Source organism: Neofelis nebulosa, chromosome 4, assembly GCF_028018385.1.
Source record: "Neofelis nebulosa isolate mNeoNeb1 chromosome 4, mNeoNeb1.pri, whole genome shotgun sequence".
NCBI lineage: Eukaryota > Metazoa > Chordata > Mammalia > Carnivora > Felidae > Neofelis > Neofelis nebulosa.
The window spans coordinates 66,305,787-66,449,965 of NC_080785.1; positions in this window are offsets into that span (position 1 = coordinate 66,305,787).

Here is a 144,179-nt window from a genome sequence, read left to right on the forward strand (position 1 = left end):
TTCGCTTCTTTTTTCTCTCTCTCTTCTTTGTGTTCCTTTCTCCAATTAAGTAACTCCAATGAGAAGTACATACAGTATGTTGTCAGAGAAGGTATTAGAATAAGGCTGCCTGAGTTCTAATGAAAACTGTCATATGTTAACTGGGTGATTTAGGGAAATTTTCTTAATCTGCCTGTGACTCAATTTTCTTAATTGAAAATGGCGCTCAAATAACATCTTCCTCATTCAGTTTTTGTTCGCATTTAGTACAATGCTCTGCACATAATCCTTAGAAAGACCAGAGCAGAGTACATGAAAAATAAGAGCTTCCTTACATGTCCATTCACTTATTCATTAATTCAGGCAGGCATTTATTAATTGATCCATACACAAATATTTATTGAGCACCCCTATGTACAAATCACAATGCTAACCCCTTGGGACAAAATGCTAAACATGACAGACATGTTTTATTCTATGTGCTTAGTGATGTGGTTTGTACATAGGAATGCTCTTCCTGAGGAATATGTGTAGAATACATTTAAATGACTCCAGCATTTACAAATTCTTTGTGATAAAAAATCGCCCCCCAAATAGTGATAAATATAATAAAATAACTACCATCACTAAATTGTTTGCTATATGCCAGTTTTACTGAGGTTTTCAGTTGAATTATATCAGTAAGATTTGGGGTTGTAAGCAACAGAAAATAACTGTTTATATGAAGTTAAAAAGAAAGAATTGGTTAGAAAAATGTGTGGAATTTTCTCCCAGAATTGAGAAAAGTTTTAGAAACCAGGTTTATGAAAATAAGCAAGGATATTTACAGGTTTAGGTAATGGGAATCAGAGTCCAGATTATGCTCCTGTTCTTGTGACCAACATATCTATCTATATCTATCTATCTATCTATCTATCTATCTAATCTATCAATCATCTACCTATCATCTGTTTTTTTGTGTGTGTGTAATGTGCTCAAAATACATGTAAAACACAAAATGGCTAATGTTTTTGAGGGATCTATAAATAGTAGTTATATTTCCCTTTGCTTTTATAATTTTGCTTTAAAAGTGAGTGATTTTTCAAAAATATGTAAAGATTGCTTCAGATTCTGTGTCTCCCTCTCTGCATCTCCCCCACTTTCTCTCTCCCAAAAATAAAATAAACATAAGAATAAAGTAATAAAATAAAATAAAATAAAATAAAATAAAATAAAATAAAATAAAATAAAATAATAAAATTAAAAGGGGTGCCTTGGTGGCTCAGTCAGTCCGACTTCAGCTCAGGTCATGATCTCATGGTTTGTGATTTTGAGCCCCATGTCCTCAGGCTCTGTGCTGACAGCTCAGAGCCTAGAGTCTGCTTCAGATTCTGTGTCTGTCTGTCTCTCTCTGCCCCTCCTTCACTTGCTCTCTCTCTGTCTCTCTCAAAAATAAAATAAACATAAAATAAAATAAAAATATGTAAAGAAAAGCAGAGTTGTTTGTTATTTAATTTTTTAAACATAGCAGTTACAACAAATTTATATTTTGTTTTCAGCTGTGAGGGAGATTGATATTAGTGAAATAATGTGCCCCTTAAGCAATTAAAAATCAGAATTCGAATTCAAACTTTTTGAAAGTAGTACCACTCAAAGACATTTTAAGCATTAAACAACATTGTTATTTTTGCCTTAAAGCAATCCTCTAAATGTCCTCAAGAGACAATCATGGCTGTCTTAAACTCTTGCAATAATTAAGATTTCTGCATAAATATCAAAAAGGAGGGCAAATATATCTGTCATATAAAGCGAGAATCAAGTATCCCAATGAAGATCAATGGTCACTTGTCATCTCAGGCTTTTTAAGGGCTTCTTTCGTGGTGGAAATGACTACTTCCATTTCCCTTTCTGTAATCATTAGCTGTTACTTATCCTTAGGCAATGGAAACTGAATGGCTCAATTTTCAAAGCTTCAGTTTAGTCATAGAGGATAATAATAACAAAAAGTGTAACAATAAAGTCTGGCACCATGATACAGAAAACACTGAGCAATCATCAGCCCCAAGGGAGACTGACTGATTCTCACAAATCTCCAGTGACAAAGAGTTTTATGGAAGTTTGCATCATTTAGTTCTAAAAGCAGAGAAACCTTCGAGGCAAAATGGCTCTTACTACTCCCTGAAAAGTCTCAATTTGGGGCCTCATCTATTTGATATAATTGTTTGGGGTTTTTGAGATTTAGAGTGAACTATGGAACTCTTGTTTTTCTTGGTCTGGAAAATTGACTAAATAGACATCTTGTTCAGATGCGAGTAATGAAGAGAAATTGGATTTTTTCATGAGATAGACTGGATTCTGAAGAAAAGTAATGGTGTTATTCCCTGTGATGGAGGTGGTTGATATGTTCTTATCAGTGAAAGAATTGAAGCAAAATCCAAGGACCAGTTCTTTTTGATGATTTCCATCATAATGAACTTAAAAGTCAAGCCTCTGATAGTGTATATCCTATTTTGCTTTTAAGATACTTTTTTAAAATAGAAAGTTGTTAGGGAATTTTTTCATTTCTTATATAATTTTAATACTAAAATATTTTATTCTCTATTTCAAAACTAAGGGTATATAAATATAGAATATATTTATGGTGAAAAACATCTGTAATTATGTAATAAAAAGTTGTATTTTGGAGTATCTCTTTACTTTTTTCTCTGCTTACTTATTGTTTTAGAAAATAAGATAATATTCTACTGTCAACTACTTAATATATTATAATTTTTTTTATTTACATGGGTATTAATAAAGTAATTCTTAATGATTTTTAATCTATACTAGAGTTGTGTCATAATGTATGTGATCACGCCTTTAATTGATGGATATTTGGGGTCTCAGTTTTTCAGTATTGCTGGAACATTTCTGGAAATTAATCTTTTAAAAATTTTCCAAGTTTTCTTTTAGAGTAAATTCATAGATGTGGGATTGTGTATTTTCAGCTTAGAAAATACTGACAAATGATCTTAACAAATGGGTTATTCTGATTTTTCCCCCTCTCAATTTGAAAGATGAAAGATGCTTATGTATCATAGTTATGTTATCTCTAAAATAAAATGTTAATTTTAATTTCTACTACAAAGTATGAAAATCTTTTAGTAAATATTTGCCTTTCTGATTTATGAGTTGAATATTTGTTTCCTTTGCTCATTTTTCTATTTAGATATTCACCTTTTTCTTATTGATGTATGAAAGGTTTTAATTTAAAGATATCATCGCTTACTCAATTTGAGTTCACAGATATTTTCTTTGTATACCAGTCTGTCCTCTCTTCACAGTCCCTGTAATCCATTCTTCGGCTGTGAAAACATCCTTCAGGATATGACTGTACTGTTATTACTACCACCTAAAAGAAAAAGTACAAACAATCAGCAAACCATTTTAATCCTAATTCTCCCTCCTGATAATGTTATATTTCCAACAAAATTCCTGGAAAGAATTTTCTACAATTGTGTTTTTCTTTACTCTTAATCTGTCTTAAATCTTCACCACTCCACAAATTTTCACCACTCTACAAATCTTCAAGTCGTATTTGCTAGCTCTAGAGAGCAAATTCTCAGTTCTTGCCTTATTTGAACCAATGGCAATCTTTGACATATATTCAATCCCACTCTTCCTCTTAAATTGCTTTATTTACTTCTCTTCCTTTTTCCTACTTTAAGGCTCTTTTCCTTGACTTCTCCTCAACTTTTTATTTTTACATTGCTTCAGGAGTCAATCCTTGGACCTCTCCCCTCTCTATCCTCACTCTCCATAATTCTAGCTATTCTCTTGGCTTGAACCACCTATGGACCCTGAAGACTTGCAGATTTATTGATTCTAAAATCTCTCCTGAAATTCAGGCGCATACATTAGCTGCCTACTAGACATTTCCACTTAGATATTTCATAGGCATCTCAAATTTAATAGATTCAAAATGGAATTCTTGGTGTTTCTTCAAAAACTTTTTTCTCATGTAGTCTTCCCACCTCAGGGAATGACAATTTTATATTTCCACTTAGGCTGGCAACCTTGCACTCATCCATGATACTTTCTTTTTTCACACTCTGTATGTTATTCATCAGCAAATCCTATGGGCACCATCAGCAAAATATATATAGAATCTGATTATTAATCAGAATTTCCACCACTACTGTCGTACTCTGTACCACTAATGTCTCTAGCCTGGATTATTGCAGTAAACTTCTATTTATTTTCCCAGTTTCTACCTGATTTGCCTATAATTTATTATCAACAAAACCAAAATAATCTTGTCAAAATAGAAGTATATTTACTGTTCTGTGAACTGTCTTCATAGGCTTATAGGTCCTTTTTGATTGCTTTATTATAATTTGTTTATTATTTATTTATAGAAGTTCTTTATATGTTATTTACTTATTTTTTTAGTCACTTGTTTTCTCACAGTTATTTTCTTTATGATTTTTTTATTAAATAGAATATTTAGATTTTGCTATGTTTAAATTTATTACTTTCATTGACTTATGCTTTGAGAGATTTGTCTAAGAATTCCTTCCCTTTCATAAAGGTCACTTATTATTTTATATTTTCCTTCTAATAGTTATAAAGTTTAATTTTTAATTGGAGTTTTTATTAGAACAAGATAGGCAGTTATATTTTTGAAATTTTTTTTAACTAGGATCATATCATCACATCAAAATTCAAGTATTACCACATCAGATACTAACTGGTTTATTTTTGCTAGACAGTTTTCATATATGTATGTTTATTTATTTTTATTTTTTAAAATTTAAATCCAAGTTAGTTAACATACAGTTTAATAATGATTTCAGGAATAGAATTCAGTGATTCATCACATACATATAACACCCAGCATTCATCCCAACAAGTGTCCTCCTTAATGCCCATCTCCCATTTAGCCCATCCCCCCACCCAACACCCCATCAGCAAGCCTCAGTTTGTTCTCTGTATTTAAGAGTCTCTTACTCTTTATCTCCCTGTACTTGCTTCCCTTCCCTTTGTTCATCTGTTTTGTATCTTAAATTCCATATATGAGTGAAGTCATATGATACTTGTCTTTCTCCAATTTCATTTAGCATAATACACTCTAATTCCATCCATGTTGCTGCAAACGGCAAGATTTCATTCTTTATGATCTCCAATTAACATTCCATTGTGTATGTATATGTATATACATATATATGTATATATATATATATATATATATATATATATATATATATATATATATAAATATACTACTTCTTCTTTATCCATTCATTAGTCAATGGACATTTGAGTTTTTTCCCTACTTTGGCTATTGTTGATAGTGCTGCTTTAAACATTGGGGTGCATGTGCCCCTTCAAATCAGGATTCCTGTATCCTTTGGATAAATAGTAGAGCAATTGCTGGGTCATGGGGTAGTTCTAGTTTTAATTTCTTGAGGAACCTCCATACTGTTTTCCAGGTGGCTGCACCAGTTTGCATTCCCACCAGCAGTGCCAAAGAGTTCTTCTTTCTCTGCTGACATCCATTGGCATCATCACCAACATCTGTTGTTGCCTGAGTTGTTAATTTTAGCCATTCAGAGAGGTGTGAGGTGAAATGTCATTGTGGTTTTAATTTGTATTTCCCCAATGATGAGTGATGTTGAGCATTTTTTTTCATGTGTCTGTTAGCCATTTTGATATCTTTGGAAAAATGTCTATTTGTATCATTTGCTTATTTCTTCACTGGATTAGTTGTTTTTTGGGTGTTGAGTTTGATAAGTTCTTTATAGATTTTGGATACTAACCCTTTAAATGATATGTCATTTACAAATATCTTGTCCTTTTCGTCAGTTGCCTTTTAGTTTTGCTGATTGTTTCCTTCGCTGTGCAGAAGCTTTTATTTTGATGAGGTCCATTACTTCATTTTTGCTTTTGTTTCCCTTACCTCTGAAAACATGTCAAGTAAGAAGTTGCTGCGGCCGAGATCAAAGAGTTTTTTGCCAGTTTTCTTCTCAAGGATTTTGGTGGCTTCCTGTCTTATGTTTAGGTCTTTCATCCATTTTGAGTATACTTTTGTGTATGGTGTAAGAAAGTGGTCTAATTTCATTCTTTTGCATGTTGCTGTCCAGTTTTCCCAGCACCATTTGCTGAAGAGACTGTCTTTTTCCAGTGGATATTCTTTCCTGCTTTGTCGAAGACGAATTGTCCATACGTTTGTGGATCCATTTCTGGGTTCTCTATTCTGTTCTATTATTCTATAGGTCTGTTTTTGTGCCAACACCATTCTATTTTGATGATTATAGCTTTGTAATACAGTTTGAAGTCCAGGATTGTGATGCCTCCAGGTTTGGTTTTCTTTTTCAGGATTGTTTTGGCTATTTGGGGTCTTTTCTGGTTCTATACAAATTTTAGGATTGTTTATTCTAGCTCTTTGAAGAATGCTGGTGTTATTTTGATAGGGATTGCATTGAATATGTAGATTGCTTTGGGTTGTATTAACATTTTAACAATATTTGTCCTTCCAATCCATAGCATGGAATGGTTTTCCATTTCTTTGTGTATTCTTCAATTTCTTCATAAACTTTCTATAGCTTTCAGTGTATAGATTTTTCACTTCTTTGGTTAGATTTATTCCTAGGTATTTTATAGTTCTTGGTGCATTTGTAAATGGGATCGATTTCTTGATTTCTCTTTCTGCTGCTTCATTATTGGTGTATAGAAATGCAACCAATTTCTGTACATTGATTTTATATCCTGGGATTTTGTTGAATTCATGGATCAGTTCTAGGAGTTTTTTGGTGAAATCTTTCAGGTTTTCCACATAGAGTATCTATCATGTCATTTGTGAAGAGTGAAAGTTTGACTTCCTCCTTGCCTGTTTGGATTCCTTCTGTTTCTTTTTTGGTCTGACTGCTGAGGGTAGGACTTCCAACACTATGTTGAATCACAGTGGTGAGAGTTGATATTCTTTTGTGTTTCTGACCTTAGTGGGAAAGCTCTGAGTTTTTCCCCATTGAGGATGATATTAACAGTGGGCCTTTCATATATGGCCTTTATGATCTTGAGGAATGATCCCTCTATCGCTACTTTCTTGAGGGTTTTTATCATGAAAACCCAAAACCCAAACATGGATTGATTTGTGGACGTTGAACCAACCCTGCATCCTGGGAATAAATCCCACTTGATAATGGTGAATAATTCTTTTAATATATTGTTGGATCTGGTTTGCTAGTATATTGCTGAGAATTTTGGCATCCATATTTACTAGGAAATTTGTCTGTAGTTCTCCTTTTTAGTGGGGTTTTTGGTCTTGGAATCAAGTTAATGCTGACTCATAGAATGAGTGTGGAAGTTTTCCTTCTATTTCTATCTTTTGGAACAGCTTCAAAAGAAGAGGTGTTAACTATTCTTTAAATGTTTCATAGAATTATCCTGGAAAGCTGTGTGGCCCTGGACTCTTGTTTTTTGGGAGATTTTCATTACTAATTTGATTTATTTACTGATTATGGGCCTGTTCAAATTTTCTATTTCTTCCTGTTTCAGTTTTGGTAGTTTATATGTTTCTAGGAATTTGTCCATTTCTTCCAGATTGCCCATTGTATTGGCGTATACTTGCTCATAGTATTCTCTTATTATTGTTTGTATTTCTGCAGCATTGGTTGTGATCTCTCCTCTTCCATTCTTGATTTTATTTATTTGGGTCCTTTCCTTTTTCTTTTAACCAGTATGGGTAGGGGTTTATCAATTTTGTTAATTTCTTTCAAAGAAGTAGCTCCTGGTTTCATTTATCTGTCCTACTGTTTTGTTTTGTTTTGTTTTGTTTTTTTATACTGATATCATTGACTTCTGCTCTAGTCTTTATTAATAATTACCCTTTTTCTGCTGGCTTTGGGCTTTCATTGCAGTTCTATTTTCAGCTCTTTTAGGTGTAAGATTCGGTTGTCTATTTGGGACCTTATTTCCTTCTTTGGGAAGGCCTGGATTGCTACATACTTCCCTCTTACGACTGCCTTTGCTGTATCCCAGAAATTTGGGGCTGTACTTCCATATACTTTTTAATTGACTTCCATGTCCTTTTTAATTTCCTCTTTAATTTATTGGTTAACCCACTCATTCTTTTTTTTCTTTAATGTTTATTTTTGCGAAACAGAGAGAGCACAAATGGGGGAGGAGCAGAGATAGTGGGAGACACAGAATCTGAAGTGGGCTCCAAGCTCTGAGCTGTCAGCACAGACCTGACATGGGGCTTGAACCCATGAACTATGAGATCATGACCTGAGCTGAAGAAAGATGCTCAACTAACTGAACCACCCAAGCTCCCCCCACCCCATTCATTCTTTAGCAGGATGTTCTTTGATCTCCAAGTTTCATGGTCTTTCCAAATTTTTTCTTGTGGTTAATTTCGAGTTTCATAGCCTTTTGGTCAGAAAATATAAAAGGTATGATCTCTATCTTTTTGTACCTATTGAGGGCTGTACCTATTTGTGACCCAGTATGTGATCTATTCTAGAGAATGTTCCATGTGCACTTGATAAGAATGTGTATTCTGCTGCTTTAGGATGGAATGTTTTGAATATATCTGTTAAGTACATCTGGTCTGGTGTCATTCAAAGCCACTGTTTCCATGTTGGTTTTCTGCTTCGATGATCTGTCCGTTGCTGTGAGGTGTTGAAGTCCCCTACTACTATGATATTATTATCAATGAGTTTCATTATGTTTGTAATTAATTGATTTATATATCAGGGTGTTCTCACATTTGGCGCATGGATACATACAATTGTTAGATCTTCTTAGTGGATAGACCCCTTAATTATGATGTAATGCCCTTCTTCATCTCTTGTTACAGTCTTTATTTTAAAATCTAGTTTGTCTGGTAGAAGTATGGCTACTCCCACTTTCTTTTGATGACCATTAGCATGGTAGATGGTTCTCCGTGACTTTACTTTCAATCATCAGGTGTCTTTAGGTCTCAAATGAGTCTCTTGTAAACAGCATATAGATGGGCCTTTTTTTCTTATCCATTCTGATACCCTATGTCTTTTGTTTGGAGTGTTTAGTCCGTTGACATTTAGATTGAGTACTGAAAGATATGAATTTAATACCATTATGTTGCCTGTAGAGTTGGTGTTTCTGGTGATATTCTCTGGTCATTTCTGGTCTTTGTTGCTTTTGGTCTTTTTTGTTTTGTTTCATCTTTCTCCAGTCAAAAAGTTCCCCTTAAAATTTCTTGCATGGCTGGTTTAGTGTTTATGAACTCCTTTAGTTTTTGTTTGTCTGGGAAACTCTTTTCTCTCCTATTTTGAATGACAGTCTTGCTGGATAAAGAATTCTTGGGTGTATATTTTTCTGATTCAGTATATTGAATATATCCTGCCACTCCTTTCTGGCCTGCCAAATTTCTATGTGGAGTTCTGTGGTGGACCTGATCTGTCTTCTTTATAGGTTAAGGACTTTTTTTTTTCCCCTTGCTGCTTTTATAATTCTTTCCTTGTTTGTGTATTTTGTGATTTGACTATGATATGCATTGTTGATGGTCAGTTTTGTTGAATCTAATGGGAGTTCTCTGTGCTTCTTGGATTTTGATGTCTGTTTCTTTCCCCAGATTAGAAAATTTTTCTGCTATAATTTGCTCACACAAGCCTTCTGCCCCTTTTTCTCTTTCTTTATCTTCCAGTTCTCCTATGATTCAGATGTTATTTCTTTTTAATAAGTCACTGAGTTCTCTAAGTCTTGTATCATGATCTTTTGCTTTTGTTTCCCCTTTTTTTTTATTTTTTTTTTCAATGTTTTTTATTTATTTTTGGGACAGAGAGAGACAGAGCATGAACGGGGGTTGGGGCAGAGAGAGAGGGAGACACAGAATCGGAAACAGGCTCCAGGCTCCGAGCCATCAGCCCAGAGCCTGACGCGGGGCTCGAACTCACGGACCACGAGATCGTGACCTGGCTGAAGTCGGACGCTTAACCGACTGCGCCACCCAGGCGCCCCATTGTTTCCCTTTTTTTTCTGCTTCATTAATTCCCATAATTTTGTCTTATAAATCACTGATTTGCTGCTTTGTTGTGTCCATCTTTGCCATTGTGGCATCCATTTGAGATTGAACCTCTTATAGTATTTTTAGTATATAGTTATTTCACCCTGACTAGATTTTATTGCTGTATCTTTGCAGAAAGGAATTCTATGCTTTTTTCAACCCCAGGTAGTATTCTTATTATCATGGTTCTAAATTCTAGTTCAGGCATTGCTTCTATCTGTGTTGATTAAGCCCCTGGCTGTCATTTCTTCTTGTTATTTCTTTTGGGGTAAATTCCTTAGTTTAGTCATTTTGGAGGAAGAAAAAAATTAATAAACACAAAAATTTTTAAACTTAAAAACAAAAATAATAAAATAAAGGAAGCTAGATCCTAGGTGTGTTTTGTTCTGCTTGTTGAAAGAATCTTGATAAAATAGAGAAAAAAGGGTAAGAAAAGGAAAAAAAAAAGGTAAGAAAAAATTTAAAAATTAAAAAGTATGTAGAATAAAATAGAACAAAATTTAAAAAGGAAAGGAAATAAACATTTGGAAAAAAATAAAAAAGAAAAGAAAAATAAATTTTTCTCTTTTTATGTCCAAGAAAGAGGAAGAAAAGAAAGAAAGTAAAAAGAAAACAGTTTAAGGAAAAATAGAAGCAAAGAAAATGAATAAATGAACCAGTACACAAAATGAAACCCAAATGAAGTTATATCCAGTTTCCCATAAAATTGAAACTATGAAGCACTCTCTATTCCATATACAAGCAGGTGAAATGATTGTGCTCGTCTTCTAGAGGATGTGTTTGGAGGGCAGAGTTGGGTGGGGCTTAGTGTAACAACTCTATTCTCCACTAGGTGGCACTACTTAGCTTACTGAAGTGGATCAGTGTAGTGGGCATGCGTGTGCACAAGGAAATAGCTTCATTCAGCTCCCGAGTCTCTGGCACAGGAACTTTACACTCTCAGCAACTCACAGTCAAGTGCCCCTCCTTTGTCTCTGGCCTCTGTCCACTTCCTGCCCCTATCCTGTCCATGTATAAGCTGCCCGCCTTCCAGGAGGCACCTCCCTTCAGAGTTTTATCTCTGGTGGGATTGTGTTACAAAACCTCTCACTTCAGAGACCCCTGCAGCTTGCATCTGCACTACTCTCTGGGGGAGGGTCTAACTGAGGAATGGCCAGGTGTCAGCTTGCCCCAGAAAACGTTCATGTGATTAAGCAGAGGTTCAGAGATTGTGGCAAATCACAACACACAGCTAGTGCCAGATTTTACTTCACTCTACATCTCTGTCCCAATACCAGCAAATGTGACTGCTCTCCAGGTTCCATTGGGACCTTTGCCTTTTGTGAGTCTGTATGGCTGTTGCAAGACCTTTTTTACCACAATACTCAGGTCTCTTTTTCTCACCACTTTGAAGAATGAAAGGGGTGGACACAAAATGAGCAATAGGCAAAAGTTAAGAGTATGAAAGCTCTATTTACAGAGAAGGGACATTTGAAAGTGTATGACCATGACTATAGGCAAAGGTCCTTGTTTTATAAGGCTCTGGTCAGCACCTCATTCCTTCTCAGGTTTCACCCTTACTGGTTGAACAACTCTAGGTGCTGGGGTTGTTCATTCCTGACTGGCTCAACTCCATTGTGTGAGGAGTCTGACTGGTCATACTATACCACATATAACAAAACTTTAATGGTTTAGTTAGGTATTTTTATTATAAAATTCCTAAGAGGAACCTAAGGGGAAGTAAGTGGTGTCTGTTGCATTCTTAAAAGGGACATTATGCCTGGAGGGGTTTTGCTGTACTCAAACACTTCAAGCACTATTCCAAAATATGTGTTTTTCCCCATCCAGGGACCTCAGGTCCTAACCTTTCCTTTTCTGCCTATTTTACCCTATCTTTCAATATTATATGGCCTCTACTTAATGTACTCCAAGTAGGGGAACTGCTTTTCCCTGTGTGGCACATGGACCCCTCAGACCCCGCTGCCTGTTCCTGGGGATTCGCCCTAGTTCCTCACTAGAGCACCGCCAGGCACTGAGCTTGAGAAATTCAGACTCTACACTCCACTATTTATAGAATCCTGGTGGTATTGAAATCCTTTTCTTTCTTCCTGTCAATGGTTTTGGGGAACAGGTTTCTTGTTCATTCCCCTTCAAGTGTTTTCACTCTTTCTCTCTCTTTCCACCTACTTTTGGGGGATTGCTTTTCTTGCATGATCCTGATGAGCCACACTCCCCCACCCCCTTTTCTTTCTCTGTCCTCTCTCCACAAAAACAATTCCCTACCCTCTGTGGCTTTTCTCTCCACCAGTTCACCTCTCCACACTGCGTACCTGCCAAATTCTGTGGCTCAGGTTATGCAGATTATTGTGTTAATTCTCAGGTCAGTTTCTTAGGTGTTCAAAATGGGTTGGTGCTGATCTAGCTGCATTTCAGGGACTAGACAAGTTCAGGGTCTCCTTACTGCTCCACAATCTTAACTCCTCCATATGTGTATGTTTATATGCACTCTGCTGTTCTTTGATCTGTTTGTCTGTCTTTGAGCTAATTTAAGACTTTTACAGTTAATTAATACATGTTCTTTTATTTTATTTTTCAGATTTATCTTGGCTATTTTGAACTTTATTTTTTTTTAGGAGTCAATTTGAGAAATTACATGATAAATGATAGTGGAATTGTATTCCTTGAATTTGTATATTAACTTGAGGTTTCAACATTTATGATACTGTATCGTCTCATTTGTGAGCAGGGTACATATTTCATTTATTCAAACTTCTTTGTCATAGTATTTGATAACCTATAATGATTTTTCACATCTTATCTTGCATTTATTTTTATGTATTCTATAGTTTTTTTAATTTTGTAAATCGAACCAGTTCTGTTCAGTTTACAGTTCAATAAAATACAAATTTTATTGAATTACAAATTACAAATGAATAAAATAATATTTGTATTGGTTATTGCTAGTATAATAACTATTGATTTTTATGTAATTTTTAATTTTTTAATTTATTTTATTTATTTTGAGAGAGAGAGAGAGGGAAGGAGGACAGGAACGGGATGGGCAGAGAGAGAATCCAAAGCTGGATGCAGGGCTCAGTCCCAAACCATGAGATCATGACCTGAGCCTAAATCTTGAGTAGAACACTTAACCAACTGAGCTATCCAGGTGTCCCTTATATAATCTTGTATTAAACTATAATAAACATAAATAAAATGCCCAAATTTTAAGTGTAATGAATTTCCATAAAATGAACACCCCAGCACCCAGATTCAAGGACCTCCAAAGTCCTCTTCTGTCTTCTCCCAATTATTATCCTTACCCCTTCCAAAAATACCTACTATGTTAATTCCTAACCTATAGATTAGTTTTGCCTTATTTTGAACGTTATATAAATTGAATCAAAGAAGGTGTATTTAAAAAAAAATTTTAATGTTTATTCATTTCTGAGAGACAAAGCACGAGTGGGGAAGGGGAAGAGAGAGAAGGAGACACAGAATCTGAAGTAGGCCCCAGGTTCTGAGCAGTCAGCACAGACCCCAATGTGGTGCTGAAACTCATGAACCTTGAGATCATGACCTGAGCCGAAGTCGGATGCTTAACTGACTGAGCCACTCAGGTGCCCCAAACAATGTATATTTTGAGGGACTGCTTCTTTTGTTAAGTAATTGTGTAGTCAAATATTACAAACACCATTTGTGTGTCTATTTCTGACCTTCCCATTATGTTCCTTTCATCTATTTATATATTTTTGTGCCAATCCCGTATTGTTATTTTTTCTACATTTATAATAAGTCTTGAGATCAAATAGGGTGAGTCCTGAACTTTTTCTTATTCATCATTGTCTTGACTATTCTAGATACTTTGCATTTTAATATAAATGTTAATAGTAATGGATAAATACCCAAAAAGAGTATGTTGGGCTTTCATTGGAATTGAATTACACTTATACGTCAAACTGAATATAAGTAAAATCTCTAAGTTTCTGAATTTTCTTATTTGTGAACATAGAGTTACTCTGTCTTATTTAATTTCTTTCATGAATGTTTTGTTTTGTTTCATTAAAAAGGTCTTGGCTATCTTTTGTTAGATTTATTTGGTGGTTAGATCCTATTGTTAATGCTATTTCTTTTTTTTTTTTCCTTGAGTATAAGGATACAGTTGTTTTTATATAGTGACATTTTAATTATTATTATAGATGTGAGGGACTCGGTGCTTTTGTTTGCAAAGGTTTTTTAAAATGTCAAGTCTAATATATCTGGTTTTTGAAAAACTGTCTAAAGTAAGCCTCAGAATTTTCATATCCTGAGAACTTGAGAAAGTGCTTGTCACATTGTGGGTAATCTATAAATGATTGTTGAATGAACAATAATTCTCTTTACAATGATTATGTGTAACATCATTGATTAAGTGCTTCTTGAAAATAAATCATGGAGGCTTAAGGCTACCATTTTATGTAACATCAGTGAAACAGGTGTTGTTAAGTGTTTATACATTACCCATTTGTCCCTTTTCCTTTACTATGTGCTGACTTTGTTTGAAGTAGCTAGATGCCTAGACTTAAGTGTTGGATGATGGCTTCCTTACAGTAATAAAGGAAGAACTTCTGGACAATGACACCTGTGGTATAACCTGATGTCTTATTTTTAAAAAATGTTTATTTATATATTTTTGAGAGGGAGGGAGAGCAGGTAGGGGAAGGGCAGAGAGAGAGGGAGACAGAGAATCCGAAGCAGACTCTATCAGTGCAGAACCCCATGCAGGGCTTGAACTCACAAACCAGGGGATTATGACCTGAGCCAAGTTCAAGAGTCAGATGCTTAACTGACTGAGCCACCCAGGCACTCCACCTGATATCCTATTGAAATAAGTCAGGTATGTCTAGATTTTTCTTTTCTCTTTCATTCTTCTCTGACCTTGAGCTTGGACTTGGTGTTCCGAGGTAAAAAAAAAAAAAAAAAAAAAGTATTGCAATAATAAGTCAATATGTGTGAGGTAAGATGCTAACATGATTTTTGTGAATCATGGATGTAGAAATAGATGGGACAACTATGTCATCACTGAGAAGCCAAAGAAATGTCAGAATTTATTCCTGAATTTCTTCATTTGTGAGAAAAGTAACCATCTTTGTTCAACTTACTGTTTTTCAGTTATCCTTTTCTTGAAGAGGAATACATTACTAACTGATGATATGCTTAGTTTGTCTCATCTTTAGATAATACTGAATGTGTTATTACTAAACTCAAAATAGCATTGACTATATATAGCACGTACAGATAGGTTGATCTCTGATCCTCATAAAATCCTGAGACAGTTCAAGAAAATAATATAGAAGAACCGAGTTGAGTGAGAAAAAATGTTGAATGATATAACATTGTATTTATATTGAAAGGATAGGGTTTCTCATTTTTAAAGCTTTATCTAACAATATATAACTGTAAGGCTAGATTTGGGCTTTCTTCCTTAGCTTTCCCTAATTATCAAATTGTAATATTTTCAACGTAAAAAATTTCCAGTAGCAGTTATTAAGTGTATCACATTGGGGCTAGTATTATCACCTGTGTTTTCTTTTATGTCTATGTGTTTAACCTCTTCTACAGGTACAGATATAGTCAACAGAGTGCTCAAGTGCCATCTCTTTCCTCTCTTTTTCTCATGGAAGACATTCCAAACTGATCATGGCACCATTTCCCTCTAAACCCAGATATTGCCTTAAGCTTTTCTTCAACACAGATATCCAGGTGGTTATCACCAATTTATCAGAGTTGGAATGCTAGACATGACTTGATATCCATGACTGAGGTAAAATATAAACTCACTGAGATATAGATTATAGCAGTTTTATCTTACTTTCTAAAACACAGGGTTTTTTGCATCTATTCAATTAATTGTTGTTAATAAATCAGTGATACAGCATTGCAAGGTCATCCTAATTAAAGTACACATGCATTTGCAATGTCATATATGTATCACAGTGACTAACAGCATGGAAACAGGACTGAATTTATGAATGAAGTTACTTTATAATTCAATAATCCCGCAAAAAGCATTCCTTCTTGGGTCCTTGACTAACCCCTTTTTTATATAGAAATGTTTTATTCAACTGGCAATGTTACAGTTCTTTCCTCTATTAAGTTAGCACATCAAAATCTTTTGTAAAAACAAATAAACTCACAATGAACAATAGATTCGGATAAGAATTGGAAGAATTTGTTCTGTTGCTAATCCATTCTAAGTCTGAAGTCAGACCAAGAAGGTAGATTTGGTTTAGTATAAAGAGTTACACTAGAAGTCAGAACAGGTAGATTTGTGGTAATATGATTTTCACTTTACAAAAGCATAAATCAAAGCTTAAAAATATTTTGAGACCTTAAAAATACATAATTTAAACTAGATATAGAATATTAACCTATTCTCTGTCTCAAAGATAAATGTCATTTCTCTAGTTTATTACATACATAATATAATTATGTCTATATGCATGTAAATACTAAGTATTTAGCTCAACTAGGTTTGTTGTTATTTCCTATGCACTTTCTGTCCTTTCTCACTTTCATGTCTTTGTACAACTCTGTCTTCAATCTGGAGTCCTTTAAACTGTCCAAATCATGTCATCATTTACACATCAATATACTTGCAGCTTTTCTGTAAGACTTCATGTAGGCCCTCAACAAAATGATTCTATTGCCTGTGTTTCAATGTCATTTCCTTAGTATCATTATCTTCATACACATTTGTACATTTTTTTCTATATTAGCTCATGTTATTTGTATATATCTTAATTTTTAAACCTGGATTGTATATGCAATAAACACATGCTATCCTATTCTTTTAGCAAGCATTATGTCTCTTAGGTATTGTTGGCTAAATATGCCATTTGGTGCATTTATCAATTGCTGACAAATAACCCCAAAAGTCAGCAACTTAAAATAATATTTATTATCTCATAGTTTCCATGAATCAGAAATCTAGGAGAGTGGTTTTGATTCAAAGTTTCAAAGATGTGGCTACCATTTTATCTGAAGACTTGATCCATTTCCCAATTCTCTCATGGTTATTTCCAGGCCTCAGGTTTTGTTTTTTGTTTTTTGTTTTTGTTTTTGTTTTTGTTTTTTGCTGGGTATTAGCCAAAGACTTAAAGTCCTTGCTACAGTGGTCTTTTTTAGAGTTTCTTGGCATGCAGTCTGGCTTCTCTCAGAGTGAATGATGAGAGAAAGAGAGATTCTCAGATGCAAGCCACAGTCTTTTTATAATCAAATCTCAAAAGTGACATGCTATCACTTCTGCCATGTGCTATTGGTTATATTAACTAACCTGGGGCACTGTAAGCAGGGACAGCACAAAGTTTTCAATCATCCTAGAGGCTGCTTACCTCTCTTGAAATTGAGACAGATTCAATTACAACTTGTTTTGGTCTTAGTGTACTTTCTAAAAAAAATTACCTATACTTTATTTCTTTATTAAAAAAAAACACATTTGTGTCATAATAAACCAATGGCTGAAATATGCAAATATTATTTAAAATAAAATAATTTAGGGAGACATACAAAATTTTTAGATTTTTTTTCTCATTTTCTCAGTTCTGTGACAGGTTTCAATGAACGTTTGATGTGGGCGCATACATGCATGTATGTGTGCATATTTGTATGTGTCATGTGTGTTTCCTTGCAATTTAAGACTTATTCGACAGTGGCTATCATTCAGAAAGATTATTATCTTAGTTATACAAATTTTACAGTAGTTATGTAAAATTTCAAACATCATTGTTGATATATCAAGTATGATTATAAAGGGTAATGAGAATGGATTTATTGTATACTAAGCAAAAACAAAAATCGATCAAATTGTTTACTCCTTTTTGACATTGTACATACAACTTTATGCTTTCACATAGGAGATTATTTTTTTATTTCAAATTATTTTCAAACAATTGCATAATGTTCTTTATACATTAGTTTAGTACTTTTGTATATAATGTTGGAAAAGTACCTTAACTTTGGGGTCTTGCTCTGTGCATTAAATTACATTTATAAATGCTTCACTGAACAGTATTTTTCAAATATAATCCACATATAGCAATCATGTTTAAAATATAATTTTTCATAGTTATGACCCATCTGCTCAATACTGATAAGAAGTTCAATAAAGCAGGCTATAAAAATCAGTGCTGTTAAATGTTTATTAATTATCTAACACATTACTTAGCTTACTGAGCACATTTAATACCACAATACGTATTTCAAGGTATGTATAGAAATTCTGCACTTACGTTTAAAGATACATTTTAAGCATCCTTTTAGCTGTGTTCTCTTAATCCAAATTTATAAGCATTGCGTTTATTCCAGTTAATCTGATCTTTCATTGAGGATACAATTTCACTGAAGGTAAGGCAGACAATTTCTATCTGGGGAAAAAAATCTTAAAAGTACATAGTACATTAAAAACCACTGAAGCATAATGGGCTAAGCTGCACATGGGCCAGATTTCAACATTTGCCAAAATTATCAGTAAATTTAAGACTCATTCTAATTTTCTCAGCCATTATTTTAAACTCCAGTAGCACCAGGAACTGATCTAATCATTCAGTAAGACATAAAGCATTCAGGTCAAGTAGATCAGCACAAAAATGTTTTCGGGTTCCTTTCATTCTTATCTCACAGAGGCCTTTTGTCACTAAGATTATGGATGCTTGGGTTCTAAAACTATTTCTTGATCCAAACTACACTAAGATATTTTAAAATGGCAAGAAAAGCCATGAAACTTATTATGTCTGCTAACAGCCCCCCCCACCTTTTTTTTAACCATTTTTACCTCATGATCCTTATTCCATTCCCACCGCTGCCCCTGCATCTAACTTAGTCTTAGCATCTAACATAATGCCTTAAACCTAGTATCATTAAAAAAAACCCACATATTTTAAAAAGATGTTGGCTTTGTTGAAGTCTATGTTCATTATTCTGGTGCCAAACTCATGAGGTGAGAAGTTAACATGTTTTTGGTCAGTAGGTGTATTTCGACCTTACCATTGTCATTTTCTGGTTAATTTACTATCTAGCAATAAGTTTATAAGTTGTGATCTAAAATGACCTGATAAAACATGAGTCATATAATACTTTTTCAAGTCCTAATGCCTAAAATTCTGTAATCAGCAATTTTTTTTCTTTGAGTCTTGAAGCTTGTGAGAAGTCTAAAAGTTTTGCCTCAACTGTTTTGATGGCCTAACCACCACTGATTTCCTAGTTATTCTTCATGTAGCTGTTAGGATGAGCTTTCCATAATTTGCACATTTGGTAACTACTTGTCTCATATAAGACTCTTCCATTCGCTGAAGGATAAAATAAAAGCTCCATAGTAGCATCCACAAGGTCTTCATGTTTGTGCCACAACTTCTCTTCACAGTTTTGCCTGTATGAACATTGCCTTCTCTTCCAGTCCACCCATGTGACCTCCTCCATCATGCACCCTATATTCCTTACTAATGTACCCTCTAGGCACTCTATATTACACTCCCATCTATCCCTGTACTCTCCATTATGCATCCCATATTGTCTTTCCATTGAACTTTTCACTGTTCCCCATGTCATCTCAAAACCTGTATTCCATATTCCTAGGATATCATCAACCCAACCTTTACTATCTTGTGCACTCCTACTCATTTAAAAAATCCGGCTTGAAATTCATGTGTTCTGTGAAGGTTTTTTGACATATCCTGGATTTTCCATCTATCCCTAACCTTATACTGCTATCCCCCTTCCCCATTTTAACTCTTTACAGTAGGATGCTACAGTATATTACACATATCCATATGTTAGCATCTTTCCATTTTTAAAATAATTGAATTGCATTCATTTCCACAAAGTTTAATACCTTGTTATGGCTAAGTTTGAGAAAGATCTCACTTAAAAACATCTACTACAATAAATTATCCTGTATGTATTCTTTGTTAATTACTAACAGTTGGAAAAGGGATTTAGACAAGCTAAGCCGCTGAGAGACAGCTCAGGAATCTGCTGAGGAAATCTTCCTTCAATGATGAAGAGGGAATAGTCACCTTTATTCCTAGCTTGAACAAATTAGAGAATAAGAAAATACGAGTACTAGATTTAACCTACAAACTACAATCTTCAAGTGCCATGTTTTCCGGACTTGATCTAAACATCATGAATTCTGGCTAGTTGTCCAGAGGCTGCTTTACCTATGATTCTTAAATTCTAATCTGTCTCTGTTGTGACACAGTCTCACTGAACCATTCCAACTCCAAAATGGGTCTTTTAGGGCTTTAACTTTGGAGAGGCAGAGCAGTTTCCAGGCTAAACTGTGGTTGTACTTGCCCGGTATCTAAATACTCTTGTGCGTGCGTGCGTGTGTGTGAGCGCTTGCATGCTGCATATGCTGGTGATTTATTGATGTTATCCGATGAAGTCTTTGATATCTTACATATCAAGTAGACATTATCTAAAATTCATCCATTTTTACTAGGGATTTTGTTATGCTTCCTTTGAAGAGGAGAGTATTACTGTAAAATTAAAATTAAATATCTTTTCAAACTAGGTAATTTTGGTAGGAGAGAAGATAGAGCAATATAAAATATGTAAAAAAAAGTAATAGAATTATCACTTGAAGAATATAAATATTATTTTCCATAAAATATTAATTTTGTTTATATTTTATTTATAATCAAGTGGACCACAAACATAGCGTATTCTTCTCCAGTGTAATTACTACAAAAGAAAACTTAAATTGCTAACAGGAGGCTAAATGCTTGGGGCAATATTCTGCTGATGAATGACTGTGGGATAATGATAAATGAATCTCATTCTAAATTCTGTCAATGAAATAAATCACTAATGTCATCAATTTCATTAATATATTAACATTCCACTCAACCAATATACCTTTTACTTGTCTTTTCCAGGGAACCCTTTTCACTTTAGTCATATTTATCTTGAGCATTATGGAACTGGAAAACTATTATTAATTGTGGTCAACCCTAAACAGGAAAGCCCTTTGATAGGCATGATTTGTTGCGAACTTGCCTTTGTATCCTGACTACGTACTCATTCTTGAGGTGATGAAAACAATTTTTCTGCAAAATGGGCACAGTTCCTGGAAAGTATGTGTCACAAAGGACAGTTAATATTTCTTGATAAAGTGTTCAGAATATAGACGTGGAAAAGATCAGGCTTATAGAGAGGTGAAAATAGTCATATGTTAAGCTGGCACTGTATGAAAGCAAAATGGAGTATATATATATATATTTTTTTTAATTTTAAAATTGGAGTATACTTTAAAGTAGAAACTTCCTCTATATCCTCCACCAAAAACTTGGAAAAATTTAAAATGGGATAGTATCCTGTTTAAGCACTTATTTTATGTAAATGTACTCATATACCAGATTATAGGGATTAAGGTTAAATCAAATGGAGAGTTTTCGGGTTGCATGAAAAGGACTTTTATAAATTTTTTTTAAAGTTTATTCATTTATTTATTTTAACATTTATTTATTTTTGAGAGAGAAAGAGAGACAGAGTGTGAGCAGAGGAAGGGCAGAGAAAGAGGGAGACACAGAATCCAAAGCAGGCTCCAGGCTCTGAGCTGTCAGCACAGAGCCCAACATGGGGCTCGAACTCTGAACTGTGATATCATGAACGGAGCTGAAGTTGGATGCTTAACTGACTGAGCCACCCAGGTGCCTCTATCTATTTATCTATCTATCTATCTATCTATCTATCTATCTGTCTATCTAGTGCATGTGTGCTCAGAGGGGAAAGGGCAGAGAGAGGGAGAGAGAGAGAATCCCAGGCAGGCTCCACACTGTCAGTGCAGAGCTGGGTATAGGGCTGCAACTCAGGAACCATGAGATCATGAAGCTGAAGATGGACACTTAACTGACTGAGTAACCCAGCACCCCAACTTGAAAAGGACTTATACTGAAAGTTTCATGAGCTAAAGCATCTGTTTCTTATAAAAATGATAATAATAATAATGTTAAATAGTAAATAAAGTATCAAATGAAATAGTCATCTTAAGTTACCTTCAAGTAATGTTGATAATTTTTATTCATACACTGTTTCAACTTGGGAAGAAAATTTATTATAATGGTTACTTATTTTTTTTTTTTACATTTATTTATTTTTGAGACAGAGAGAGACAGAGCATGAGTAGGGGAGGGTCACAGGGAGAGGGAGACACAGAATCTGAAACAGGCTCCAGGCTGTGAGCTGTCAGCACAGAGACTGATGTGGGGCTCGAACTCACGGACCCTGAGTCCATGACCTGAGCAGAAGTCGGACGCTTAACTGACTGAGCCACCCAGGCGCCCCAATAATGGTTACTTAAAATATTTTAAAGTTCATGTACATAAACCAGAAAATGTTCATATCTAGTATGTATTATTCACGAATTTTATGAATATATGTATGTTTTCATTCAGTCACTGTGATGGATTGGGGATATAATAGCACACAAGACAAAGTCATAACATTCTAGCAGGGATGATTGCAACTAACCAATAAATGTAATTATAAATATTTTATTTCATTAATTCAAAGATGATTTTTAAAAATATTTTAATTTCTAGATGCAGATGTATCATATGATAATTATAGACCAGAAAATGAGATAAATATAATTTGTATTGTCTGACAACATAGTAAGATTGAGAAAGCACTACCAACAAAACTTGCATCATGAGCGTCAGTTCCTGAGGGGAAAATCTTAGAGACGATAGTGTAGAACACCCTCATCAACACTCCTCATGTCACTACATATTGCATTATGTTGAAAACATGGGTGTTGATAATACTAAGTTGAAAATATAAAGACATTGGATTCTAAAATGAAGTTTTAGATATATCATCACCAGTTTATTTCACTTGCTTTTTCCTTTTATGAGTACACAAGAAGAGTGATACACAATTAAAATACAGGTTTAAAATAGTTTCAAAGATCTCTTTTGTTAAATACAAAATGGCACTTGTAAGTGTTGAGAGGATTTTGTTAGTAAAATGGTTACTACTTTTTCAATAGTGATTTTTAGCTATTGATTTGTAACAACATATTATCAAATTTAATGCTTTAAAATAACAATAAAGATATTAACCTCACAGTCTCTATGGGTCAGGAATTATGGAGCTGCTTTGCTGGGCACTTTTGGCTTGTCTTCTCTCATGAGACTGTAATCAAAATGTCAGCTGACACTGCGGTCATCTGAAAGCTTGATTGGACCTGAACAATTCAGTTTCAAGGTGACTCACTCTCAGGGTTGCGAGGTTGGTGCTGATTGTTAGAAGGAAGCCTCACTTCCTACATTTGGCCTCTTCACAGGTTTCATGAGTATCCATGGTTGCTGACTTCTCTTATTCATTAATAGCCATGTAGTCTGGCTCTCATTGAAGAGGATGGGAATCAGGCTCACCTTTTGAAGGGAGTATCAGAATTTATGTACATATTCTAAAGACACAATGTGGAGAACTAATCATACTTCATACATCATATAAATATGATATGTAACAGATTCATTGAAATATAATAAATGCTAAGAATAAACCAAGCTGGGTAGGATGGGAAGAGTAACAGGGTTTTGCTACTTTCTGGTCTTTCTGAATATGTGGGTGAGGAACTTAACCAAATGTAAAGATCTGGTAAGAAAGGTCTTGACATAGAAATGTTGATCCAAAGCGTGAAAGTATCAGAGTACCTGGGTGCAGTAGGAATTAGCAAGGAAGCTAGTAGAACTCCCGTATGTATTTTTCTTTAGGTTATTTTAGAAATGTTTTTTTTTTTAAGTTTATTCATTTTGAGAGATAGAGAAAGTACAAGCGGGGGAGAGGCAGAGAGGGAGGAGAGAGAGAATCCGAAGAAGGCTCTGCACTGCCAGCACAGAGTCGAATGTGGGGCTCAAACTCACCAACTGTGAGATCATTACCTGAGCCAAAGTTGGACACTTAACTGACTGAGCCACCCAGATGCCCCCATATATGGTTGTAATAAGTGACACTCTCATAGACAAGTACATTTTTTATCAATATAGAGAATAACTGTTATAAGGTGATGCATCTTTCATTAGTTTATTTGAGATTATCTTTTTATAGCATATTCTTTTGGGAAAGAGTACTCAGAAAGACTTGCTCTGCTTTCTCCAGCTTTTCTAGAAACAAACAATTTTAAGAATAAACATTGGTTTTATACCACACAGTTGTATAAATTTTCCATAGGCAATATTCTGTGTTTGGGAAAAACTTCCTCGAGAATTGACTTTATTTCTTCTAGTTTCAAACTGCCAGATCTTTAAATTTATTTATATGGAAAGTATTTTCAAGCTCCCCTTCTTTTATTCATCCAACTCAGTAGTAAATAAATAAATTTTCCTTCGTGAAAATTATTCAGTCAGAACAATCACTTGGTATTTAGTTGACTCTGCCAAAGGGAAGTGCCATGTTGGCCAACATAACAAGTGTTACCTCAGCTCTCAGTATAACAGTGAATGAATCTGGTTATAGCAAATGTCTAATGACTTATCTTTATAGTAAAGCAGCACTTTCATCGAGGGCCATTTCCTTCTCTCAAAATTTCTGAGAGGTTTTTAATTTTTTTAATTATCTTAATTTCTATTATTATTTTTCTTTCTTTCTCAAGTTTATGGCCCACTAGGTATCAAGATCCAAAGTGGAAATTTTAGTTGGATGGAAATGTTACCTACAGATACAAATGTTTATATATTCTGTTTCCTCTGCTTAACTACTGATTCGTAATGAACATGATTAACAACGTATGTCAGTGATTCAAAGTGTGATCTCCAAACAGCAGAAGTAACTGCTAAAAATGAAAATTCTTGGGCCCCAACCCAGAAGATCTGGGGTGGAGCCCAGAGCTGTGTTTTAACAAATCTTTTCTTCTATATAACTAACATTTGCTAAAGTTTGAGAACCACTGGGAAAGACAATAGTAGGGTTTACTTATTGCTACTTATATTAATCCTATGAAAGACTTGAGGAGGCTTATTAATATCATTAATGCTTACAGGTAATGATTTTCAAATGATGATCAGTACATATGAACACCATAAAATCAGGTCTCCATAATAAAACCAAAAAAGGAGGAAAGAATTATTTTATTTGTGGATTGACTCTCTGGACTCCACTCACCTCTTCTTTACACAACATTAACCATCAGAGAAACTGAAAATGCTTCAGATAAACCTGATGAGGGTTTGAACTTCTACAGTGGACAATTTGGGTGAAATGATAATTATTCAATCTGTCATTAAAGACATTTGAATGTCTAAAAAACACTCTCAGGGCCAAAAAGTTACATAGACTTTTGAAAAATTATAACTGAGAGTTCAACACTATTCTTTTCAAAAATTAAAAGAAAAATAGCAAATATGAATATGAGTCACATATCCATTTGCTAACATATCCGATGAAATATTTTCAAAATTCTTATCGTTCATATCTCACTCAGAAGAATGAGAAGATCCAGTAAGTTACTTAAGAGTATGTAATATGTTGTCAGTATAGTTTCTCAAACGGGGAGGGTGTGTGTGTGAATGGAGCAATAGACTTTCAGGAAGAGTAAATTAAAGGTTAGGAAATATATAAGTCTCTTGGCTTTAACTGGTTTGGGAAACATAAACAACGTTTCAAAACAAAAATAAATCTCTTTCATGAAACATCAGAAACCCTTCTTCCATTATTCTGTCCTTTTTTCAAAGACATTCTATTTTCGCTTTGTAAATTTCCATCTCTTCTCTGCTTTTCCTAGGCAGTTTTGGTGTTACGTAAGTTAAGTAGGTAAATATCACGTGTCCTCAGGGCAAAAACAAATAAACTGCTGCTCCATTCAAATAAGGTTGTTATTACTCAATGTGGAAAATAATAATGGTTTTAATCATAACAGATGAGATAAAAACTTCAGGGCACAATAATCAAGTGGAGTAGATAACATGTAGGGTAGAGATGAAATTGATGTTTAGTATATGGAGGCTACAGAAAATAGTGGAAAAGATATACTAGAGTATATTCTTTTTACAATTCCTGGGGAAAAACTTGTATTCTTATTTTGTATATTTAAGAAGTTAAAATGAGTTACCTCTCTGTTAAGGTTCTTATGTCTGGAGACATTTAGATATAATACCATACCATACAAAAAAGTATAATTAAAAATTTCAAATAACTTTAGGGGCACCTGTGTGGCTGAGTCAGTTAAGCCTCAGACTTTTGATTTTGACTCAGGTCATGATCTCACGGTCTTGAAATCAAGCTCCACATTGGGTTCCATGCTGAGTGTGATACCTGCTTGGGATTTCTCTCTCTTCCTCTTTCTCTCTCTCTGCCCTTCCTCCACTCATGCATGCTCTCTCTCTGTCTCTCAAAATAAATAAATAAACATTTAAAAAAATTTCAAGTAACTTCAGATGTTTTAAATGCATTAACTGCATTCCTTATTCTTTTAATTGTAATTGACTGATGCAGAAGCAATTTTTTTTGTTCCAAACAGATTAAAGTTGCTAGCATAGTTCATAAAAAACACATTTTCTAAATTGGAATCTAAAAATCTGTGTGAGGATTCTGTTTGTTCTAGAAGGGAAACATAGACATTAGAGTAACTTACATTTAGGTAATTTGTAACATAGAGCTAAGTTCTGTTGCAGGGTAGTGTTAGACCAGGACATCTGACTAGAAGGGGAGACAACACCCTATGGTGTGTACAGAACACATAGATTTTCCCTGCCTTCATTATTAAGAAATGCATCATAATATCTTTGTTAAGAAAATAATTAGGCTGCATAAAAATCACATACACAAGATTTTCTCACATTTTATAGCTTTCGAGAGTTATATGAGAAGTAATTCTTTCTTCTATTGATTTTCACATGTATCCATTAAACATTGAAATAATTGCAAGTAGATATTATTTTGCGTGTCTTTGTTGGAATTATAAAGATAGCATGTAATTAAAATTAGATCCATTAACTTTCAAATATCGCACATTTGATAAATGTTTAGAACGGGCTCTTATGTTTTAAGATAATGGAAGCATTTGGGAATAATTGTTATTCCCAAAGAAAATGCACATGTTCCAAAAACTAGCAACTTCAAATTGTGAAGATACCAAATGAATTGTCTTAACAAGATTACAAAACTTATACAAGAAACGAATTACGGGGGCGCCTGGGTGGCTCAGTTGGTTGAGCGTCCGACTTCAGCTCGGGTCATGATCTCACAGTCTGTGAGTTCGAGCCCTGCGTGGGGCTCTGTGCTGACAGCTCAGAACCTGGAGCCTGTTTCAGATTCTGTGTCTCCCTCTCTCTCTGACCCTCCCCCGTTCATGTTCTGTCTCTGTCTCAAAAATAAATAAATGTTAAAAAAAAAAAAAAAAAGAAACGAATTACATCGTATGGAATTCAAAACTCACAACTAGATAGAATGTAAACTTTTGTAGCTGGGGGCACTTAGGTGGCTCAGTCAGTTAAGGATCCGACTCTTGATCTCAGCTCAGGTCTTGATCTCACAGTCTTGAGTTCAACCCCTGCATTGCCCCCCACCCCCACCCCCGCCACCCCTGGCTAGGCGTGAAGCCTGTTTAAAAACAAACAAACAAAAAAGCTACCCCTTTTATAGCTGACATTTTGCTGTGATTTCAGGAGAAAAAAAAAATGAGGTAATGGCTAAAGATCGAGGAAACATCCAGGTATGATTTGTGGATCAATCTTTCTTCTACAAATGGAATAAGCAAATCATGCATCATCATTGTTTGAATGAAGAAGTATTTTAATGTTTTAGGCAAGAACAAAAATTAGCTCAAGTCCATTTGTCAGTATTTCAATTTGAGAAGTTCTCATTATGACAGTCTCAACTTATAATACTAAGAATATCTCTGTAACAACAGTAACAACAACGACAGACATAGAAAGTCTACGGGCATAGAGAATTGTATATAAGTTAAGTTAGACTATATATTTTTTAAAGCAGAAATAGTCAAAAGTGTCAAGGGCATTTTTGTGAGAATCTTCTGTGTTACAGACATTAGATATTTTCATTTTCTCTTATCTTTATTGTTGTTTTATAAACAACAGTAAGTTCAATATAAGTGAGATGCGTAACAAAAAAGTAAATTCAATCTCACTTTGCATTAATAGGATATTTTATTAAGATTGGGAAATGGCTAAGGTGCAAAGAGTGGAATCAAATTGCTCTACCTTTACTAGCCGTGTGACCTTACACAAGTTACTTAACCTCTCTAAATCTCAAAAACTGGGATTAATAATATTATCTCACTAGTTTTTGTATAGTAAGATAAAATAATGTGTTTAAAAACTTTACGAAGTTTGACCCAAAGTGAATTGTCTTAACTCCTAGATATAATAAAATTATTGTTATTACAAAGGTGATAATCATTTGGGACTCTGTTGTATTCAAATCTTAACTGGAGAGGTTATTTAACTCTGATCACAGATACACACACCCCCTTTACAAGTATCTGTTAAGAGAACAAAGAAATAAATAAATTAGCATCATAGGGAGAAATTAAATGGAACACACATTTAAAGTCATTTCCAAGTTTAAAATTTGTAACAGAATTATTCAAAGATGTAATGAAGTGTCTTGAGAGATAATTGTTTTATTTTCACAAAAATGTGTTCAATCATAACCTAGAAAAGCACTTGGCAAACATGCTGTAGAGATTCACAGGCATGTCGTGAGATTACACTAAATGGTCTTTTAAGATTGCATCCTACTTTGGGGCGCCTGGGTGGCTCAGTTGGTTAAGCATCCAACTTTGGCTCAGGTCATGATCTTGCGGTCTGTGAGTTCAAGCCCCGCGTCGGGCTCTGTGCTGACAGCTCAGAGCCTGGAGCCTGTTTCGGATTCTGTGTCTCCCTCTCTCTCTGACCCTCCCCTGTTCATGCTTTCTCTCCCGGGCCCCAAAATAAATAACGTTAAAAAAAAAAAAAAAGATTGCATCCTACTTCAAGAATGTACAATAATCTGACTGGAAGATAAGTGAATTATTTGTCTTTTGTTCATTCCATTCCCCTTTCTTTTTCATCCCTTCTGATAGCTTCTTTTTTTCAAGTTTTTATTTAAATTCAAGTTAGTTATACAATGTAATATTAGTTTCAGGTGTGGAATTTAATGCTTCATCACTGACATAATACTCGGTGTTCATCACAACTGCCCTCATTGATACCCATCACCCATTTAACCCATCCCCTCCAGAAACCCTCAGCTTGTTCTCTCTAGTTAAGAGTGTTTTCTGGCTTGCCACTCTGTTTTTCCCCTCCATGTTCATCTATTTTGTTTTTTAAATTTCACATATGAGTGAAATCACATAGTATTTGTCTTTCTCTGAATGACTTATTTTGCTTACCATAATACTGTCTAGCTCTATCCATGTATAGCAACACTGAGCCACTTGAGACAATGCACTGTTTTTGGCAACTACTAATATGGGAATGGAATGGGAATTAATCATAAAGAAATATAGGAGTGATCCTCACCCCTGCACCAATAGCTTTTGTTCAGCTTCTTGTGTTCACAGCTCTGGATTCATTGGGTTAGGATGCTTGTTCAGAATGCTCATGTGAGGAAAATGTGACCCAAGTATGGGTAACAGTGACAATGTAAGGAAATTCAGTGTCATGGCTTATTCAGAGATAAACTACAGATTAATTTGTAGGATACTGATTTAAAGCATTTGTTTTATTAATACCTGGCTGTGCAAAACTAGAAAAGTGGATTCTGCTCTCTGGGTCTGTTTTCTTACATGGCATGGAAAGAATTATCCCAGATGGGCTCTAAGTTTCTTTAAATCTCTAATACTATATGAGTCTATGGTAAATTTATAAGATCATATGACCCATATCATCTCAAAATTTTCTCATAATTTCTATTTACTTAGAATAACGGTAAGAACAAAAATACCGAGTATCTACATTGATTTTAACCTTTACATGATTAGTTTAGTGACATGGTAATTTAGCTTTTATTTTCAGTGTAGGTTTTTCATTGTGATCAATCCCAATAATGATATTCCCAGGAATGTCTTCTTTTTAATATTATGAATATAAATACAAAAATTTTATAAGCACTTCTGTATTATGAAGTAAACCATGTAACAGCAATTACAGTCATGTACAATAAAAGATAATAGGTATTCACCTGACAGTTTATTTCTGTACATTCCTATTAATTTCACTCTTCTAGAAATAAAATAAAAATTCATGTATTGCAATAGAACTGTTTCTCATTTCTTTTATCTTCTCTAAATGTTCTTTTCTTGTTAATTGTTTTTACAGTGTTGACTTGCCAAACTGCTTTATATATATTCTTTGTTTTTCAGAAGCAATAAATGATTATATGATTATGGCAGAAAATTAAGAAAATATACAACCCTAGAAATAAATGTTAAGACCAAATTAATTGTAGTCTATTAAGAAGAATCCGTAAACATCTTTGGATTTCTTTCATTGGAACATATTAGATCAGGGCAGTGACATAATATGGCATGTTAAATAAATTCACTCTGGGGACTATATGTTAAGGAGAATGTAGGGAGCAGGAGTATAAGCAGGGACATCAGTTTGGAGGCAATTGCATAAGGGAGAGAATAAAAGGCTTGAACCAAAATGGTAGCTGCCATAGTGGAGAGAAATGGTTAAATGGGAGATATATTTTAAAGATAGAGCCAAGAGGACTTAATGGAATTGATGTAAGGTATAAAAGTAAGGAATAAAGGGGCACATGGGTGGCTTAGTCAGTTAAGTGACTGACTCTTGGTTTCACCTCAGGTCATGATCTCATAGTCTGTGAGTTTGGGCTTCGAGTCAAGCTCTGCTCTGAGAGTGTGGAACCTCTTGGGATTCTCTCTCTCCCTCTCTCTCTGCCCCTCCCTGCTCACATTTGTTCTCTCTCTCCCTCTCTCAAAATAAATAAGTAAACCTTAAAAAAGGTAAGGAAGGAAGGTGAATATTATGAACCTGAAGAAATGGATGGATGGTTGAGCTGTTTACTAAGGGATGAGATAAATTGAATTTTGCTTTGGGCATGAGAAGTTTGAGATATCTAATAAACATGTAAGTAAACACATTCTTGTTGGGGGATAAACATTTGGAGTGCAGGGGACATGTTCAGGTTGGAGATAATTTTGGTGGTCTTCCATGTATATGTATATTCAAAGTCACGAAAACCATGAGGTCACTAAAGAGAGGGTTTTGATAGAGAAATCAGGAGCTATGAAGACTAAGTCCTGATATCCTTTCACAGTTGGAAGGAAAAAAAACACAACAAAGAACACAGAAGGAGCACATTGTAATGAAGAAGAACCATAGGGATATGGCATTCTGAGATCAATTGAAGATAGTTTTCTCTCTCTTTTTTTTTAAGTTTATTTATTTATTTTGAGAAAGAGAGAGAGAGAGAGAGAGAGAGAGAGAGAGAGAGAGAGAGAGAGAGAGAGAGAAGAAGGGGCAGAGAGAGAAAGGGAGAGAGAGAATCCCAAGCAGGCTCCATGCTGTCAGTGCAGATCCCAATGCAGGGCTCTATCTCACGACTGTGAGATCATGACTTGAGCAAAAATTAGGAGTCGATGCTAAAGCGACTGAGCCACTCAGGTGCCCCTGAAGATAGTTTTCAAGATGTGACTACAGCTGTTGCAAGTAATGCTGAGAGGTCAAGTTATATTTTCCTACCTGAAACATGTTTTTAAAACATACTTGGTAATGTTTGAACTAATGTCTCATCATTTATGTGCACCATAATTTATTTATTCCCTAAAACTGAGTAGTAGTTTCCATTTATTGTTTTTGCTTTTGCGCATAACATTACAAATGCCTACATAATGTTTTTGACTGAAGAGATGAGTTCTTAAGATAAAACATAGTGTAAAGTTTGTTAGAAACACGAGCAAAAGATGGAAGATAAAAAGCAGAAAAAGAATGATGATGAAAAGCACATGTTTTTATTTCTCTGAGGCAAACACCTAAGAGAAAATTTTCTGCATATTATAGGCTTAAATTCATAGGAAACTGCTAACAAAGCTTTCAACACAGTTGTATCATTTTATACTCTCACAGGACTGTCTTCTGCTCCAGTTATTTCGCATACCGGCCTACACTTGACATTATTATTTTAAAAGTTTAGTCATCTTACTGGAAATGTAGTGGCATTTTATTGTTGTTTGAGTTTGCATTGGCAACTAATAATCCTTAATAATTTCTCAGGTGCTAATTGGCCACTTAAAAATCTTTTGTAGGGCACCTGGGTGGCTCATTTGGTTGAGCCTCCAATTCTTGATGTTGGTTCATGTCATGATCAGGTCAGGTCATGGGATCGAGCCCTGCATCAGACTCCACACTGTGGGGAGCCTGCTTAAGACTTGCTTTCTCTCTCTCACTCTGCCCCTCTCTCCCACCACCAGCCCCCCCCATACAACAGTAGCACTGGTGAAAATGAAAATACTCTTCCCTACCTCCTCACTCCTGCCTTGATCATAGAGCCTGCTTAACATTCTCTATCTCTTTTCCTCTGCCCCTCTCCCCCATTCCCACTCCTTCTCTCTCTGTCTCTCTCAAAAATAAATAAATAATAATTCTTCTTTGCAAATTGTTTTTTTCTCCTTTCTGCCCAATTTTAAATGGAAGTTTGTCTTTTCATTGATGTATAAATGTTCTTCCTATACTCAATACAATTTCTGTGTCAGACAGATTTTACAATGATATTCTCCCAAGCTGTGGTTTAGGTATTGAATCTATTAATAGTATTTGTAGTTTGCACAAGTTTTTTTTTTTTTTAATTAAGTACAATTGATCAATTTTGAACTTTGTATAACTTTCTTTGTCCTAAGAAATTTTTATCTACTAGTCGTCATAAAGGTATTTTTTTCTTTCTAATTTTTTGGGAGTTTTTACAATTTTATTTGAGTAACAAATTTAATAAGCATTTACATAAACTTTATTAAAATTTTATTTTATTTTTTTTTCAACGTTTTTTATTTATTTTTGGGACAGAGAGAGACAGAGCATGAGCGGGGGAGGGGCAGAGAGAGAGGGAGACACAGAATCGGAAACAGGCTCCAGGCTCTGAGCCATCAGCCCAGAGCCTGACGCGGGGCTCGAACTCACGGACCACGAGATCGTGACCTGGCTGAAATCGGACGCTTAACCGACTGCGCCACCCAGGCGCCCCTATTAAAATTTTAATTTACAAATCTGCACACATTGAAATGATTGTATTGTTTTTTTCCTTTTATTTTCTTAATTTAAGTTACATTGATGTTTCAGTGTTTAATTTGCATTTCTGGCTTTGCTTTGTTAACATTTTGTTAAAGATTTTTGCATACCCGTGAATGACTATTATTGGTATAGAATTGTCTTACTGCAATACCTTTGATTTTAGATTCAAGATTTTCTTGCCTTCATAAAATGAATTGAGGGGCGCCTGGGTGGCGCAGTCGGTTAAGCGTCCGACTTCAGCCAGGTCACGATCTCACGGTCCGTGAGTTCGAGCCCCGCGTCAGGCTCTGGGCTGATGGCTCGGAGCCTGGAGCCTGTTTCCGATTCTGTGTCTCCCTCTCTCTCTGCCCCTCCCCCGTTCATGCTCTGTCTCTGTCTGTCCCAAAAATAAATAAATAAAAAAAAAATGAATTGAGAAGTGCTTCTTTTCCTTCTGCTTTCTTTTTTTTTTAATTTTAATATTTATTCATTTTTGAGAGACAGAGCATGAAGGGGAGAGGGGCAGAGAGAGAGGGAGACACAGAATCCAAAGCAGGCTCCAAGCTCTGAACTGTCAGCACAGAGCCCAACATGGGGCTCAAACTCATAAGCTCTGAGATGATGACCTGAGCCGAAGTAGGATGCTTAACCCACTGAGCCACCCACGTGCCCCATTCCCCTTCTACTTTATGAAAGAATTTGTCAAATAGTAGTATTATTTCCTTTTTAAATATTTGAGTGACTTTGCCAGAGAAGCCATCTATTCCTAAAATTTTTGTTGTAAGAAGATATTTAATTATGAATTCAATTTCTTTCATATGGGATTTTCATTTTTTTCTTGTGTCAGTTGGTAATTGTCTTAGACCTATAAATAAGTCCATTTCATGTAAGTTGTTTAATTTATTGACAAAAGATAGCTTATGTGTGTGGAAATTATAGTAATATTTGTTATTTTGAATCTGTTTTTGGCAACATTTGGATTGTTTTTGTCTATCATTCTATCAATTTAATAGGAAAGCCAATAAAAATTTCAATCATTATTGCACTTTTTTCCACAGAGAGTTGTCAGTTTTGTTGAAGATACTTTGAAGCTCTGTTTTTAGTTGCATATATTTTTAGGATTGTTACAGCTTTCTGTTAGTTTGACCCATTTATCATTATGAAATATCCTTAGTAATGTTCTTCTCCTTAAATATTCCTGTTTAAAAACTTGTCTCTTGTAAACACTATTTGGCTTCTACTTTTTAAATCTAGTAACAATTTCTCTCCTTAAGTTAAAGTCTTTTTTGGTGTAATTATTAATATGTTCGGGTCTACTATCTTGTTGTTTGTTCTTTACCTGCTCTTTTCCACTTACTTCTTTCCTGATCTTTGGATTAATTGAATGTTTTTGGTGTTTTTTTTTTTGTTTTTTTTTGTGTGTTTTTTGGTCTCTAATAGCTTTTGAGTTATGTCTGTTAATTAATTCATTTTTATTTTATTATTTTCTTTAGGAATTACAATATGTATATGTAACATCACTGTCTACCTTTAAATATACTCAAATCAATATATAATGCAATAATCTTATAACAGTATAATTCTCTTATTATTTTTCATCCCTTATGCTATTTTTGTTGTATATTTGTCTTGCATATATCATAAACTCCATAACGCATTACTTTTGTTGTTGCTATTATTGCTTTCATAGTCAATTGTCCATAATGAAATTAATATGAGAAAAAAACAGATTATTAAAAGTCATATTGGCCATTTCCAGTTAATTCATTTTAGTGTAGAGCTAGTTTCTATCAGATATTTCACTAAAGCTTGAAGAACTTCCTTTAAAATATCTCATAGTAGAATTCTGAAAATGGCAATTGTTTTCAGACTACATTCACACCCAGAATAATTTCTGAATAAGTACTATCCTTAAATTAATTTGGAATAAGAGTTTACGTAGGGCCTTCTTTTTTGATGAGTGTGTCCTGGAAGAAAGGAAGCGTTAAACCATTCTATTTTTATAGTGCTACCAGAAAAGTGAATGACTTTGCTGAACTTTATTACAAATAATGCTGTGATTTGTTAGTTAAAGACCATTCTATATTCTCTTTCTCTTTCACTGAATAATAGTAATTTGAAAGAAGGGATATAAGCTTGGAAAGAAAAAAAAATACATACTCTATGAAGGAGGTATGCTAGACATTTAAGAAATATACTCCTGTTGATTTTTAGCTTTTATTATACATATTCTTTTTTCTTGTATTTATCATTATCTCATGATTTATTTTATAATGAATATTAATTTTGTAATTCTTTTGTTTTTTAGCTATGCATAGAGGGAAATACCTTTCACATTCTTTGAAATTTTGATAGTTCTAAACATTATTTTTTCTACACAATTTTTATTTTATAAGGGAATTTTACTTTTAAGGGAATAAGGCTTAATGCATTTGTCATATGTAAATGCGAAATCGTACAAAATTACTTTTATAAAAAACCCTTAAGTATCTGGTTCTTGTGGTGAATTTTCAAAGACTTGAATCATATGTTTAGTAAATCTGTCAAACAAAGAGTGCTATTAAAAGATACATAGTATTAGCTGACTCACAAAGGCTAATGGTTAAATTTCCCTGTTTAGTTATTATGTTATAAAATATAGAACTACAAAAATAAACATTTATTTGTAGTCATAATAGCTGCCAGTTCTATCATGGTTTCTAAACGAGCATATAATTAACTAAAATAATAAGCTCACAAATATGTACTTGCAGTACAATTTTTGCTAGGCAGAAACTGGTGAAGTGCAAAGTCCCATACTGTTGCAAATAGTGTTAATATTAAATATCTCTTGGTGCTTTTCACCTCCATTAACAAAAAGAAGTAAATGCAAAAATATTAATGCATTCATATTATTTTGCTTTCTATCAAAAAAGATTTCTGCATTTTCCTCTAAAAAGGCAGCCATTTTATTTTCAATAGTTCTTTCCCTTTTTTTTTTTTCAATATATGAAGTTTATTGTCAAATTGGTTTCCATACAAAACCCAGTGCTCAGCCCAAAAGGTGCCCTCCTCAATACCCATCACCCACCCTCCCCTCCCTCCCACCCCCATCAACCTTCAGTTTGTTCTCAGTTTTTAAAAGTCTCTTATGCTTTGGCTCTCTTGCACTCTAACTTCTTTTATTTTTTTCCTTCCCCTCCACCTGGGTTTCTATTAAGTTTCTCGGGATCCACATAAGAGTGAAACCATATGGTATCTGTCTTTCTCTGTATGGCTTATTTCACTTAGCATCACACTCTCCAGTTCCATCCATGTTGCTACAAAAGGCCATATTTCATTCTTTCTCATTGCCACGTAGTACTCCATTGTATATATAAACCACAATTTTTTATCAATTCATCAGTTGATGGACACTTAGACTCTTTCCATAATGTGGCTATTGTTGAGAGTGCTGCTATAAACATTGGGGTACAAGTGCCCCTATGCATTAGTACTCCTGTATCCCTTGGGTAAATTCCTAGCAGTGCTACTGCTGGGTCATAGGGTAGGTCTATTTTTAATTTTTTGAGGAACCTCCACACTGCTTTCCAGAGCAGCTACATGAATTTGCATTCCCACCAACAGTGCAAGAGGGTTCCCGTTTCTCCACATCCTCTCCAGCATCTATAGCCTCCTGATTTGTTCATTTTGGCCACTCTGACTGGCATGAGGTGATATCTGAGTGTGGTTTTGATTTGTATTTGCCTGATGAGGAGCGACGTTGAGCATCTTTTCATGTGCCTGGTGGCCATCCGAATGTCTTCTTTAGAGACGTGTCTATTCATGTTTTCTGCCCATTTCTTCACTGGGTTATTTGTTTTTTGGGTGTGGAGTTTGGTGAGCTCTTCATAGATTTTGGATACTAGCCCTTTGTCCAATATGTCATTTGCAAATATCTGTTCCCATTCCGTTGGTTGCCTTTTAGTTTTGTTGGTTGTTTCCTTTGCTGTGCAGAAGCTTTTTATCTTCATAAGGTCCCAGTAGTTCATTTTTGCTTTCAATTCCCTTGCCTTTGGGGATGTGTCAAGTAAGAAATTGCTATGGCTGAGGCCAGAGAGGTCTTTTCCTGCTTTCTCCTCTAGGGTTTTGATGGTTTCCTGTCTCACATTCAGGTCCTTTATCCATTTTGAGTTTATTTTTGTGAATGGTGTGAGAAAGTGGTCTAGTTTCAACCTTCTACATGTTGCTGTCCAGTTCTCCCAGCACCATTGGTTAAAGAGACTGTCTTTTTTTCATTGGATGTTCTTTCCTGCTTTGTCAAAGATGAGTTGGCCATATGTTTGTGGATCTAGTTCTGGGGTTTCTATTCTATTCCATTGGTCTATGTGTCTGTTTTTGTGCCAATACCATGCTGTCTTGATGATGACAGCTTTGTAGTAGAGGTTAAAGTCTGGGATTGTGATGCCTCCTGCTTTGGTCTTCAAAATTTCTTTGGCTATTCGGGGCCTTTTGTGGTTCCATATGAATTTTAGGATTGCTTGTTCTAGCTTCAAGAAGAATGCTGGTGCAATTTTGATTGGGATTGCATTGAATGTGTAGATAGCTTTGGGTAGTATTGACATTTTGACAATATTTATTCTTCCAATCCATGAGCAGGGAATGTCTTTCCATTTCTTTATATCTTCTTCAATTTCCTTCATAAGCTTTCTATAGTTTTCAGCATACAGATCTTTTACATCTTTGGTTAGATTTATTCCTAGGTATTTTATGCTTCTTGGTGCAATTGTGAATGGGATCAGTTTCTTTATTTGTCTTTCTGTTGCTTCATTATTAGTGTATAAGAATGCAACTGATTTCTGTACATTGATTTTGTATCCTGCAACTTTGCTAAATTCATGTATCAGTTCTAGCAGACTTCTGGTGGGGTCTATCAGATTTTCCACGTATAATATCATGTCATCTGCAAAAAGTGAAAGCTTAACTTCATCTTTGCCAAGTTTGATGCCTTTGATTTCTTTTGTTGTCTGATTTCTGATGCTAGAACTTCCAACACTATGTTAAACAACAACGGTGAGAGTGGGCATCCCTGTCGTGTTCCTGATCTCAGGGAAAAAGCTCTCAGTTTTTCCTCATTGAGGATGATGTTAGCTGTGGGCTTTTCATAAATGGCTTTTATGATGTTTAAGTATGTTCCTTCTATCCCGACTTTCTCGAGGGTTTTTATTAAGAAAGGTGCTGGATTTTGTCAAAGGCCTTTTCTGCATCGATTGACAGGATCATATGGTTCTTATCTTTTCTTTTATTAATGTGATGTATCACATTGATTGATTTGCGAATGTTGAACCAGCCCTGCATCCCAGGAATGAATCCCATTTGATCATGGTGAATAATTCTTTTTATATGCTGTTGAGTTCGATTTGCTAGTATCTTATTGAGAATTTTTGCATCCCTATTCATCAGGGATATTGGCCTGTAGTTCTCTTTTTTTACTGGGTCTCTGTCTGGTTTAGGAATCAAAATAATACTGGCTTCATAGAATGAGTCTGGAAGTTTTCCTTCCCTTTCTATTTCTTGAAATAGCTTGAGAAGGATAGGTATTATCTCTACTTTAAATGTCTGGTAGAACTCCCCTGGGAAACCATCTGGTCCTAGACTCTTATTTGTTGGGAGATTTTTGATGACTGATTCAATTTCTTCACTGGTTATGGGTCTGTTCAAGCTTTCTATTTCCTCCTGATTGAGTTTTGGAAGAGTGAGGGTGTTTAGGAATTTGTCCATTGTTTCCAGGTTGTCCAGTTTGTTGGCATTACATTTTTCATAGTATTCCCTGATAATTGCTTTTATCTCTGAGGGATTGGCTGTAATAATTCCATTTTCATTCATGGTTTTATCTATTTGTGTTATCTCCCTTTTCTTTTTGAGAAGCCTGGCTAGAGGTTTGTCAATTTTGTTTATTTTTTCAAAAAACCAACTCTTGGTTTCGTTGATCTGCTCTACAGTTTTTTTAGATTCTATATTGTTTATTTCTGCTCTGATCTTTATGATTTCTCTTCTTCTGCTGGGTTTAGGCTGCCTTTGCTGTTCTGCTTCTATTTCCTTTAGGTGTGCTGTTAGATTTTGTATTTGGGATTTTTCTTGTTTCTTGAGATAGGCCTGGATTGCAATGTATTTTCCTCTCAGGACTGCCTTCGCTGCATCCCAAAGCGTTTGGATTGTTGTATTTTCATTTTTGTTTGTTTCCATATATTTTTTTAATTTCTTCTCTAATTGCCTGGTTGACTATTCCTTCTTTAGTAGGGTGTTCTTTAACCTCCATGCTTTTGGAGGTTTTCCAGACTTTTTCCTGTGGTTGATTTCAAGCTTCATAGCATTGTGGTCTGAAAGTATGCATTGTATGATTGCAATTCTTGTATACTTATGAAGGGCTCTTTTGTGACCCAGTATGTGAGCTATCTTGGAGAATGTTTCATGTGCACTTGAGAAGAAAGTATATTCTGTTGTTGTGGGATTCAGAGGTCTAAATATATCTGTCAAGTCCATCTGATCCAATGTATCATTCAGGGCCCTTGTTTCTTTCTTGACCGTGTGTCTAGATGATCTATCCATTTCTGTAAGTGGAGTGTTAAAGTCCCCTGCAATTACCACATTCTTATCAATAAGGTTGCTTATGTTTATGAGTAATTGTTTTATATATTTGGGGGCTCCTATATTCGGCGCATAGACATTTATAATTGTTAGCTCTTCCTGATGGATAGACCCTGTGATTATTATATAATGCCCTTCTTCATCTCTTGTTACACCCTTTAATTTAAAGTCTAGACTTTATTTGTCTGATATAAGTATGGCTACTCCAGCTTTCTTTTGACTTCCAGTAGCATGATAAATAGTTCTCCATCCCTTCACTCTCACTCTGAAGGTGTCCTCAGGTCTAAAATGAGTCTCTTGTAGACAGCAAATAGATGGGTCTTGTTTTTTTATCCATTCTGATACCCTATGTCTTTTGGTTGGCGCATTTAATCCATTTACATTCAGTGTTATTATAGAAAGATATGGGTTTAGAGGCATTGTGATGTCCGTAGGTTTCATGCTTGTAGCGATATCCCTGGTACTTTGTCTCACAGGATCCCCCTTAGGATCTCTTGTAGGGCTGGTTTAGTGGTGACGAATTCCTTCAGTTTTTGTTTGTTTTGGAAGACCTTTATCTCTCCTTCTATCCTAAATGACAGACTTGCTGGATAAAGGATTCTCGGCTGCATATTTTTTCTGTTCATCACATTGAAGATCTCCTGCCATTCCTTTCTGTGCTGCCAAGTTTCAGTAGAGAGATCAGTCACGAGTCTTATAGGTCTCCCTGTATATATTAGAGTACGTTTATCTCTAGCTGCTTTCAGAATTTTCTCTTTATCCTTGTATTTTGCCAGTTTCACTATGATATGTCGTGCAGAAGATCAATTCAAGTGATGTCTGAAGGGAGTTCTCTGTGCCTCTTGGATTTCAATGCCTTTTGCCTTCCCCAGATCAGGGAAGGTCTTAGCCCTGATTTCTTCAAGTACACCTTCAGCTCCTTTCCCTCTCTCTTCCTCCTCTGGAATACCAATTATGCGTATATTATTTCTCTTTAGTGCATCACTTATCTCTAATTTTCCCCTCATACTCCTGGAGTTTTTTATCTCTCTTTTTCTCAGCTTCTTCTTTTTCTGTAATTTTATCTTCTAGTTCACCTATTCTCTCCTCTGCCTCTTCAATCCGAGCCGTAGTTGTCTCCATTTTATTTTGCAACTCGTTGATAGCATTTTTTAGCTCCTCCTGGCTGTTTCTTAGTCCCTTGATCTCTGTAACAATAGATTCTCTGCTGTCCTTTATACTGTTTTCAAGCCCAGCGATTAATTTTATGACTATTATTCTAAATTCACTTTCTCTTATATTGTTTAAATTGTTTTTGATCAGTTCATTAGTTGTTATTTCCTGGACGGTTTTCTGAGAGGAATTCTTCTGTTTCATCATTTTGGATAGTCCCTGGAGTGGTGCTGGACTGCGGGGCACTTCCCCTGTGCTGTCTTGAATAACTTGCGTTGGTGGGCAGGGCTGCAATCCGACCTGATGTCTGCCCCCAGCCCACCGCTGGAGCCACAGTCAGACTGGTGTGTGCCTTCTCTTCTCCTCTCCTAGGGGCGGGATTCACTGTGGGGTGGCGTGGCCCATCTGGGCTACTTGCACACTGCCAGGCTTGTGGTGCTGGGGATCTGGTGTATTAGCTGGGGTGGATCGGCAAGGTGCACGGGGCGGGAGGGGAAGGCTCAGCTCACTTTTCCTTCAGAGATCCGCTTTGGGAGGGGCCCTGAGGCACTGGGAGGGAGTCAGACCCGCCGGAGGGATGGATCCACAGAAGCACAGCTTTGGGTGTTTGTGCAGTGCCAGCAAGTTCCCTGGCAGGAACTGGTTCCCTTTGGGATTTTGGCTGGGGGATGGGCGAGGGAGATGGTGCTGGTGAGCACCTTTGTTCCCCGCCAAGCTGAGCTCTGTCGTCCGGGGCTCAACAATTCTCCCTCCCGTTGTCCTCCAGCCCACCCATTCTGTGAGCAGAGCTGTTAGCTTATAACCTTCCAGATGTCAAGTCCCTCTTGCTGTCGGAGCACACTCCGTCCGGCCCCTCTGCTTTTGCCAGCCAGACTCGGGGGCTCTGCTTGGCTGGCGGGCCGCCCCTCCGCCCAGGCTCCCTCCCACCAGTCCGTGTAGCTCGCACCCCCTCTCCATCCTTCCTACCCTCTTCCGTGGACCTCTCGTCTGCACTTGGCTCCAGAGACTCTGTTCTGCTAGTCTTCTGGCGGTTTTCTGGGTTATTTAGGCAGGTGTAGGTGGAATCTAAGTGATCAGTAGGATGTGCGGTGAGCCCAGCGTCCTCCTACCAGTTCTTTCCCTTTTAATCCTAAGTAATTTCCTTTAAAAATGATTAGATTGAAATAATGTATTTTGCTATTTCACATATTTGTTCATTTACTTAAAAAAACTTGTATTTGTTAAAATCTTTATTAATTTAATTTGGTAATGGTAATTATTGCCACATTAGCAATTAGCGTCCTTTAGAATCAGTATAAAAGTATGTAATAAATAATGTGCTATCTCTTGGGAATAACTGTTTCTTCAAAGGTCTCAAAGGATTAAGATTATTGGTTACATTTTAGCATTTGGATGATGCATGATCTTTGAAATACAATGGCCACTAAGTTTTTAGGATGATTCTTATTTTGCTTCTTATTATATAGCAAGACAAATTACAACTTGTAGTCATTAGTTACCACAACTTCATATGTTGCAGTCACATATTGTAAAGATGTAGAGCCTGCAAATTTTTGCATTGTTGCCTCACTTATAGCAAGTTCATAGTAACCGTTAGCTCTTCTTCTTCCTTCTTTTATCTACTCTCCTTCTCTGCCTTTCTTCTCCTCTGCTTTCATTATCTCATGACTCAGTTACAGTACTTTCACTGTATTATGTATGTAATCTAAGAATCAATGTAATAAGATTGACACTCATCATTCATCAAATGATATTGTGCCCATATGTATCTTTTTTTTTCAATATATGAAATTTATTGTCAAATTGGTTTCCATACAACACCCAGTGCTCATCCCAAAAAATGCCCTCTTCAATACCCATCACCCACCCTCCCCTCCCTCCCACGCCCCATCAACCCTCAGTTTGGTCTCAGTTTTTAAGAGTCTCTTATGCTTTGGCTCTCTCCCACTCTAACCTCTCTCTCTCTCTTTTTTTTTTTTTCCTTTCCCCTCTCCCATGGGTTTCTGTTAAGTTTCTCAGGATCCTCATAAAAGTGAAAACATATGGTATCTGTCTTTCTCTCTATGGCTTATTTCACTTAGCATAACACTCTCCAGTTCTGTCTACGTTGCTACAAAGGGCCATATTTCATTCTTTCTCATTGCCACGTAGTACTCCTTTGTATATATAAACCACAATTTCTTTACCCATTCATCAGTTGATGGACATTTAGGCTCTTTCCATAATTTGGCTATTGTTGAGAGTGCTGCTATAAACATTGAGGTACAAGTGCCCCTATGCATCAGTACTCCTGTATCCCTTGGGTAAATTCCTAGCAGTGCTACTGCTGGGTCATAGGGTAGGTCTATTTTTAATTTTTTGAGGAACCTCCACACTGTTTTCCAGAGTGGCTGCACCAGTTTGCATTCCCACCAACAGTGCAAGAGGGTTCCCGTTTCTCCACATCCTCTCCAGCATCTATAGTCTCCTGATTTGTTCATTTTGGCCCCTCTGGCTGGCGTGAGGTGATATCTGAGTGTGATTTTGATTTGTATTTCCCTGATGAGGAGCGACGTTGAGCATCTTTTCATGTGCCTGTTTTATGCCCATATGTATCTGGTAAGTCATGTGTATAATCTCTTTGAATTAATGCCTGTTTGCTGATGAGGTTGGTGAATGGTTAAATGCCTTAGTCAGGATCACATAGGTGTTTAGCAATGGAGATTAAATTTGAATCTAGTTTTGTGTTATATCAAAATGTGCACTATTCTATTGTATTACGTTTACTTTCAATTTTAAATAGCACATTTTATACATACTCAATGTAGAAGGTGGAAAAAAATTTAGATACATAAAAAAATGGTTATCCTTTTCCCTCTTTCTATGCTTATGTTAACCATATCAATATATTTCACGTTGTTCTTTTTAAAAATTTCATATATATATACATACATATATATGCATATATATATATATATATATATATATATATATGGCATGACTTATAGACATGCACACACATTACTCTGGAACTTACTTTCTTCATCTTACAACAAAGCACATTGCAAGCCTCCCTTTAGCACAATAGACACAGACCAATCCATCTTTGGTATACCATTTCATCTTTAACAGCTGTACAATTTTCCTTTGTAACAATGTGTATCACAAATTTTTAGTCCATTCCTTTCTGTATGGGTATTTGTGTTATTTTTAGGTTTTTTTTTTTAACTATAAGCAATGTTTCAATAGATAGAGGCATACATTTCTATTTGTATCTTTATGTACTCATATATTTATTTCCAGATGATAGATTTCCAAAAGTGGACTTACTTTATCAAGTGATATTTGTATTTTAACTTTTGATAGGTATTTTCAATTACTTTCCAGATTGGCTAAGTTTATCATATCCCCACTAAATATGTTCTGGCTCTGCATTCTTACTATTATTAGAAGCAGCCATTGTTTAATATTTTGTCACTGTCTTAGGAGAAATTGTGTCTCATTATTGCTTTAATATAAAGTTGAAAAAACATGGGTGCCTGAGTGGCTTAGTTGGTTAGGCTTCCATCTCTTGGTTTCAGCTCAGGTCATGATCTCATGGTTTCCTGAGTTCAGGCCCTGCATTGGGCCATGAGTTCAAGCCCCGTGTTGGGCCCACTTTGGGCTCTTGGGTTTCTCCCTCTCTCTCTCTCTCTCTCTCTGCCCCCTTCCTGTTCATGTTCCCTCTGTCTCTCTCAAAATAAATAAATAATCTTAGAAAAATAAAGTTTAAAAAACATTCAAACATTTCATTGTCTGTTTGTTAGAATTTCTTGATCATAAATGCTTGTTTATGCTTTTCAACTGTTTTCTGTTGGATTCTGTATGTTTTTCTTATCAATATGCAGATAATACACATATTTAGTGTCTAGAATAAATATTTTAAATTTGTTTACATATTTTTCTAAGTAAAATGTTTAAAATTTGCTGTTGTTGGTAATATCCGTATTTTTCTTTGTGGCTTTTATGCCTCTTGTCTTTTTAATGAGAGTCACTATGTCCTTATGTTCCAATATTTTATTTTTTCTCAGTTAACATTTTAGTATTGGTTTTAGTTCAATTCATTGTAGTCAGAGAACTATTGATTCAATTCTGAAATTCCTTATGTGTGGTTGCAAATAAAAAAAAATATATTTTGTAGTTTTTGTTTGCAATAACAGTGAAATACATACATACACATTTATATACATGCACACTATAAAATCACAATTAAATGAAGTTTCCTCAACGTGCTTTTTAAGTCTTTTGGTCAATTATTACTGATTTTGTGGTTTCTTGCTTTATGTTAAAGAGTTGAAGAGAATTTTATTAATACTTTCTTTTAAAGCTTATTTACTTATTTTGAGAGAGAGGAGAATTTCAAGGAGGCTCTGCACTGTTAGCTCAGAGCTTGATGCAGGATTAGAACCCACACATGAACCATGAGATCATGACCTGAGCCAAAGTCAGACGCTTAACTGAGCCACCCAGCTACCCCTATTAAGACTTTTTAATAGAGTTGTAGATATGTTTATTTCTATTTTTGCTCTATAATCTTTTGCTTCATATATTGTAAACCTATATTTTCATGTTACAAAAAATTAGAATTGTTATGAATTTCTGTTAATTAAATCTTTTACCACTGTGAAATGCCCCCCCTCCTCCAGGAAATGCTTTTGGCCCTAATGTCTGATATTAATATTGTTTTATCAATTTATTTTAATTTACCTTTACATGGCATAACTTTTTGCATTCTTTACTTTTATTATTTCTGTATCTTAATGTTTTGTAAATGATAACCAGAATATGATCTTTTAAACCAAGTGTAGCACACTTTCCTTTTAATTAGAGTTTTAGGGATGTCTGGGTGGCTCAGTCAGTTGGACATCCACCTCTTGATTTCAGCTCAGGTCATGATTTAACAGTCTGTGAATTCGAGCCCTACTTCAGACTCTGCGCTGATGCCCTGGAGCCTGCTTGGGACTCTCTGCCTCTCTCTGTCTCTGTCTTTCTCTCTCTACAACAAATATAATTGAATATAAATTTATTTTACTGAAGTCTTTCTATTTTCACCCTTGTTGTAGGTTCCTTTATTCACTCATTCTTTACTTAAAAAAAATCTTTTTGTGTTTAAGCTAGAACTTATCACATGAATCTTGACTTATCAAAGTCTAATGCTAATTGGACCCTTTTTTCTCAAGGACTTTTGATTCCTATTTGTTGCGTTCTTGGTTATATGCTATAAGGAGGTTTGTTAATATATGTAAATACCAATACAAGTATATTTTTCCTTTCCTTGTTCTTTATCTCTTTTTGCAAGATGCTATTTGTGTATATTGTTTCCTTCTTGGAGAATTACTTTTAGATTTTCCTTTACTGCAGATTTTCTGAAGAAGTATTTTTTCAGTTTTGCTTGTCTGAAAATGAATTTCACCTTTATCCTTAATAAATATTTATACTGGACATAGAATTCTAATTTAACAGTTATTTTCCTTCAGCATTTAAAGGTATCATTTTGTTATCTTCTAGTTTTTACTGAGTTGATCGATCAGCTCTCAGTGTTATTGTTTTCCCTTTGAAGGCAATCAATCTTTGATTCTGTGGCTGCCTGTAAGATAGTCAGCCTTAGTTCTTTGGTCAAAGGTATTACTGTAATGTAATTTGAAATGCCTTTTACTTTTCTTTTTAAAACTTGGTGTTTTCAGAACTTACTGAATTTGTGGCAGATGTCAGTCACTGCTTTTGGAAAGTTCTCAGTCACCATCTCTTCAGTCACCCATACTATCTCTCCTTGTCTTTGAGGAATCTAAAATGTGCATTTTATATTCTCACCTTATGCTTTATGTAATTTACTTACTTTTTAAAAATTTCCCTGTTCTTTTCCTTTTCATATTTCAGTCTGAATATTTTCTTCTCTCAACTTGTGTGTTAGACTATTCTCTAAGTTCTCTTTAAAAAAAATTTTTTTTAATGTTTTATTTATTTTTGAGAGAGAGACAGAGTACAGTTTGGAGAGGGGCAGAGAGAAAGGGAGACATAGAATCTGAAGCAGGCTCCAGGCTCCAAGCTGTCAGTACAGATCCAGATGCAGGACTTCAACTCCTGGATCATGAGATCATGACCTGACCCAAAGTCGGAGACTTAATGGACTGAGCCATCCAGGCACCCCCACATATTTTAGTTATTGTTATTCATAACTCTATATTTCTTATTTCTTTTCTAAATACACTATATTTCTGCACAAATTTCCCAAGAGTTTTTTTAAATCATGAAAATTTAACTTAGCTATCATATGTTTTGTTAACCTGGATCTAATGACTGTAATATATGGAGAAACTGTGGATCTTTTTCTTTTTTTTTTTTTGTTGTTACTCTCACTCATGTAACTTTCTCTCTGTGTCACTGCTTATTTATAATTTCATGATTTACATTATATTATTAAACTTTGAATTGATTTGTAGCTTAGGATGTCATCTTCATATTCAAAGGTTTTTCATTTACTTCTCTCATGTTCCTAGAGCACTGACAGTCTGAGAACATCTTAATCCAATTTCAGGCATTAAGATAATTTGGAGTTGGGCCATAGTCCTTGGGAGAGCCATATTACTTCTAGCTTAGCCTTTTTCTCAAGGGTATAGCCCAGTTAGGTTTTGAGCTATTCAAAGAATTTACCAGACTTTCCCATGCTTAGATGGCTATGTTCTCCCACCTTTGCCCTTTTAGCAGAAGGAAGCTGCCAATTGATGTACTCAGAATCTCTTGGAATTAGCAAACACCCAAAAGTTGAAAAATTTCTGATATCAAGTTCTTTTGTCTGGATTTGTGTCTTCTCCTGGATCTTGGGCTGGTAATTATTTATTTCTTAGCTCTCTTATGCCTCCAAGCAGAATGTTTCCATCCAGTTTTCTTCAGAAGAAAGATTAGTTGAATTATCTAATCTGCAATTACCCAAATCATAATTGATGTTTAATTAGAAATGAAAGTATTTATATAAAAAAGAAATAACATAGTTTCCAAATGGTCTTAACATTTTGAAAATCTTTGAGGCACCAGCTAGTCTAAAGTTCAGACTTATTAACCTATGGGTGCTTTATTAATGACACCATTTTTATTTTATTCCACTATATAGATATTCAACATGACACGTCTGTCACTCTAAATATGTACAGATTGTCACTATTTTCCTGCTTCTATATCTTGATCATCAACTAAATTAGTGATTTAATGCATTCTTTTTTTCAAATGTTCATGTCAGTTATGACTGATGTTTCAAATTTATTTGTAATTCCATTACCAAACCCTTTTAATCGTCAGTCTCCTCCAGGTGGTAAATTAAAATTAAAAAAAAAGTATAGTTTATTACAGAAGAGGAGATATGAAGTAATGATTAGTAAAATTCCTTAAAATGTTTTGAGTAGACTAGATTTAGATATTTTATTTATATATATTCTTACTATTTCAGTTCAGTTTAGTTGTAACTGAATGACAGTAACTGTCATTTATCATAACATGTTGTGGAGATTTTCTGTATACTCTTCTTGTTTTTCCTCCTAAAGTTCAGCCTTATTACTAATTTGACTATGAAATCACTTTAAAATCTAGATAGGCTTAGAAGTTTTTCATCTTTTGAATGTCATCTATTTCAGAAATCTATTTCCCAGAGAAGTTTAAATTCCATTTTCTATCATTTAAAGATGTATTTACAGTAGTTGCTCATCCAATTACCTTAATAACCTTTATCAATTTATGAATCTTTAGTGCAAGAAGATGTCAATATCATTGGTTAACTATCATGTATGGTTATTGTTTGGACAATCTCCAAGTTGCATAAATTGATCTTTAGACAGACTGTTACTTACAATTTTATCATTTTAATGTTGTCAACACCAATAGCATATGTTGATAGTTGTTATATTGCCTTAAGGCTTGAAGATCACTTAAGAATTTATTATCAAATTTTTAAAGTTAACTATACCTTAAAATAAATATGGCATAGCTTGTATGTTAAAAAAAAATTTCTGTATTTGCTTCTTTTATTAAGCAAAAGATCTCTGTGTATCTAATATGATTTTCTTTTTTTAATATAATTTATTGTCAAATTGGTTTCCATACAACACCCAGTGCTCATCCCAACAAGTGCCCGTCTCCCTACCCATCACCCACTTTCCCGTCCCCCTCACCCCCCATCTACCCTTACTTTGTTCTCAGTCCTTGAGAGTCTCTTATCATTTGCCTCCCTCTCTCTCTGTAGGGGAGTTGGTGATTTTCTTTTTATTGACTAAGTTTTCCTTTATTATTTTTTAATTTTTTTAACGTTTATTTATTTTTGAGACAGACCATGAATGGGGGAGGGTCAGAGAGAGAGGGAGACACAGAATCTGAAACAGGCTCCAGGCTCTGAGCTGTCAGCACAGAGCCCGAGGCAGGGCTCAAACTCACAGACCGCGAGGTCATGACCTGAGCCGACGTCGGACGCCTAACTGACTGAGCCACCCAGGCGCCCTAAGTTTTGCTTTAAAGTACCAAGTGTGGATATAAAAGAAAACACATGGAATTGTGTATCATAAAGAATCATGAAGTTTTTGCTCTTTACTGTTTAACCTGAAACTAAGTATGTGCTTATTGAATAGTTTTGGTTCCATAGATGAATTAATTGTCATAGAAGATGACAGCAGTATTTTGGTAGCCACGGTTTGTGACCATTAACACCAAGTGTGTTTTGTGCATGAGGCTTGATGCTGGTTGCTGAGGGTAAATGAGTAATATTATAGACTTCTCCCTCTTCAGGGAGATAGTCACAGAAATAAATAATGATGATGCAATATGGTAACTACTAGAGCTTTTGATTGTAAGATCACATCACAAGACAAAAATAGAGGTGAAGATTTTTTTTTCCAGAGATAATTGAACTCTTAAAGGGATAAGAGATACTTGAGATTAATATTGGGAAAAAATAATTATAACAGCAACAATAATAATAGCTAACTTATTTAATGCTTGTGTCAGTCTAAAATATATATGTGTATATATATATATATATATACATATATTGATATAATTTATCTTAATACAAACACCATAGTAGACATTAGAGTTATTACACTTGTATTCATGAGTAGAGAAGTCTTAGAGAAATTAAATAACTTGACAAAGATTACCTAACAGGTCAATGTGAATTTGAACCTAGCACAGTCTAAGTTCAGAACCTATATATTTTTTTCTTTTCTTTTAATTTTTTTTATAATTTATCCAAATTAGTTAGCATATAGTGCAACGGTGATTTCAGGAGTGGATTCCTTAGTGCCCCTTACCCATTTAGCCAATCCCCCCTCCCACAACCCCTCCAGTAACCCTCAGTTTCTTCTGCCTACTTATGAGTCTCTTCTGTTTTGTCCCCTTTCCTGTTTTTATATTATTTTTATTTCCCTTTCCTTATATTCATCTGTTTTGTCTCTTAAAGTCCTCATATGAGTGAAGTCATATGATATTTGTCTTTCTCTGACTAATTTCATTTGGCATAATACCCTCCAGTTCCATCCATGTAGTTGTAAATGGTAATATTTAATTCTTTTTGATTGCCGAGTAATACTCCACTGTGTATATATACCACATCTTCTTTATCCATTCATCCATTGATGGACATTTGGGCTCTTTCCATACTGGGGTATTGTTGATAATTTTGCTATAAACATTGGGGTTTATGTGTCCCTTCAAAACAGCACACCTGTATCCCCTGGATAAATACGTAGTAGTGCAATTGCTGGGTTGTAGGGTAGTTCTATTTTTAGTTTTTTGAGGAACCTCCATACTGTTTTCCAGAGTGATTGCACTAGCTTGCATTCCCACCAACAGTGCAAAAGAGATCCTCTTTCTCCACATCCTCACCAACATGTGTTGTTGCCTGAGATTCTGACAGGTGTAAGGTTATATCTCATGGTGGTTTTGATTGAAGTTGAGCATTTTTTCATGTGTCGGTTGGCCATATGGATGTCTTCCTTGGACAAGTGTCTATTCATGTCGTTTGCCCATTTCTTCACTGGATTATTTGTTTTTTGGGTGTTGAGTTGGATAAGTTCTTTATAGATTTTGGACACTAACCCTTTATCTGATATGTCATTTGAAAATATCTTCTCCCATTCTGTCAGTTGTCTTTTAGTTTTGCTGATTGTTTCCTTCACTGTGCAGAAGCTTTTTATTTTGATGAGGTCCAAGTAGTTCATTTTGCCTTTGTTTCCCTTGCCTCTGGAGACGTGTTGAGTAAGAAATTGCTGTGGCTCAGGTCAAAGAGGTATTTGCCTGCTTTCTCCTTGAGGATTTTGATGGATTCCTGTGTTATATTTAGGTCTTTCATCCATTTTGAGTTTATTTTTGTGTATGGTATAAGAAAGTGGTCCAGGTTCATTCTTCTGCACGTCGCTGTCCAGTTTTCCCAGTACCATTTGCTGAAAAGACTGTGTTTATTCCATTGGATATTCTTTCCTCCTTTGTCAAAGATTAGTTGGCTATATGTTTGTGGGTCAATTTCTGGGCTCTCTATTCTGTTCCATTGATCTGAGTGTCTATTCTTGTGCCAGTACCATACTGTCTTGATGATTACAACTTTGTAGTATAGCTTCATGTCTGGGATTGTGATGGCTCCTGATTTGGTTTTCTTTTTCAAGATTTCTCAGTCTCTCCGGGGTCTTTTGTGGTTCCATAAGAATTTTAGGATTGTTTATTCAAGCTCTGTGAAGAATGCTGGTGTTATTTTGATAGGGATTGCAGTGCATATGTAGATTGCTTTCGATAGTATCGACATTTTAACAATATTTGTTATTCCTACCCAGGAGCATGGAATCTTATTCCATTTTTTTTTGTTTCTTCTTCAATTTCTTTCCTAAGCTTTCTATAGTTTTCATTGTATACATTTTTCACCTCTTTGTTTAGATTTATTCTTAGGTATTTTATGGTTTTTGGTGCAATTCTAAATGGGATCGATTCCATGATTTCTCTTTCTGTTGCTTCATTCTTGGTGTATAGGAATGCAACAGATTTCTGTGCATTGATTTTATATACTGCAACTTTGCTGAATTCATGGATCAGTTCTAGCAGTTTTTGGTGGAATCTTTTGGGTTTTCCATATGGAGTATCCTGTCATCTGTGAAGAGTGAAAGTTTGACCTCCTTCAGGCTGATTTGGATGCCTTTTATTTCTTTGTGTTGTCTGATTACTGAGGCTAAGACTTCCAATACTATGTTGCATAAGAGTGGTGAGAGTAGACATTTCTGTCTTGTTCCTGACCTTTGGGGGAAAGCTCTCAGTTTTTCCCCATTGAAGATGACATTAGCATTGGGTCATTCATATATGGCTTTTATGATCTCGAGGTATGCTCCTTCCATCCCTACTTTCTTGAGGGTTTTTATCAAGAAAGAATGCTGTATTTTATCAAAGCTTTCTCTGCATGTATTGAGAGGATATTGTGATTCTTGTCCTTTCTTTTATTGATGTGATGAAGCACATTAATTGTTTTGCGGATATTGAGCCAGCCTTCCATCCCAGGTATTAATCCCACTTGGTCGTGGTGAATAATTTTTTTAATGTATTGTTGGATCCAGTTGGCTAATATCTTGTTGAGGATTTTCGCATCCATGTTCATCATGGAAAATGGCCTATAGTCCTCCTTTTTATTAGGGGCTCTGTCTGGTTTTGGAATCAAGGTAATGTTGGCTTCATAGAAAGAGTTTGGAAGTTTTTCTTCCATTTCTATTTTTTGGAACAGTTTCAAGAGAATAGGTGTTAACTCTTCCTTAAATATATGGTAGAATTCCCCTGGAAAGCCATCTGCCCCTGGACTCTTGTTCTTTAGCAGATTTTTGATTACTAATTTGATTTCCTTACTGGTTATGGGTCTGTTAAAATTTCCTATTTCTTCCTGTTTCAGTTTTGGTAGTATATATGTTTCTAGGAATTTTTCCATTTCTTCCAGATTACCCATTTATTGGCATATAATTGCTCATAATATTCTCTTATTATTGTTTTTATTTCTGCTGTGTTGGTTGTGTTCTCTCCTCTTTCATTCTTGATTTTATTTATTTAGGTCCTTTCCTTTTTCTTTTTGATCAAACTGGCTAGTGGTTTATCAATTTTGTTAATTCTTTCAAAGAACCAGCTTCTGGTTTCATTGATCTGTCTACTGTTCTTTTGGTTTCGATAGCATTAATTTCTGCTCTAATATTTATTATTTCCTATCTTTTGCTGGTATTTGCTTTTATTTGCTATTCTTTTTCTAGCTCTTTAAGGCATAAGGTTAGGTTGTGTATCTGAGATCTTTCTTCCTTCTTTAGGAAGGTCTGGATTGCTATATACTTTGCTCTTATTGACCACCTTTGCTGCATCCCAGAGGTTTTGGGTTGTGGTGTTATCATTTTTCATTGGCTTCCATATACTTTTTAATTTCCTCTTTAACTGCTTGGTTAGCCCATTCATTCTTTAGTAGAATGTTCCTCAGTCTCCAAGTATTTGTTACCTTTCCAAATTTTTTCTTGTGGTTGATTTCAAGTTTCATAGTGTTGTGGTCTGAAAATATGCACGTTATAATCTCAATCTTTTGTATTTACTTAGGGCTGATTTGTGTTCCAGGATATGGTCTATTCTGGAGAATGTTCCATGTGCACTGGAGAAGAATGTACGTTCTGCTGCTTTAGGATGAAATGTTCTGAATATATCTTTTAAGTCCATCTGGTCCAGTGTGTCATTAAAAGCCATTGTTTCCCTGTTGATTTTTTGATTAGATATCTGTCCATTGCTGTGAGTGGGGTGTTGAAGTCTCCTACTATTATGGTATTACTCTCGATAAGTTTCTTTATGTTTGTGATTAATCGATTTATATATTTGGGTCCTCTAACATTTGGCACATAAATATTTACAATTGTTAGGTCTTCTTGGTGGATAGACCCCTTGATTATGACATAATGCCCTTCTGCATCTCTTGTTATAGTCTTTATTTTAAAGTCTATATTGTGTGATATAAGTATTGCTACTCCGGCTTTCTTCTGGTGACCATTAGCATGATAGATGGTTCTCCATCAGTTTACCTTCAATTTGAAGGTGTCTTTATGTCTAAAGTGGGTTTCTTGTAAACAGCATATAGATGGATCTTGTTTTCTTATCCATTCTGTTACTCTATGTCTTTTAATTGGAGCATTGAGTCCATTGACGTTTAGAGGAGTACTGAAAGATGAATTTATTGCCATTATGATGCTTGTAGAGTTCTAGTTTCTGGTGGTGTTCTCTGGTCCTTTCTTTTTTTTTTTTTTTTTTTTTTTAAATTTTTTTTTTTCAACGTTTTTTATTTATTTTTGGGACAGAGAGAGACAGAGCATGGACGGGGGAGGGGCAGAGAGAGAGGGAGACACAGAATCGGAAACAGGCTCCAGGCTCCGAGCCATCAGCCCAGAGCCCGACGCGGGGCTCGAACTCACGGACCGCGAGATCGTGACCTGGCTGAAGTCGGACGCTTAACCAACTGCGCCACCCAGGCGCCCCTCTCTGGTCCTTTCTAATCTTTGTTGCTTTTGGCATTTATTTATTTATTTATTTATGTAATTATGTTTTTATTTATTTACCTCTTTTGTCCCCTCAGAGAGTCCCCCTTAAAATTTCTTGCAGGGCTGGTTTAGTGGTCACAAACTTCTTTAATTTTTGTTTGTCTGGGAAACTTTTAATCTCTCCTTCTATTTTGAATGACAGCCTTGCTGCATAAAGAATTCTTGGCTGCATATTTTTCTGATTCAACACACCGAATATACACTGCTACTCCTTTTTGGGCTGCCAAGTTTCTGTGGATAGGTCTGCTGCAAAACTGATCTGTTTTCCCTTGTAGGTTAGGGACCTTTTTTTCCCTTTGCTGCTTTCATGATTCTCTCCTTGCCTGGGTATTTTGTGAATTTGACTATGATATGCCTTGTTGATGGTCAGTTTTTGTGGAATATAATGGGGGTCCTCTGTGCTTCCTGGATTTTGATGTCTGTGTCTTCCCCCAGGTTAGGAAAGTATTCTGCTATGATTTGCTCACATAACCCTTCTACCCCTATTTCTCTCTTCCTCTTCTGGGACCCCTATGATTCTGATGTTGTTCTTTTTTAATGAGTCACTGATATCTCTAGTTCTTAAGTCGTGTTCTTTTGCCTTAATCTCCCTCTTTTTTTCTGCTCTATTATTATCTATAAGCTTTTCCTCTATATCACTGATTCTCTCTTCTGCTTCATCCATCCTTCCCGCCACTGTATCCATCTGTGATTGCAGCTCAGTTCTAGCATTTTTTATTTCATCCTGACTAGTTTTTACTTCTTTTATCTCTGCAGAAAGGCATTCTAGTCTATTTTCAACTCCAGCTAGTATTCTAATGATTGTGATTCTAAATTCTGGTTCAGACATCTTGCTTGTATCTGTGTTGATTAAATCCCTGGCTGTCGTTTTTTCCTGCTCTTTCTTTTGGGGTGAATTCCTTCGTTTCATCATTTCGAATGGAGAAAAGGAATTAATGAGTTAAAAGAATTAAAATTTAAAAAAATTGAAATTAAAAAAATTAAAATTAAAATATTAAAAACACACACAAATAAAATTGAATAAATGATGCTAGATCCTAGATGTGTTTTTGTCTGGGTGTTGAAAGTGGTTTGATAGATTAGAGAAAAAAGGAGGGGAAAAAAAGGGAAATCATTTGAGAATTTGAAAAAAATCAATACACTGAAGTAGACTAAAATGAAATGATGGAAGTAAAATCGAATTTGAAAAAAATTACACAAAACTAAAGAATATAGTAGAAAATAATTAAAGGAAAATATATATATGTTTTTAAACGTTTATTTATTTTTGAGACAGAGAGAGACAGAGCATGAACGGGGGAGGGGCAGAGAGAGAGGGAGACACAGAATCGGAAACAGGCTCCAGGCTCTGAGCCATCAGCCCAGAGCCCAATGCGGGGCTCGAACTCACGGACCACGAGATCGTGACCTGAGCTGAAGTCGGACGCTTAACTGACTAAGCCACCCAGGCGCCCCTAAAGGAAAATATTTTTAATAAGAATTGAAAATAAAAATGAATGTTTTGTTTGTATTCATGTAAAGGCAATGAAAAAAAAGAAAAAAAAGGAAATTGTTTGAAAATTTGAAAAAGTAAATACACTGTAGTAGACTAAAATAAAATGATGGAGGTAAATTCGAATTTGAAAAAAATACATAAAAGCAAAAAATATAATAAAAAATAAAGAAAATACTTAATAGAAATTGAAATTAAAAATGAAGTTTTTCTCTTTCTGCATTTAAGAAAAAGAAAAGAAATGAAAAAAGAAAAAAGAAATCATTTGAAATTTGAAAAGGTGATACACTGAAGTAGACTAAAATAAAATGATGGAAGTAAAATAGAATTTGAAAAAAATTACACAACAGTAAAAAATATAGTGAAAAAATTAAGGAAATATATTTTAATAAAAATTGAAAATAAAACTGAATTTTTTCTCTCTTTAAGAAAAAGAAAACAAGTGAAAAAGAGAAAAAAAAGAAAAAAAAGAAAATTGAATAGATGGACCTGCTAACAGATCGAAATAGGACTGAAATTACTTCATTTTCCCCTAGAAGTCAGAGTATGAAGCTCTTTATAGTTCATAAAATAAGCAGGCGGTGAGACTTGTGTTCTTGGAGTGAGGTTGGCCCAGTTGGGCAGGGCTTAGTGTAATGACTCCGTTCTCCACCAGATGGTGCTGCTAGCCTACTTGGGTGGATTGTTGTGGCGCTCATAGGTTTGTATGCGCATGTGTAAGAGCGGTGAAAATGGTGTCACCCAGGTACCCAGTCTCTAGTATCAGAACTCTGTTCTCCCTGATCAGCAATCATGCATCTGTCCTCTGCCTTCAGCTTTTGTCCACTCCCCGCTTTTCCACTCTCTGTGACCAAGCCCCAGGCAGTAAACAAGTTTTGTCTCAGATGCGGCTGTTTTCTTTGGCCCCTTACTTCTGAAGGACTGTGGCTTTGACCCATTCTGCCCCTTTGCGGGAGGGTCTCACTGAGCAATGGCCAAATGAACAATGGCCGAATGTCAGCTGCACCCAGGAAAGCTTGCTGGACGCTGCTGCTGCCGGTGCTCCAAGACTGTGGCCAGGTGCCAGCCAGCCCCAGAAAAAGTTCGCGAGATAGTATAGCAACAGCTTTTCAGGGATTGTGGAAAATCACTATACACACCTGGCACCAGGCTTCACCCTTAAGGACCTTGTTCCCGAATCAGTGAATATGGGCATTCTCTGGGGTCCGCTGGGACCAGGTGGCCTCAACAGTCTGTACCAAATGTCCTTCCAGCAGTGGAAACACTTTTCCCTGTGTGGCCCAAGAACCTCCTGGAACCCACTCTGTTCCTGGGGAGTTGCCCTTCCCACCAGAGCACCACCAGGTATTGAGCTGTAGAGTTGCAGACTCTGCCCTCCCCCTTGTTTACAGTCATAATGGAATTTAAACCCTCTCCTTTCTGCTTTCTCCTTTCTCCCTTTTTAGTTTAGTCCCTGTGGCTGTTTCTAATTTTCCACTTCCTCTCCAGCTGCTTTTGGGGAGGGGTGCTTTTCCTGGGAAAACATGGGAAAGCACCCCTCTCCCCATCTCTGCCTTCTCTCTGCATGCAAAAGTGGCCTCTTGCCCACAGTGTCTTCTCTCTACCCCAGTTCACCTCTCCGCACCATGTACCTGTTGAGTTCTCTGGTTCAGGTTGTACAACCTTTGCACTCCCCTTGTTTACAGTCTTAATGGAATTTAAACCCTTTCTTTTCTCCTTTCTCTTTTCTTCCTTTTTAGTTTAGTCCGTGCAGCTGTTTCTACTTTCTCTCCAGCTGCTTTTGGGGAGGGGTGCTTTTCGCGTATTCTTCCCCCCCCCCCCAGTCTCTGTCCTCTCTCCACCGCAAAAGTGGTTCCCTACCCTCAGCGGCTTCTCCCCAAATTCACCTCTCTGTGCCACGTACCTGCTGAATTCTGTGGTTCAGGTTGTGCATATTGTTGTGTTAATCCTCAAATCAGTTTTCTAGGTATGCAGGATGGTTGAGTGTTGGTCTGGCTGTATTTCATGGACGCGAGACACACAAAAAATTCCATGCTGTTCTGCCATTTTGGCTCCCCCCCAGAACCTGTATATTTAACAGCTATTCTCAACTATCTTTATGATAGAAAAAAAATTGGGAAGAAGCTTAAGTTAGTAAATGAATTTTTCAACACAAATAATACTATTGAGGTGGAGAAGATAGGACAAGGTATGGAAGATACTTTTGTTAAACATATTAACACTTTATGGTGTTTACTCAGATAATGAAAGAGAGAAAGAGAAGGAAAGTATGCATTTGGCTTAGACAACTTGCAACTGCTGAAGCATATGTCACTTATTTGTGGAGGACAATGGCTTTTTTTCTCAGAAATATTTGTATCAAGTTTTAGGGTGTGTGTCTATTGGCTACTTAATTTTTTTTAATGCTTTGCAGTATCAATTGATTAAAATACCCAATATAATATTGTACTTAAACTTTGTAGTCAGATCTTAGATATGCTTTACTCTGATAAGCAATGGGTTTGTGTGTACAGTTGGGGCACACTGGTATGGGGAGTACAGAGACAGTTGGCATGGAGTGCTGCAAAACAGCAGGTCCAACACCAGATGGCTGTCTGTGGTGACCTGAATGTGTTCAGTCTTTAGTAGCCCATGAGTAAGAATCAAATCACATCGACAAGCCTGATATCTCATTGCCTATATCTATCTACCTCCTCAAACCTCCACAAATATCTAAATCACCTACCAGTCCTCAGGGAACACCCCAGACATGCCTAGGAATAAGTATATATATATATATACTCTCCCTCTGTGGCTTCTTTTCAGAAGACCACTTCTGAGATAGTGAAACCACTATTGTTCAAATCATTCAAACTGCATTTGGATGTCCATCTTTATATATGTGAAATTATTTCAAAGATGGAATGTTTAATCCTTAACTTCCTTTCCAATTCTAAGATTCTATGTTTCTGTGATCCTATGTTATGAATAGGATTATGTGGAAACTGCGAATATAGGTTCACAGAAGCTGAAGAGTAAGGTAGTTGTGTTTAGATCCAAATCCTTCATTCATTGGAATAGGTCTATAAGCCGTCATCGATTGCCTTCATAAACCTTGAGATTGCAAGTGACCTATATCTTCTCAATAGCCTTAATTAGTGTCTTGAGTGACAATGATGTAAGAAGGCAAGATGCTTGTTTTTGGTAAAATTTAATATGTTTCAGTCAATTGGTTCTTAATCTGAACGATGTTACTGAAACAGGAATTGGATAAAAATTTCCTCTCTCAGAAAGATACAACTCTGTTTCTAGGAAGAAATAGCTAGATTAAATAAGTAGTTCATTATTTTGCACTATCCCTGCATCTTGTTTTTGTGGTCTTTTTTTTTTTCAAGGAAAGAATATTTTAACCACACTATAGCCTATGACTTCAAACTTTCTTGACTTATTGGATACCTAAGGCCCATGATAATTATGAGACAAATTACCTTCTTACTGTAGCAATTATCAAAGGTAATCTGTATGCCTGAAAGGGAAGAAAAGAAAGAACATACCAAATGTCTAAATTTAAAGTGAAATCACATAATAAATGAATTTATGCTATTTTTCTAAGAGAATAATCCAGTATTCAATATTAATATAGTGGACTTCAGCAATATTGTTGGAGTTTTATCCATCATGATTGCAAACCTACCAATACAAGTGACATACAGATTTAAACAGAGAAGAAGATCAATAGAGAGAAATGTGCATAATTTAAAATAACTAGCATAATTATAAACAAAATGTGTTTCCTAGCAAACAATAGTAGTAGGGGGCCAACCTAGTGTAAAGAAGTCAGACTTCGTAGAAAGAAAAATCCTAAGTTACAGTATCTAAGTCTGTATACTTCTACTAAAGCAGAAATAGCTGTCCAAACTAACCAAGAGAGGTACTTTTCCTTAGACATTCCAAGAAGTTGCAAATTTACTGCTCATACAGTATCTTTAATAATTCTGAAAAAGAAAAGTCAGAAATAACATTTAGCCCATCCATTTCTGCCCTATTGTCTCTAAATTGTGAATTTACAAAGAGATGTTTATGTAAACATGGCATCAAAATTAACAGTCTTACACACATTTCCACATAAAGAAAATAACCCTCAGTAATAACCTGTTGAAATAGATGGAGACAGCAATGTTTAAACAATGGTTAATGGCTAAATGGATACTTTGTCAAGGAAATTCTAAAACAAAGTTTTAGCAGCCATAGGAATAGCATTCAAATGAATACATAGGGTATGATATAATCCAGCATAATATTTACTCAAAATATCTACTTAAAGTGGTATATAATAATCTTATACCATATCCTATATATTTCTTCATGTAAAAACGCATATACATTTCTTTATGGAAGCTAACATGATGAGTGTAAGTTCATACTACCAATTATAATATAGCAAGTTCACTATTCTAAACAAGATCTGTGTGTTACTTGAAGATTGTGAAGCCGATCCATCATTATAATGATTCTATAGGTTGTGTTATCTGAAATTCACCAACTTCCCAGTCCTTGAATGGCTCTTTTGCATAAACTTCTTTTTACTGTTTAAGCATTTTGAGCAAACATTTATCTCTAAAAGGCTCTGTCAAGCAAACTATAGATATGTCTTTGTATGTAATGTTATAGAGAAGTCACTGTAAAAAGAATTTCATAGTTAAATAATTTTAATGTTATGATAGAATCTGACAACAGCCATCGACTCTGGAACTGAAGTAAGCATCATTCTCAACTCATAATATAACAAGGGGAATGAAAACAGTTTTGTACAAGGGGAAGAAACAATGTCAGATGTGAGGTTTTAAGGTTTGATCAGGTCTTATCACTGTACAAAACAGGGTCTAAATCTCCAGGATGTGTTAATATTTTTTATATGCTAGTATTATTTCATCATGCCTCCATATAAAAGATGCCATATACATTTACATTCTGTTCTGTATGTTAAATGTTTTTAACATCTTCAGTATTGCCTTTATTTGTTTAACTTTTAAGGAAATTAACTTTAGTAGATAATTAAACTAAAATATATTAGTCAAGCAGCACCTGGGTGGCTCAGTCAGTTGAGCCTCCAACTCTTAATTTTGGCTGAGGTCATGACCCCAGCGTCATGGGATAGAGCCAAATGTTGGGCTCCACACAGCATCGAGCATGCTTAAGATTCTCTCTCTCCCTCTGCCCCTCTCCCCCCTTCACACTCTTTGTCTTAAAACAAACAAACAACACACATGAAAACACACACACACACCCACGCACACATATATATTAATTGTAATAAAATTTCATACAATTGTAGCACTGGTGACAATGAAAACACTGTTCCCTACCTCTTCACTTCTCCCCAGCATTATTATCAAACCCATGTAATGGGGGAAATGACGGGGGGTTCTAATCTATAGTTTACAATTTTAAAAGCAAAATATTTTGTTTCCTAATAATTTTTCATTTTCTTGTTGCCTTTGAGTACTATATTTTTCTGAACATTATTGGATTATTCAATTTTCCTTTATTGGCCATCTTTTTTTACAAGGGCCTTGTTGCACATATTAATTGATGCATTTGTTGTTTGATACATACAAAGCTCTGATCAGCATTTAAAAATATTCTTATTTTATTTTAAACACAAGTGAGGCTTAAAAAATAATTTGGGGGGGGTTATATCTTTGGTGTAAACTTATAAAAAGAATTTATAATTAAAGTGCTGACACAATGCATACTATAAAAGCATGAACAGCCTTGCTGTAAAAATGCTTATGATTGCTTTGGCTTACTTTGCAGAGCTTATGCTACAGGACTGCTACATAAGAGCAGTTGTGGTGGCTGTTAATAGTGTGCTTTACGTAGGATTCTTTTCTGCTCATCAGATGCTATTTTTGCAGTATTGCTGAAATTTTTCCTTCTATACATAAAATGCCATTCACTTTATATTTCCACCCAGGGAAGATAGCTTGTAATGAGTAATCTCAATTAAGCTGAACTTCAACACATCCAACTTTTCAATAAAGTAATAAATTAGATTTGAGGCAATTGACTTTGATGTGCTGTCACACCCTATCAAACCAAAAGCATTTTGTGGCAATTGTAATCCACTTGGAGTTTGTATGGAAAACTTACCAATAGAGTTTAAGGAAATTCAAAAACTCTTTGAAATAATGCTGGTCAAGTTTCTCCTACTCAAAAGCGTTCTTCTGTCCCTGTAATGTGGTGCGAAAATAAGCCTGGGTTTAAGAGGTCTTGAGAAAGTAATGGGGCTCCCATTTGAGAAGAGAAGAGAGTCAAGCCTGATGGCCTAGCTGGATTGGTAAAACATAGCCTGGATTTCTAGAAGTCAAACAATTTGCATCTGTCAAAAATATTATCAATATACAATTTGCTAATTTATTCATTCAGTTTTAAATTCCAGCAGAGATGGCAGTGTTTACTGATATGCTAATTTTAAGGGATTATTTCTTTGATACAAACTTACTTCAGTCAATGCTTTGCAGTTTTAGGACCCCCCACCCACTCACCAGAATGTATTGCTATCATTGTCGCTGAGTTCCCTGCATACCAAATCTAAGGATGTTGTATATGTATACAAGTAATATGTTATATATCAGTTTTAAGGTATTTAGACTCAAAAAGAGGAGAGTAGTCTAAAAACAAGGATGTTAATTGAAATTCTGTGAATAGTAACTGTATGTACAATCAGGGGGGAGAACTTGGAAGAACTAGGGTAGTTGGTTCACTTCAGAGTGAAGCCCTGTAATTCTATTAAGGTGATTCCCCACCTACTTATCCTAAAGCAGAGCCATCCACTCACAAACTGGAATTCTCAACCAATATTCCTGTCCTCTCATTTTAAACTATGAATAGAAAGTCAAGATCATTATATATTTGAGAATTGTATGACAAAAATTGGCCTAGCCTACCACTCAGGAAAAGTAACGCAGAGAAAATTGAAATAATTTAAGGAAAGAGAAAAGCTTTGCACACGTACATATGTGCACATGAACTTACAAACAGTCATACAGAGGGACATAGACAAATGTCCCCAGGGACTTGCTGAAGTATTTGATAAAATGATGCATCAAAAAAAAAAATACATCTGATGCAAACTCAGTAAAACATTTGAAAGAGAAAGCCAAGGTAAAGTCTCAGACTATATGAAATAAATAGAAAATTTGAGGGAAAATTATAATTTAGAGGGTGTTGTTTTGCAATACTAGTTCTCAGGCGAACTTGATAAATACCTGAAAATGTACATTAGTGAAAACAATCAAACATACTTCTTAGCAGCTAGCAGAGTAATAAAGGAAGAACAAAAGGAATGTTATTTTTATTTGCATGCATGCACATTTCATTAGTTAGCTCAGATTTTTTTCTACTGTTATTTCTCAATATCAACAGTGAAGTCTGACACAGATATATCTAATTGAACTTGGTAAACTTTATAAAAAGCATAATTTTTGAAATTATTTTTATCACAATGTGCTTAGGAAGTTATGTAAAAGCTTAAACTTTATTCATAAAAAATAATATGGATGTGTTTCTTACCTTCCTCTTGAATAAGAGGAAATCTTCCAGATCATAGTAAGCAAACCACATCCATAAAACCAATCCAGCCCACTGGCTGTTTTTGTAAATAAAGTTTTATTATACAGCACCTCCATTTATTTCTGTATTGTCTATTGATGCTTTTGTGCTACAATAGCAGAGTCTAGTAGTTACTGCAGATACTCTATAGTTTACAAAGTTGAAAGTATTTATTATCTGGCCCTTTACAGAAAAAGTTTGCTAACCATTGATGCAGATCTCTGGTCTACAAGTGTGGTTCCAAGAACATCTCAGATTAATGTTACATGAGAACTTTTTAGAAATAGAAAGTCTTGGGCCCCAGCCAAATCTACCAAATTAGAAATTTTGGAGGTAGGACCTGCTAATCTGTTATAGCTAATTTTTCATGTGACTCAACGTTCAAGTTTGAAAAATCACTGCTTAGAGCAAGGGTTAGTAAACAATGCCTCTAGGTTGAATCTAATCCCCCTCATATTTTTGTGTATGCCTTCAAGCTAAGAATCATTTTTATATTATCTTGATAATAATTTTTAAAAATTAAAAGAAGAATAACATTCTATGACTCTTACAAATTATGTGAAATTAAAGTTGCAGTGTGCATAGACTTAGTAGAACACAGCTGTGTTCAATTTACTTATGTGTTGTCTATGACTGTTCTCATATTATAAAGGAAAGATTGAGTGGTTCTAACAGAGACCATATGGCTCAAAAAGCCTGATATAGTTGCTATCTGGCATTTTATAAATAAAATTGCCAACCCTGGATTAAGCCATTATCAAAATGTATTTTATAGTATCACTGACTTATAGGAAATTGAGAACATTAGAGATAACAAATTTACTTATTGAAGTGAAATCCCTCCTCTAAGACACTACTAAGTACCAGTGTGAAGCCAGCCAGATGTGCAGACACATTTGCGGAGTGCGGAGATGTGGTAAGCCATGGTTCTGTATTCATTTGGGGTTTCTAGGCTCTTAAGGAGAGCTGGGAAGAAACAAATTAGGTGGAGAAAAGTAAAATAACTAAGCAGATAACATGTAAGCAATAACAAGCTTAAATAAAACAATAACAAGAAAAAAATAACAATACCAGTGTAATTAAAACCTGTCACTTTTAGGGGCGCCTGGGTGGCGCAGTCGGTTAAGCGTCCGACTTCAGCCAGGTCACGATCTCGCGGTCCGTGAGTTCGAGCCCCGCGTCAGGCTCTGGGCTGATGGCTCGGAGCCTGGAGCCTGTTTCCGATTCTGTGTCTCCCTCTCTCTCTGCCCCTCCCCCGTTCATGCTCTGTCTCTCTCTGTCCCAAAAATAAATAAAAAACGTTGAAAAAAAAATTAAAAAAAAAAAAACCTGTCACTTTTAGTATGAGGTTCTAAAGGGTGAAGGTGGGGACACCTGGGTGGCTCAGTCTTCTAAACTGCTGACTTCGGCTCAGGTTATGATCTCAGGCTTGGATTGGATTGTGAGTTTGAGCCCTGCATCAGGCTCTGTGCTGACAGCTCAAAGCCCTAGAACCTACTTCAGATTCTGTGTGTCTCTCTCTCTCTGCCCCTCCCCTGCTCTCTCTCTCTCTCTCTGTCTCTCTCTCTCTCAAAAATAAATAAATATTTAAAAAATTTTAAAGAGCAAAGGTGGTAGTTGTAAAATCTTGATTTTTTTGTTATACACTTTATCTTTATTTTATTTTTAATTTATGTATTGTTTAATTTAATCCAAGTTGGTTAGCATATGGTGCATCAGTGATTTCAGGAGTAAATTCCTTAATACCCCTTACGCATTTAGATCATCCCCCTCCCACAACCTATCCAGCAACCCTCTGTTTGTTCTCTATATTTAAGAGTCTCTTATGCTTTGTCCCCCTCCTTGTTTTTATATTATTTTTGCTTCCCTTCCCTTATGTTCATTTGTTTTTTATCTTAAATTCCTCATATGAGTGAAGTCATATGATATTTGTCTTTCTCATGACTAATTTCGCTTAACATAATACCCTCCAGTTCCATCCATGTAATTGCAAATGGAAAGATTTCATTCTTTTTGATTGCCGAGTAATACTCCATTGTATATATAGTATATATATACCATATCTTCTTTATACATTCATCCGTCGAGGGACATTTGGGCTCTTTCCATACTTTGACTTTTGTCAATAGCACTGATATAAGCATTGGAGTGCATGTGCCCCTTCAGAAAACCACATCTGTATGCCTTGGATCAATACCTAGTAGTGCAATTGCTGGGTCATAGGGTAGTTCTATTTTTAATTTTTTGAGGAAACTTCATCCTGTTTTCCAGAGTGGCTGCACCAGTTTGCACTCCCACCAGCAGTGCAAAAGAGATCCTGTTTCTCTGCATCCTCACCAACATCTGTCATTGCCTGAGTTGCTAATGTTAGCCATTCTGACAGTTGTGAGGTGGTATCTCATTGTTTTGATTTGTATTTCCCTGATGATGAGTGATGTTGAGTGTTTTTTCATGTGTCTGGTGGCCATTTGGAGTCTTTTTTGTACAACTGTGTATTCATGTCTTTTGCCCATTTCTTCACCGGATTATTTGTTTTCCGGGTGTTGAGTTGGATAAGTTATTTATAGATTTTGGATACTAACCTAATTTTATCTGATATTTTGTTTGCAAATATCTTATCCCATTCTGTCTGTTGCCTTTTAGTTTTGCTGATTGTTTCCTTCACTGTGCAGAAGCTTTTTATTTTGATGAGGTCCCAGTAGTTCATTTTTGCTTTGGTTTCTATTGCCTCTGGAGATGTGTTGAGTAAGAAGTTGCTGCAGCCAAATTCAGAGAGGTTTTGCCTGCTTTCTCCTTGAGTATTTTGATGGCTTCCTGTCTTACATTTAGGTCTTTCATCCATTTGAGTTTGTTTTTGTGTATGGTATAAGAAAGTGGTCCAGGATCATTCTTCTGCTTGTCTCTGTCCAGTTTTCCCAGCACCACTTGCTCAAGAGGCTGTCTTTATTTCATTGGATATTCTTTCCTGCTTTGTCAAAGATTAGTTGGCCATACGTTTGTGGGTCCATTTCTGGGTTTTCTACTCTGTTCATTGGAACTGAGTGTCTATTTTTGTGCCAGTACCATACTGTCTTGATGATTACAGCTTTGTAATATGTCTTGAAGTCTGGGATTATGATGGCTCCTGATTTGGTTTTCTTTTTCAAGATTGCTTTGGCTATTCAGGATCTTTTCTGGTTCCATAAAAATTTTAGGATTGTTTGTTCAAGCTCTATTAAGAATGCTGGTGTTATTTTGATAGGCATTGCATTGAATATGTAGATTGTTTTGGGTAGTACTGACATTTACAATGTTTGGTCTTCCAATCTAGGAGCATGAAATATTTTTCCATTTTTTGTGTTTTCTTAAATTTCTTTCATAAGTTTTCTATAGTTTTCAGTGTACAGATTTTTCATCTCTTTGGTTAGGTTTATTCCTAGATATTTTATCTTATTGGTGCAATTGTAAATGGGATTGATTCCTTGATTTCTCTTTCTTTTGCTTCATTATTGGTGTATAGGAATGCAACCAATTTCTGTGCATTGATTTTATGTCCTGCAACTTTGCTGAATTCATGGATCAATTCTACCAGTTTTTTGGTGGAATCTTTTGGGTTTTCCATATGGAGTATCATGTCATCTGTGACGAGTAAAAGTATGACCTTCTCCTGGTTGATTTGGATGCCTTTTATTCCTTTGTGTTGTGTGATTGCTGAGGCTAAGACTTCTGATGCTATGGTGCATAATAGTGGTGAGAGTGGACATCCCTGTTGTGTTCCTGACCTTCGGGGGAAAGCTCTCAGTTTTTCCCCATTGAGGATGATATTAGTGTTGGGCCATTCACGTGTGGCTTTTATGATCTCGAGGTATGTTCTTTCTATCCCTACTTGCTTTAGGGTTTTAATCAAGAAATGATGCTGTATTTTATCAAATGTTTTCTCTGCATCTATTGAGAGGATGTTGTGGTTCTTGTCCTTTATTTTATTGAGTGATGGATCACAATGATTGTTTTGCGGATATTGAACCTGCATCCCAGGTATTAATCCCACTTGGTCATGGTGAATAATTCTTTTAATGTATTGTTGGATCTGGTTGGCTAGTATCTTGTTGAGGATTTCTGCATCCATGTTCATCATGGAAATTGGTCTATAGTTCTTTTTCCTGGGGTCTTTGGTTTTGGAATCAAGGTAATGCTGTCTTCCTAGAAAGAGTTTGGAAGTTTTCCTTCCATTTCTATTTTTTGGAACAGCTTTAAGAGAATAGGTGTTAACTCTTCTTTAAATGTTTGGTAGAATTCCCCTGGAAAGCCATACAAACCTGGATTCTTGTTTTGTTGGGAGATTTTTGATTACTAATTCAATTTCTTCACTGGTTCATCAATTTTGTTATTTCCTTCAAAGAACCAGCTACTGGTGTCATTGATCTGTCCTACTGTCTTTTTGGCTTTTATAACATTGATTTCTGCTCTAATCTTTATTATTTCCTATCTTCTGCTGATTTTTGGTTTTATTTGCTGTTCTTTTTCCAGCTCTTTGAGGTATAAGGTTAGGTTGTGTATCCAAGACCTTTCTTCCATCTTTAGGAAGGCCTGGATTGCTATACACTTCCCTCTTATGACTACCTTTGCTATATCCTAGAGGTTTTGGACTCTGGTGTTATAATTTTCTATGGCTTCCATATACTTTTTAATTTCCTCTTTAATTTCTTGGTTAGCCCATTCATTCTTTAGTAGGCTCTCTCCAAGTATTTGTTATCTTTCCTAACTTTTTCTTGTGGTTGGTATCAAGTTTCATAGTGTTGTGGTCTGAAAATATGCACAGTATGATCTTGATCTTTTTGTACTTGTTGAAGGCTTATTTGTGTCCCATTATATGATTTATTCTGGAGAATGTTCCATGTGCACTGGAGAAGAATGTATATTCTGCTGCTTTAGGATGAAATGTTCTGAATATATCTGTTAAGTCCATCTGGTCCAGTGTGTCATACAAAGCCATTTTTTTCCCTGTTTATTTTTGGATTAGATAATCTGTCCATTGTTGTAAGTGGGGTGTTGAAGTCCCCTACTATATGGTATTATTCTCAATGAGTTTCTTTGTGTTTGTGATTAATTGATTTATATATTTAGGTGCTCTCACATTTGGTGCATCAGTGTTTACAATTTGTAGGTCTTCTTGGTGGATAGACCCCTTAATTATTATATAATGCCCTTCTTCATCTCTTTTTACAGTCTTTATGTTAAAATCTAGATTGTCTGATAGAAGTATGGCTACACCGGCTTTATTTTGGTGACCATTACCAAGAGAGATTGTTTTCCATCCCCTTATTTTCAATCTGAAGGTGTCTTTAGGTCTAAAGTGGGTCTCTTATAAATAGTATATAGATAGATCTTGTTTTCTTATCCATTCTGCTCCCCTACGTCTTTTGATTGGAGCATTTAGACCATTGACGTTTAGAGTGAGTACTGAAAGACATGAATTTATTGCCATTATGTTCCCTGTAGAGTTGGAGTTTCTGGTATTGTTCACTGGTCCTTTCTAGTCTTTGTTGCTTTTGGTCTTTTTTTTTTTTTTTTCTTTTTACTTTTTTTTCATCAGAGAGTCCCCCTTAAAATATCTTGTAGGGCTGGTTTAGTGGTCATAAACTCCTTTAATTTTTGTTTGTCTGGTAAACTTTTAATCTCTCTAGTTTGAATGACAGCCTTATTGGATAAAGAATTCATATTTTTTTTCTGCATATTTTTTCTGATTCAGCACATCAAATATATACTGCCACTCCTTTCTGGGCTGTCTTGTTTCTGTGGATAGGTCTGCTGCAAACCTGATCTGCCTTCCCTTGTAGGTTAAGGACTTTATATCCCTTTGTGCTTTCATGATTCTTTCCTTCCCTGAGTATTTTGTGAATTTGACTATGATATGCCTTGTAATGGTCGGTTTTTGTTGAATCTAATGGGAGTCCTCTATGCTTCCTGGATTTTGATGTTTGTGTCTTTCCCCAGCTAGGAAAGTTTTCTGTTGTGAGTTTATCACATAAATTTTCTACCCATTTTTCCTCTCTTCATCTTCTGGGAACCCTATGATTCTGATGTTGCTACTTTTTAATGAGTCACTGAGTTCTCTAATTGTTATTTTGTGCTCTTTTGCCTTGGTCTCCCTCTTTTTTTCTGCTTCATTATTCTCTATAAGTTTGCTCTGCCCCATCCATCTTTGCCACTGTGGCATCTTTTCAAGATTGCAGCTCTGTTGTAGCATTTTTTATTTCATCCTGACTAGGTTTTACTTCTTTTATCTCCGCAGAAAGGAATTATAATCTATTTTCAACCCCAGCTAGTATTCTTATTATTGTGATTCTAAATTCTAGTTCAGACATCTTGCTTGTATCTGTGTTGGTTAAATCCCTGACTGTCATTTATTCCTGTTCTTTCTTTTGAGGTGAATTCATTTATTTCATCATTTTGGAGGAAGAAAAGGAATTAATAAAGTAAAAAAAATTAAAAATTAAAAACAGTACACAGAAATCAAATAAAGGATGCTAGAACATTTAGTCTGGTTGTTGAAAGAGGGAAAAAAGGGAATGATAAGAAAAGAGAAAAAAAGAAAAAAGAAAAATAGGAAAAAAAGGAAAATGTTTGAAAATTTAAAAAATGTATACAATAAAATAGAATGAAATGAAGTTATGAAAGCAAAGTAGAATTTTAAAAACTTACAAAAAAGGAAGAAATATAGTAGGAAAAAAACTAAAGAAAATCTTTTTAATAAAAATGGAAAATAAAAATAGATGTTTTCTCTTTCTGTATTCAAGAATAAGAAAAGAAAAAAAAATGAATAAAAGGACTAGCGAACAGAATGAAATACGATTGAAATTAATTGTGGTTTCCATAGAAGTCAAGCTATGAAGCACTTCATAGTCTGTAAACTAAGCAGGTGGAGAGACTTGTATTTGTCAAGAGCGCTGTTGGCCCAGTTAGGTGGATTTTAGTGTAACAGCTCAGTTCTCCACTATATGGAGCTGTTTAGTTTACTGGGGTGGATTGCTGAGGCACCTGTAGGTGTGTATGCGTGCAGACGCGTGGGAGAGGTGAAAATGGCATCACTCAACTACCCAGTCTCTAGTACCAGAACTCTGTGCTCTCCATCACTGGCTATCAAGCACCCCTCCTTTGTCTTTTGCTTCCATCCACTCCCTGAATCTACACTGTCCCTGAGCAACCATCAGGCTGCCAGGTGGCACCTCCCTCCTGAGTTCCATCTCTAGTGGGCTACGTTTCCGAATGCCTCACCTCTGAGAGACTGTGGCTTCCCTGCTCAGACCTTCTGGGGGAGGGCCTCACTGAGCAATGGCCGGGTACCCGCCCACCCCTGGAAACGTTCACAAGACTGCACTGCTGCTGAAGCCCAGAGACTGCAGCCTCATGCCGGCCCACCCCGGGAAAATGGTCACGTGATCTTGTACCAGCAGTGTTTCAGGCTTTATGGAAAAAACACAACACACATCGGGCACCAGACTTCACCTTTAACGTCCTTGTTCCGGCAACGGCAAATGTGGCTCTTCTTCGGGGTTCCACTGTAAACTTTGCCAGTGGAGTGGCCACACAGCCTCTGCCACATGTCCTCCCAGCAGGGAACTGCTTCTCCCTGTGTGGCCAGAGGATCTTGTTCTCTGCTCCTGGGGATTTGCCCTTCCCACCAGAGCTCCACCAGGTATTGAGCTGCAGAATTTCAGACTCTGTGCTCTCCCTACTTATACAGTCTTAATGGAATTTAAATCCTCTTGTTTCTCCTTTTTTTGTTCAGTCCATGTGTTTGTTTCCACTTATCCACTTGCCAGCTGCTTTTTTTGGGGGGTAGAAGCTTTTCTCATACCACCCCCCCCACCCCGCCTCTGTCCTCTTTCCACAAGCAAGAACAGCTTCCTGCCCCCACAGCTCTTCTCTTCACCAGTTCCCTCTCCGTGCAGCGTACCTGCTGAGTTCTGTGGTTCAGGTTGTGCAGATTGCTGTGTTAATCCTCAAATCAGTTTTCTAGGTGTGCCAGATGGTTTAGTGTTGATCTGGCTGCATTTCAGGGGTGAGAGAGGCAAAAAAACCACTTCCATGCTGTTCCACCATCTTGGCTCCTCCCTATTATACAGTCTTTAAAATCTTCTTCCTCTTATTGGAAACCTGTTAGGAGGTCCGTGGAACACACTTCAAAACTATTTGAATAGTGTTTCCACTGTTGGGAGTGTTATGTATAAAGAATTAGTAGTTTTGAAAGACAGGGATTTTTGAAAACACCCCCCACAAACAAGAGGAATTAATGAACAAATGATGTAAATTTTCCCCTATCCCATCAAATCCGGAGTAACAAAATCTTCTTGATAAGAAATTAGATTACTTGAACTTAAATTCTTGAGAATTTTATATGCATCCATTGCTCATCTTGTGCTGGCATATAATGGTTGCTATGGGTGACCTAGAAATGAAACCAATCATGGCACTGTAATTTAAAACTAAAACAGCTGGCAAAAATCCTTTCTCTCAGAGCATGTTGTCGTAGAAGTAAATGAAAAGGTTGGGAGACTTTTCATTTGCTTCTGTGATAACATGGACTACTTGAACTAAGGAACATATTAATGTTTCCTCTGAAGCTTTCTATTATGTGTCAGGAGCCCCATTTCAGGATATCACACCAGAGGTGATAGAAAAAGACAGATGATAGAATGAAACGGTTGGTCCTAACACAAAATAATCAGGCATCTTTATATTTCCACTTTACATTATAACAGGAAACCTGATTAGATTCTGTGGTTTTACCTAAAAATAAACCTGGCTCAGGAGGAAGTTTTTGTCTATATGCACCAATTCTTATTATAAACGAATTTCTTTTAAAGGCACAGACACGACCTCACCAGATACATTTTATACTGCTCATATTAAAAGCCAAAGTGAGTTCTTATATGTTTCAAATATTATAGTAGTAAAGTTTTCTTAAAATAAATCTCCATTTAAGGTTTCTGAATGTTGACCTAGTACAAAAAATAAAATAAAAACCACATGATTATGGGAAAATAGAATTTTACTGTTAAAAAAGAAAATGTTATAAAACTTTGTGTTTAACATTAGAATATTGATTCTACTAAACAGACCCTTTTCATAGAGTATGATATAGAATGTAAAATATATAAGAACTACAGGGTAGTTTAGATTATACCTACCAGTGGCCTCTCAATCAATAGTCTTTTGATTAATTGTGGGTTTTAGCTACCTAAAAGAAAAAAATCTATAAAAGAATGTAGTAATTTAAACATTACCAAAGGAAATCTGCAGAAACAAGATTGGTACACTGAATATTGGATAAATATCAACTATGATAAAAGACATGTAAATAATAAGGCCATAAATGTACTAAACAAAAACATAGGTGAACTCCTTGAAAATAATATAATGGGGAGCTTTTCTGATTATGACTCATAATTTAGAAATCATAGAAATAAAGTCTGGTGGGTCTCTGGGTGGCTCCAGTAGGTTGAGCTTTAGCTCAGGTGATGATCTCATGGCTTGTGAGTTCAAGCCCTACATCGGTCTCTCTACTGTCAGTGCAGAGTCAGCACAGAACCCGCTTCATGTCTTGGATTCTCTGACCCCTCTCTCTGCACCTACCCATTTACACTCTCACACAAAAATAAATAAACATTAAAAAAAAGTAAAGATTGGTAAATTGAACTACAAAAAAATTAAAAATATCTGCATCACCATAACAAAAGTCAGAAGCCAAATGACAACGTTAAAAACATCTCAACTCATACTGCAAAGAAGTAATCTCTCTAATCTTTAAAAGTTTTCTCGAAATTTACAAGAAAAGATTAAAAAATATAAAGTGAAAATCGACTGTCAAATATAAAACTTAGGAAATATAAACAGGCAATTCAGATAAATGGTAAAAAAAATGACAGAATGTTCATTCTCTCATAAGAAGAGAAATACAAATTGAAATGATACTGAGATTCCATTTTCTTCCCCATCAAATTGTCACAAATTCTGAAGTTTTATATCACACACTATTAGTGAGGAAGAGTCTCATCCTACGGGTGATATTGGTAGATGATACAATCACCTACAACAGTGGTTCTGAATTGAGGCAGTTATGCCCTCCCAGAAAACATTTGGCAATATCTGGTGACATGTGGCAGCAGATGCTACTGGCACCTTAGTGGGTACAGGCCAGGGATGCTGTTCAACATCTTGCAATGACAGAATAGTCTTCCACGACAAAGAATTATCTGGTCCAAAAAGTCAACAATATTGTTAAGAAACCTTGCTCTAGATGACAGTTATATAATATTGCTTAATTACTACATAACATAGTCTTCGTGTCCACAAATTTATCCTCCAGTTACAGACAAATGCAATGGAAGACTAAACACAGGTTATTCAATAAAGCGTGGTATAGAATAGCAAAAAAAAACTAAAAAACAAAATGAGCAACCATAATGTTCATCAATAAGGACTGGTTAAATTATGATGCATACACAAGTGATTGTCAATGAATGGAGATATTTTCTATGTTTGATTAAAGAACTATCTCCAAAATATAATACGAAGAAAAAAAAAGCTAAATGTTGATGAGTGGTTTATAATACGCTAACCTGGATATTGGAAAATGGGGAAAAAAATCTTTATTTGTATTATTTATGTTTTTATAACATAGAGAAGCCCAGGAAAGATTTAGGCCACTGAAAGCAAAGGGTTTGATTTCATTTCCACCAAATGTTTAGAACTGAAAACCAACACAAGCTCTTTATGAATGAGACCAATGATCAATTATTTGCTGAGAAGTATCCCTTAAGGGCAAAATATGAAAAAGATGGGTATTTCTAAGGAATTCTTTTTTTTTAATGTTTGTTTGTTTGTTTAGAGAGAGAGAGAGAGAGAGAGAGAAAGCACGAGCAAAGGAGAGGCAGGGAGAGAGGGAAAGAGAGAATCTCAAGCTGACTGCACTGTCAGCACAGGGCCCATTGTGGGGCTCAGTGTCATGAATTGTGAGATCAAGAGTCAAAATCAAGATTTTGGCTCAACCTGAGCCAAAATCAAGAGTTGAGCTTAAACTACTGAGCCCCCAGGTGCCCTCTAAGGAATTCTTAGTAAGCAGAACAAAAGCAATAAAGAGAGGGGCACACGGGTGGCTCAGTTGGTTAAGTGTCCGACTTTGACTCATGTCATGATCTTGTGGTTTGTAGGTTCGAGCCCCACATTGGTCTCTGTGCTGACAGCTCAGAGTCTGGAGCCTGCTTCAGATTCTGTGTCTTCCTCTCTCTTTGCCCCTCCCCTGCTCACGCTCTGTCTCTTTCACTCTCTGTCAAAAATAAAATAAACATTAACATTTTTTTAAATAGTAAACACAATAAAGAAAAATTAATAATAACTGAAGGAACACATCATATTTATTATTATTATTTTTTTTTAATTTACATCCAAGTTAGTGCAATAATGATTTCAGGAGTATAATCCAGTGATTCATCACCTACATGTAACACCCAGTGCTCGTCCCAACAGGTGTCCTCCTTAATGCCCCTTACCCATTTAGCCCATCCCCCACCCACAACCCCTCCAGCAACCCTCAGTTTGTTCTCTATATTTAAGAGTCTCTTATATAAGTTTTGTCCCCCTCCCTGTTTTTCCACTATTTTTGTTCCCTTCCCTTCTGTTCATCTGTTTTGTATCTTAAAGCCCTCATATATGTGAAGTCATATGATATTTGTCTTTCTCTGACTGACTAATTTCACTTAGAATAATACACTCTAGTTTTATCCATGTTGCTGCAAATAGCAAGAGTTCATTCCTTTCGATTACCAAGTAATATTCCATTGTGTATATATACCAAATTTTCTTTATCCATTTATCCGTCAAAGGACATTTGGACTCTTTCCATTCTTTGGCTATTGTTGGTAGTGCTGCTATAAATATTGGGGTACATGTGCCCCTACAAAACAGCATACCTGTATCTCTTGGATAAGTACCTAGTAGTGCAATTGGTGGGCTGTAAGGTTGTTCTATATTTAATTTTTTGAGGAAACTCCATGCTGTTTTCCAGAGTGGCTACACCAGTTTGCATTCCCACCAGCAGTGCAAAAAGAGGAACGCATCAGATTTTTGACTATGTTGTCAGTCTAACCATATCAAACTTAGGATTTGGCTGTTTTGGTTTCTGTTTTTTACAATACTATTGCAGTGCCCAGTGTCTGTTACACATGTCATTAGTGAACTGATTTTGTCAGGATGCCTGAAAAGGGAAACTCAAAAACGCTACCTTGAGTAATTCTAAGACATTCAGATAGAGAGAGGGGGAAAAGGGCAACTATGAATATTTTTAGAGGATAGGAATGGAATTTTAAATCACTGGATCTGTGTAAATTGGCAATTAAAGTATAGGTAAATTTTGTAATAGCAATTATTTTTAGTATTAGCTAAAATCAGTGAGAAAATAATGGAGAGTGATTTTCTTCACAGTACCAACTTCTAAGATACACTGCTGTGTGGTGTTTCTTCTAAGATTTAATAAGAAATATGATGATAAATGGCCCCTGCTAATGCTTTTAAGGCAGCCAAGATTAGAAGATAGGACTCTTGTTAATAATTGTATATTATATGGAAGGAATCTGAGCATGGAGAGAATGACAAAAGAGCTGCTATTAGTTTTGAAAGATACTATCTAAGCTGCACTTAATTTTTTAAACTTTGGCTTCATTATTGTTCCAGAAATGTAAAAGTTAATTTCCTCTCTCTTATTTCCATCTCCCCCACTCCAATCAGCTTCATGTACTTGTATTTTCAGTTTCCTACCTCATCCAATGATTTACTAATTTTTAAGAATTTTCTTAAAAAATTTTTTTTTAATGTTTATTTAGTTTTGAGACAGAGACAGAGCATGAGTCAGGTAGGGGCAGAGAGAGAGGGAGACATAGAATCTGAAACAGGCTCCTGGCTCTGAGCTGTCAGCACAGAGCCTTATGCAGACCTTGAACCCATGAACAGTGAGATTGTAACCTGAGCTGAAGTCAGACGATCAACCGACTCAGACACTCAGGCACCAAGAATTTTCTTATGGAAACAACATGTGTTTATTGTAAAAAACAAAGTTGGAAGTAATAAATCAAAAAAATGACACATGTTAATTGTCCTGCTGCTAAGTGATAGTATGATAAAAATATTCTGTTTCATCACAGGTTATGGTTCGATGTCTCGCAATTATTTTGATTGAAAATAATGTCATCTTGGCAATTACACATGATCTCATGACAAGACTAAATATAAATCACTTGCTATAAATTTTAAAGAAAAGGAGTTTTGAGGTTTTTGTCCCCTAACAGAGTGTGTGAAGTAGTGATTCTTTAGAAATACTACCAGCATCCTCAAACACATCTAATCTGCGACTGTGTTCTGCCAGTGTCTTTGTTTAATAACTGAAACTAACTTAAATCTGAAAACAAACATTTCATTTCTTGAGAGTCACCTGTAATGAATCCTGCCTAGATGTTGTTCGGCTTGATTCTGCTGACATATTTATCATAGGGGATATCTCTGGAACCAGAGAGAAGATAGTATCTTCAGAGTAGATGGCGTGTAGTACATGCAGAGAACTGCTCAAAGCAACCAATTCCTGTTATGTTTTTTACAAATTACAACTATAGCTACTTCTGAATTACCATATTATTTGAAATGGGAGAGAAAGAATGTTTAAATATTTTAAAAACCAGGAAGATAGTCTTCGCAGCAGGAATCAAGCTACAATTCATTTAGTGTGCTAAACGTGATATTTATTTGTTTTGGGTATATTTACTGACAGCAAAGCTATCCTACGGCAGAATCTTCTACAGTAGAAGGCTTTCTCTGTTGCTTAGGCATGCTGCTGGAGCTAGAAGTGTCTTTTTAAACATTGTTAGACAGCCTTGGTTCCCTCTGCGAAGTCTGTAGACTAACACCAAGGAGCTGACATTTAACTAACAAATTTTCACTGAGATGAATGATTTGAGTCAAGTGGCATAAAATGACTTCAAAGTGTTCAGAAATTGAATCCAAGAATCAAACTATGCTGAACAGCAGCCTTCTGGGCCTGTTTTATATCCATGTCAAAAGTTCAACTTTTCTTTGACTGGAGGACTTGAGACTAAATGCTCTGCATGGTAATTCCTGTAGTCTTAATTATTCTATCAAGTCCAATTACAAAGTGGAGTTTTCAAGGACCAGAAAGCTTGAACATTATTAGGAGAACAAATTAGGAGAACAGCTGAATGTCTGAGCTATGTACATTCTAGACACCATATGGCACAGAATCCTGAACTGGGTGTTCCCATTGCCTGGATCACCTGGTGATGGTAAAATTACAAAATTAAGGAATCAACTAATACTATCTCTCTTACTTTATTCCTTATTTTGATTCCATTTACTTTTGAAATTTAATTTTTTTTGAGATCATTGTAGATTCAAATATATTAAGAAATAATAGAGGAATCTGTGTACCTTTTACCCATTTCTCCCCAGTGGTAAAATCTTGCATAACCATAGTGTAGGATATTGAGGTTGATACAATCCCTTGACCTTATTCAGATACACTGGTTTACATGCACTTATTTGTGTAATCACCACCAAAGTCAAGATAAATAACTGCCCATCATCACAAATATCCCTTGTGCTGCTCCTTCATAACTACATCTATCTTCTTCCAAACATCCTCATCCTTAACCCTTGGCAACCACTTATCTGTTCTTCATCTGTATAATACTGTAATTTCAGAAATGTTATATAAATGAAGTCATACAGCATGTAACCTTTTGGGATTGGCTTTTGTCACTCTGCATAATTTTCTGAAGATTCATCCAAGTTATCGTAATATAACAATGGTTAGTTCCTTTTTATCACCAAGTAGTATTCCACAACATGGATGAACTGGTTTGTTTAACAGTTTACCCATTGAAGGACAGTTGGGTTGTTTCCAGTTTTAGATTATTACAAATAAAGCTTCTGTGAACATTAAGGTTCAGGTTATTGTGTGAACATAAAGTGTTCATTTGTCTTAGATAAATGTCCAAGATGCAATTGCTGGGTCTTATGACGATTGCACATATAATTTTATAAGGATTTGGCAAACTGTTTTCTAGAGTAGTTATATCCTTTTACATTCCTGATGTCAAACATCTATTCATATGCTATTTGCTACCTGTATGTTTTCTGTGAAATGTCTATTCATCTTTTCTATTTTCTAATTAGATTGTCTATTTTACTCATTATTGAGTTTTAAGGTTGTTGATGCTCGGTCTCAATACTAGTCCTTTACCAAATATGTGGTTTATGAATATTTTCTCCAAATCTGGAGCTTGTCTTTTCATCCTCTGACCAGGGGAAATGTTTCTGTTTCAATTCCCAGAGCAAAAGCTCTTGATTTTGAGGAGATCTAATCTATCCATTTATAGATTTAGCTTTTAGTGTCAAATCTATACATCCTTTGCCTAGCCCCAGATAGTGAAGATTTGCTCTATTTTTTAAGTTTTATAGTTTTATGTTTAAGTCCTTAAGACTTTTGAGTTATTTTTTTTTAATTTTTTAATGTTTATTTTTGAGAGAGAGAGAGAGAGAGACAGAGCATGAGTGGAGGAGTGGCAGAGAGAGAGAGGGAGACACAGAATCCGAAGCAGGCTCCAGGCTCTGAGCTGTCAGCACAGAGCCTGATGCAGGGCTCGAACCCACAGACTGTGAGATCATGACCTGAGCCAAAGTTGGATGCTTAACCAACTGAGCCACTCAGGAGCCCATTGAGTTAATTTTTTTAAATAAGGTGTGAGAGGTTTAGCTTGAAGTTTACCTTTATGGCTATAGATGTACAATTAGTCTAGCACCATTTATTGAAAGTTTATATTTCTTCCATTGGTTTTCTTTTATAATTTTGTCAAAAATCAGTAGGGCATATTTATGTGGGTTTATTTCTGGTTTCTCTATTCTATTCCATTCATATGTATGTCTACCTCTCCACCAATATCACACTATCCTGATGACTGTATTTATAAGTAATCCTTAAAAAGGGGTAAAGTGTCTTCCCATTTTATTCTCCTGTTTTGAGATTGTTTTAGGTATTCTAGACTCTGTGCCTTTCCACATAAATTTTAGACTAAGCTTTGTGTCTACAAAAAATACCTGAAACAAGAGATGGTAAAAACCTGAAATAAAAATCTCAATGAATAAAACTAAATATTTCAGCTGATTTTAATAGTCATATTGGAGTGTAGGTGGTGGGATATTAGTTTACTCAGACTACCATACAAAATACCAAAGTCTGGGTGGCATAAACCACAGAAATGTATTTTCTTAAAGTTCTGGAGACTGGAAATCCAAGATCAAAGTGCCAGCAGGGTTGATGTCGCTCTTTTGGTTGTAGATGGCTGCCTTCACACTGTGTGCCCACATGACCTTTTCTTGGTTGTGCAAGGAGAGGGAAAGCAAGCTCTTCTTGTCTCTTTTTTTAAGGACACTAATCCTATAGGACCAGAGCCCCACCCTTAGAATCTCTTTTAACTTTCATTACTTCCTTAAAGACTCTATCCAAATACAGCCACCTGGGGGATTAGAGTTTCAACATAGGGGGACACAGACATTCACTTCATAACAGATGGAATAACCAAATATCCGCAGAAAGTTTGTAATAATTGCCATTACTCTCATGAGTGCATATAACAACCCCCTAATCCTCTTGATGCCCTAAGGAAGTAGGGGTAATATTATTATCCTGTTTCATAAATAAGGAAGCTGAGGCCTGTGAAGTCTAAGTAACTTGCTTAAGTTCACTGAGATGAAAGAAGTTGTAAGCTTTTAAACTACATCATACTACTTCTCTGTAGCAAATTATTAGAAAGAGGAAGAGAAAAAATCTGTTTGCTATATTGTAAATAATGTCTAAAACAGCAGGAATTGCTTTAGGTACAAATGCAAAACAGAAAATATGGTGGAGAATTGTGATTTTTTGTTTGTTTGTTTGTTTGTTTGTTTGTTTGTTTGTTTGTTTTTTAGCCCACAACAATCCTCCTTTTCAGTATCCATCAGTAAGAACGCAAAATGACAATGGAAACCTGGAGACTCCCTGGGAGGCAGTTTCTATAGGAGATCAACAAAGCAAGCTCATTTTTCTTTTGTGGAGCCCAGAATAAACCAATAAGAGTTAAACACAACAAACTGAGTTGAACAAGAAATGAAAGCATGCCAAGGGCAACAAATAGATTTTTAATTTTTGTGTGTACAGCTTTCCTCTCCTTAGTGTCTCTCTGTGATGAATGAGGTGAACAACAGACCCTCTGTAAATTACAGACTCTGGATAAATTATGAGCAGAGTAACAATGCATGAACCACAACATTTTTCTCTGGGAACAACTGCTTTGCTTTTATCGTAGGGGTCTTCTTTCCAGAGACAGAATCTGGGCTGTTTAGACGCTTGTATATGCACTATACACTGCAGAGGGCATGTGCTGCAGAGGAATTGAGTTTAGATATTATTTAAATGTACTGACTTTTCACTACTTTTCCTATTCCTCTTGCAATAAACTTCTGAGCGGAAAGAATTAGGCATAGACTGAAAGTTTCTTTTAAATTTTAAAAATAGTGATTGTCCTTTAAAAAATCTATAAATGTGGGGTGCCTGGGTGGCTCAGTCGGTTAAGCGTCAGACTTCAGCTCAGATCATGATCTCAGAATTTGTGGGTTAGAGCCCCGTGTCAAGCACCGCGTTGGGCCCTGTGCTGACAGCTCAGAGCCTGGAGCCTTCTTTGGATTCTGTGTGTGTCTCTCTCTGCCTCTCCCCCATTTGCACTCTGTCTCTCTCAAAAATGAAAAAACGTTAAAAAAAAATTTTTTAAATCTATAAAGTGTTTGGATAACATCAAATTTATGTTTCCAACCCATATTTTGGTTAATTTATTGCTTTTTAGTAATTATTTAGGTTTTCTAGTAACCAGAACATAAAAATAAATAGTACAAAACATTTTACAGATAATTACTATATTATTATAATTGATATCACATTTCACAGGCATGTGCGTCCTTTTTCTTTCCTTATCTACATTTTTTTAACTGACTTAAAGTACGAGGATTGTCTCTGCCTTGGTACAGCACCTGGCAAAATGCAATAAAAATGCATTCGGAGAATCACAACATTAGGACTGAAAAGGAATGTATAGACTAGGTAGCTCAAATTCCTCATTGTATGTGTGTGTGTGTGTGTGTGTGTGTGTGTGTGTGTGTATATATATTTATATATATGTATGCATATATATATTTATATATATGTATGTATTTATGTATGTATTATATATACGTATGGGAAAAGAGAAGGAAAAAATGGAAATCTTTTCACAGCTCACCCACTAGAGGCACACTATATACACAACTCTTTAGGGAAGAGAGAAAGATAAAATATTACTCCTTATTTAAAAATGTTCTCTGTCTACGACATAGTGAAAATAATTTGAAGAACAAAAACTGGGTAAGCGGGCAAAAGGAGGAGAGAAGAGAGTCAAGATCAGGACAAGTGGATGCAGCTTTGTCACATGGGAAAAGGACCAGAAATGTGTGCATTGTGCTGCTGTTGAATGAGCTGCAAGTGCCCGCCCTGCCAATACTGTTCAGGTAGTAACTCTGAGGAACTGTCGTATAAATTTAGCTTGAGCTACTGTTCCACCCCCAGAAACTTCAGTTCTATTTTCCACAGAAAACAGTGAAGCAGTCTAGAAAAAAGTATACTTTTGTGCCCTTTCATGAAAGAAGCAGGGAGGTAAAGGTCACCAATTTGCCTTTGCTTAACATTTTCCTGTGTAATTGGGTACCCGTGATACAGCTTCGAAGTCCCTGTCCTGTGCCCCTAAATTAGACTGATCCTTAAAATCCTGCAATTGAGCAGTCTTCTTCCTCTGACCTTTTCTGCTTCTGCTGTAAATCCATTAGCATTAAGGTCTGTCTGAACGTACAAAGAAATGTTGGTTTGCCAATAATCACAATGCATAATCAACATCTTTCATTTTGTAGATTTTATGAAAAGCTTATAGATACTCGCTTTTGCAAATCTCTGACAGTAGTTGAGGAACCTAAGCTTAGAAATAGAGGATTACAGAGTAGATAAATGCTATCAGTACTTTTCTCCAGGTTTTATCAGAGTAGGGAACTGATAATAGTATTTCAGTGAACCATAATGTTTATTTAAAGAGTCAGTCAACTATTGTCCACAGACCAAAATCAAGCCAGTGTATTATCCAGGAGCTGAAAATGTTAGAAAGAAAGAAAGAGAGAGAGAGAGAGAGAGAGAGAGAGAGAAAGAAAAGAAAAGAAAAGAAAAGAAAAGAAAAGAAAAGAAAAGAAAAGAAAAGAAAAGAAAAGAAAAAAAGAATATTTTGGGGACACATAAAAGGTGTAGTTGACCCTGGGACAACATGGGTTTGAAGTGTCAAGGTCCACTTATATAGAGATTTTTTTTTTAAATAAATACAGTCAGTGCTACAAATGTATTTTCTCTTGTGAATTTCTTTTTTTTTTAATTTTTTTTCAACATTTATGCATTATTGAGAGATAGAGACAAACTGAGCATGAGCAGGGGAGGGGCAGAGAAAAGGGGAGACACAGAATCCAAAGCAGGCTCCAGGCTCCGAGCTGTCAGCACAGAGCCCGACACGGGGCTGGAACTCACAAACCGTGAGATCATGACCTGAGCCAAAGTCGGACACCCAACTGACTGAGCCACCCAGGCGCCCCTCCTGTGATTTTCTTAATAAAATTTTCTTTTCTATAGCTTACTTTATTGTAAGAAATATAGTATATAATATTACAAAATATGTATTAACTATGTTATTGGTAAGGCTTCCAACAAACAGTAGGCTATTAGTAGTTCAGTTTTGGGGGAATCAAAATTACATGTGGATTTTTCAAGATGCTTGGGTGGCTCAGTACATTGAGCATCATACTTCATGTCTGGTCACAATCTCACAGCTCATGAGTTCGAGCCCTGTACCAGGCTCTCTGCTGTCAGTGCACAGCCCGCTTCAGATCCTCTGCCTTCCTCTCTCTTCCCTTTCCTGCTCATTTTCTCTCTCTCTCTCTCTCTCTCTCTCTCTCTCTCTCTCTCTATCTCTCTCTCTCTCTCTCTCTCTCTCTCAAAAGTAAATAAAAACATTAAAACAAAACAAAATTACATGTGGATTTTCAACAGTGTGAGGGGTTTACACACCTAACTCTCACTTTATTCAAGGGTCAACTGTATAGGAAGTTCAAATATCAGTGTCCATAAATAAAGTTTTATTGGAAAACAGTCATGCTCACTCATTTACATATGTCTATGGTTTGTTTCACCCTACTATTAATAGCAGAGTTAGTATTTCGGACAGAAACCATAGGACCCACAAATCCTGAAACAATCACTATCTGGAACTCTATAGAAAAGGTTTGTGACCCTGATTTATTTTACAATAGACCATTTTACCCTAAGGGTACTTGAAACTTATTCAATAATTGTTTACTCCTCCTTTTCCCTGCTTCAAATGAGAATTTTCTCTGTACTGTTAAACCAATGATCGGACAAATTTCACCAAATTCCAAGGTAAGAAAACATTCAGGAGTGTGTTTCAGTTTTTTTCAGTTGCTTGCTAGAACTTTTCATCTCTTCAAATAGGCTGTTCAGTGCATGCAGTTATAGAGACTGATTCTTTTCCATCTGTCTGTAAGGCCCTCCCCCACCTTCACATGTTTTCCACTACCCATTACTTATTTTTCTCCAAGAACTGGTTTGTTACCAACTTAGACTTAACATTAATGGCAAATATCTTGACTATCATCAACAAAGAAAGTTAATGATCAGGATTCCATATTAGGCAGGAAAGCTAACTACTTGCTCCCTCTCCTGCATTTCCCTCTACCTCTTATTAAAGAAAAGCCTTTGGAGTATGCTGCAACTTCTTTCTGAAGCTTCGTTTTCCCCCTCTCCAATTGCTTTTCTGTGCCTCAGCAGAGGGGAGAAACTGTTCTGATTGGTGAATTTCAAGAACTTGAATGTGCCTGGATCAGCCTAATGGATCACCTGCCTAGAGCAGCCTCTGGCTCTACTACTCTCCCATTACATAATTTGTGTGGTGATGACTTTCCTCCTTGTAAAGAATGCATAGAGTTGCCTGGAATGGAGTATTGGGGAACTTGATGTAACCATAGCATCTTAGTCACCTTCTCCCATCACATTTGGGCTTAGCAAAACTGACCCCTTGATCTCCATCAATCTGACTCAGGTATCTTATTTTCAGTGTGGTTCAACCTCAGGAAGAGAAAAGATATGTATTGGTTATTGATTTCCCAACTTCCAGCAAAACATAAGGGAATATTTGACTTACAATATTTTGCACTAGAAATCCACACTTAAATGATTTTCTACAGAAATTCTAAATTGCAAATGAATTCACTACAAAGTGTCAAAGATAAAAGCATTAAGAGTTTTTTAATACACTGAGGATCCCCTCCTCCAATTTCCTCTGTATCAGAAGAGGATTAAACTTCAAAAAAAAAGTTGATTCAACAAATACTCATTGAGGATTCATTAGATGCAAGGCATCATGCTAGGGGATGCAGTAAATTAGAAGCAAAATCATTAAATCATAAGGTACTTGCAATCTAATTGGATAAGAGTGGTTAAAAAATTGCATGAAAGCTATTATATGAGACAGTATAGTAAATGTCACAGGAAAGAATAAAACAGAATTCTAAAGCATTTCAAAGGAGAGTGAGACCACATAGGATTAGCTGAATCAGGAAGGGTTTTGTGGGTGAACTATTCAGATATATGGAATTAAAAGTTTTGATGGGAAGAGAATGCAGGGTGGGGATTTTGAAAATGAAGAGAAAGAAGAACACATGTGAGAATATCTTCCCATATCAATTATTTTCTAATTGATAATAAATATTTTAGCTAGGAAGTCTATTCTTTTCAATGGAGTAACCTTCTGCTTCTTTATTCTGTGCCCCCGCCCCCACCCCCCACCCCGTGCTCTCTATGCAGCGGGAGGTAATTTGCACTCATGTCTTTATTCCATCTGCCTTCTGGATTGCTGAAGTTGGTGTTAATTAAGTGACTGTGACAGTGTCTGTCCAAAAGATACGACATGAGTAAGGTCATAGATGAGATTACATTTGGGGGAAGAAAATCAGTACTGAAACAGGATAAATAAAGGAAACCCTTAATACATTACCCTATAAAATTCAACTCATTGTGCAGTGGCCTGACCTTATTAAAATGGAGAATAGACTGAAATGAGACTCCCAAAGCCTCCCTGCACTCAGTGTGAGATGCACCTGAAAGCTAGGGTTTACTCCACTCTGGACTGGGGACAATGAGCTTCCCCCATTCCTTGTCTTGTGTTAACTTGCACGTGTTTACATCACCAAGAGGGTAGACTCCATTTGATAAAGTGAGAGGCACTTCAGTCAGTCTTCTTTATGATGAACTCTGGGAGAGGCAAACCACTTTTTTAACACACATTTTGATATTACGTAATTGACAAGCCCTCAATATTCCTTTGGGGTTCCCACTATTCAGTGGAACAGCCTACCAAATGCAAGGAGTGTCAGATATTAACGTTGAATTAAAACTGCAGGTAAAAACGGGGACACTGGCATATTCCTGTCCATGGGCTTGACAGGAAATTTATTTTGCTGTAGCTGAAAAGTAATTAACCTCCACTGTGAGAGAATTCTATTACTAGTAGCTATTCTGCCATGCAAAGTGCACTACATGGAAATGTTACAGGCTATCAAGCAGAAACGGCAGATTTGTCTGCATTTTAAACTGAATTTCCATTACCCTATTCTCTTCTCTTCTGTATCTCTCCTTCCTCACCACCTTCTCTCTTGTTTCCACTGAAGCTGGAAATTGAGACACTATGGAACTTGAAAAAGGTTGAAAGCAGAAGAGTGCTTATAAGGATTTTGTAAGACCTATTTTTTCCTGGTATTTGAATTTTTTAAAAAACAAGTATTGTTTTTTGGTGTAGTAGAAAATGCAGAACTATGCAAAAATACCCAATCATGAGTAATTTTACTATGGATATGTACAAGAAAATCATAATTCACTTATTTCTACTTCTTTTCTCATATTCAATGTTATATATACACACATGCACATAGAGGTGTATACATAATCTGTATAAGGAAGAGATTTGAGGATAAATACCACCTGGAGTTGTTATTTCTGCTATAACACTTGTTTAGAAAATGCAAATTTGTTCCAAAGCGATTGATATATTAGACAACAATTTGAGCATAATGTAAATTTTGTGTTTGCTCATGTCTGATTTTTTTTGTCTATAAGAAACACTCAGTAAAGGCATAAAACCATACTCAGCTGAAGGGAGCCCGTTAGGAATACAGAATACACAAACATACACCTGTACACACCTCAGCTAACTACCAGGTACCTCAGTTCACCACACGTGTTATGAGCCACACCCATTCACATCTAATATTACAACTCTCTTTCTGATTTCAGATAATCTTCCTTCTGCGAATCCTCACCAACAAGCTGCCGCCCTTCCAACTTGAACCGTCTGTCATTTTCAAGGTAAAGTGTCATATTTATTGTAGGATTCATATATTTCTTAATCATGTCACTATGCTAGTATTTTTATTAGATCACTACTCGTCTTCTGATGTGTCACTGATCAAGGTTTTTGAGTGTTTTCCTCCTATCCTCCTCCTCCCATAAGCCCTGTGGTTTTCTTAATTCACATTTATGCATAGCACATTTTAAGGAATATAGACTGCATTATAGCTGAACTAACTACACTTCCCATTTCCTTTCATTATTATGATTAATGTGTGACTCTTGTTTCATCAGTGATGAATATTTCTGAGTTTTCGGTACATTTGTCACATAAGTACAGGTATACAGTAACCAGTCATACTTTAAGCTGTTCCACCAGAATAAGGGAAGATCTTTCTCCTAGAAAACAATTGCTAGAGTAAAGAACACAAAACAAATGGTTTTAAGAGCTCTTGCTGGTTTTCTGAAATAATAATAGTCATCACTCATAGAAGCCTTACCATAGAAGCTTGGCATCCTGCCAAACCCTTCTGCATGGATTCCCATGCCAATGTGGACAGGAGGATCAAGTTATCCTCTTTGTTTGGCAAATGAGGACTCCAAGGCTTTGTGAACCTAAGTAGCTTGTCCATTGTTTCTGAATTATTCATGATTGAACAGAGGACTTTGAAGAAGGCCAAAGTAAAAACTGGAGTTCTGTCACCTCCATGGTCTTTCTTGTTGTTTTCTAATGTGTCACAGCTTATTAACACTTTCACTTAGATATAACTGGATTTAGCACTCTCATTTAAGAAATAAATGAATTTAGGTTCAGGGAATCTGTGCAGTAGGTACTTTGGTCAAAGCTAGAATTCAAGACCCAGATTACCTGACTTGACATTCACTTCTCCAGGCCCTTCGTGCTATGTTTTTAAGTGTCAGGGTGAGTGGAGATTGGTTCCTGAGAAACTGTTCGGTATCATAACTGCTATATGATAATTCAACCAATGCTTTGTTTTCTTCCATTTCTTAAGTAAAATAACATTCATAGCTATGAACTCCTTGAAATAAAGAGTAGTGACCAACCACATCACAGTTGTATATTTCCAGAAATAAGATAGAAAAAAAAAATCAATCCCAAAATATCAAGCCTTTTTCCTTAGAACAACATCTATATGTGGGGTAGTTTATGGTAATGACCATTTATAACCTACTATTCTGGGAAATGAACTTTACAAACACGAAAGCCAACTTGTAAATTTTTCCTGACAGAGAATAACACTGAGCTCCAGAAAGCAGAATGCATTGTTCATTCTCTCTGGTATCTGTCACTGTTCATGATCATTAAAGAAGGCAGATGGGATAAACAAATGTCTGTTATTTGACCGTTACAGGAAAGTCGAGATGGAAAACAAAATCGCCTCTCTCTCTCTCTCTCTCTCTCTCTCTCTCCTCTCTCTCTCTCTTTTTTTGGTCTTGAAATAGCTTACTGGGCTGTCTGCCTTCACTCTAGGAAAATGCCATGAACTGGTGGTGGTAGTTGTGGTTCAGTCTATTTTAGATGCCAAGAAAGCAAAGCCTTCGTTGAAAATTACAGGGGATGTAAATTTTAAGAATTACAGACTAATGGCTCCCTTCTTCTCCTCGATTGCCTAACAGCCATGTGTGTGAGTGACAGCTATGCATTAACAGCATGCTGCCCTCCTTCTCAGGAAGAGGTGGCTGATGGCATGTTTCAGATATGAAATGACTTTGGCTTTAATGGTGGACTATAGGAGATTGGGGATTTCTTTTTTTTATAAATTGGCATTTTTTAAGTGACAGGAACCTCTAGGATTTTCTATTACTATTATTAATGAACAATGTTTAAATACCTTTGTAAGAAAGATTTTGAATTGTAATACATTTAGGAAAGATTTCCACTTCTTTTTCTCTTGAAAAGTTTTTGCAAAAAAAAATAATTAGGTTTACAATCTGCTAATGGGGAACGATTCAGAAGCCTTTTATTCTCCTTTAACCAATCCTCTGAGCTGATAGAGAAAAAAAATCAATGTGTATTGGGCCATCTTGATTAATTTAATAGTCTTTAACACTCAAGCTTCTCCCCCACCCAGGTTGAAATCTGTAAATTCTTTGTCAAGAATTTATCTTAAGGGCATAGGGAACAAGTTGGGTTCAAAGATTTCTATCAAAATAAGGATTTGTACCTATAGGATGAACTAATGACAAACTGCAGTAAATGGTTCCTCAGCAAATTTTTTTTTTGAGCTTGAATTTAAATGTTTTTAGTCTTGGAAAATCAAGACTGATTCCAACTATACTATTCTGGAGGACCAACATGTATATACTTTGTATTTCATTGTACAATTTTTCAGAAGAGATTAGCAACAGGGAGTGAACGCCAGGGATCCAATTGTTCCTAGATCTCTGGATTCAAAAGCTTCATTTTTACCCTTGAAGAAGAGAAAAACTTTGCATTTTTTCCCAAAGGTTTCATTCACTGGGTAGTGAATGAATTTCAGAAACAGAAAAATTTAAGAGCATTTTTAATTGATTAAACTTGCAGACAGAACGCAAAGTCATTCCTGACAAGTGACAGAGAGTAAGGATGGGAGAAAATGACATTTAACTTTTAAATCAGGACCAGCAGAAGGTTGGTTCTTAACTTTCTAACTTTCTTTAAGTTTACCTTGTAACCATTTGCTTGCATCCAAGTGAAAATCTTAATAAAAAAGATATCAACATAAACATACATATACATTATGTTGATATATTTTTATTAAGATATGTGTGTATCTTAATACATATGTATTTAAGTATATATTATGTATATATACACATGCTATACGTATACATACACGTATATATATATATATGTACAGATTATATTGATAAGTGTCATATAAAATCTAGGTGTAAAATATTGAAATGAAAGCATACTAATATTCAAGAGAAAATTATATATAGAAATAGATTTTAAAAACTAGGAAGTAAATTTCTTTTTACAAAAGTATGTATCAGGAGTAATAGGTGAAGAAAAATTATATAGGAAGATATCTAAGAAACAACTTTTTTTATGATACTTAGGATGAGTCTTTCCTCCCCTGCCCCGACCTTTTCTGGACTAAACAAGGAATAGCAAGGGAGTCCTTTGTGAAAAATATGTCAGGCGAAAGAAGAAAGATGGGAACTCACATAAGAACATCTGTTCTCCAAAGCCACTTGAAAAATAACTGAGTATTAACGTGGAAGAAAATGTGCTCAGCATGAAACTAACCACAAGTAACGTGGTAGCAGGAAGGAGGGGAGAGTAGCATAAGGAACTTGCACCCTACTGAGAGATAAGTTCTGAGTGTCCAATTCCAAGTCACCCCCTCAGCTAATGTGAGAGGAAGTGGCGGCAGGCATTATCCCAGCAAATTGCCCGTGAAGTGTGGCACAAGTTGCAACTGAATCAAAATCTAGAAATACAAAAGCCGTATTACAACAAATGAGATCGCAAATAAAATTTCAGGGTTTTTTTCCCCCTTTAGATGCCAGACATATTTATAAAATCAAGAAGGATTTTTTAATGATTCTCCTTTTAAGGTAGAGGTAGATTTTCTGAATTATCAATATGCAATTGTGAATGTGCAATTTTAAATTGTGTATTATTTTTCAAATTGCCCTTTTATTTCAATTTCATATATTTCAGAGACAGTTATGATCAATGGAAGAGTATAATCAAACGCTTTAAATTTTCCTAAGATTCTGGAAATGCTTGATCTTGTATCTGGGATAGTAAGAATGCCACCAAATTTGCTACTAGTTCAAAAGAGATATAATAAGGAAGCACCTTTCACCAGCTCTTTTAATTTGGGACTGTTTTAAAATATTTTTTGCATATTTAGTTTGTTTACGCGTTAAAGGAAATAGTGAAAGGAGAAAAATGTTAACTTAGTTGCTTTCACAAGTATGATCTCTTTTCAAACTGAAAAAAACCCAAAACTATCTAAAGTTGGCATGTCAGCTACTGTTATCTGTGTGACTTCCTCTCCCCACAAACAGAAAAGTCCTCAAAGAGAATTGCTTCCCCTTAAAGTCACACAGTTACTATTGGGACTACCAGGAGATTCCATGGTGTTTGTCTTCTTGCTTAAATGTGTCATCCACACAAAAATCTCAAGAATTGTGGTGTGTTTGTTCTATTTCCTAAACTGAGTGGTGGGTTAATAAGTGTTGTTTGTATCATGCTATAAATTGTACACACATGTTATTATAAGCACTATTATACGTGATTAATATGAGTAAGCTGTTTTTATCAATTCGTGCCTACTCTTGATCTCAACACAACCTAACTATTGTTCTTTCTTCCTCTTTCATTCTCTGTATCCCCTGTTCCCTACATTCATTAATAAGATTTTGAAAGAAAAAGAATTCAAAATGTGAAAACCAAACAGTTTACTGTTCTCATCCATGCTAACTTATGTTCAGACTAATCTTTTCTGAATGTCCTCGTATTGATTACATCAGACAACAAAAATAAAATCTACATTATAGTTTGATACTTCACAAGTAAAGTGTCAAAATCCAGTGTAACTGAGTTTTATAAGGCAGATGAATCTTATATATGACACAATAAGATTATGAATTTCATTGTAATGAAAGAAGGAGAAAATTTAAAGAATGGCAAAGGTTTGTTAATGGAACTTATAAAAACAGGAATACTGTTATTGTTAGGGATTTTTAATGGGCCATTGGAATTCTGATTGTCTTCACCATGCCATTGTAGTATATTTTACTGACAGAGCATCTATTGTAGCTTGGGTTCCCTAGGAAGCAGGACCTGAAGAAATGATGTATATATGATCTTATTACTGGTGGAGCAAAGCAGGGAAGGAGGGAGGCCAAATCAATGAAGTGCAAGCTGGTCATCGCTATAGGCAACTTGCTTCTTTACACTGTGGAACCTTCTGGGAAACTTTGTGAATTATGTCTGTGGACCATTACCTTGGGAGAGAGAGGGAAATGCATTTACCCTACAGCTCCCATTGACCGTTTGGCATTTTGGCAAATGGGTTTCTTCACTGTCACATGTCTGCTTCTCACTGGAGAAGGCTAGAATTGAAAGGCACATGTTGCATTCTAGGTGCTGGCCCCACATGAGACTGGGTCTTATCCTTACAGAAATGGTCACTTCAGTGGTGGCTGTACAAGACGAGAGGATTGAAGTAGTACATAACGTGTTCGAAACAGCCAGGTTTTTTTTAATGTTTTATTTATTTATTTATTTATTTATTTATTTATTTATTTATTTTGAGAGAGAGAGAGGGTGCGCGCGCGCGCACACACACACACACACACACACACACACACACACACACGAGCAAGTGGGGGAGGGGCAGAGAGAGAAGAGAGAGAGAATCTCAAGCAGACTCCACGTACAGCATGGAGTCTGACACAGGGCTCGATATCATGACTGTGAGATCATGACCTAAGCCGAAATCAAGAGTCAGATGCTTAATTAACTGAGGCACCCAGGCACCCTAAAACAGCCAGTTGATTTAAATTTGGTAATGATACACACAGTCTCTGAGGAACAATAAAAAAAGATGAACAAAGCAAGCAATAAAAGAATGTTGAGAACCAGCAAATAATACAGACAGGAAGGATAATACTTTTTGGAGAAAGAGTAGGAATACTTCATAATTATTCCAGAAAACCACAAGTTAACATTTATTCAATCAATTTGAGAATGGGGGAGATATTTAGATTCTAACGATCAGTTTTCATTCAACCAATTTTTACTCAGTGCCTGGTATGTGCCAGGCTCTAGGCTAGGTATTGGCAGTCTACAGGTCTACATCGGCCCTCCCCATGAAATCTTGAAACCATTGGGAAGACATGTGGTGTACTTACTATTATTACTTAGCAGAAAGTATGGAAAATGCTATAAGGGAGAATTATAAACACAATGGGAATATTAGAGGGCACTGGACCAATCCTATAGCCTAGGAAAGAACTCCCTACAAGTTATATTTATGCAGAGACATGACAGGAGGCAAAAGAAGGTGGTAATTGTATTCCACACAGCTGGACTGGCTGCATCCTTTGTTGGTTACTATGTATTTTACTTCCCATAAACCTCTGACACCCACCCATGCTTTTTCTCTGCGACTGCCATCACCACACTAGTGCTTGGTAAATGGGAGTAACTGGGTAAAGTGGGTATGAAGACATGAGGTAGAGGAAGTTTCAGGGGAAATTCTTTGAAAGCTGTGGGACCAGGGCAACTCAGTTGGAGGAAGCAGCCCAATTTAATCAGACTTGCAAAGGAACTGTACTGGAGGCATCTTTTAGAGGCCTCTTGGGATATCTTTCCAGATTGAAATTTCAAAATGGATTTTAATGATACTCAGAAAAGAGGAGAAAAGTGTAGAATCCCTTAGATATTGCTCAGGTATTCATGGGACCTGGAGAAGGCCACACTGGTGTATCTTTCCAAAGGACAGGCCTGGTCCTGAATGTGTGCTCAGATCATATGTGTTATACATTTAACACAAAAACTGGAAGTAATAAATTACTTTTATTGAAGGTTTACTCTTATGACTGGCATTAGTTTAAATGCCCATTTATGTTGTGTGCATTTATTTCTCACAACAGTTTTAGAGATGCGTGATTATATTACCCCTATGTTACAGATGAAGAAATGGAAGCAAAGAAAAACAAAATTAGGAATTTAGGAATTTTCCCATGGTCACCTGCCTACTGAGTAGCCCAGTGAAAAATAGACCCAGACATTCTGGGTCTCATAAGTAAGAGTTTAACAAATACTAGCTGTTACCAACCTCCTCTTCCCCTTCCTCATCATTATTTTATTTGAATGAAAAAATATAGTGTGCCTCAAGATTATACAATATATGTTAATAAATCCAAGTCTTCTAGATTAGAAAAATGGTAGATGCAATATATGTAAAGGGAAAGAGCATGGATTTTAAAGTCAAATTTTCAAGCAACTGTCTGCCTATTCATAGTTAAAGTCTAACTTTAATCTTGTAATTATAGCTCTCTGATCCTCTGTTTCCTCATCTATTAAATAAAAATAGTAACATTTATGTTTCAGGTCAATTGTGTGGACTAATGCTTAGCAGAGATCTTATGCTTAGTCCATATTAATTTTCCTCTCCTCCCTCTCAAAACTATTTAGGATTAATCAAGAACAGGATAGAGAGAATTTGACTAGTGTCATTAAATATCTTTGTATGGGTAGTATTTGACTAGTGAGTGTCCTGCTAAAAGGAATGATTAATTAAAGTTATTCTCATCAGTATATTCAGATACACCAAAGCCAAAGTAATTGTTCAGTGGTTCTAAAATACCTCTACATTAGAGTGGGAGAGAGCCAAAGCATAAGAGACTGTTGAAAACTGAGAACAAACTGAGGGTTGATGGGGGGTGGGAGGGAGGGTAGGGTGGGTGGTGGGTATTGAGGAGGGCACCTTTTGGGATGAGCACTGGGTGTTGTATGGAAACCAATTTGACAGTAAATTTCATATATTAATAAATAAATAAATAAATAAATAAAAAATAAAATAAAATAAAATACCTCTACAATTAAGAAAAGCACCTAAAATAGTTTGGAATAATTTATTCATTTAGAAAACATTGTAAATCAATACAGCAAACTTGGAGCACAAAGAAGAGAAAAGCTTTCTTTTAAACAAATATTTAGGATAAAACAGAAATTGTGAATATCATATAATTTTTGCTAACTTATTAATGTTCTGTAATATGGTATGCTACTGAATGTTTTATTTCCTAAGCATATAGCTGCAGATGGGTCACAATATTAGCTGGTAAAAATTATTTTTATTAAAGTAAGTAAAAGATTTAAAAGTCTCTACTATTTTCCATAAATTTTGTTGCCATTTAACTATTATTCTTGTGGCTTGGGAGCAAAGTAAAGATTACTTGAAATTTCCATCATAAAAATTTTTATGAATATTTCTGGAGGGAAGTTTAAAATATGCATCTATTATATAAAATGAAGTAAACTGAACCATACTGTCCATATTAAAATCAATCAATTAAAATATAAAATATAAAATATAAAATATAAAATATAAAATATATAAATATATTTATAAAACATATAATAATTATATAAATAATAATAAATATATTATATTTATATATAATGTAAATATATAAATATATATATAATATAAAATTAATATATAAAATGAAGTAAACTGAACCATACTGTCCAATTAAAATCAATCAATTATTGATAAATAAATCAATATTTATTATTGAGAGAGAAAAAAAGAGAGAGAGAGAGAGAGAGAGAGATACAGCGTGAATGGGGGAAGGGAAGAGAGAACAGGAGACACAGAATCCAAAGCAAGCTCCAGGCTCCCAGCTGTCATCATCAACACAGAGTACAATGTGGGGCTCAAACTCACCAACCACAAGATCATGACCTGACCCGAAGTTGGATGCTTAACTGACTGAGTCACCCAGGGGCCCCTAAAATAAAAATCTCTTGTTTTTTTCTGAATATTGGTTTTTATCTGAAATCCAGTCCTCAATAAATATTTAATTTTCTGATAGCAAAGCAATTATTTAAAACAACATCGTAATATCAGTCACAATGCTTCCATACTAAAATGCCCATAAAATATAATGCTTTATGATTACAGATAAGGTAATTTTATTTGAAGATTTATGGAGGAAAAAGTCAATAAATAGAGCAAAATTAGAAAGTTCAGAAGTATATATTTATACAACTTGATCCTTAGATTTTTCCTAAGCAGAAAAAACCATGTGTATTAAGAGAAAGTAGAAATTTACCTAAGAATTTTCACCATAGAGATATCCTTCATTTAAGTCAAGTCTCTTTTATTAGAGTGACCTACTGTCTGCATTTTTAAACTTTGATTTTTACACTCCATAAACTTTATAAGTATTACACTATTTTCATGGTTTCATGTACTTTTTTCCAGAGACACAAATCTGTATGTAAGAATTTCCAAATTTCTAGGGGTGCCTGGGTGGCTCAGTCAGCTGAGCAGCCAACTTCAGCTCAGGTCATGATCTCACAGTTGGTGGGTTCGAGCCCCACTTTGGTCTCTGCTGACAGCTCTGAGCCTGGATCCTGCTTTGGATTCTGTGTCTCCCTCTCTCTCTGACCCCTCTCCATTCACACTCTGGGTGGCTCTCTCTCAAAAATAAATAAACATTTAAAAAGAAATTTAAAAAAAAATAAAAAGAATTTCCAAATATCTTAGAACAGAGGAGTCATTAGTTTCCTTTTTAAGGTTGTGTTTTCTATACTGGGGGTGAAAAAAATAGAAGTCAAAACTCCATAAAAACACGCTGAAAATATTTGGGGGGTTAAGGATGAAGGCAAATGATAATTTTCTCTGAAGGAATATGAAAAATATAGTTCTTTACCTTTACTCTTCCCTCATATGTCTTGCCCTCTTGTTTCTCCCCTTAACTGTCATCTTTTTGGCTAGAAAGTGCTTTTGGATAAATTTCTCTCTGAGTTTGTCTCAGAGGATATTTGGTTATTTTGTATTCTGTTGCCTAAGGAAATTTTTCTTCATTTCTTTTCTCTTTTCCATCTCCTCCCTCCCCCCCTCCTCTTTTTCCTCCTCCTGCTTCTTTTCTTTCTTCCTCTCCTTCTCCTTTTTCTTCTTCTTTGTAATATATCATATATTATCCAAAAGGTCTATTGAGGTAGCCCTGCTGAGTTTTCTGGCCATTATATTATAGGAATTTTTAAATCACCAGAATCACTTTCTTTTTATTAATTTTTAAAAATCTAATAATTATATATTTTTAGAAAATTTTTCTTAGAGCTTTTCAACATCCCAGCCCAATAAGATTACAAATGTCTTTTTGTTTAGAAAAGAATTGCCTTACAGTGATTCAGTATTCAGAGGAAAAATGCAACAAATTTTGTCGTCTGGATGCTTTTTCCATAGAAAAAGTCAAGAATGACCAAAAGTCAAGAATGGCTGAATGTTTCCCTCTCCATTCAGATATTTTGGTATTGTACACAAATAGTCAAAATCTTTCTTTTATTACTTGAATTGCTCTTTCAACACCAGCAAGAGAACACTTCCATTGACTGTTTCCTTAAAATTGCTAAAATAGCCCACTGGTTATAAGAAGTTCAGCATTAAATCATGATGACTCACCAATGTCCCTCCTTCCATATGAGTCACTAGTCATTTGCCATAGTTACCCTTCTGCCCAACTGGGTGGAAGTCCAGCTTTTAACTGGAATTAAAGATGCAGTGCCTGCACCATAAGGCTCATTATCTGAGTCTGAACCACCTGCTGCAAGAGAATAAAAGGCAATCTTGTAACGGATCATTTAATAATTGAGTTAGACAGGAAAAGGCAAATGGCCTTTTGTTGGTACTTGATATCATTACTCATCTTCTCAAAGTGGCACTGGACACAGTAGGTAGATAGTTTCTTATTGAAGGGAGAAATAGCAAATTCGGTCTGACATAGTATTTTAGCAGTTTTGTACTTAATCCCAAGTACTTATGATCAGGTCTCCCTAATTGCATGCGGACAAGGGTTTCATGATTTCTTTTCTTAAATACTGCTGCAGGGCTGACTTATCAACACTTGATGTAATGCCAGAAATAGGTGAAAGAGATTAAGTGAATTCTGATTTTGACTCTCAATAGCTTTTCAAGGCATACAGTCCAAGTTCAAATCTTCCCCAGGGAACTCTAAGGCTCCATTAACCATAGTTAGTAGGTTACCTTGAGACTCTTAGATGAAAAGTGTAATAGGTATCTCTGTGGTCCCCTTGTAATATAATTGTTACACAGCTCTCCCTTTATTGAGCTGTTATCTCTATATAAAATACTAGCTGACAACAGGCCCTGGCAATAAGCAAAGGGGCATCATTGCATGCCAGAATTGAGAATCAGGCTTCAGGATGAATGAAGCTCAAATGGATTCTATAGTCAAGTTGTTTTGAACATAGAACAGTTAGTTATATCAGTGCCCAACTGTGGTTCAGTCCTCAGCTAAAAATCCTATTGTATTGACATAGAATTCCAGTCTAAAAGGAGAACTAGAAATAATAAGCGGATTTGAGTGCTATGGTAGATTAATTTGAAATAATTAAGAAAAATGTGAAGTCTGGAAGAATAAATGATCTTACTAATGAGAATGAGTGAGAAAGCAGGACATATAGACAAAAATGAAATAAAAATTTGGGCTGTATCAAGGGAAGCATAAAATTCACCCACAGAGGAATAAGTGAAAATGTTGAGTTGGTGAGAACTTACAGAAAATAGCTTGATCAACTTCAGAAACTGTATGTTTGTATGTTATTGTTGTTACTTTTTATTTAGGTCAGATTTTCTTTGCAAATATTTTCTTTTTAAAGTAATTTTTTTCTGATTAGAAGTGTAATATATTCTCCTTAATAAAATTTCACAAAACAGAGGCGTGCCTGGGTGGCTCAGTTGGTTAAGCATCTGACTCTTGATCTCAGCTTCAGTATTGATCCCAGAATCGTGAGTGTAAGCCCTGTGTTGGCTCAAAGCCTTGTTTAAAAAAAAAAAATCACAAGACACAAAATAGTAGTATAACTTGTAGACAGAAAAAGAACTTGTCTTCTGAGAACTGTTAAAAAAATTTAATGGCTCTAAATGGAAATATATAAAGAATAGACTAATGATATTAGCATATCTAAAGAAAGATTTCAAAAAACAAATGTATGTGAATGTTTGTTGAGAGATGGTTGATTAGTTAGGGAAAATAAGGAGAGGAAAAGGAAGCCAGAAGAAACATTTTGGTTATGTCACTCTTTCCAAGCAATTCCTAAGTATTGGAAGATGTTCAGTTGAGGCCTTGAACTCTTGGAGACTTCTTCTCACCTGCAGACCTCTTAGTGGGAGGCACCAGGCTCTCTGAGCCACTGAAACTGAAGTCATTATACATTTGAATCAGAGAACTACTCTTCGTTTTGATGGTTGTTTCAAGTTTACCAAACCACCTCATAATAGATAGGATTCCAACTTAATTTGTCTTCAGAGACAAATAATCCATTAGTCAGACTAACACAAATGTTCTATCCATTTGGTACCTTTACTTCTCTTTTAATAAATTTATTGACACTAGTTTTAAACATTGGTTTCTTAGAGCTTTGTGAAGATGAAACAGCATCCACTCCAAAGCACTAACAAATCAGCTGTCAATCTTGATAAGCTGAGAGCAACACTTTTGATATCCTGAATTTAGCTATTAGTTGGTCTCTTCCAGGATGGCAGTGATGTGTATTAATACACATTTCTTTCCCACGGGAAATTGTGCAAACAGAAAAAAAAAATAATAAAGAAAAGAAATTTTCCTATAGACTTGGAGGTTTGAAAGGATATTTTTCATGTTAGTTAAGGCATCCAAACTTGAAAGGATGACTGGTCTAAATTTGTAATTTAGGTGAGGCATGAATTTAAACAGTGCACGTTTGGGGGCGCCTGGGTGGCTCAGTCGACTGAGCGCCCACTTCGGCTCAGGTCAGGATCTCGCGGTCCGTGAGTCTGAGCCCCGCATCGGGCCCCTGTGCTGACAGCTCAGAGCCCGGAGCCTGTTTCAATTCTGTGTCTCCCTCTCTCTGACCCTCCCCCATTCATGCTCTGTCTCTCTCTGTCTCAAAAATAAATAAACGTTAAAAAAAAAATTAAAAAAAAAATAAACAGTGCACATTTGAAGACAGGTATGCAAGATTTAGGAATTTTGTAAATTAACTGACTGAATGTCTGAAATTCACATCTCAGTACCTCTCTGTTATCCTCTATGGAGATATAACTCATTTATAAGGAATTTTATAAGTTGTTTTTAGATAACTAGAAAAGATAACTGGCACCATGGTGATGAGGCTAACTGCTAGCATGGACAATGAAATTGGAAATGTCTAAGAAATCATGTAATATTTCATTTGGAATTTATTTTATAAGCATCATCCCATATCATTAAATTATTTTAGACAGATTTTAGGCTGCTTAATTTTTCAGTGTATGATGTACTATATTTAATTCAACAATTTGTCTAGTTTAGGGATCTTTAGCTAATTTCTCACACTTAATATTTTAATAAGGCCTTAGAGTATTTAAATGGAAAATTTAAATGTAAAAACGCCTTAGGGGACAAATAATTTTCTTAAAATATCTAAAATCTTTTCATTTGCAAAAGGAAGCTGTTTTTAGGTTTCTGAAAATGTTCACCAGATTACACATGCTACTGTATATTGCAGTACCTGAAATCAAATTCAACTTGGCTTACAGCCCTTTCAGAACCAAATTCAAAGAGACTCAACTGCCTACCCTAATCCCCTTTCCATCTGATTGGGGACTGGTACTCATGCAAACAAGCAGGATAATTAGCAAGTCTTCGAGATTCACCTAGAAACCATGATATCCACAAGTATTTAAAAGTATTATTCACAAATGCATGGCTCTTTCTGAGATTTTAGACAAAGATTATTATTATATTTCTCACTTAATGAAAAGAGCAGTTGAGAGCGTTTAAATGTTTATTCTTTGATGCTGAGTATGAACAACATTAAGGTTCTATCATTAGAGCCTGATGAATCCAGTTCCATTTCTTGTTCCTGAGGTTTTTTTGCTTTTGTTTTTGTTTTATCTTTCCTTTAAGATGTAAGAGTTTCCTGGTTGCAGATTGTTTTGCTTGTTCACTAAGGTAATAATAGTGCCTTTGATCTTGGCTTTGTAGGATTTCAGGCTCCTTTCCCAAGATGCATTTTATCTCATTTCATAAACATCTACTGAGAGTTATTGTCTTTCTCTTGCAGAGACAACATATAGTGGACCAAATTCTGAATATGATAGTATGAGGATTTTTTTTTAATTCTAAAATAGTTAGTATATATTTCTTATTTTAATTAGGATATGTATTACCTTTGATATCCAGGAAAAAAATATATTCAAACACTTACTATGGTTCCCTTCTTGAAATAAATATTTTAATACATTTTCATATTTTACATATTGCTTTTTCACAAGGTATCAAAAGCATCTTTCAGGCCTCATTTAATTTATCCTCATTATTATTTTCTAAAAGTCTAGATTCAAGTCATTTCAACACAGAATTTTAGAATTAATTTCTTAATTATGTAAAAAAAATTCCAGTTAACATGTAATACATAACATTGAATATTTTGAATATCAAGTGAAGGTGTTTTTTCTGGTCATGATAATTTTTCTCACTTTGGTATTGCACTTAAAAGCACAGATTCTGACATCAGACAAGCTTGGGTGTATCATACCAGTTGGTATGATCCTGGAGTAAATATACTTATTGTATCACACTTTGCTCATCTGTATAATGGGCAGAATTATAATAGCACTCATACAGTTTTTAAGATGATCACAAGGATATGTAAATTAGCATAGTCCTAGACAGCATATTGATGAATAAAGCAAATATTTGCTGTAATTATTATATTTGCCAAGACTAGGCTTTATACACAACAGAAAAAATATATCATTCTGTCCTCAACTGTCAGTATGTGTAGATAGTTATAACTAGGAGATCTAATGTGGCATATTTATTATTGTTACTGTTATTATTACTATCATTATTTTAAGTGTGTGCAAATATTCTATGGTTTTGCATTATGCTAAAATGAAATATCAATATATTTCAAATTATAATATCCTGGAGATTTTCTTAATTTAGGCTGGTATATAAAAAAAATAAAAGCCTAGCCCCAATTCTCCTTTCTAAATAGAATTGCCACCTAACAGATTCACTTGAAACTTTAGTTATCATTTGGAAACATGATCTAAATTAACATTCTCTATGTTATTTACTGGCCTACCTCGTGCCTCTTATAGAATTATCTCAGTCAATATTAATTGAGGGCTCACAGTGTGTATGGTTCTGGACGAGCTATTTTAATTTAGAAGGTAGAAATGCATTAAATACCTGTGGCATTTAGTTTAACTTGAAGTAGTTTCTGATAGACTTAATCAGTTCAATTTCAGTTATCTTTTTATACATTTAGATAAACTTTGCTTAACGATTTGTTCATTTATTCTAAAAACTATGATTAGTGCCATTATGAGTCAAGTACTTTGCTAATACCAGGGAATACAGAGATGATTTTATCATAGCCCCTCCTCAAGGCTCAAAATTTGGTGGTGAAATCCGTTAAGGAAATGTATATTTATACTGATATGATAAGTGAATAAAGTGTCCTGGGAAGATGGAAGAAAGAGCATTTAATTCTGCCTAAAAGAACCGCAAAAGCCCTGTAGAATGGAGTAGTTTTAAGAGAAATTAAATGAATTTATTTATTTTGATACCAACAATTCATTCCATTAGGGAGAATTCTAAAATACTAAATTAAGCTGAAATATTGAATTGAACATCTATTATTTCACCACTCATGGGTAATTATTGCCAACGGGTTGGTGAATCCTTCTTGTCAGTGAAAAAAAGTATGTACATGCATTTCATAGAACACAGTCATGACATCACACACTATTATGCTGTTTAGTGTTTAATAGTTTACATTCTTGCTTAATAATTTTTCTTTATCATATTTGATGTAAACACATATCCATTTGATTTTTATAAATGACTAAAATCCCATGATACAAGTGCACTGCAATTTATTTAACTAATTTTATTATGTAGAATGTTTACGTGCTTTTCAGTTTCTCCTGCTGCAATGAGCAATCTTGTAGGAAAAAAAGAACATTGTATATTATTTTCATAAGATAAATTTCTTAGAAAAGAATAACTAATAGAATGGTATGTATTTTAAACACAGTTAAGTATTGTCAAATAGCCTTTTAGAAATGTAATGTTTTCTTTAAAAATTTTTACTAACTTAAGGAACTTCATTTATTCATCAAAGTGACATATTTGAGTTTGGTCAAGTGTGTGTTTGAATTAAAATCAGTGTTCCATGAGAAAACCCACAAGTTTCTGTGTAGGGGGACACATAGAGAAGATACCAATGATGTAAGCCATGTTACAAGGCTTTGGAAACAAAATCCACACTGGTTGAATGTTCTGGCGTTAAACTATCTTCATGGTTTGTAAATACAGTAAGATAATTGGCACATAATCAGAAGAGGCTTTAGGTTCCTTTCACTCACTACACGGTATAACTTTCCCTAAACTAGGTTACGAACAAGGCAGTAATCATATTCAGGACCACGAAGCTCAAACAGTAGCAGAACTGCCGTTTAAACCTGCTGTGAGTATATTCCATATAAGCAAACAGTTCTGAAACAGTCCAAATATTTATGATTAGATACTTCTCAAGTTGTGATTATTTGTCTCAAGTATGAGGAAAACATCCCTTCTTTCAAATAGCTTTAGTTACATAGCAGTCAGAATCTCTGAATCTTCATTGAAATTTCTCACTGATAAATGAACGTTGGCATCTTGATTTTTACTTTCCAAGAACATGATACTGAAAGCTGTCTACAGACAGAAAGTCAGGCCTGGGTTCTTCTGGAATATTTAATCCTAATATATACACTTATGTTTAACTCAAACAGTTGTTTGCAAGGGTAATATGCTTGACTGCTAGATTTTACTGCAGGTGGGTTTGGAAGAGAACTAATTTGGGTCCAGGATTAGCTGGATGTGTTAGAAGGAACAATTCTCTAGATTGCTGATTCTGATGTTAATAACCCAGATGTTAGTAAAAGCTGCCAGCTGGGAACACAATGACCAAATTCCCTGCATATGTACTCTAATGATGATGAGTGAATCATTTGACCACAAGTAGCATTTTTGGCTTAACTGAATATTAAGGTTTCTAACCTGATGGATTTAGCTTAAGGTACAGTATAGAGATTTAACGAAATGAATGCTATTGAAAAAACCTACTGTCGGTTATTTTTAAAGTTTTTATTTTAATTCCAGTTAGTTAGCATACAGTGTTACATTTACTGTTTGTTTGCTATTTTTGTAGGTCTAAAATATAACTTGCCTTTGTTTTGATAATTTTGTAAGAAATAGACTTAAGGTATGCACAAAAAGTCTAACTTTGTTTTACTTCTCCCACTATAAGAAAATAGGAAATGTGTAGTGATCTATAGATGCCAGCCCCCAATAACACCCCTACTCACCTTTTAACAGAGATGCTTCATGATATCATTTGAATCCTGTATAAAAGGGCCAACATTTAGAATAATGGTGCTTTGTCTGTCAGACTGTGCTCTCTCCCCTTTATTACATGGCTATAAGGAACTACAAGGATACATTAAAGATATGTTGAAATAAAGCTTCATCAGCAAGTAAAAATTAAGTTAAAAGAAGTATTTCATACATTAACACTATTTCCATTTGTGGATGGATGAGCCATGGTAAAGAGAATTCAGCTTAGCATTCTGGTCATAACTATACAGCTGACTTAGTTGCATTGTGCACAGTCGAAAACTGTACATCAGTTGGACGTGAGTGTCTTTTTTTCTTTTTAATGGTCTGAGATAATAGTATTTGCAAACACATCTACCCATATTCTCCTAATATGCTTTCCATCATGTAGATAAAATCTATTAGGAAAATATTTGAAATTATGCACTAAAATCTGTAGAATTCAGACTCCAAACTCATAATAGTGGATTTGTTTATTTGTCCCTTATTTTTGGATGCTGAGGAGAAAGGAAATCTATGTATTAATTTTTCAAACTTAATAGTATGTGAATACTTTTCTCAATAGCTCATCTAAATTTTTGTAAGATGTGAGCTAGATACCAAGTAGACCATCAACTTCTCAAATCTATTTATATATAGATGAAAATAGGAAAATTTTATAGTCAAGCATATTCTATAAAGTCTCATCTTTGTACACAGCATGAAAACATTTCAGAACATTTCAGACTGATGAAGAGAAATGACTCATTAAATGACATAGAGCCCCATGTAGTATTATAAAAACTGCATGGACAGTTATAAAAACTTATTTCTTAGATTAAAAAAAAGAAATTTCTGTGTTTAAACCAGGGACTTTGTCCAAAACAGGATAGAAAATCATATATACACACATAATAGAAAATATATAGGGGCACCTGTATGGCTCAGTCATTTAAGCATCCTACTGTTGGTTTTGACTTAGGTCATGATGTTCGTGAGATCAAGCTCCATGTCAGCCTCTGTGCTTGGCATTCTCTCTCTCTCTTCCTCTCTCTCTGCCCCTCCCTTGCTTGCAGTCTCTCTCTCTCAAAAAATAAACTTAAAATTAATTGATTAATTAATAAACAAATGTGTATATATATACATCTATATACATTTATATATGATTACAACTCTATACATTATGCTGTGTTCACCACAAATGTACCCATAATAACACTAGGAAATATCTTATATTAGATTTTTTAAAATTTCTTTATGTATATATAGTATTTCATTATGTAAACTAGTAATACATCCATCAGTTGTATGTAGCACAATATGGCTAACACATTTCTTCTTGACTTTAAAGGAAATGTTTCAAGCATATTAAACTAAAATATGTTTACTCTAGGTTTTGACTAGATGCCAATTTTCAAGCTAAAGACGTTTCTTTCTGTTCTTATTTTTCTTTTATTTTTAAAATTTTTTTTAATGTTTGTTTATTTTTGAGAAAGACAGAAATAGAGCGCTAGCAGGGAAGGAGCAGAGGGAGAGGGAGATACAGAGTCTGAAGCAGGCTCCAGGCTCCGAGCTGTCAGCACAGACCCCAACATGGGGCTCGAACCCACTAACTGTGAGATCATGACCTGAGCTGAAGCTGGATGCTTAACCGACTGAGCCACCCAGGTCCCCCCCCCCCCCCATTCTCATCTTTTCTTAAGATATTTCCTTATTAGTGATTGGTGCTGTTCTGCATCCTTTAAAAGAATTAAATGAGTTTTCTCCTTTAATATATTAAAAGCATGAATTATATTATCAAATTTTCTAAGTCTAAATAATCTTTGTAGTTCACGGATTAAACTTTATTTGACTATAATATCTTTATATATACATCTTGGCTTTGATTTGCTAATTTTCACCTGGTGCTTCTACAACTATGACAGAAATGAATTTGAGCTACATTTTTTTGATTTTTTTAAAATGGTTATTTGTTTATTTTGAGAGGGGGGTAAGGATGAAGAGAAAGAGAATGAATCTCAAGCAGGCTCCATGCTGTCCCTGCAGAGTCTGACACTGGGCTCTCTCACGAATCATGAGATCATGACCTGAGCTGAAATTGAGTCGGACCTTAACCCATTGAGCTACCCAGGTGCCTCTACATTTTTTTAAAAATAAGCTTCATTCCCAGTGCAGAGCCCAACATGGGGCTTAAACTCACGACCCTGAGATCAAGACCTGAGCTGAGATCAAGCATTGGATGCTTAACCTACTGAGCCACCCGGGTACCTCTGGACTACATTTTTTATTTTGCATCCTTACATGTCCTATTTTAATATTAACGGAAGATAAGCCTGATAAAGTTTAGGAGTCCTCAGATTCTGCCTAGATTCTAGACCATTTGCTGAAGTTTTGATACTTATCTACAAATCTTCAAGTTCTTGTGCTTTTTTAGGGGAGGACTTTTAAAAACTGTTGATAACCATTTTTAAGAAGTTATAGATAATTGTGTGTTTTATATTTGTTCTTTGATCAAGTTGGGAAGCTTATTTTCCATAAAATTGTCCTGGAAATAATTTATTACATACAATTTTTATCATTCAATTAGGATTTCTCAATCACTATAGTCTCTGTGTAGATGACCCTTAAAATTCTAGTTGATTGATTGCTATTTGAAAATTCAGAAAAATAATCAGAAATAGGTGAATTGTGGAAGGACACCAGAATTTAATGTCCCACTGAGCCAGTGTGGAGTTTATCATATTTTTCTTTCAGTGTGCCCTGGACTGTACTTAACATACTCAGATAAATAGGAATGCAAACTCTGGTAGAGGTAGGGACAGCTTCAAGAGAAACCCTTTGAAAGTTCTGAATTAAGGAGCAGGAAAGGGGACTCCTAAGCATAGAAAGAGTAAAATCCTGTGTTTTATTTCTCTTTCATTCTTTTTTCTCTTTTATTTATTATTTATTTATTTTTATTTATGTTTTATGTATTTATGTATTTATTATTTTTTAAATTTAATTCCATGTTTGCTGACATGTAGTGTAATAATGATTTTAGGAATAGAATTTAGTGATTCATCACTTACATATAATACCCACTGATCATCCCAACAAGCACCCTCCTTAATGCCCACCAACCATTTAGCCCACCCCCCACCCAATACCCTACCAGCAACCCTCAGTTTGTTCTCTGTATTTAAGGGTCTCTTATGGTTTGTCTCCTTCTCTTTTTTTATCTTTATTTTTGCTTCCCTTTCCCTATTTTCATCTGGTTTGCTTCTTTAATTCCACATATGAGTAAAATCATATGATATTTGTCTTTCTCTGACTGACTTATGTTGCTTAGCATAATATACTCTAGTTCCATCCATGCTGTTGAAAATGGCAAAATTTCATTTTTTGACTGCTGAGTGCTATTCCATTGTATATATATACCACATCTTCTTTATCCATTCATCAGTTGTTGGACATTAGGGTTTTTTCCATACTTAGGCTTGTCGATAGTTTTCCTATATTTTCTTGCACTACAACCCCGAAGCAATTGTATGATGGCAGCTGTGACAACAGTAAGAGTAGTGTCCCTCTGAGCCCACAGGCCCCCAAACCCTGAGGGTGTGGAACTTCTTTGTGTGATGAACCTATAATTCCAACAGGGCATGGCAGAACCTTATTGTTTTTTGCTTGTTATTTTCTGTTCTCCTGCCATTTGGCCCTGGGCATGACACAGTTGTGGAAGTGAATAGTTACAAGCGAGAGGAGTTAAAAAAAAAAAAAAAAGGAATTTGAGTGAACTAGAAATTATCAGAATGGTTGCAAGAAGTGAGGAGCTCAGAAAAATGACCCATAAAGTTGTTAATAAACTTCAATTAATAGGCTTTGGGACTTGATCCTAATTTATACACTAAGACTTTAAGACTTCATGGACTTTATGCAGATGTCAGATGAACCACTGAGTGGTGCATACATGGAACGAATCTGAATAGTATTGCAAAATCTATGAAACGGAAGTGACGTTAGAACTGCAGCATGGAGGGGCGCCTGGGTGGCGCAGTCGGTTAAGCGTCCGGCTTCAGCCAGGTCACGATCTCGCGGTCCGTGAGTTCGAGCCCCGCGTCGGGCTCTGGGCTGATGGCTCGGAGCCTGGAGCCTGTTTCCGATTCTGTGTCTCCCTCTCTCTCTGCCCCTCCCCCGTTCATGCTCTGTCTCTCTCTGTCCCAAAAATAAATAAAAAACGTTGAAAAAAAAAAAATTAAAAAAAAAAAAAAAAAAAACCTGCAGCATGGAGAAGGTGGGTTAGAACTTGCAGCTTGATTATCTGTCAAAACAACCTGACGTATAGGTTGATCATCCATCAAAACAAGAAACTATCGACATTATCCATAAGATGTATACAAGACCCAGAGGTTTAAAAGTTAATGTTCAGAATGGCCAGAATACAATCTGAAATTACTTGGAATGAGAAAAATCATGAGAATCTCAACTTTCAATGAAAAAGAAAAATCAACAGTTTCTCAAAATGAAATGGTGTAAATGTTGGAATTATCAACAATGTTTTTAAGTCAGTAGTTACAGGGGCGCCTGGGTGGCGCAATCGGTTAAGCGTCCGACTTCAGCCAGGTCACGATCTCGCCGTCCGTGAGTTCGAGCCCCGCGTCAGGCTCTGGGCTGATGGCTCCGAGCCTGGAGCCTGTTTCCCATTCTGTGTCTCCCTCTCTCTCTGCCCCTCCCCCGTTCATGCTCTGTCTCTCTCTGTCCCAAAAATAAATTAAAAACGTTGAAAAAAAATTTAAAAAAAATGTTTATTTAAGTCAGTAGTTACAAAAATGTCAAATGAACAATCACAAACATTCAATAAATTAAAATAGAAAGTATCAGCAAAGAAATAAAAGATAAAAAGAAGAACAAAATGGAAATTATAAAAGGATAAAACTCTAACATTTATTGGATAAATGTAAGAGTAGAATGGAAATGATGAAAAAAAGATCCAGTGATCATGAAGGCACATCAAAAAATTATGCAATCTGAATAGCAGAGGGAAAATATTTTAAAATGAACAGAACTTCAGAACCTGTTTCATTAGCATAAAGGCTAATATTTGTTTCATTGTTATCATGAGAAAAGAAAGAGTAATAGAGAAATATTAATTGCAGAAAACTTTTCAAGTTTGGCAAAAGAAACACACTTATAAATTTGAGAAGCTGAACAAATTCTTAACAGATATAAATCGAACCTATGCCCAGCACAGCAAAATCAATATACTTATAAAGACAAAAAAAATTAATGTAAATCTAACTAACTAAAATTTAACAACAAAAATGAAACTAACAAAAATGGAAATTTAAAAATCTCTAACCTTGATCTTATAAAGCACACTTAAAATCATTCTTGGGTTTAAAGAAGAAATCAAATGGAAATTATAAATTACTTTCAATAGAATTAAAGTAGTAGTTCTAAATATTATAACCTACAGGAAGAAGCCAAAGTAGTATTCTGAGGAATAAATTGAATTTATTAAAATGATTGCAAACATTTGAACGAAAGCTACTACCCAGAGTTAGCCAAAGTTGAGGGTAAATTCACAATCCTCCAGACTGCCAAGTCTACCCAAGACTTTGAATCCAAATACAAGGAATTAAGGCCTAACTATAAAGACAGAATGAAGAGTCCACATAAGACCAGTCTCACTTCTGACACCAACAATAAGTTCAAGAGTATACCAAACCATCCTCAGGTTTGATAATTTACCAGAAAGATTCAAAAGACTCACTGAAAGTTAAAGTCCATCCTGCTTTTGAGGAGTAAAAGTGTGGATTGTTTCTAACAGGGGAAAAGTGTCATTGAAGATTTTTAAGCAGAGAAGTAATGTGCTTGATCTGTATTTTGGGTCTATATTATATACGGAGTTTGGATTTGAGAGGGAAGAAGGAAGCTGGTTGACATGTTGATTAGAGCCTGAACTAGTACAGATAAAACAGGAATATTTATTTGCTTACTTCTAAATATGTAATGATATTTGAATGTAGTTTATCTGAGTTAATTTCTCTGCTTTTAAAATTAATTTTAGTTAATTATCCTGTATTGGCCTATTAGCATAATTTGATCTAATTGCATGTTAATGTAAATAGCTCTAATCACATAATTTGTATGTGTTAATGACATAATTAGATGATGCACAATTATAATTTTAATGATGTCATAAAATCTTTATAAGGCATGGCTAAACATAAGCTTACCACAAAGCAGGGATGTGCCCCTTGAGGTCAGAGACTGTGGGATGTGAGCAGAATGGAGCAAATATTGTCAAGTTGAACCCACTCATTTAACAAGTAGTATTTTACCAATGAATACAAAATGGGCATTTACATGGCATCTTTCTAAACTTATTTTTCATCTCTATACACTAAATGATATTAGTTTTTTTAAAGAAATGAAAGGGAATAAGAACTTGAAGGAATGTAGTAATCCTATGAAAGGAGAGGAAGTTCTTAGGATAAAAAATACATTGATGCATGGGATGGTTCTCAGCTCATTTAATTTATTTATCCTTTCATTCATCTGACATTTACCAGAAATCCACTTATTCTTGGACTTTAACCCAGGTCTGCTTGACCACAGAACATCAAGTCCGAAAACTGTATATTATACTGCCTCTCATGAATAAGACAGGGTCTACAATAATAAAAAGGAAAATATAGATGAACCACACAATACAATGCAGGGTATTCTATAATAGGGCAAAGAACTAACTGGTATTATAGAGGAATGAATAATGAAATGTACTTTCAGAAATTTGGGAAGGTTATATAGGAGGGATGATAAGTGACTTACTCTTAAAGGGGAAGGAGGAATTTAACAGATAAAGTAGAGGAAAAAGGCAATTCTGTCAGAAGTAACATTTTTTTTCAAAGATAAATTATTATTACAAAGCTTGGTGTGCCTAAATGCCAAACTAGGATTTGTGTAGAGAGAGTGACGATGTTGGACATTTAGTTTGGGGTGGAATATAAAAGATGTCATTTGTCATACTAAGATTTTGAGTTCTGCTATATGGACAATGAAAAACTGATAGAGACTTTTAAATATATAAAATTATGTTACCAGAGTTGGGTTTTAAAATGACAACTCTGGGTGTGAGAGTGGCTTAGAGGCACAGCATAAGTTACAAAGCAATGAGATGGAAGGGTATTATAATTAGTTTAAACACACTAATGAGGGTGAACTGAGGACATAGAAATGGAAATGAAGTTGTAAAATATGTTCATGCTCCAGTGATATGTAGATATAATGTTATAAATACAGATAGAGAACAAATATAATATTGTAGATATAGAAAGAGATCAAATTATGACTTATTTAACACAGTGAATGGAGGATAAAATGTAAAGGCCAGAGGAAAATCACTGTTAGACTGAATAGATGGAGGGGTACGTGGGTGGCTCAGTGGGTTAAACATCTGACTTTGGCTCAGGTCATGATCTCATGAGTTCAAGCCCTGAATTGGGCTCTGTGCTGAGAGCTCAGAGTGTGGAGCCTGTTCTGGATTCTGTGTCCTCTCTCTCTGCTCCACATCCACTCGTGCTCTGTCTCTCTCTGTCTCTCAAAAATGAATAAACATTAAAAAAATTTTAAAGTTAAAAAAAAAGATTGAATAGATGGTAATGTCAATAACCAAGCTAAGAAATAGGGCAGACTTGGGGATAAAGGAATGATTTCATTATGTATCTGTTGAAAATGTTCAGCCAAGAGTATATATTCAGTCGGCCAGTATTTTTCACACTTCAATCATTTGAATGTTTCTTCACAATTCTTGTGAAATCTCATCATCTGTACTAGAATTTGCTTAATGCTTATCTTTAAATTGATACACATATTTGGTTTACATCAACCTTTTTAAAAAAGAAGACCTAGGAGTTCTATGTGTCATTCATGAAAACAAAGACTATCAATTGTCCTCCATGGAAGTAAACATTAAAATAATGCAATAGACCAAAAAGTATTAAAATTTTTCAACTAAACAAAAACATCATTATTCTAATAATTTATCAAAATATTACATGAACACAGTTTTTCTTATAGGACTAAAACTCTTTAAAAAGTGTTATTTTCCTTAGTTTTACTAACTTTAAATAAAGACAAAGTTCTATATTCATATAACAATTCCAATATTTAGTTCTGAAATTCACTAATACTGAAGAAATATATGGCTTGTATGGTGAGAAAGAGTGCTAGAATATAATTTAAATTTTTACTAAGGGTTAGAGCTCTTCAAGCACTAAGGAAGGAGGTAGGATGCAACTTGATTGCTTTCAACTTTTCCCCAGGAAAAGATTTCAAGAAGCTTCTTGTGAGATAATAAGAAATACATATTTTGGTCTCTGCCCCTGGTTCCTGACACAGGGCTTCTGAAATCCTTGTAAACAGGGTGCTAGGAGAATCTTGTATTGATTTTTGATCTCAGTTTCCAACATAGAACTCCTAAAATTCTTGTAATTCCTAAGTGATAAGAGCACTAGAAACATTTATTATTCTAATTGGTTTTTGACCCCGTCAAGACACAGGCTGCTACAGCCCTTGGAATTCCCTGGTGATAGGAGTGTCTTTTGTTATAACGAGTTGACTCTGGGTGGGCTCCTGGATGGTTCCTGAAGAGGGGCTGATTCTATCTATTTACATTTGGTAAGATTGCATATCTAGAAAATTCAAGAACTTCAACATAAAATCCAAGAACTGCATCTTTTCCTTTCTAATTTCTTTGTTCTCCAAAAGTTTAATTGCTTTCCCTTATTTTAACTACTTTTGCTAATAGGACATTACATTTTTCTAAAAAAAAAAGGTCATAATAACAACTTCCGATTTAAATAAGGAATGCAGTATTTTCCCAGTATGATACTAGCTTTTTGTCTGTATGTATGTGTGTCCTTTGTAAATGTGCCTGTATATATGTTACATGTTCAGATTAAGAATGTATACATTGATACTCATTTTGTTGAGTATTTTAATAACATTTGTTGGGAATTTTCTGGAATCTAAAGAAGTGATGTTATAATTTTCCCCTTAAATCTGATAATATGGTGAATAATATTAATCAATTTCCTCATATAAAAAATTTTAAATTCCTACCTTGCATTCTGAAGTAAACCTCACTTGGTGTTATCTTTATAATATACATTTGATTTAATTTGCAAATAACTTATTTGATATTTTACCTCGGTACTCATAAGTATTTTTTTTCTTCCTTTTGTACCACCTTTATCAGGTATCAGTTTATAGTTGCTCCATAAATTTTTCTTTCTTTTTTTTTTAACGTTTATTTATTTTGAGAGAGAGAGAGTGGGGGAGGGCAGAGAGAGAGAGAGGAGAGAGAGAATCCCAAGCAGGTCAGCAAAGAGACCAACCTGGGGCTCTATCCCATGAACCATGAGATCATGACCTGAGCTGAAACCAAGAGTCAGACACTTAACCAACTGAGCTACCCAAGAGCCCCTCCATAATTTTTTCTTATATTGCTTTTCATGTAACTAGTTAAGTAGGAGCAATATTATTTATGTTTTTAAATATTTGGAAGAATTCCCAGAAACCACTAGAGACTGGTTACTTTGTAGAGACGGGAATCCTTGAAAACATTCTCTATTTCTTTTATGGACATTATTCTTTTAGACATTTAATCTCCATTGGGATTTTATGGTATTTTTAAAAAGTATTCAATTCATCTGGATTTTCAACTTTATTTTCATAGATTTGCACAATGTAATTTCCTATAAGATTTTTATTTCAATAGTTATTACATTTTTCTTTCTTTATTTTTTTAAATGTTTATTTTGACAGACAGAAAGAGAGAGAGGGAGAGAGAGAAAGAAAGAGAAAGAGCACAAGCAGGGGAGGGGCAGAAAAAGGGGGAGAGAGAAAGGATCCCAAGCAGGTTCCATGCTGTCAGCACAGAGCCCAACATGGAGCATGAACTCATGAACCATGAGATCATGGCGTGAGCAAAAATCAAGAGTTGGATGCTTTACTGACTGAGCCACCAGGCAACCCCTACATTTTAAATTTCTTATTATATATATTTGTGCTTTCTATTTTTCAAATTAAATTTCCTGGTGGTTTATTGCTATTAAGAATCAGATTATTTAATTATTAGATCTGTATTTCTTATTTTTGTTATTTTATGTTTTTATTTTTATTCTTTGCTTCTTTCTACTTGTTATTTTTGTACTTTTTAATGGTTATTGCAAATTCATTATTTTAATAATTTAATTTTTATCAATACGTATATTTAAGGCCATGCATAAAATATTCTATTCTAATCATATCCCTATCTTGTTTTTAGTCTTAGTTTTGAATTCTAATACAAATAGAAATTAAAATAACCAAGAATAAAAACTAATAAAGAACAAGATAGAGAGAATCTGAGAAAAAAATGATAGAGATGATAGGCAAAGAAGATCCAAAATAGTTATAATTGGCTAGGAAAAAAAAAAAACAAGTCAACAATGGATCACAACTACAATTTACAATTATAATTCAAGGAAAATTTCATGATATTAAAGTGGATCCGATTGCTGAAAGATTCCATTGGGAATCTTTTCTGGGAAAATTGATCCAAGATAATACCAGATATTAAGATAATGGGGGGGGTAAAATACAGTAATATTAAGACATGAAGATAAACAGTCATTTATACGTGAAAAAAAATCAATTTGTTATCCAACACCTTGAGAGTAACATATATTCAAGGCGACTTTGGAACATCTTTTAAAACAAATGTAAGGAAAGAAAGTGTAACTATTCTATAAAATAAATGAAAATCAAAAGTTTTCAGCAGAGGAAACACACACAGATGAAAGCAATGAAGGAGAAGATATTTGAACACAGTAAAGTTTTTAATATAATTAAATAATTGCATATGAATAACATCTTGGAACAGAAAGTCAGTGATTCAGAATAAACAGCTGAAATGGTGATGAATGGATATTATACTTATTTATATAATTTTGACTTCTGAAACGTACATTTCTATATATTAAAAATACATCACATTAAATTAAATTAAAATGGAAAGGAAGTAAAACCTCAAAATTATGAAATAATGGAAACACATGCATCTTTATGCTTATAAATAAGCATAGAGAATTATGTCAAGGGATTTTTGGATATGGCACTTTGCATAGTCTTAGTTGGACATATTCTAAGCTTGAAAATAACTGCATTTTCAGGGTGTCTGGCTGGCTCAGTTGGTACAGCATGCAACTTTTTTTTTTAATGTTTATTCATTTATTTTGGGAGGGAAGGAGGGAGGGAGGGATGGAGAGAGAGAGAGAGAGAGAGGGAGATGGGGCAGGGGGCCACATGGGGCAGGGGGCCACAGGGAGAGGGAGAGACAGAAAGAATCCCAATCAGACTCTGTGCTGTCAGTGCAGAGCCTGACATGGAGCTTGATCTCATGAAACGATGAGATCATGATCTGAGCCAAAATTAAGAGTAGACACTTAAGTGACTGAGCCACCCAGGCACCCTAGGGCATGCAATTAATGATCTTGAGGTCACGAGTTCAAGCCCCATGTTGGGTGTAGAACTTACATAAAAATGAAACAAAACAAAAAACAAAACTACATTTTCAGGTCTTTTAGTATTCATCATAATTGTGGGATTCTTTTATTTAAAATTATTTTACATAAAATCTAGGAAAAATCAAATAGATATACTAATGTTACTAGAGCTGTCTTTTTTTATTTTAAAAGAGACAATTATAAAACACGAAGCTATGAAAAAAAATCCTGTTCCTAATTTTAGAACATGAAAATATGAGCATGAATTGGAATGTGGAATCGGAAATATCAATATTAACTCATATTTATTTCTTCACTCAATCAAAGCGCTTAGAAGTAATGTCATTCCAGTAGCAGTGAACACATGGAGTGCCCAGATATTCATTGTCCAATAGGACTCACTCTGTGTGGCTAATTTTTTCTCTGGCTCTGGATATTGTCTGAGTACAGAACATAACTTATCACTCTCAAAAAATAAAGAGTTCTCTAATCACTTAAAAAAATCAGTCTGTTCAATTATAATGCCCAGTTCAGTGTAATTATCAGTATTCTAATTTTTATCTTAATTTTAATTACCTTCCCACTTTGAGCCAGCTGCAGGAAATAAGACTGCCATGGGAAAGAGAAAAGTGATCAGATCATTCTGTCTCATCAAATCTCATACCCTACTTCCTACCTTGCTAATTGTAGTTCTGGCATATCCAGCATGATCAGAAGGGATAAGAGGCAATGGGTTTAGACATTTTCATTTAACTTTTGGCTATAAACTAGATCTGGTACCTTCTTTTTGGGCATGTGACTAAAGTTACTTTTTTTTTTCTTGGGGAGAGGAGGCTTTGTAGTTTCCTCATGTACCATCCCTTTTTGGCAGACCAGATTCCTGTAGCCTCTGACCAACCAGCAGTGAGTGAGTAGACCTTCATTGCCTTTGTCTCTAAAGTTATCCTTTCTCTTGCAGATGGCTTTCTTTGGAAGAATATAAAATAATTATGCACTGTTTCTTTCTCATGTGTGGCCTCTCTAATCTGCTGGCGTGTGTTGCTTTAGCCAGTCCCTTGCCTTTTAAATAAATAAAAAATAATTGTCACAGTTTTTCAAAAGACTTGTATTGCTTACCCTTTTCTTTGTCTCTCTGGTCTCAAGGTTGAAACTGTGTTGTAATCTATGGATAACAACCTAAGTTTTCAATCAAGCCCTTTGCAAGTCCACCCTAGAGGGTCTGGCATACCATTCTGGAATATGGGAGTAGGTGATACCTACTGTCTTTAGATCTCAGATAAAACTAAAACTAAAGACATTTCCAGTTAAATAGTTTATCTCTTTGATGTGTTTTGCCACAAAATACATTACTATATATAAACTAAATAATATTTGCTATTTCAAGGTCTCATTTTACATGTCATTTTGGGATCACATCTTGGGAAGGGATCTCATACATCACTAGTCACTTAACTAACCAAATCAAGTTGTAGAAGAGTGGATTCCACATCAGTTCTTTGCTAATTACTGTTACTCAGTATCACAGTAAGTTAATCATGATGAAGTCTTTGTTAGCATAATACCAAATGAAAATGGTTTATTTAACCCAGGATTTGTCTTTATTTCCAGAGGGAGAATGAGAGAAATCTAATATTATATCTTGATTTCAACTACAATCTCTGTTCTTACATACTTAACAGAGACCAGGACAACCTTGGTTTGCAACAGGGCCTTGGATTTCTAAGCATTGATTCTTTTTTTTTTCTATGTACCTTCAATAGTTGCAAGATGCTTTTGGTCCCAGGGTAAGAAAGTGCTGTTTGGTTTTAGCAACACCCTGGCCTTTCTTAAAGCTGCTGTTGAGAGTACTTGCCACTTGGTTAAGTTACCAAGAGGAGTGCACACAATCAGCAGTAGAGCTATCAAAAGTGCAATGTTGTTAATTCCTTCTTTGGGTTCACGGTTCAGTGTATATGTGTACAATATTTCATGGTGCCCATTATCACAGGAACATATCAATAACAAGTTGTTCTTTATAATCAAATCTCCTGTCTGTACCACTTGAATCTCACAGAAGAAAATAATACAGTAAATTAAATTTATGTTTATTAGAAAGTCAGGGCAAATGAAGCTTATAAAAGCTTTCTACTTTTGGGTATCTAGTTGAGCTACAAGGATATAAATATTACTGATATCAAGAGAATAAAACAGTAACCAAGTTTCTATTCAATTACACATCTAGGCAACTATTCAAAAATCATACAGGTATGCCTCATTTTTTGCGCTTTGCTTTATTGTATTTTTTACATATTGAAGGGTTTTGATAACCCTGTATGGAGCAAGTCTGTTGGTGCCAGTTTTCCAATAGCGTTTGCTCTCTTTGTGCCTCTGTGTCACATTTTGATAATTCTCACAGTATTTCCATTTTTTTTTCATTATTATCATTATTATATCATTGTTGTTATGGTGATCTGTCATCAGTGATTATGACTCACTAAAATCTCAGATGATGCTTTGAATTTTTTAGCAATAAAGAATTTTTTAAATTAAGGTATGCACATTGTTTATTTAGGCATAATGCTATTGCATTTAATAGACTACAATATAGTATAAACATTACTTTTATATGCACTGGAAAAGCAAATAATCATTTGATTAGTTTTCTTGTGATATTTGTTTTTTTGCAGTGGTCTGAAGCCAAAACTGCAATATCTCTAAAGTATGTCTGTCTGTATATTATATATTCATAAAAGGATATAATGTCTTCTCTTTATCAAACCATCAGATATTGATGATATTGATGATATCAATATCTAATAAACCTAGATATTATACCTTGATATTTAGATATAAAATTAAATAATAAAATTTGAACTTTGTGATATAATCATATGTAAAATTACACATTAATGTACAAAAGATTAAAAAAATATTCTAAATAAAGGTTTCCTCTTTGTAAATGAGCCAATTCAGAATTTATAAATGGGGAGAAAAACAAGATGAGTAAGCACAAAGCTCTGTTGAGTAGAAGAAAAAGACCCATATAAATATAAACTATAATAATATCAATCTGTGGATTGATAATAGTGATTTAAATAATCACTGTGATTATAATAATAATAGTGATTTAAAAAGGACAATAGAGGGATGCCTGGGTGGCTCTGTTGGTTAAGCGTCTGACTTCAACTTAGGTCATGATCTCATGGTTATGGGTTCAAGCTCCGTGTCAGGCTCTGTACTGACAGCTCAGAGCCTGGAGACTACTACAGATTCTGTGTCTCCCTCTCTCTATCCCCCTCCCCTGCTTGTGCTCTCTCTCTTCTCTCTCTCTCAAAGGTAAATAAACATTAAAAAAATTTAATGAACAATAGATGTTCAGAAAAAAATTTTTTTTCACTATATGAAATTTATTGTCAAATTGGTTTCCATACAACACCCAGTGCTCATCCCAAAAGGTGCCCTACTCAATACCCACAACCCACCCTCCCCTCCCTCCCACCCCCCCATCAACCTTCAGTTTGTTCTCAGTTTTTAAGAGTCTCTTATGCTTTGGCTCTCTCCCACTCTAACCTCTTTTTTTTGTTTTTTCCCTTCCCCTCCTCCATGGGTTTCTGTTAAGTTTCTCAGGATCCACATAAGAGTGAAAACATAGGGTATCTGTCTTTCTCTGTATGGCTTATTTCACTTAGCATCACACTCTCCAGTTACATCCACGTTGCTACAAAGGGCCATATTTCATTCTTTCTCATTGCCATGTAGTACTCCATTGTGTATATAAACCACAATTTCTTTATCCATTCATCAGTTGATGGACATTTAGGCTCTTTCTGTAATTTGGCTATTGTTGAGAGTGCTTCTATAAACATTGGGGTACAAGTGCCCCTATGCCTCAGTACTCCTGTATCCCTTGGGTAAATTCCTAGCAGTGCTATTGCTGGGTCATAGGGTAGGTCTATTTTTAATTTTCTGAGGAACCTCCACACTGCTTTCCAGAGCGGCTGCACCAATTTGCATTCCCACCAACAGTGCAAGAGGGTTCCCGTTTCTCCACATCCTCTCCAGCATCTATAGTCTCCTGATTTGTTCATTTTGGCCCCTCTGACTGGCGTGAGGTGATATCTGAGTGTGGTTTTGATTTGTATTTCCCTGATGAGGAGCGACGTTGAGCATCTTTTCATGTGCCTATTGGCCATCCGGATGTCTTCTTTAGAGAATGTCTATTCATGTTTTCTGCCCATTTCTTCACTGGGTTATTTGTTTTTCGGGTGTGGAGTTTGGTGAGCTCTTTATAGATTTTGGATACTAGCCCTTTGTCTGATATGTCATTTGCAAATATCTTTTCCCATTCCGTTGGTTGCCTTTTAGTTTTGTTGGTTGTTTTCTTTGCTGTGCAGAAGCTTTTTATCTTCATAAGGTCCCAGTAATTCATTTTTGCTTTTAATTCCCTTGCCTTTGGGGATGTGTCGAGAAAGAGATTGCTACGGCTGAGGTCAGAGAGGTCTTTTCCTGCTTTCTCCTCTAGGGTTTTGATGGTTTCCTGTCTCACATTCAGGTCCTTTATCCATTTTGAGTTTATTTTTGTGAATGGTGTGAGAAAGTGGTCTAGTTTCAACCTTCTGCATGTTGCTGTCCAGTTCTCCCAGCACCATTTGTTAAAGAGACTGTCTTTTTTCCATTGGATGTTCTTTCCGGCTTTGTCAAAGATGAGTTGGCCATACGTTTGTGGGTCTAGTTCTGGGGTTTCTATTCTATTCCATTGGTCTATGTGTCTGTTTTTGTGCCAATACCATGCTGTCTTGATGATGACAGCTTTGTAGTAGAGGCTAAAGTCTGGGATTGTGATGCCTCCTGCTTTGGTCTTCTTCTTCAAAATTACTTTGGCTATTCGGGGCCTTTTGTGGTTCCATATGAATTTTAGAATTGCTTGTTCTAGTTTCGAGAAGAATGCTGGTGCAATTTTGATTGGGATTGCATTGAATGTGTGGATAGCTTTGGGTAGTATTGACATTTTGACAATATTTATTCTTCCAATCCATGAGCAGGGAATGTCTTTCCATTTCTTTATATCTTCTTCAATTACCTTCATAAGCTTTCTATAGTTTTCAGCATACGGATCTTGTACATTTTGGTTAGATTTATTCCTAGGTATTTTATGCTTCTTGGTGCAATTGTGAATGGGATCAGTTTCTTTATTTGTCTTTGTGTTGCTTCATTGTTAGTGTCTAAGAATGCAACTGATTTCTGTACATTGATTTTTGTATCCTGCAACTTTGCTGAATTCATGTATCAGTTCTAGCAGACTTTTGGTGGAGTCTATCGGATTTTACATGTATAATATCATGTCATCTGCAAAAAGCGAAAGCTTGACTTCATCTTTGCCAATTTGGATGCCTTTGATTTCCTTTTGTTGTCTGATTGCTGATGCTAGAACTTCCAACACTATGTTAAACAACAGCGGTGAGAGTGGGCATCCCTGTCGTGTTCCTGATCTCAGGGAAAAAGCTCTCAGTTTTTCCCCGTTGAGGATGACGTGAGCTGTGGGCTTTTCATAAATGGCTTTTATGATCTTTAAGTATGTTCCTTCTATCCCGACTTTCTCGAGGGTTTTTATTAAGAAAGGGTGCTGGATTTTGTCAAAGGCCTTTTCTGCATCGATTGACAGGATCATATGGTTCTTATCTTTTCTTTTATTAATGTGATGTATCACGTTGATTGATTTGTGAATGTTGAACCAGCCCTGCATCCCAGGAATGAATCCCACTTGATCATGGTGAATAATTCTTTTTATATGCTGTTGAATTCGATTTGCTAGTATCTTATTGAGAATTTTTGCATCCATATTCATCAGGGATATTGGCCTGTAGTTCTCTTTTTTTACTGGGTCTCTGTCTGGTTTAGGAATCAAAGTAATACTGGCTTCATAGAATGAGTCTGGAAGTTTTCCTTCCCTTTCTATTTCTTGGAATAGCTTGAGAAGGATAGGTATTATCTCTGCTTTAAGCGTCTGGTAGAACTCCCCTGGGAAACCATCTGGTCCTGGACTCTTATTTGTTGGGAGATTTTTGATAACCGATTCAATTTCTTCGCTGGTTATGGGTCTGTTCAAGCTTTCTAATTCCTCCTGATTGAGTTTTGGAAAAGTGTGGGTGTTTAGGAATTTGTCCATTTCTTCCAGGTTGTCCAGTTTGTTGGCATATAATTTTTCATAGTATTCCCTGATAATTGTTTGTATCTCTGAGGGATTGGTTGTGATAATTCCATTTTCATTCATGATTTTATCTATTTTGGTCATCTCCCTTTTATTTTTGAGAAGCCTGGCTAGAGGTTTGTCAATTTTGTTTATTTTTTCAAAAAACCAACTCTTGGTTTCGTTGATCTGCTCTACAGTTTTTTTAGATTCTATATTGTTTATTTCTGCTCTGATCTTTATGATTTCTCTTATTCTGCTGGGTTTAGGCTGCCTTTGCTGTTCTGCTTCTATTTCCTTTAGGTGTGCTGTTAGATTTTGTATTTGGGATTTTTCTTGTTTCTTGAGATAGGCCTGGATTGCAATGTATTTTCCTCTCAGGACTGCCTTCGCTGCATCCCAAAACATTTGGATTGTTGTATTTTCATTTTCGTTTGTTTCCATATATTTTTTAATTTCTTCTCTAATTGCCTGGTTGACCCACTCATTCGTTAGTAGGGTGTTCTTTAACCTCCATGCTTTTGGAGGTTTTTCAGACTTTTTCCTGTGGTTGATTTCAAGGTTCATAGCATTGTGGTCTGAAAGTATGCATGGTATAATTTCAATTCTTGTATACTTATGAATGGCTGTTTTGTGACCCAGTATATGATCTATCTTGAAGAATGTTCCATGTGCACTCAAGAAGAAAGTATATTCTGTTGCTTTGGGATGCAGAGTTCTAAATATATCTGTCAAGTCCATCTGATCCAATATGTCACTCAGGGCCCTTGTTTCTTTATTGACCGTGTGTCTAGATGACCTATCCATTTCTGTAAGTGGAGCGTTAAAGTCCCCTGCAATTACTACATTCTTATCAATAAGGTTGCTTATGTTTATGAGTAATTGTTTTATATATTTGGGGGCTCCCATATTTGGCGCATAGACATTTATAATTGTTAGCTCTTCCTGGTGGATAGACCCTGTGATTATTATATAGTGCCCTTCTTCATCTCTTGTTACAGCCTTTAATTTAAAGTCTAGTTTGTCTGATATAAGTATGGCTACTCCAGCTTTCTTTTGGCATCCAGTAGCATGATAAATAGTTCTCCATCCCCTCATTCTCAATCTAAAGGTGTCCTCAGATCTAAAATGAGTCTCTTGTAGATAGCAAATAGATGGGTCTTGTTTTTTTATCCATTCTGATACCCTATGTCTTTTGGTTGGCGCATTTAATCCATTTACATTCAGTGTTATTAGAGAAAGATACGGGTTTAGAGTCATTGTGATGTCTCTATGATTTATGCTTGTAATGATGCCTCTGGTACTTTGTCTCACAGGATCCCCCTTAGGATCTCTTGTAGGGCTGGTTTAGTGGTGACAAATTCCTTCAGTTTTTGTTTGTTTGGGAAGACCTTTATCTCTCCTTATTCTAAATGACAGACTTGCTGGATAAAGGATTCTCGGCTGCATATTTTTCCTGTTCAGCACATTAAAGATCTCGTGCCAATCCTTTCTGGCCTGCCAAGTTTCAAAAGAGAGATCAGTCACGAGTCTTATAGGTCTCCCTTTATAAGTTAGGGCACGTTTACCCCTTGCTGCTTTCAGAATTTTCTCTTTATCCTTGTATTTTGCCAGTTTCACTATGATATGTCGTGCAGAAGATCGATTCAAGTTACGTCTGAAGGGAGTTCTCTGTGCCTCTTGGATTTCAATGCCTTTTTCCTTCCCCAGTTCAGGGAAGTTCTCAACTATTATTTCTTCAAGTACCCCTTCAGCACCTTTCCCTCTCTCTTCCTCCTCTGGGATAGCAATTATGCATATATTATTTCTTTTTAGTGTATCACCTTAGTTCTCTGATTTTCCCTTAATACTCCTGGAGTTTTTTTATCTCTCTTTTTCTCAGCTTCCTCTTTTTCCATAACTTTATCTTCTAGTTCGCCTATTCTCTCCTCTGCCTCTTCAATCCGAGCCGTCGTTGTTTCTATTTTGTTTTGCATTTCGTTTAAAGCGTTTTTCAGCTCCTCATGACTTTTCCTTATTCCCTTGGTCTCTGTAGCAAGAGATTCTCTGCTGTCCTCTATACTGTTTTCAAGCCCAGCGATTAATTTTATGACTATTATTCTAAATTCACTTTCTGTTATATTATTTAAATCCTTTTTGATCAGTTCATTAGCTGTTGTTATTTCCTGGAGATTCTTCTGAGGGGGATTCTTCCGTTTGGTCATTTTGGATAGTCCCTGGAGTGGTGGGGACCTGCAGGGCACTTCCCCCCTGCTGTGGTGTATAACTGGAGTTGGTGGGCGGGGCCACAGTCGACCTGATGTCTGCCCCCAGCCCACCGCTGGGGCCACAGTCAGACTGGTGTGTGCCTTCTCTTCCCCGCTCCTAGGGGCAGGATTCACTGTGGGGTGGTGTGGCCTGTCTGGGCTACTTGCACACTGCTAGGCTTGTGGAGCTGGGGATCTGGCATATTAGCTGGGGTGGGTAGGCAAGGTGCATGGTGGCAGGAGGGGCAGGCTTAGCTTGCTTCTCCTTAGGTGATCCACTTCAGGAGGGGCCCTGTGGCAGTGGGAGGGAGTCAGATCCGCTGCCGGAGGTTTGGCTCCGCAGAAGCACAGAGTTGGGTGTTTGCACGGAGGAGGGATCAAGTTCCCTGGCAGGAACTGGTTCCCTTTGGGATTTTGGCTGGGGGATGGGCGAGGGAGATGGCACTGGCGAGCGCCTTGTTCCTCACCAAACTGAGCTCTGTCGTTTGGGGGCTCAGCAGCTCTCCCTCCCTTTGTCCTCCAGCCTTCCCGCTTTCTGAGCAGAGCTGTTAACTTATGACCTCCCAGATGCTAAGTCATGCTTGCTGTGGGAACACACTCCATCCGGCCCCTCTGCTTTTGCCAGCCAGACTCGGGGGCTCTGTTTGGCCGGAGGCCGCCCCTCCGCCCCGGCTCCCTCCCGCCAGTCCTTGGAGCGTGCACCGCCTCGCCGCCCTTCCTACCCTCTTCCGCGGGCCTCTCATCTGCGCTTGGCTCCAGAGACTCCTTTCTGCTAATCCTCTGGCGGTTTTCTGGGTTCTTTAGGCAGGTGTAGGTGGAATCTAAGTGGTCAGCAGGACATGCGGTGAGCCCAGCGTCCTCCTACACCGCCATCTTCCCTATTCCAGAAAATTTTTAATGAACAATAGATGTTCAGAAAAATACACATTTATTTATTTATTTATTTATTTATTAATCACTAAATAACTTTCCAACTTTTTTTTCCTTCCTCTCCCCCATGGTCTTCTGTTAAGTTTCTCAGGATCCACATAAGAGTGAAAACATATGGTATCTATCTTTCTCTGTATGACTTATTTCACTTAGCATCACACTCTCCATTTCCATCCATGTTGTGACAAAAGGTCATATTTCATTATTTTTCATTGCCAAGTAGTATTCCATTGTGTATATAAACCACAATTTCTTTATCCATTCATCAGTTGATGGACATTTAGGCTCTTTCTGTAATTTGGCTATTGTTGAGAGTGCTGCTATAAACATTGGGGTACAAGTGCCCCTATGCATCAGTACTCCTGTATCCCTTGGGTAAATTCCTAGCAGTGCTATTGCTGGGTTCTAGGGTAGATTTATTTTTAATTTTTTGAGGAACCTCCACACTGTTTTCCAGAGCGATTGCACCAGTTTGCATTCCCACCAACAGTGCAAGAGGTTCCCGTTTCTCCACATCCTCTCCAGCATCTATAGTCTCCTGATTTGTTCATTTTAGCCACTCTGACTGGTGTGAGGTGGTATCTCCAGTGTGGTTTTAATTTGTATTTCCCTGACGAGGAGTGACGTTAAGCATCTTTTCATGTGCCTGTTTGCCATCTGGATGTCTTCTTTAGAGAAGTGTCTATTCATGTTTTTTGACCATTTCTTCACTGGATTATTTATTTTTCAGGTGTGGAGTTTGGTGAGTTCTTTATAGATTTTGGATAGTAGCCCTTTGTCTGATATGTCCTTTGCAAATATCTTTTGCCATTCTGTTGGTTGCCTTTTAGTTTTGTTGATTGGTTTCTTTTCAGTGCAGAAAGTTTTTATCTTGATGAGGTCCCAGTAATTCATATTTGCTTTTAATTCCCTTGCCTTTGGGGATGTGTTGAGTAAGAAATTGCTGTGGCTGAGGTCAGAGAGGTTTTTTCCTGCTTTCTCCTCCTCTAGGGTTTTGATGATTTCCTGTGTCACATTCAGGTCCTTTATCCATTTTGAGTTTATTTTTGTGAGTGGTGTAAGAAAGTGGTCTAGTTTCAATCTTCTGCATGTTGCTCTCCAGTTCTCCCAGCAACATTTGTTAAAGAGACTGTTTTTTTTTTCCACTGGATATTCTTTCTTGCTTTGTCAAAGAGTAGTTGGCCACACTTTTGTGGGTCCAATTCTGGAGTCTCTATTCCATTGGTCCATGTGTCTATTTTTGTGCTAGTACCACATTGTCTTGATGATTACAGCTTTGTAGTAGAGGCTAAAGTCTGGGATTGTGATACCTCCCGCTTTGGTCTTCTTCAAAATTACTTTGGCTATTCGGGGTCTTCCATACACATTTTGGGATTGCTTGTTCTAGCTTCAAGAAGAATGCTGGTGTAATTTTTATTGGGATTGCATTGAATGTGTAGATTGCTTGCGTAGTATTGACATTTTAACAATATTTATTCTTCCAATCCATGGGCACAGAATGTTTTTCCATTTCTTTGTATCTTCTTCAATTTCCTTCATAAGCTTTCTATAGTGTTCAGCCTACAGATCTTTTACATCTTTGGTTAGGTTTATTCCTAGGTAATTCATGATTCTTGGTGCAATTGTGAATGGGATCAGTTTCTTTATTTGTCTTTCTGTTGCTTCATTAGTATTGTGTGAGAATGCAACTGATTTCTGTACATTAATTTTGTATCCTGCGACATTGCTGAATTCATGTATCAGTTCTAACAGACTTTTGGTGGAGTTTATTGGGTTTTCCATGTATAAAATCATGTCATCTGCAAAAAGTGATAGCCTGACTTCATCTTTGCCAATTTTGATGCCTTTGATATCCTTTTGTTGTCTGATGGCTGATGCTAGAACTTCCAACACTATGTTAAACAACAGCAATAAGAGTGATCATCCCTGTTGTGTTCCTGATCTTAGGGTGAAAGCTCTCAGTTTTTCCCCATTGAGGATGATATTAGCTGTGAGCTTTTCATAAATGGCCTTTATGATGTTTAAGTATGTTTCTTCTATCCTGACTTCCTCGAGGGTTTTTATTAAGAAAGGATGCTGAATTTTGTCAAATGCTTTTTCTGCATCAGTTGACAGGATCATATGGTTCTTATCTTTTCTTTTATTAATGTGATGTATCACATTGATTGATTTGCGAATGTTGAACCAGGCCTGCATCCCAGGAATGAATCCCACTTGATCATGGTAAATATTTCTTTTTATATGCTGTTGAATTTGATTTGCTAGTATCTTATTGAGAATTTTTGCATCCATATTCATCAGGGATATTGGCCTGTAGTTCTCTTTTTTTACTGGGTCTCTGGTTTGGGAATCAAAGTAATACTGGCTTCATAGAATGAGTCTGGAAGTTTTCCTTCCCTTTCTATTTTTTAGAACAGCTTGAAAAGGATAGGTATTATCTCTGCTTTAAATGTCTGTTAGTATTCCCCAGGGAAGCCATCTGGTCCTGGACTCTTATTTCTTGCAGATTTTTGATAACTGATTCAATTTCTTCGCTGGTGTGGGTCTATTCAAGTTTTCTCTTTCTTCCTGTTTGAGTTTGGGAAGTGGATGGGTGCCTAGGAATTTGTCCATTTCTTCCTGGTTGTCCAGTTTTTTGGCATATAATTTTTCATAGTATTCCCTGATAATTGCTTGTATTTCTGAGGAATTGGTTGTCATAATTCCATTTTCATTCATGATTTTATCTATTTGGGTGATCTCCCTTTTCTTTTTGAGAAGCCTGGCTAGAGGTTTATCAATTTTATTTTTTCAAAAACCAACTCTTGGTTTCATTGATCTGCTCTACAGTTTTTTTAGATTCTATATTGTTTATTTCAGAAAAATACATATTTAAAGGACATCATAATTATCAAGGTTTTACATAGAAGATAGATTTGACCTGAAACTTGAACCTATTTCAGGTAAAGTATATATGTCTTTTATTATAAACAGAGAAAACAGAGATAAAAATATGTTAAAACATTCAGAGAACAAAATTAAGAAAAGTGATTTAGAACTGACAGGTGGCACTTGAAAAGTTCCTTAACATGACTAATCTTTAGGGAAATTAAATTCAAAAGCACAGTGACATACGTGTTCAGGGCCACGAGAATGGCTGTTATCAAACAAACAAATAAAAATAATCACCACCACCATTACCATCACCACCAACAAAACTAGAAAATGACAAGTATTATTGAGGATGTGGAGAAACTGGAAACTTTGTGCACCTCTGGTGGGAATGTAAAATAGTGTAACCACTATGGATCACAGTACGGCAGTTCTTCACAAAATTAAAAATGGAATAGTACTTTAGAATATATAACCCAAGGAATTGAAAACAAGGACTTGAACAGATTATTTGTACACAAGATCTATAAGAGCATTATTTGCAATAGCCAAAAGTTCATTTACACCCAAGAGTTTATTTACAGGTAAATAGATAAACAAATGTGGTAATACATACAATGGAATAAAGAGGAAGCAAATTCTTACACTTGCTATAACACGGATGAACCCTGAGAACATTATTCTAAGTGAAATAAGCCAGTCACAAAAGGAAAAATACTGTATGAATTCACTTTTTTATGAGGTGCCTAGGGTAGTCCAGTTTATTGAGACAGAAAGTAGCATAGTGGTTGCCAGGGGCTAGAGGGAGGAGGAGTTGGGAACTATTGTTTAATGTGTACTGAATTTTAGTTATGCAGGTTGGAAATAATTATGGAGATGGATGGTGGTAACAGTTGCACAATAATGCAAATATACTTAATGATACTGAACTTTGAACTTAAAAATGGTTAAAATGGCAAAGTATACATTATGTATATTTTACCACAATAAAAAAAGTGAAAGATAAGCAGATGTAATAAAGGAGATGACGTCCAAAGTGTGGCCAGGGCCAGATCAATGATGTCAGACTAAGGAAAGTAGCCTGCTTTCAAGCTCTAACTAATGAAAGGCTAGATAAAGTAGGAAGCAAGTTGAAGTGCTGATAAAGTATTGAGATTCCACTTATCTACAGGCAGTAAATGGTGTGATAGCCACTCTCTAAGATCGTTTTAGATTTTTTCCTTCCCTGTGCATATGTGCTGTTCGACATGGGATAGTCTTTAAAAAATGTTTTTTTAATGTTTATTTTTGAGAGAGAGAGCAAGAGAGAGATGGGATACAAGTGGGGAGGGGCAAAGAGAGAGATGGAGACACAGAATCCAAACCAGGCTCCAGGCTCCCAGCTGTCAGCACGAAGCCCGATGCTGGGCTCGAACTCACAAACCAGGAGGTCATATCCTGAGCTGAAGGTGGATGCTTAACCAACTGAGCCACTCAGGCACCCATACATGGGATAGTCTTTGTTTGAAGGACCATTTAAGTTGCAAAGGATGTTTTTCTGAAAAAGATTCCAGCATTATCATAACACATACTTAGAAAATTACATCCCATTCACCCCCCACGTCGTCTTCATCCACTCCCCATCCATGAATTTTTACCTTTCCCTAATGAGGTTAGCCTTGAAAATTTAATTGAAACCACTTAGCTCTGGTGACAGAGTGGTGTGTCATTTACCCAACAGTCATTCTTTTCTCACATGTGTTCCTTTAGGTTTTAGGTTGGATAACTGTGCTTCTCCCCCAGATGTGGGGGATAAACTTTGGGCCAAGCAGTTACATTTGACCTATTCACCTTTACCAGTGGTTGGTTTCAGGGTGGGCATATGACCCAATTTTCACCAATGAGAATAAAGGGACATCTTCTGAATGAGCACTGAGGAAGATTTTCCTTTCTGTTAAAAGGTGAAGTAGAAGAAACAACAGCTTTCCCCTCTCTTCTTCCTTCCTTTGGTGGCTGATATGTGAGAAGGTGATTCCAGAGTTGGCACAGACATGCTGTGGCCATGATGGAAGATGCTGTTGATACATTGAGGATTGCAGAACAGAGATGTTGAAAGAGCTAGATTCATGGGAACATTGCCAAATTGCTACTCTGGAATCGCCTACTTTGGGCTTCTTGCAATGTGGGGACATTAATGTTTGTATTTCTTAAGATACTTTCATTCGAGCATTTTGTTTAACTCACTTTTGGTTGTATCTTAACTGATACACTCCTTTTTAAAATTTATTTACTTATTTTAAAGGTACAATCATTATGCTAGTGGATATTCTCCTAAGGAAGAGACTAGAATAAAGTATGATGGTGGGTTCATGTGGGTGAAAGTGGAGGGTAGTAGTGCACACGATTGGTCTATATGTTTTCCATTAAGAAATAAATATTAATGTTAGATTAGTTAGCCATCTATAAAATCAAGGAGGAAAGGATCAAATCAATGTTCTCCTATCTTTTGTCACCCTATTTTCTGAACTGTGTTTACTGGATCCTTCCAACCTTATGAAAAATTGTCAGTCTTCAAATTGATAGGTGCTTACCTGCCCCCCCCATCAAAAAAAGTTCTAATTCATAGAATAAAAAGTTTTCTTTAAATCCTTAATTCCACTAAAAAGGAGGATTTATAAAATGTATGCCTTTCTATCACTTACCTCTCTTCACTTGGGTCTTAAGAGCAGACATAATTCTCACTTAAAATAATTTTTTCCTTTTAAATGGAAAGAATGAAGATACAGTCCTGTTAGCTTAACTAGTGATTGCTGTGTAGCTGTAGATAAGTGATTACTCTTTAATAAACTGAGATGAGAATCTTAATCATTAATAAAATTTGTCAGGTGTGGCAGAATCCCAGATGCTTGCATAATTCCTCTCGTTCTCTTGCTTAAGTAAAATCACCTGGGAAACATGGTTAATTGTAGTGTGAAAATATGTCCAAATGCAGGGCTGTGAAAAAAATAGAACAATGATTTAATTTGCAGACTACCACCCAATAATTTCAGAACAAATAAGACCTGGGGAAAAGAAAGAGATCAAATCTAGACTTGGTTAAGGTATGGTATTGGTGTTTGAAAATGACGGGAAAGGAAAAGCAATCAGATGATCCACACTAGATGAAAAGAAATAATGACCAATTTCTGCAAGTGGAACAACATGGATTGGAGAGGACCCTGAGGAAAGCTACATCCTTTTGTGCTTTAAAGGGGCTTTAAATATTAAGCCAGACTGAATATATTTGGAATGGTTTCTCCTCCAACAGGTGATAAAAATGTGTCAGTGGGTCTCACAAAGTATAGAATTTTAGAATTTGTTTCTCATTCATGTTAAGTTCAGAAGAAATAGAACTCAGCTCATGTAGGAAGCACTTTATTGTTAAGCAGTTTGGTTCAGTTCATCCCTCTGTAGGTAGTCCCTCAGCACCAAGAAGAAAGTGTGTCTAAATAACATTTACCTCTATTTATTAGAATATTACTCTGAAACTGTCTTTTTTTGTTTCACATGAATGTCTTATTAAATACTCAAAGACTCTAACATTTACTCAAAAAAATTTGTGCTTTAAAGCCTATAATAAGGAAATACATTTTCTTTCTTTCTTTCTTTCTTTCTTTCTTTCTTTCTTTCTTTCTTTCTTTCTTTCTTTCTTTCTTTCTTTCTTTCTTTCTTCAACATTTCTTGTCTCTTTTCCATTCTCCTTACCCCAGTACCTGGTACAGTATTTTTTGCATAGCAGGAATTAGAATATTTAAATTAGCCAAATGAATTATTTTATTATTATTTTTTAGCCACTTGAATTTTTTATTGAAACTCATGCACATATACCAAAATATAACTTCATGAAATAGTTATTCAACCAACTTTTTGATCAGTGTTTTAAGTATAAACAAATACAAATTAGCACATTTTGAAAAATGAAAAAAAATATAAGCACACACATTTGTCTCCTACTCTTTCAGTCTAAACTCCTGATAGCAAGATGTGGTTGTTGAAAATTGACAGAGTAGTTGCTAAGTGTAAAGCTGTTGACAGCTTCTGACAGCTATTTTCTAAGATGTCATTTCTTATGTACTTGGGAGAACCAAGTTTAACAGTTGGTACCGTTAATCTTAAGAAACTATGACATTACAGATGTTACAAGAAGAATTAAGAGTGAACTTACATATATAGTTCACTGTTGTATTCTTATTTTTAAAAGGATCAATTTCTGTGTACAAAGTGAGGTTTATACCACATTAAACTCTCAGGACATTCACTGAGAGGGCCTTAATAGCTCTGTTAGTAGTGTTTTCCTTAGTAGAAGATGATAGTATTGACTTGTTTGATAGAAGTATTCTATTTAATAACAGCTAAAAATTATTTCTAAATCCTTAAGACCTGTGAAATCTTATATCAATAACCACATTATGCCACAGTTTCATTTTTGTCTAGTGTTAATTTCTCTCAAAACTTCATTGGAGGTATTTGAAAAATATTCTTTATATTAGAGTATTTTTGAGAGACCCATGTCTTGGGATTAATAAAAAGTATATAAATAAAAACTTCAAAAATGTAAAAGCATCAAAAATTTCAAAGTGTATGTGAGTGTGCATGTAACGTATGTGTTTTAATAAAGTCATTTATCAGTGTTGAGCCTGTAGGGCTAAGGTGAAAAATACCTTATAGTTTATCAGTCCTTGGGTTTTCCTTGCTAACATAGTTATAAACATGGATGGCTGGTTTCAATTGAAGAAAAGCAATATTAATTTTAAGAAGGGTTTCCTTACATGCATTTTCAGTAAACCATTTCTTTTCAGTGATCATAAGCTTTATGCACTATCAGTATAACACATCATGCCTGGTTTCATCAGCAATTATAAAATGTCATCTTCCAAGATGTGATAAACTCAGCAGGTTAAAATGGATGCAGTTCACTAAAGCCCTTGGCTCTAGTTTTAAATAAGACTTTTCCTATTGAATAGGTACAAAATACATTAACAAAGGTAAAAAAAATCAGATCCTTATTTTGCAATATTGCATAGTCAATAGTGCATACTCAGGAATTCTATAAAAGCATAAGGACATGTTTTTTTTGTTTTTTTGTTTTTTGTTTTGCCTTGTTGATACCGTCAGACATGAATAGGAAATATAATATAAAAATATAGAACCCACAAAGTGTAGTTTATCAGAACATAATATTAAAATGTATAATACAAAGATACTGTGATCTCCTTTCAGACTGTAAAAAGGGTCATGAAAGTATAATCTCTAGTAAGATTTCACACTCTCATAACAACTAGAGCAGTACTAATCATAAAATATGTATCATTATGGACAAGTTGTTTTGAAATGATAAAAAGAATCTAATTCCTAGACTTCCAACAGAACTATTACTGTTTTCTTAAAAAACTCAATATCCAAAGATGATAGTTTTAGATGATCATTTAAAAGGTGTCTTATATCCCAAGTAGATTGAAGGATGGTATACTTTCTTCACACAGTACTTAATCAGTTGAAATTATCATCAAAGACTCACATACAAATGGACATTATTGAAATTGAGCATTTCCCTTCTTAGATTTGTATGGAAAAGAGGTTCACAGTTTTTTCCATTTTTTAATTGGTGGTTAAATATTGTTCAAATCTATCTTATCATTTTGGATCTGCCTCAAGTAACCATCATATGTGAGTATTGTCCTGTGTATATTGTTTCCCAACCAGATATATTTATCAGCCTTACCAAGTGACCATACAGAAGATTCAAGAGGTTAGGAAGAAATCTGAGAATAAACTTTTAAAAGCTTTATATTTAATTTATTTACCATATAACAAGAATGTAGTACAGCTCAAAATTAGAGTTTTTAATGCTTTTATTTGCAATAACATAAAAACCATCTAATTATAAAAGCAATTGCTTTTGCATTATGGGAAATACTAGTTCTGATTTCAGAGAATCCTCACCCTCCTGCTGGTATGCAAATAGTTACTTAGCAGGAATCATTGCCCAGTGAAAATTATCATAAAGTATTAATGGTCTGATATAAGAATATTCCATAGAATAGAATCTATAATTTTAGATTCAGAAAGGACTTTTGACATAATTTTGTTAAATCCTTTTATTTAATAAGAATTTCTAAACATTTTTACTCAAATATCTTTTTACCCTTTCCTAAAAAACAGGGGTTAGTACGGCAATCATAAAAGAGAGATATATATACAAGACTCAAATATCTTCCACACTGACACAAAAAACTGGCAATTGTACCTGGGATTTCCAAACAGGACCAATAGCAGCTACTTATGTCCCTGTATAGGAGTCAAACATGCCTATTAATGCACCCATTTCTGGAACTGATCTATAGGGATATCTTAACACCCATCCATTTATCCTCATAAAAATACCAGAATACACCCAAAGTACATTTGTTTTGCTTATATCAATATATCTTTTCCTTTCCCCACCCACCCTTAGAAATTTCCACCCATTTAAGATTGGCTTGCAAGTCTATTTGAACCACTTAGTAATTTTTTGTTTATAAGCATAAACTACATAACAACTATTTTAAGAAATTAAGTACAAACTTAACAGAAATATTAAATAATTTAACAGGAATATTATATAGTGTGCTACACCTAGTTGGAGTCAGACTTAGGATGAGAATTCAGGTTTCCTAGTTTAGAGACAAATATTCTTTCCATCAACAAATTATAATGATTACCCAGGTTCTCTCTCAGTGAAAATCCTCTACTTTGTTTTAACACTCAAGTGAAAGAAATCAATATAGTCTATACCATGGGATAGCTCTTTAAATTACTTTTCCAAGAACATTCAGGTTAATTTGAGGACTCTTGTAACAGGAAAAATAAAAGGCTATATGTGTGTGTGTGTGTGTGTGTGTGTGTGTGTGTGTGTGTGTGTATACACACACACATATACATATATGTATATATATGTATATATGTATATATATACACACATAGTCTGTGTGTGTGTTAAAAATTATTAAATATACCTCTCAGTCTTTATCATTATGCAACTAGTACTTACTAAATTTTTGCCTTAAAACAGTTTCCCTGAAAATAATTTAATATGTAATTTAAAGTTTAAGAACAGGGATAGAATCACTATGGTAGGATATACACAGCAGTTAATGGTACAGTAACATTTAAGGCTTTAAATCTGAAGTTGGAATGAAAGTGAGGGCTCTCAAAGATCAGGTGATAAGCTCAAAAGAGGAAGAAATGTGATTATCCTACCACCCAAAGCCTCATGCTTTGACATGGATAAGTTTGTCCAACCTGTAAGAACAGCTTTGCTCAATGATGCTGAGAGAAGCAAGCTGAGAATTACCAGAAGTCTCTTGAGTGGACAAGGCTCAGTAGTGCCTAATCCAAGAAGAAATGATTAGGCTGACTGCCCTGGCCATGGTGGAGATTCAGAGGATTGTAGCTAAAGATAAACATGGGGACAGGTATTTAGGAGAAAGAAGCAGAGGTAGATTATGCTCAGGTGTATAGATACAGCAACAGTTCGAGGCAAGATGAATTACTTTTCAGCGTGTGCATACTGGAGGAATGAGCACAAAGTATTCTGTATTCTAGGAAATGCGGAATATTGTCCAAGTTTCTTAGATCAGAAATTTTCACCTATCTGGAATCTGCTTGAATAAGCTACAAATTGAAGACACTTCCCATGGAGTCTCAACTCAATGTCATCAGGAGAGAAATGGGACTCTCCAGCAGCATGAGCTGCCATTTGGGGTCTGGTTTAGCTTGTTCTCCTCTGACAATCTCTGCTCAAGAATATTGACTTGCTATCATCTGTAAATGGAAATATATTATCTTTACTATAGGACATTTCTAAGTAAATAGAATTTATGGAATTCTAAGTAAATAGAATGTGTTAAGTAAATACATTTCTAAGTAAATAGAACTCAAGAATATTTCCTGTTCATTCTTATTTGATTCAGAAAACAGATACTGATAAGCTATGTGGGTAGGCTGGGTGCTGTGAGGACTACAATCCAGAAACTGAAGTTAAGATACACGAAAACTATCATCTGAAAAAAACGATCTGTACATGAATTTTTCTGTAAGATTCAAGGTGAATGAAACTTAACACAAGTCCTCACAACCTAATAGCATGTTTCTTTTCAGCATCAACCTCCTATTTTATGTAAACCCTTTTTGAGTGGTACCTATGTCTTGCCTTTGAAATGTAAGCATTTAATATCTTAAATAGATCTGCCATATTCTTGAGGATTATTTCATTCTAGATCCCCATCCAGAGTTGATATCTGTAAAGTTGAATATCTTCCTCTTTCCTCTTCTCCTTCATCCTTCTTTTTTCCCTCTTTATTCAAATTCTGCTCTTAAAGGATATAGAATATCCCCTCCTTAATTGATCTGGGTCAGGATGATCATTACCTTCCCACTGGAGAGGCTGATATATCGTGATGCGTCTCAGTCCAGACACCTGGACTAAGGTGGTGATGTTATAGAAGAGAAAGAGAGGAGTATGTGAGAACCCCAGCTGAGCCAGTTTGACGCTTCTTTGTACTCTTTTGCTCTGTTTTGACTCTGGATGCACAGGTAAAGTAAAACCTGCCCGAGAAGGGCACGGCAACCAGGAGTTCAGGATCCTCATGGATGAGACTCTTTTGCATCACCAGGGTAGGCTATTGAGTCAAGCCAGGTGGTAGCTAAGAGTGAAGGAAATACAGAATGGATAGTTGAAGAGAGAGTATCGAGAGAGCCTGATCCCAACTATAGTGACAGTGCTAGTCTCCTAGCTTCTTGGTTTTTGTTTTTGTTTTTGTTTTTTTTTTCAAGTTTCTGCTTAAGAAAAGAAGCTGTCCAGAATCCTGGAGGATCTGCTTCAGAATGGATTTTGATAGACATAGAGATACATTGTCCTTATCCCCTTTCAAAGGGATTTTCTGCCTATGTATGGATTGTGTCTATTTCTCAGCTCTTTTGGGGTCTGCCTGAGCTGCAGAGAACTGCCCTCCTGAGTTCAAATCTTTCCTAGGAATCCTGAATCCAGTGACTGAGTGAAGCAGAGATATAAAGTTGCAACTGTTTCTTGTAACTGTCTGTTGTATAGAGCTCCCCACTAGTTTCCTTGAGGCTATGCTAGGTCCTTGTCACTGTTCACTTTCTTCTCAATTCCAAAGCCTTTGCTTTATAGGCACTATTTGGTAAACATCTTGTGCCCTGATCTCTATCTGAGCCTTCTCTTCTGGAGAACACAATTTATGAAACTCACCTTGCACTACATCCAAACCTTATCATAAGAATGTTTTGATTCTTGACAACATCAGACTTATCCCCTAAGAGGATAGTAGGGGAATCAGAAACAATTAAGTCTCTATTTCATTAACAGCTATTAAGCATAAGTAAGCTGAGGAAAAGCAGATCATCATATCAGATGTTAAAAATTTCATGGGGCGCCTGGGTGGCGCAGTCGGTTAAGCGTCCGACTTCAGCCAGGTCACGATCTCGCGGTCCCTGAGTTCGAGCCCCGTGTCAGGCTCTGGGCTGATGGCTCGGAGCCTGGAGCCTGTTTCCGATTCTGTGTCTCCCTCTCTCTCTGCCCCTCCCCCGTTCATGCTCTGTCTCTCTCTGTCCCAAAAATAAAAAAAAACAAAAACAAAAGAAAAACGTTGAAAAAAAAAAATTCACATGAAAAGGACCCTGGGGAGAAACAGTTGCTCTAGAAGACTAGGAGGTAGAGCTAGATTGGGCGTTATGAGACAACTGAGCCTCTGTCATGATTAGGAACTGATGTAGGGGACACACTAATTCTTCACATAATTCCTTTCTACTTAACTAGTCTCATTCTTGGACTTACCCTATATGAGATTCATTCTTGGAAATAGGAGATTTATTTTTCCAAGAGCCACTTCTCTAGAGAAATTTGCCTGATTCATAGCCAAATTTAACTGCAAACACATTTATTAGCATGAATGTGGATCCTAAGTGCAACAGATTTATTTTATAAACTACATATAATTGACCAAAAAAAATTCCCTGACCCTTACAAGTTAACATGAAAAAAAAATCAATGAAAAAATGTAAAAATGTACCATAATACAATCTACTATGTTGTGCACCTTCTTCTTAAAGGTAAAAAGAGTTAGAAAAAAAAAAAAAAACACTCTTCCCAGTATTGAGTATCATATTAACGGCTTTTTCTAAGTACTTGAGCACAAATGTAGGAAATTTTTATATTAAATAAAATGGCCAAAGTTAAAATTTTAGAGACAGCCTTTAAACTTCTGTATATTTAGTAGGTATCTTATAATAATAGAATGCTTTACAGAGTGAGAAATATATAGCTAGTTTCCTATTCCATAGCCATTACCTTCTTTCCCCATTAAAAAAAAAAACAAAAACAAAAACCAAAGAAAAACAAAACAAAACAGTAAGATATCTCATGCAAAGACTGTATAAACTACTTTGTGGATACAGTTGACCAATGAGATAGATGTAAGCAGAAGATGCAGAGAGAAACTTCCAAGAATGCTCTCCCTTGACTGAGATGCACACTTACCATAAGCTCTTTTTGACTGTTCCTTTTCATCCTTCTGCTTCTTTGCTTGAGTCCAGGTGTGATTTCTTTGCTTAGGAGTCCAGACATTTTGGAATGTATAGCTAACTTGAAGATAGAGAACAAGTGCTAAGGATAATAAAAAAAAGAAAAAAAATTAATTTTTGGTTCTGATGACTAAATGGAGTTGTCAGATAGCCTGGAGTACCTTCCTCAGAACTCCTTTTATATAAGAGAGATGTAGGTTTCCATCTTTTTGACCCACTGTTATTCCTGACTTCTGTCGGTAGCCCCTGAGTGAATCTGTAAGTGATAATTGACTTAAGCCTGGCAACCAAAACAATTATTTGATGCAATTATTAAATGAGTTGAATTCTATGTTGAATTCATATCTTAGTTTTTATTTTTATATGAGTATTGTCATTAATAATCATTAAATTATTTTCTCAACAGAAGCTACATTTATGTCTTGTTTTAGCTGATACATGACAATCCCAGATGCTGAGTAAAATAGTTAATACTGAATTTGAGGAAGTCATATAAAAAGTCAGACACATAAAAATCTGAAAATGTAAAATAGTTTATGAATGGTTTGAATATTTTACCATTGGTTTTGAATAGTTTCAGAGATATTGAAAATAGAGTACTTTAAATCATCTTCAGTGGTCACTAACCCCTTAAAATTAATCTCACACAAGAAACATTTTTATTAATTTTAACTACCTAATTAGTCACTTATCTGCAATGGGGGATTTATAGCTACATATTGATTTAATTAGACTGCCTTTAAAATCCTTGATTTCTCTTATTCTCATTTTCTCTTTTATATGAATATAATATTTGATAAAGATTATTTTTTGTTTAGATATAATGATAGAGTCTAAATCACCTGATTAGATTTCTTTCACAAATACATGGCTACGATTCACTAAAACATGGGTCAGCTATTAAAAATGAACAGCCAAACTCAAAGTTAATTTCTGGGAGCAAATTAAAATTTAAAGGCATAGGATTTACTTAATTATGTTCCTTGTTATCCAAAGCAGGAATCTGAGAACTCTAGAAAATACAGTCTTTAAAAAAAATAAGTCTCCTAGTATCTCATTTTCTTGAAGAACATTATTTGATAAACATCTCTTTTCAAAATATATTCATCACATTAAAACATAAGGGTTTTTTCATTATTATTTCTTTAATAGTCACTATTCAAATAATAAGTCATAAATATTAATATAAGTTAAATATTGGAATTTTAGTTCCAGATTTGACTCAGCATATTATATTTAACAGCATATAACAATATACAAATTTAAGTTTGTAATAAAATTTTAGATTTGGGGTATGTTCAGAAGAAAATACATAGCATAAAGTTAACAAAGTATAACAAAGGTCATTTTTTTTTCTCTTGGACTTAGAACATAGTCTCAAAAGAGTACATATCAGTCTTTTTGTTTTAAAATTTTTTTAATGTTTATCTATTTTTGAGAGAAACAGATCATGAGCTGGGGAAGGGCCGAGAGAGAGGGAGACACAGAATCTGAAGCAGAGTTCGGGCTCTGAGCTGTCAGCACAGAGTCCTACATGGGGCTAAAACCCATGAACCATGAGATCATAACCTGAGCCGAATTCAGGTGCTTAACCAACTGAGCCACCCAAGCACCCCCATAACAGTCATTTTGATATAGAAACAACAAAAATTTAATTTTTAATGCTTAAAATTGTTTTCGATGTTTAAAATTTTTAATGTTAAAAAAATTACATTCTAGCTCCGATGTGAACTTAAGGCTAGTGACATCTATTTGACCTTAAGTAGAAGTATTTTTTAAAAATTTGTCCTTATTTTAGCCTTATATAATCTATTTATAATACACTTGTCAAATATCATTTCATCTTCTAAAGTACTGAGATTAGAATTACATAGTAATATCTTTAAGACTCTATCTTCATGGGGCGCCTGCAGGCTGTTGGTTAAGCATCTGACTCTTGATTTCAGCTCAGGTCATGATCTCACTGCAGTGAGATCAAGCCCCATGTCAAAAATGAATGAATGAATGAATGAATGAATGAATGAATAAATAAATAAAAGAGAATGTCTTTGTAAGACATTCTCCCATCGTATTGTACTTTATACATTGCACCTTTCATATATGTTCACAGTGAATCAAAGTAATGATATAAGGAAGTGCTTTCTATTATCTCTATCAGCATAGCGTACCTCTTCAAACAATTTTTGTTTTGCCTCTTCAACTATCAGGGCAAATTTAATACAATTGTGACCTTAAGTCTGATATACATCAGCTTACTGTAACTGTCATCTATTGAAAAATAAATTTAAAAAACAAATCTAATATGCATAAACTTATCTTTTATATTCTTAAATCAAAAAGAAAAGAAAATACATTTCTAAGGATAAGAAGAAATAAATGAATAAATGCATAAAAAGTAAGCTTTCCATTTATTTATAATTTTTAAAAAGTCATGATTTTACACAGAAAAATATTAGCATGTCTAAAGCATGATTTCTAAACCAGGTTGCCATTGACATTTGAGTTGGATAATTTTTGTTTGAGAGGGCAGCTGTGTACATTAGAGGATGTTAAACAGTATCCCTGGCCTCTACCAAGTTGACGCCAATAGCATTTTCCCATTTATAAGAATCGAAATGTCTCTACACATTGCCAAATATGCCCAGGGAAAAGCTGGTACAAAAATCTCCCATGGTTGAAAACCAATGATCTAGAGAGGAACTGAGAAGGATATTTTTAACCCTTTATATGTAAATACACTAAGAGATCTTATAGTATTAAATCAGCTTTAAATATAACATGACAAGTTCAGTCATGTAGTACATCATATTCACACAACTGAGCACTGTTTTAAGCAGTGGTTTAATGTTAACACCTTCACCTTTGTTATTATATTAAAGATACTTGTGAAATAGGATTGTTTCTTTATTAGATTTAATGAACTTATGTCTCAAATGGTCCTTTGAAATGGCTTTTTGTGGAGAAGAAAATTTTCTACAGATGTTTTATTCACCTATAGTTTCATAATAATTATTTAAATATTTGTATCAGATATATGATATTTCCATGTTTGTGTCTGCCAGACTATTGGGGGGGTGCTTATTTACAGATTCACTGGTACTGTTTTTAGTGGATGATAGTTCTGTTAGGGAATTAGTCTTTCTATTTGTTTTAAAGTTAAAGATTAAAACAACTAATATGTAATTTGAATAATCATAGAGCTTCTTTTATTTGTCCTTTCCTTTGTTTTAATACAAAGGAATAATAATTATTTTAAAATAGTGTTTTCTCCTTTTAACTTTTATTATAGAAAAATTCAAACATATAAAAATGGGAAAATAGAATAACAAACCTCTGTATACCCACTTTCCAACCAATAGTCCCCATAATCAAATATTCAGTCAGTATTCAAAACTCCTTGAGTGTCTCCTCCTACTGATGATCATACTCAACCAGACTCATCTTTGGCCATTAGGAATCACTTCACATTGGGTCCTTCATTCTTTGAACATAATCCTTCATGCTGGTAGTCTTTGAGAGCTTTGTTACTCTTTTGTATGGCAATACATTTCAGACTCATTTCTTATATTTTAGCCCCAGATTTAACTCTACTGACCCCTTAGAACTAAGTAAGTAAATTATATATTTGTGAAAAAATCATATAGTTGATAAAAACTGTAGAAGAATGAACTTCCTGAACTTACATGATGGGGTGTAGGTATCATAGTGGCTGACGATTAATAGAAATATGAATTCATTTTTTTCCTCATTTACTAAAGATTCTATATTCCCTTCACTTTATATTATATTCGTATGCATGTGCATTTGCTTTTAGATATTTATTACCTTTACTTCTTTCATCCTTCTATTCTTTCTTCTTTGACTTCATTCCTTCCTTCCTCCCTCCTTCCATTCTTTCCTTAATTCACTAGTCCATCTAGTCTTTCTTTATATTCCACAAGACAAAAATCTAAACTTAACTTCCTTCCCCCAATTTTCTAGCACCACTTACTGAATTATTCTTTCTCCCCAGTGCTTTGCAATTATATATTAATGATATACCAAATTTTCCATGATCACATCCATTTCAGAATTTTATATTCAATTCCACTAATTATTACTCCTTTTCTAATGTCATCATTATGTTAATTTTTGGAAAAGTTAATTCTAGTTTAATATCTTATAGAACAGCTACATTCTCATTGTTATTATTTTAAAATATTTTATTATCTATCATTGCCTATTTATCTTTCCAAATGAATTATAATAATTATAATTAATTATAATTATAAAATTATAATTAACAATTATAAAATCTTATAATATTAATAAATTATTTTCATATTTTGATGAATGTTGTAAACCAACTTAGGGGTAATTGAAATCCAAAGAATTTTAAAATCCTCATCTATCAACAAGCTGTATCTTTCCATTTATACAAATATTATTAGATGATTTTCTTTAAAGTATTATCAGTTTCTCAAGTTTATTTTTAGAAAATGTATATTTTGATTGGTAATGAGGATGAGACTATTTTAATCATTTTTTTTTCTAATAGTTATTAGTATATTGAAAGGCTATTTTTAAAATATATTTTGATATATTTTGTAAACAACTATATTAGATTTGGAAAGATTGTCTTCCAGAGTACCTTTCCAAATAGGTCCAAATAGGACCCTGTTGAAACATTAATGAAATCAAGGCATAAACTCATATAGTAATTTTCTGCTGCCTGCTGAGTATTCAGACTGTCAGATTATAAGTAACTAAACTTCCTGCTCAGCTGTGACCAAGGCTCAAATAAAGACAGGTCCCTTATACTATTTGTATTGCTACGCAGATTCTATTTTAACCCCATGTCTAACACTTACAGACGAGCAGTTGTTTAAAATACAGGGGAGGAAGTATCCATTGATTTCTAAACTGTTGTTCATTCAACTATTAAATTAACAGGGATGAGTTGTCAGCATGTCAAGATTCTTACTACATGGTCTATGCGTCAGTATTGGAGGAGACTTGTGATTCTGGATAGATGTGAAAGTAGGTTAACCATGGCAGACCTCCCTGCCTTTTTTTGAAATTTAATTCAGTTTTATAGTGTACATGGATTGGCCATTATAAAGTTTCTAAAAATAGCTTTTAAAATCATTCATTTTTAGTAGAATATAGATGTGCCAAAAAGAAGGCAATAAAATTGATTACTAATATATAGCCCTTACTACAGATATTTTATTTTGTAAGTTAAAAATTGTTTTGAACTATGAATGCCTGTAGTATGCATTTTACAAATAACTTGTTCATGACTTGCCTCTTTGGAAACTTGAGAAATTTGTGGGACTAGGCAGGGCAGAGATCATTTTCATCACTATTAATCATTCATTCAGAACTAGTGAGTACATACTAGGTGCCATGATGGAAAATGAACTCAAGGGTTCAAGATAAAAAGCATAATCCTTTTGTCCCAGGATTTTACCACCTATTGGGAGAAATAGACAAGAAAATTGTCAATTCTACCTGTGTGATAAATATGGTGAGAGAAATAAGTATGAAAGGATATGTAGGAACACCTCACTCAGAGTGGA